Raw genomic sequence first — 102,297 nt, forward strand, 5'->3', positions numbered from 1 at the left:
CTTTTCAAATCTGTTTTCCATTAATTTAAAGGACTATTTTAAAATTGGAAATGTTAATCTTTAAAGAACAGTGGCTAATTCCATCTTTATATGGTAATGTTGTTCAAGTAACTTTATTGTTAATACAAATGTAGTTATCTTACTCCGAACAAGACCATTACGTACACATAATCTCTGCATAAGTGACTTCAAAATTTCCAGTCCTTAAATAATTACCAAGCCATCAGCACTGATGAGAATTTTTGAGCCGGAAGAAATGCAGCTCAGCCTTAGGACACAAGGTAAGCATCAAACTCCTGGCACTCATAGCAAGCAACACTGTCTAGTACCCACTCGCGAGTCACCATGGCAACATTGTCCTTTTGCTGGATTGCTGTAAGACAAAGACACAAACCATAAATCTGTTATCAGCGAGTCAAAGCAAGCTGAAGGTAAACTTATTGATGTTTTTCAGATTAAGCTATTTGCTTTATCATTGACATTTTAAAGGCCTTGATAAAAAAAACCCCAAGTCTCAAACCAGTGATGTGGCACTACTCCTCCTGTAAACAACGCAGGTAATAGTGCTGCTCCAAAGAGTAGCTGTTGGGCAAATGGTGAGGCAGGAAGATGTGAACACCACAGAATAAATACCAAAAGCAAAGAGTGCAGTCCTTGCTATCTTTTCATTGAGGATTGGTGACAGAGCCTCAGGACTTGTCTGCTCCAGCATACTGAATATGTGACGAGCAACAAGCCTCATGGAGAGAAGCAACAGAAAATCACTGTAGTGCTCCCTGCCTGTGATTCATCAGTTCAGGATCTTTTTCTTTATTTTCTCATTTTTCCCACTGCCAGGGAAATAGCTGTTGGTTTTACATCACCCTCCTGGCTCCTCTCTTTTGTTGAGCTTCGCTGTAGCCTAACTAGCTCCCATTCATCCCATAACTCCCACTATCTCATGCAGAAGTCACTCTGGAATACTTGCGCTAGCAAAATCTGATGGTTTCTCTGGAGCATTTTGATTAAAAAAGTACGGAATATAATAACAAAAATAAAAAGGCAAAGCTACATTCTGCTCTGCAGCTCCTGCTCTGTAGTTTGATATTCTTTCCAGACTAAGAGAATCTTGTCCTGTCTAGGCTCCAAGGGCACGCTTCCACCTTTTAGAAACTATCTCCAATGAGAAAGGTTTCTGTAAGACTGCTGCTGAGCCAACAGCCAGGCTACCTTAAGACCTATCTATTGCTGATTCTTGAGATAATATAGCTTGTTCTTCCAGAGTTTTCCGAGACATACCTCCATCTCCAGATACAGCAGGATTTTATTTCGATTCCTCTACAAACCTCTCTGATGCTTAACTATTAAAAGGGCTGAGATGAAGAAGATAATCAATGGGTACCATAAAACAGTCCACGACAGCTGTTTTACCTCTATAATCTGTGTTTTCCATCCAAGCATCTGGCTGCACAACCACGACAGCAGTAGAATTCTAGGATTGCAAGATAGGAAAATACAAACGCTGCTGTTATCTGTGTGTCATTAAATGACTCTCACACCCGTCTGCAGAGAGTGATAACTGGGCTAACTCTGCTTCAGCACATCACTTCAGAGAGGACTTGAAGAATTGGTAGTCAAGGGAGAAAGATGCAAGTTCCTAAGAGTTGTCTGTGATTTCTGTGATTTTCTGTGACTAAGCACTGAAGACTTTTTGTGCTGGAAAGTGAGGCTCAGTGCTGGTTTCAGAGAGTGCTCTGATCAGTTTTCCTCTCCAAGTTTGCCTGTCTTCCAACACAGTGACTAGAACACCTATAACACAAGAACTGCTGCTGTGCAGTTTGCCATCACTGTGCAGCCAGTTCTCTACCATACCTGTATCTATTAGCCTTTGACAAGCCCATGAAGGCCACGTAATCTTTCAACATGTTGTGTATTATACAACTATAGACTCTTCACAACGTCAAGTGTAACATTCAGTAACACTTACTGGGGAGTGTGTGAACAGATGAAGCTGCTTCACAACAGAGGCACCACAAAGCTCCACCATCCATTCGAGATGTTCTGAAGAAAATCAGACAGCCTATTACTTCAATGTTTTCTATCACATTGAAACTGATACTATTCCCTAAGCCCTCATGTTTTTGTTCCAAGATATAAATGACCATAATTTGAAAGAAATTTAAGCCTTAGTAGAGAATAAGTCCATTCAGGTTCTAGCCTGCTGAGGAACAACTCACTCTCCTCCCTCAGTCAGGACTAAACAAAACCAAACCCCTGATGCTGCACAACAGCACATGCACAAACCAAAGAGAAAGTTACTAACAATTTATTTCTTTTTATCATAAGGATGTAAACCATGAAATTCAAATTCAAACCCAGAAGTCAGAACTGCAATTCTCTCTCATTAACAGAAGTAGTTAAAGTGTTTAATTTCACCAATCTGTTGAACTGATAGTGAAGAAGAGAAATAAGACTCTCAAGTCTAAGAGCCAGAACTGATGATCACTGCAGCAGGTGAAAGCACTGCATCCTCTGCAGTAATTACTGTAAATGTCAAGAGATGTGAGGATATTTTACCCAGTCAAAAATGAAGTTAAATGGGACAAATCAGAAAGGAACGGCTGAATAAGCTACAAAAATGGGAAGAGAGGTACGAGTATTTTTAGGTAACAAAATTCAAGCTGAAATTTTCAAGTTTAACAAAAAGCAGCTTTTGCTTTGCATAGACACTTGTGCTTTGTTGTGTGTTTCAGTTTTAATATCTGCTTCTAGAGAAGATTACACTGAGGATGTGTCAACTGCTACAAAAATGATACTTAGGTTTTGCTAGAAAAATGTTCACTAAGAAGGAGAAAAATGCTTAAACACAAGTTCAATAGCATGTAAGGCAACTGCCAGACAGCATGATATTAATGCTGCTCCTTCGCTGCTAGAAACTAGGTAAAAGGCCTGTTTTGAAATACAGTGAAATTGCCAGAGCAGTTCTCTTGAGGACAGCCAAATAGAATAGAACACCACTTTGTTCTACCTGGAGATAGAACTGGGTAAAGTCCTTTACCTCTGCCTCATGGAGGTATTTTGAAAATGTCAGAGTAAGAAGGACAAAAGCATCCAAGAAGAGGTCAAATATAAACCTCTGGTGAATGGCCACAACCCCCTTCCAAATATTTCTTATACTAAGAGTTTAATTCCACTCAACTGACACACCTGTAGTCATATCAGTGAAAGGGCCATAGCAACAGATCTCAAAGTCTTCAAAGATCTGAAAAACAAGGAACATGTTAACAGAGTACATATGGTGTCTTTAAAGGACAACACTTCACGTGCTTGTCTCATTGCACTTCTACAACTTGGTGATCAAGCTATCACTGTTTCACAAAGTAGATCTGAAGCTCTTTGTAACCTACAAAACTTCACCAGTCCCCCTGTTTCAATCCCCAAACCCTGTGCTATCCTATACCAGTGTTATAAAAAGCTAGCATTCACTCTAAGCATAGTGAGCCAGGACCTTATCTTCTCTCCTCTGCTGCTGACAGAGCTCACTTTCATCTCTAGAAATGCTGAATTTGTACAATTCTCTGTATAGAGAACAGCAGAGAAATGGGAAAAGGTTCTAGATGTTCAGTTGGCATAGCCACATATCTGTAACAGTCACAGCAGGATAGGGTTTTCATGCCCAACATGCTCATACCTTTTTAGTCAGAGACTGCCTAGCCCTCTTAGGACCTTGGTGGTTTCTCCCATTGATTACATCTCCTCTAACTTCAAAGTTCTCCTGCAATATAACAAATAAAAAGTTTGGTCTTCATTATAATTAGAATTGAATCTATGACCTATGATAACTGAAGGCTCTTCTCTTTGCTTCTGTGAGAGTATATGAGAATATGTCCCATGTTCTAGCAGTTCCAGTCAATGCTGTAGCAACTTCCCCTTTTCACCCAAGCACAGGAGGGCTTTTAATACCCCTTCCTAGGGCCTTTTGGGGGCCAAGGCTTTTCTTCTTGGCTTTCCAAAAGGGCATATGGATTTTCTACCTGAAAGTGGCATGCCTGTTCCTTAGACACATGAAATCCATCCTCTGTCACTATGACATTCTCCAAAAATAGGTACTAGAGAATGAAAATCCAAATACCACCCAGGAATACAAAAATCAGGGTCATAGCAAATAAACCATTGCTATCAGGATAGGCAGTAAATGCTGGAATGAATTGTCAGTAGTTGGGTATTCTAAAGTTTAAAAATAAACCAAAACTATGTGTGTAGCCCTGTCCCGACAGTATTTCCTTTAACAAACAATAGATCTTTTCCTCTAGGCTGTCATCCATCACTTACTAAAAAATATGCCTAACTTGTTCCAAAAAACTGTTAAGGACCCATTATACCTTCAGTAACAATGAAGACACATAGTCCAAGTGTGGCTTTTGGTCTTAGCATATGCTAAGGTTTACAAAGCCAAGTTTCCATATATTAAATATACAGACAATATCTAAGGTTACTCTAATAGATCTCTCCATGTGATAGCATTAGGCATTTGAGATTTCACTCTTAAGCTAAAATACCTACCTCATTCAATATCCTTCCTTCTTCAAAAGACTGAATTACCCCTAAAGAAAAAGATCAGAACACAGCAAGTCATTTTATGCAGCAAAATTGCTCTTCCACTGCCAACAGTCTGATTTTAAAGTATTCAGAAGAAATCCTGCAACATGAAGAGATCTTTTTCGGAACAAGTGAAGAGTACGTTTGTGGTAGAAGGGCAGAGACCATTCAGCTCCAAACCAAGTCATACTTACACTGATAACTAACCACCCATTTTCTTCCTGCAATACCCAGGAAGTACTTCAGTGTCCGTTCACACACCAGCTCCTTATCTGCAGAGCAAACAAGAGGAAGAGTTCTTTCAGCTTGCCAATAGTGAAAAAACCTCAAAACAGCTCAGGGTATTTGTACCTAAAAGCAAAAGTTTTTTGCTAAGTGCAGCAGCAGAGTATCAAAACCATCTATAGAAACATTCAGAGATTCTCGTGTCCTGATTGTACTAAACAAGGAGATGAATGGAAGCAAATCACATGCACAACTTCTGAATTCTGTTTTTGTCATTCAGCAAAGACAAAAGGCAAAACAAGCACAAATATTAGTCAAAAGAGAGAACAGCAACAGTAGGATTCAGTGCTAATGTTGGCAGGAACTTTTAGATGACTAGCCATGTAAGATCATCTTTTACTCTACCAGAACAGGCACAACTTCAAGAGGCAGTTCATCGTATTTGAATTTGTATGAAGACAGAACCATCTACCTCTCCAAAAACATAGGGTCATGGTGTATCTATGGTCGTGGTATCATACTCTTCCTGAAGAAAAGGGCAAAAATTGAGTCCATATATTTGGATTAACTGGAATTTCTGGCTCCTTTCCTATGTTGGTTTTCGAAAGCAAGAAAGGCTTATGTGACAGATTGTATCCAAATACGAGCCAGTTACAAGTGCTTCTATGAAGCAAAATACAAGCACAGCATAGAACATCCTCATACCCAGATTACGCTCAAAATATCTTGCTTTTTTAAAAAAACATTGGTTAAAAGCTATGCCTAGATGCAGCAATATAGTAACTTAATTTTCCCGATTAATGTTTTGCTTTGCTCAAGTCAACATAATGCTGTTTCAGAATACATTTGTCAAATGTACAACTGTAGTATTACACCAAGTTCCTTCCAACTTCTAATACACGGATTGAGCTCTACCAAAGAGCAAAACCCAACTTAAGTACCTTAACTAAGCACACAAATAATAGTTAGGATGAAATAGTGCTGCTTTGTTCCTATGGAAGCACAACTTCACTATCAACTACCAGCAGTTACCCACACAGCGAAGTTCCACTTCCAGTTTTCTATTTCTGTTGAAACAATACCTTCTCCTCAAGCTTACTCAGATGTACTGCTGAGCTGTCTTGCTTGTTGGTTAGCTTGGAGTTAACATTCTACACAGTGTATATATCCAGGATTAGTTCACATAGCTCCCAACAAACCTGTTTTCATTATGATGTGGGTGGTTCCTTCAGTAACATGATTAGATAAAGTGCTCTGAGTTTTTCTCACAAACTTCTGGACTACCAACTGAAAAGTAGTTAAGAAAATAAATAGTTAGCAAAACAGTTTAGAATCCCCAACTACTCCAGTTTATTGGAGTACGACATAGTAAGACAGTTAAAGTCCTAGATTTATTTGTGTTGGCACACAGAACATACATTTCTTCACAAGTCAATAACTTTGGCACCATTCAAAGGGCTAAAGTTAAGAGCTCTGGATCAGTAGTTTCTAAACCAAAAGCCATATCCTCCTGGAAATGGAGGTTTATTAATGAAAGAGGTTTATTAGCAACTCAGAATTGATTAATTACAGAAACTCTTATTTTGGATCAGAATTTGGGTAATTAAGCAGCATCTGAGAACATTCAGGGAACCAGCCACAAGCCCCCTCCCTTCCAAGCACCAAGGCTTTCTAGAAATGAAATCCTCTTCATTTGGAATAACAGGATTTTCCCATAGGCAGTCATTTAAAAAGTTCAAATTTCACTAAGTTGAATTGTGCCATTTACAGGAAGCATTCTCAGATTTTTAGGAGTGAAAAAGTTTTACCTGAGTTGCTGTATTGCTAATCTGCAGGTCCTGTAAGATTAGTTTCCATTATACTTCCCATTTTCTCTTTATGTTGAGGACTATAATAATCAGGAATGCTTAACAAGTGATCTCAAACTTCTTGAATATACTTACATGTTCACTTTGACTCAGGCCTGATGCTACAATTGACATTGCTTTCCTGTTAGTCACAACTGGACTTGTAAGATTTTCTTTCCCAGCTGCATTGTGCAGAGCAGATAGAGGAAAACACACGCTTCTCTTTGACTTGCTTTCTTGAGCACAGCTTTTATTAGCTTTCTGAGTCACTACAGAACTATTTGTTGCTTCTGCAGTTGGAGGGTTAAGCAGTCTTACAGAGGAGGAAGAGTTATTTGAACTCTTGGTCACATTTCCAGAGAGATTGGATAAGACAGATGCACTGCTTAACCTGGTCCCACATTTCTGCTCATCTGCATTTTCTAAAGGAAAAGAGAAATTACTCCTTGAAACAATTTTGTCTTCCTTTCAGTCATGGGGGAAGGCTGTTGCTCTGCCTTGAAGTTTAAATGCTGCAGTCACTTCCTCTCCTTATTTGTGTATTACTTCACCTTTGCCTCCATCATTACTTTTGCCTGATCTATAGCTGAGACACAAGACCTGTGAACTTTTAGTAGTGTATTTGTCAAGAAGTACTAATTTAAATGTGAGAATCACTCCTATTACTGTCCAAGTGTTGTCCAACCCCACCCTGATGGGCAGCTATAGTTGGGCTACAAAACAAAACCAACTAAACGAGAACTAGCATCTTTTTAAATTGGCCAGGAATATATAAATTATAATCCTTGATTTATAACAAAAAGTTGCATCTTGCTGGTATTGAAAAACTGTTACAAAGCAGGAAAAAGCAGAAATCAAAATGTATTGGATCCATCTTCAATGTTACCTGCTGCAAGCTGATGTTGACTATGTTCCTGCACCACTTCCTGCACAGGTTTTGTCTTTTCCGAAGCAGCTTTGCTCTGTAGAGCACTGTCACGCTGAAGAACTTGCTCCAAATCTGGTCTCTTTAACAAATGGTGTTTAGAAGATGGAACGAACAATTCTGGAGACCTTCAGAGAGGGAAATTGGTTTTAATAGGTTTTTTTTTGTTGTTACTCTCTTAAGCATCACAGCTGAGTTATGGCAATGGCTCAAAAATGTCAAGGTTTTTCCTCACCCCCAATTTTGTTAAACTACAAGATTAGAAATAACACCTCTCCCCCCTACGAACACAAAGGAAACCCAAACCACCTACCTTTCTTTCCCTAGCTCTTTGATTTTACTGTTGAGAGAATCACTTGGCAAGACATGTAAATCACTGGCTGAAAATCCCTTTGAATTGCTGCCCCTGTGATTTTCAAAATGGACTTCTGAGGTTGACTCTGCCCCGGAAGAAAAATAATTCTTAAATAAGCAAACTAAAAGCAACAATTCTTAGTTGTTCAGGTAAGAAGTCAAACACCCTCTAAAAATCTCTGTCCAGATTCACTTCAGAGAGGCAAGAGTCCCGAAACAGAAAGCTACACAAAGTACAAAGCCATCTGAAACAGGCTAACAACTAAATCTTATTTCATTTGTTAAAGCATCTCCGAAACGAAGATGCTCAGCTTCGTATTATGTGAAACATGTAGGATATAAAAAAGGCCAAAGGCAAATTTACACTATTTAGTGCAGCTCATGAATCCCTCAACACATTCCCATATCTCTGTTCACAAGCAGTAGAGGCATTTACTCGCTAGCTAAAGATGCCTGTAATTTGTATCAAACCATCAAGAACTCTAATCAGAACTGTTTGTGAGAAAGCTAGGAAAGGTTTTCACTGCTATTTACCTCCTTGTCTCATCTGTTCCATTCCAGGTGTTCCTTCACTGCTGGAACGTGGCAGCTCCCTATGGATAGGTAAAAATTCACAGTCCTGACTTCCATGCTGCTTCAGCACTGCCTCAAGTACAGCCATTTCTTGCTGAAGCTTCTTCAGGTTATTTTGCATTATAGTCTTCTGCTGCAAAGGATACACAATGTGGCATCATTCCTGAAAGCCCCAAAGACTGTTTAATAGGAACAAAGTATTTCATTCTTATTTCATTACTTTCTCTCTCAAAAATTCCAATACCCTCTACTAAAAACATGCCATATACACCTTCCCATGAAAGCAGCTCAGGGCTTCAGGGATCCTTTTAAAAACCTAAACCCTTCACCCTATAGGATAAAGTAGTTGACACAGCACTGGATACATTCCTAGCTCCAGCACTGACACCATGTGTAACTTCTTTTTACTCAACCAATAGAATAACCTCAACCAGACAAAAAATCCCCATCACATAACAAACCTAAAAGCAACCCATCAAACCACACAGCCACCATTCCATCCAGCCCAGGCACAGCACAGAATCCCTCTCAGTGGAGCTACATCAGGGAGAAATGTAGCTCCAACACAAAACAGTTTTCGAATTTAGTGCAAAACCTCACTTACCTGTGTAGTAAGGATTTCACCCTGAGAGAACGGGTCACACGAATCTTCTACGTTACTTGTTTCACTGTCGTACGCACATGCTTCACCTTGAAGAACATAGAAGAAAAATCTTTGTTATAAAACCCACATCAACCCAACCCAACAATTGTGGCTCTTGCCACACAGCCCCTGTAGCCAACTCTTAACTATCATGACAAAGTGACAAGTTTTGAAAACACTGGAGTTAGAATCACAGATCTAATTTAACTGAACATTTCAAAGAACATCCTGTCACACATACGGCAAAGTAAATAGAACTCCAAGTGTTTCAATAGCAACGGGAGAGTCCCAGCTACTTATAGAAGCTGCAAGGTCAAAATAAGCACTACAGAATTCTAGAGTCAATTTCAACAAACATTTAAGGAGGGGAAACAACTCTGTGGGCTTTATGGCTACCCCATTACAGGAAGAAATTGGCATTTCACACAAACATCAGTTCCAGCCAGACTCAGCCTGGTCTCCAGTGCCCACTCTATTCATTTTTGCTCTGAACAAAGAATATTGGAAGAACTTAATTTTCAGGAAATAACCCCCTGAGGGTTTTTTGGTCGATTGGTCAGGGCTGATACACTCCTTTAAAAGAGCAAGAACCACATAAACACAGAACTAAGCTCCTGTCAAACACGTAGGTGCAATGACAAGACACACACAGCTGCAGAGATAGAAACCTTGGTTTGTACCTAGGTTTGCTGCCATGCTTGCGTCTTCTTGGCGCTCATCTTTGGAGCTAGTTTTGCTTCTCTTCAGCCCTCCATTACCGCTTTGGAAAGTTTCTTTACTCTCTGTCACATTGTTCACTTGTTTAGATGTATGAGCTTGTACTGAAGGGATCTTGAGCTCTTGTGCTACTTCAACTGATTCTTCAGACGTGTTGGATTGGGAAGAAAATAAGTTGACGGAGCATCCGGACTCCTGGCTTGGGGAAACACATTCATTGCTTAGGGCAGCTTCAGGCACCTTCTGCATGTTACAGTCCTTGTGACTTCCAGTGTGAGGCAACGTGATGGGACTCACTGAAACCTCTACCACAGACGTTGCTGGTTTACTGCTTTGCAAAGGTGTGCTCACTGATTTGCCAAATATTAATGCCTGAAAACATGGTAAATCTTCATCCTCACTAGATTCTTCATCTGAAGATTGCAGTTTCTGTGCTCTTCTTCGAGGTCTTTGAATATGTTGAGATCCTGACTTAGAACTACCACTTCTAGTGTATAGTTCTTGCTCCAGAGCATTGTCACCTCTTTTTGCAAACACAGCAGATCTGTCTCTACCATGAGTTGCAGAAAAGCTGATGTTCTCTCCCATCTCATCATCAGAGCACAGTAAGCCATCAGGGGTTTCAGACAAACATGTAAAATCACTATTCCTTTTACAAGATCCTTCTGAAGCTTCTGTAAGTGAAAACTTTGGCATCCCTGTGCTGGCAGCCTGGCTTGCTCTCTCTTCATTCTCATTTACTGGTTTGCTTTCTCTTTTGCTACTTTTTTCCCCATTGACTTCACAGCTGAATTCAGCAGCCCTTTGCTGACAAGGTGCAGGACAAATCATTGAGCCAGAGTGAAAAGGTTCTATTGGTCCTTTGTCATCAACAACTTTGGCCTTTCCTGCTCGACTGTTCTCTGAATTGAAGCATGTTTCACCATCTGTGTTTATATCAGTTCTCGTATCAGCCTGATCACTTTGCCTTATATTACTTCTAACTGGATTCTGTCTCAACTTACTTTTTATTCCTGTGTCAGTTGACAATGTCTTTTCCTTCCCTTGCTCTCCTTGCAATCTGCTTTTGTCTTCAGTCCCAGCAGTGCCCATCCTTACTGGTGTCAGAGTCCCTCGATTTGCAACCTGTGAAACATCTTCCTCTTCCTCACAAACCCTACTCAAGCTTCCAGCAGTTGTTTTCTCTCCTTTTAGGTTTTCTGGTTTTAAATAGTTGCTCTGCTTATTTTCTACCTGATCAGCGCATGGTGTCTTAGAAGTTTCAGAAGCAGCATCTTCTACTGCACACACCTTCTTGGGAACGGAATGAAGGCTGAATGACAGGCGTTTTGAATGCCTGAATATATTTTGCACAAACGGTATGTCCAACTCGCTCCCTTCAGCATCCTTGGTCAACTTCAAAACATTTTCAGCCATTGGCAACTTTTCAGTTCTCAAGTCCCCTGGAACATTTGGTGTATCACATCCAGTACATGATTCAGTCATCTTTTCAGTCAGGTGGGAAGCAGTCTGCACAACAGCTGGTGAAGGAAACTGTAGGAGAAGAGGGCTACCTTGGACTTCACCTTCTTGAGAACCTGTATCAGGCACAACGGAACTACAACTTGAATGATGACAGGAAGATGTAGGATTGAAGACAGCTTTAGCAATTTCTGCAGTATTAGATGAATTCTTGAGACTAATCTGTATTTCATTTGCTTCCAGATCACTACCCTGCAGATTAGTAAGTGATTTGGAACTCGACATACCCCAGGGCTCATTCAGGTCTTCGCATGTGGAAGCGTGAACTATTGCACTTGTTTGGACTCTAAAGCTAGCTCCTTCATGATCACTGTCATACCTTCTTGCTCCCTTCATTTCAGCTCCTTTTCCTGTCTCTTTTGTCATTTCTTCAGAAAGTAACTGCAGTCTCCTGCTGCGCCTGACTTGTCTTTGCTCAGAATCAGCTTTCCTGGGTTCGTCACTGCTTGGGTAGCTATCGATCTGTGGCTCAGCTGGGTCAGCAGAATCAGAGCTTCTATCCACTACTAACTGTAGGGCACACACAGATCTAGTAGAACGCCTGCATCTTTTTGCTGCAGACTTTTTCTTGGTGCTTTTCTGGTCACAGCCACTCAGTTTCAGCTCCCCAGCACTGTGCCTGCCAGGCACCTTTCCAGTAGCTTTCTTCCTTACGGATCCCCCCGGTTCCTCAAGTTCTGCCAGTGTATTATCCTCCTGATTCTCAGAGAGCTGACTCTCATTAACGGCAGAACTTTCATCATATTTTTTCTTTTCGGCATCTCCAAGGCACCAGTTAACACTTTGAGGGGACCCATTTGCCTCTTCATCTTTTTTCCTGATGAAATCCTCAGGCTGTAGGACACGGGGAATCCTCCTTTTTCGCTTTAGTCTGTCTTTGCTTGAATGATCCAAGAACTTATCAGCAGCCACATCTTCCTTTTTTGCAGGAGGTAAAATGTCTCTGAAGATAACAGAAGGATTTGATTTCCTTTCTCTCTTGTATGTTTTTCCAAATATTTTATCTTTGATGCTATCTGCTGTTTGTTTTGATGATCGCTCATTTCCTTCCACCACTGCAATTTCCACACAATCCACCATAGGGTCAGTCTTCTCTGAAATACAGGAATCTTTATCTGATAAACATGCATCTCTTTCCCCTGAAATGTCAGCTGCTCCAGCAGAATCACCCTGGGAAGAACTGGAAGAGAGAATCTCGTTGCTTTTTGAAAACCATTCATTGACTTTCTGAATGCTTCTCTTCAGTCTCTTCTTGGAAACTGGATTCAGGGCAGCACAGTGAGGCGGCTCTGGCTGAAGCAGTTTCTCCAGAGGAAGTTCTTTCTCATGGGAAGAAACATTCTCAGGTTCATCCATTTCCACAGCTTCCACACTTTGTGCAACATCTACTTCCTTGCTTTTATCCAACCTGCTCGCTGAGCTATCTTTTAAGTCAAACTCTTTGCTTTTACTATTGCACTGAGTTTGCTCTGCATCCATTTCTTCTGTGTTCTTAAAGAAAGATGTGTCCCCACTCCTTAAGGGACTGGCATTACCTATTGTGTCACACTGCTCCGTGAGGAGGTCTCCAGCAAGAATACTGAAAGGAGAACTCTGGTATTCAGTCATAGTCACTCGGCCAGCTTGGGCACATTCAGTGATGTTCTGAGTGCTTTTCTTGCTCACGACTTCCTTTGAGGAATTACTTTCACCTGAAGATTTAGAGGTATTAGAAATTATTAAACCCTATTCTATATGCAGAGGCACAAGAACACACTTAATGGCTACTTTGTTTTAAAAGAACTCTTCTTATTTCCCTCAAACCAGAATATTATGCTGCACTTATCTCCCTCTAGAGAAAAGATGTTCATCAAACTTCTTACATGAAGGGTGTTCACCCAACTTCTTACATGAACTACCAGGCAGTATTAAAAGGCATAACATGGCTGATGGAGAACAGAGTAAGTTTTGCAATTTGATTAAGGTGCCTCCTCCCCCTCTTCTGTTCCTGTGTATATACTTAAAATATTCAGATTTTAAGTATTTAGTCTACAGGTACAGTCTTGTATTATGGTGTCACTAGCTGTAGGCATCAACAAAATTACAACAGACAAGACTGCAAGTACACATATTTAATAACATGAAATCAAAATGTTAATTTGTGGTCTTTTCTTTCAAGCTTAATCATTTTTGTCACCAAAACAATGAACACACCTATGACATTTGGTAGAATTACTTCTTCAGCACCCAGCTTGTCCTGCTGTGTATTGCAAGAATATTCATTCCCCATCTCAGCACTCTTACGTTCTTCTAACTTCTCTTGAGCTGAAATCTGAAGTGCTTCTTTGTCTTTTAACCTGTTGGGAAGGGAAATCTACTTTTATTACAGAGAAAGAAACAATAGACATAATAGAAGATGATACTTAAGCTTCCCTTTTTGCTCTCTGAAATAGTTTCTGGAAAAGCCAAGCTGCATGATTGACACTTGCCACAACTAGATCTCTTCAGAGTTTTGGGCCATTTGTTTGAAAGATCCTCTCCCCTTCCTGAAGGTAATATTGACACCCTTAAAGCATAGGACATGCTCTTCTCTTGAAGATTTAATGTCTGGGTGAGCAATAAAACATTTAGAAACCAGCTTTAAAGCATATTATATGACAAACTGCTGAGAGTCAGCCACCCATTCTGCCCTGGTGCCCCCGAAAGTTGAATATCACTTGTCAGGTTAAGAATGCTTAGTCCTGCGCTAAGAAATGAAAACATAGAAATGAGACTACATCTTTAGAAAATATGAATTCCCAAATCAGTGTTACTTACCCAGTATTGCTTGACTGCTTGAAAACTTCTTCAGATGAATCAGAACCTAAAACCAAATCAGCTGTTACTCTGGCTGAAATGATTTGGAGAAAGACTTGCCACATTCAGTGTCTAGCTTAGCTCCTTCTAGAGGTAGATGCTTGCAACTTTGATAAGACAAATCAAGTTAAATTCTACAGTCTTTTAACCTCATGATAATAATTTCTACATATAAATATCCACATGGCTCCAGCATAATATTGTTTAGAGTGACTGGTAACAGGGTTAGTTAGCTAAGAGTTAAGTTTCCAATTTCTCAATTTCTACATGAAATAGCCACTACTATTTAGAATTTTGAACTGGAAGACAGACCAATATATTCGAGTATCTGCTTTGGGTCCTCTGACAGTGACAGAAGCAATAAGGAGGAGAGAGGCGATGAACACTGGCTGTTAAAAGGAGCAATTCCTTCCCTGAAGGAACAGGGAGAGAATGAACTATGCACAGCAGTTTCTCACAGCAGTCAGCATCAGCTAGGAGAGAGAGAAAGGAAATATTCTTTCCCTAATTAGATTTCATTTTTACTTCTGGTCATTAACTAGAGCCTCAAGCACTGGTGACAAAGCTTAATATTCTTTAGACGATAATAGTTATCATTAGTTATAACAACTTTCTTCACATCTGTAAGCATCTTCTTTGGATCTTGTACACTGAGCCTACTACAGCAGCATTATTTCCTACAACAGAATAAATTATGGAAAAAGCCCTTTGATGTACCAACTTGAAATTGTCATAATTTGTCTCTTTGTCCTTATTTTGGGTGTTCGGGAGAAACAAGTGTTTATAAAGACTTAGAACCTCATCACCTTTCATTACTTTGCAGGCACTATACATAAGCCCAACTACCGTAAATCAACAACAGCTCTTACCAAATTCTATGTAAATCCCTTTTTCAGAGCCACATTTCTGGGGTTTGTTTCCTAGGGACCTCCTTTTGACCCTACTATCTGTAAGCTGTGTATCCACATTAGCTTCCTGCTGACAGGAAAATAGAAAGGAACAGTTAGTTATAACAGTAGATTGTTTCCATAAAATAAGTGGAGGTTACTTAAACTACAGAGGGTGGGGGGCTTATATACATATGAACTAAGTATTTAAATTGGCAGTTTCTATACAAAAATCCAATACATATAACTTACTGGACCAATATCAGTAACGGAATGTGTTAACAGGAACAATTAACATGTGTTTAAGAGCTGAAATCATGAAGTTATATCTTCCTTAATATTCTATTCAGCATTAAGCAGCTGAGACTAGAAACCATTGTACCAAGAAAAAACTCCTACCTGCAGCAAACACACTGGGTTGGTAAAGGCTTAAGAAGTCTTAAGACATAATCATAGTCCTACCAATGAAAAGCCTACTAATATTTAGAGCTCATTAAATATGAGTATGAAAAAGCTTTGGGTAACAGAATATTTAGTGGCAGTATTTTCTTCAAGTTCAGGTCATTTCATGTAGAAAACTTTTAAAAGCAGGTTAGGAAGACAAAAATATTTAGATGTCCTTATATGAAATAATATTCAAGTCAAAGAGTGATCTAAAAGCAAAGCAAATTCTCCTATTCCATTCATTTATGTACATGCACACATACACATTCCAAATAAAACACTATAAAATCCACAAAAAAATGGGTGAAAAAAAATAATACCAAGGTGCAGTTTTCTTGTCCATTTTCTTTAGTACTTTTCCTGTTCCTGAAGCCCTTACTTTGGATGACAGAACCCTCTTTGCATGGGAACTCGGCAGCAGTGGCTTCTGTGGATGGTTTAGGAAAGTGACGACTGTTTAAAACTGAAAAATGGCAATAAGAAAAAAAAAGCAAAAATATTTCCTTACACTGAGCATGACAACAGGTATTATATATCAATTGAACAGTCTTAAACAGAGCAGATGCAACCAGCATACATATAGCTAAAATACGACTATCAGAGAAAGAAATTCAATTGAATTGGTGGTCTGATTGTTGTTTAGGAGTCCTCTTCAAGTATTAAGTAAAATCTTGATCTTACCAAAGAATTTTGCCAAGCAGTTTTGCTTCTATGGATAATCCAGCAAGAACAGGATCTACCACTGGTCATTTTAGAATGACTGGACAAGTTGAAAAGAATCTGGAAAGTCTCTTTTTTACAGCACAATATACTGATATAGAAAAAACAAACAAAACCCCACAACCCACCACTTGCCCCAACAGCATCTTGAAAACAAGAAACCTGGAGAGGGGCTTTGGACAAGGGCCTGTAGGGACAGGACAAGGGGAATGGCTTTAACCTGCCAGAGGGGAGACTGAGATGAGCTCTTAGGCAGAAGCTCTTCCCTGTGAGGGTGCTGAGGCGCTGGCACAGGGTGCCCAGAGAAGTTGTAGCTGCCCCATCCCTGGCAGTGTTCAAGGGCAGGTTGGATGGGACTTGGAGCAAGCTGCTCTAGTAGAAGGTGTCCCTGCCCATGGCAGGAGGTTGGAAATTGGTAAGCTTTAAGGTCCCTTCAACTCAAACCATTCTAGGATCTGATGATTCTGTGATAATCAAGAGCAGGATTTTGCCACACATTTCTAAAGATTATTTGGTACACGTTCAACCATATTTCAGGAACTGAAAATAAGATTGGTCGGAGTCATCAAATGCACAGTAAAAACCCTTGACATTGTGCAAGAGATTATTGTAGAAAAATCATGGAAACTCAATGGAACATATGCTTTTACATCCAAGAAAAAAAAACTTCTGATAGTTCTTCCCATACTGAAAACTGCACAGGAAATGAGATACCCCGCAAATAATAATGAGACAACTTACATTTTACCCCAGTGTCAAGCTCAAACGCATGGATAGTTTCCAACAATCCTTCAATTAGTTGCTTAAATCTGGAATTTTCTCTCAGACTTCTGAAATAACATTACCATAGAAGTTGCTTTAAGACAAATGTATGGCAACAGTTTTCCTAGAATTATGCTGAACAAAAAAGGAGTAAAACTCCAAAGTGGAAAATGGGACAATGAGAAATTAATGTCAAGGAACAACACCACAATCCCCCAAAACAACTCTTACTGTAGGAATTAAAACTATCACAACATGAAGATGTCATAGTTTTCCTCATGTAGGTTTAGCACACAGAAACCAGTTGTAATGACTGAACACTAACACAGCCTACCCTTGACAGTGCAAACATTTGCTAAGAACAGCATCTTCACCTGCATATAAACCTGAAATCGGTCTATACTGGGGGAAGGCACAAAGAGTTACTCCTTTAGAAGGTAACAGCTACCTTAAGAAAAACCATCTTTTCTTGATTATTTCAGTCATTTTTAGGACAATGATTAACTTTTCCTTTGAGTTCAACCTTCTTATCCTCAAGCCCAATTGCAAAGATGAAGTTACCTTTTGGTAACTTCAGTCTTACACAGTGGGCACTCTGTCACACCTTTCTTCTTTCTGCTGAGAAGTTTGAACATGCAGAACCTGGGGAAAAAGAGAATAATCATGATGGTAACAAAAAGGAAGAATTTCATTTGTTTTAAACCTGGGCCTAGGCATACAGCACTTAGTAGAAACCCTTCATTATCAAGGTGAATGCCTGCATTCTTATTCTGGTGTTCTGATGTTAATCAACTGTCAATCAGTTGTGTTTGACACATATAAAACTGCAATTGTTTCTCATTCAGAATTGATTTTCCCCCTCGAACAGCTACACATTACATTATCAAACCACAAAACATATTAGCACTAAACAAATCTATTTGGAGATTTAAGAACAGATGGGCCAAGCATTGCCATTGCAAGCTTTCAATCCTACCTGCAGAATATGTGATCGCATTTTGTTGAGACTGGCTCTTTCATCACTTCCAAGCTACAAAGAGGAAATGAAGGAAAACCAGAGCACAAAGTTACATATAAACCAGGAACAACAAAAGAAGATTCAGAAACAGTCAATTGCCTGATCCTAAGAAAAAAAATCATGGTGGGGAAGAGAACCAGGAAACATTTGACAGTTTTTCATTTGAAAACCAGGCATGGTAACAAATACTGTTATTACGTGATAAACACAGATCTACCAGCTCTTCCCAATCTTTGTCTGCCACTGGCAGAAAGCCTGCATTTTCATTTTCATAAACTGCCAGTTCAGCAGGGCACGAAATTTGGTGTTAGAACACCAACACCTTTTTCAACACTGACCTCCTGTGGCAAGAGTGAAGGACAGTGCAGTTCTGGTGGGTTCAGGAGCCCACAGGACTCTTAAAATTCAATTCTCTTTATTTTCTGATAACCCATCAATCTTCCAAAGCATTTGAAAAGAAAGAGAGAGAAAAACAAAAGCCTCAAACTGTAGCAACACAGATTCAAGTTATTCTCCTGACGTACCATATTGGGCACTCCAAGTTCTTCTGCATAGCAGAAAGCACGTTTTGCACATCTCCAACAGCAATCACTGAGAAGTCCATCTTTCACAGCCGGAAAAATTCTACAGAAAAAAGTAATCAGCTTTGTTTCTGATTTGTTGCATCCCATGAACAATGTGTTGTATCTTGACTCTTCTATAACATGCTAATCAGCACTGAAAGCTTGGCTGCTCTTTTTTTGAGTGAAGCTTTACAGTATCTGTGGAGTTCTTGCTCTGAATGCTTAGTTAAAACCTATCAAGTCTCTTGCAGTCAAAGCAACAAACAGAACGAGTTCACAGATGCAGAGACACAGCAATCCCACATGAGCAGAACAGCAAAACCGCAAAGCTTTCTATGTGGAAAAGGATGCAAAGAAGGAAGCAGACATGCTCATGAAAGAACCCTGAGAACTACCGACCCTGAGCAGCACAAATAAGACCCTACCGCGAGTACCACAAGCCCTAAATACAAACAAAACCCGCTTGACCTTAACGCTGCGGCAGGACCAGGGCCGGGCCCCGCGACGAGGGCTGTCAGCAGGCGCAAACGAAGCGGCCCAGCACTTCGCTCGCCGCGCTCCGGTCTCCCGGCCCCACCGTCCCTCCGCCGCAGGGAGAGGCGGGCCCCGCCGGTGCGGCCCAGCAGGACCCTACCGAGGCCCGAGCAAACACCGGCCGCTCCCCGGAACCGCTCCACCACCCGCCTCAGGAGCCGCCCCACAGCATCGCATTTCGCGCCCTTTCCGCCACCCCGTGACGCCACAGCACCCGAACAGCCAATCCCATGCAGAGCCCATTGCACATGGGCGCAAAACAGCCTCTTATTAGCTCTTTCCTGGAGTCGGGGCGGGGCGGAGCGGGGCAGCGCAAAGCTGATTGGCTCAGCTGCTGTACCTCCACCCCGCCTCAGGTGCTTCATCCCAGTGCGCAGGGGCTGCCGCGCTGCATTGTGGGCGCTGCGGCACCGCCTCGGAAGTGCGTGTCCCCCCCACCCGCTGTGCGCTCCCAGGTCTGTTTGTTGTTGTGGTCCTCCAGCGCCTGGCCCCGCCCTCTCCCCGCTACCAGCCAATCAAAGCGCCGAGCAGGATGAGTGGCAGGCGGGACAGCCATTAGTGTGGCGTGGAGGGCGGGGGGCTGGCTGCTCTCGGGCCGCCATGTTAGGGTCGTCGGGCCGGCGGACAGCGTGTGGCTCGGCGCCCAGGCAGCGCGGCATGGAGCCGCAGGTAGAGCTCCGCGTCACCTGCCGTGGCGACACCCGCAGCTTCCTCGTGTCGGATCCGGTGCTCACGACGTGGGCTGACGTGGAGGCCATGGTGAGCGCCCCAGGTCGTAGCCGTGCGAGCTGGGGATGTGAGCGCCGCTTCGGGGGCCCAGCGCCTTCGCTGTCTGCTGCTAGAGCCATGTCCCGCATTTCACAGGCTGGTGCTTTTTCTGCTGCGGCCTCAGTTTTGCTCTTGTCGTTAACACTAACTTTTGTATTTATTGCATACTTGGGAGTGTTTTGGAGCCTTTTTTGGGTAAAGCTCTTTATGGGTCACTTGTTTTTCCCCTGCGAGTTGTGGCTTTAGCTGTGTCCTCCTCTCCACAGTTACGGATTCTTGGCATTGTACCCCGATACAGTACAGTTTGGTCTTCTTACTCCTGTTCTTTTACTCATAGAAGTAGATCTGGTAAAATAAAACCCGTCTGTTACTTATAGAACGGTTTCCGGAGGGTTATCTTTGCTCTCTGAGTACTGAAACACTGATAGGTTTTTGGTTTCTTGCTTCCTGGTGCCTTGTGTGTGCTAATCTGAAAATAACTGTTACTGGGTCATGTGCATAGACAGTTGCTTATGGAGGTCTGTGTGTCATGTGTTTGGTATCTTGAAGAGCTCTTGTTCGGTTTTATTTGTAGTGTTAGTGGAAAGGCCTGAGGTTATGATTCTTTTATAATAAAGATTCCTTTATAATAAGGATGTAATAAGGATTCCTTTGGTTATAATGAAGCTGCAGAGATTGAAAAGTTACATCTTCGGAGATCTTGTCAGTGTTTTATTTTCTCTCTTTCGGTTCTTATTATGTAGCTAATATGTTCCAGTGTACCTCGTAGGAAGCGCTTGCATTGTGAATGACTCATTCAAACCTTGAGCCGCATCGCCTTCACTCGTTGTATTTCACTCTTCTGGAAGAGGTGGTAGTTCAGGCTTAAAACATGTGCTGGCGAATAGAGCCTGCAGGAATGGCTGAACTGGTCAGAGCCTTGCTTGCAGATTGCTCTGTAAGCAAAGTGCTGCTCTTAAGATTGAGGGTGTGTTTGTGCAAGGGGTGGTGTTCCATGACAGTAATGTTTGTCATGGAACCAAGGTGGTACCAGGGAGTGTCTCTGCACTTTGCTGTGGGAATTACTGTTTCAAGGTAGAATCGGTTAAACTGTTCCCTATGTTTTGATACATTGTTGAATGTCTGTTGGTCCTAAAGGATAACCCAATCTCTGGTTTTACTTTGAGTTTCAGGTGAACAGTCTATGGTACTAGCCGATGTAGACGCAGACCATGGTTTCTTCTTGACAAGCTGAGTTGGTTCTCTTGCTGCACTCCCAAATTAATTTGGGATGTATCACTGGAAGAACCTGTGTGTAGCACATTCGTTGCAGAATGTATGTAACTATGGCATTGAAGTGCTATGTAGATCTCAACCATCTGCTGCCTTCTAAGGCTGATGGTGTTCTTACGTGAGGCCCAGGCTAGCAGAACATGTCTCAAATATATCAGGCTTTCAGAGAGAGTTGCCGTGGAGAAAAGTCCAACTTGGTAGGTAAATGATACCCAAAGGCACGTGAGCCTCAAAGGCTGTTACTCAGCATAGGGGGGTGAAAAGTGCCTTTGTTTATGGCTCATTTGAGACTGATCACCTGTATGAGCTGCCCTGTTGGTGCTTTTGAATGTAAAAGTTAGGATGGGGTGATTGTTGGCTTTAGGCACCTTTGGCATGATGGAGTTCCTAACCCTGAGCTTGTTCCGTTGGAATGGAAAGGTTGTTATTGTTTATTTTGGGGTAAACATTAACTGGGAAAGGGGAATCATGAAAGAAATAAAGCTTTTTCTTTTCGTTATAGGAGTTAGTCAATGTTGGAGGCCTTGGGAGGAGTTACTCAGCTCCGGAATGGGTTTTTGTAGGACAGTATTTATTTCAATGGAGAAACTGAAGGGAGGTCTGGAGGGTTAAAGCATTAATCATGATTAACTGAAAACATCTGTAGTCCTATCGCATTGTGTCTCACTGTGGTTTTGTTGTCCTTTTTCCTTACAGGTTAAAGTTTCGTTTGACCTGGACAACATTCAGATCAAATACATTGATGAGGATAGTGATGAGGTAAAATACCTACCACTCCACCCTCCCAGCACTGGTGTGAACCTTCCTGCCTCTTGATAATTCATAGTGGGTCCTTCAGGAATGTATCTTATCTATCAGAGGTGGGGTTTTTTTGCCCCTTTGATAAGAAAACAGCTGTTAGTCTTGTGGCTTCACTCATAATGTAGCATATTTATTTAAAATGCTTTTTTAGAAGCTGCTGCCTTTCTTTTTTCCACCCCATAGAAACAGCCAGTGATTCTGTGTTCTCTGAGGAGAAATGCTTCTGTTGGGGAATTCCTCTTTGTCATTTGATGAGAATAAAGTAGTGGTAACTGTGCTTACAGCCATGGGAAAGCCCTGTCTTTTCAATCTGTGTTCTTGCCTCTGAAAAATGTAGGTCCCCCGCCATGAGCATATGTTCAGCTCGGTGATCTGGTGTACTCAAATCCTCTGCTTGCTTTATGCAAATGCTGTAATCTCCAAGCAGATTACTGACTCAGAAAGCAAATTGGTTACTTCTGGTTGTCTCTGTTGAGTAACTTCCTGCTTGGCATAACCTCACCCTTTCATATTCTTTCTGCTTATCTAAAGAAGAATGTAGCTCTGGAACAGAGTGTAACTGTTGTAAACTCTGTGTTCCATTACTTGGTTTGCAGCTCTACTAAATGGCAGAGATGGGATCTATGTTTTCATTTCTTTTTCCCCAAAGGGGAAATGTCAAGATACTTCCAGCAACACTTCAGGGAAAGGTTGTCCCCTTATTTCCCAGCCTGTATCTATATAGAGATATAGGTACATCTGTTAAAGATGTTTTCAAAATACCAATAGAATGAATCATGCAGTGCTGTAGTGATTAAATAGCTTCTTGTATTAGTAACTTCTGTGTGCAGAATGGATAAATGAGTACCTGTAGATGAAGGGTTGGGCTTGTATCTTAATCATGAAACACTTTACAACTGGGCATTAAAAGTAACTGGGTCCCCCTCTGTGTACTTGTATAGCAGTACCAGTCCCAGCTTACTGCCAGTAGATGAGATTGCACTTGTTCTGGCTGCTAGTAGGTGCAAAGCCCTTTCTTAGTGCACAGATCTAATGAAGAACATGCTCTGCTCCAGAACACCACAACATTGATGAATGATTAAAGGTGGCAGCAGTCACAAATATCTGAAGGAGCGGGTAGATTTATTTTAAAAGCATGATAATGTTCAGGGAATTGTAGAAATACATTCATGTCTGTTACTGTTATTTCTCTTTGCAGGTCTCTGTGAACAGCAAAGGTGAGCTGCTACTTTACTGGAGTGCAATTGGTAACCAGACCCCAGCTGTTGTTGATGCTTCTGGAGAAGCAGTTGAGAAGGCTTCTTCTTTGATTTCTGGGGTTTGTGTATGCTGGGGCATCAAATCCTTCCTAAGGGAAGGAGGTTTCAATCCATAGGACCAAATTGGAAATGACTGAATTAATGGAATGTAAAATCTCTTGGCTGTTAGAATACATTTGCTTGTTGGTGTATGCACAATTTCCAGTAGCACTAGTAAAAGGGTTTACACAAGGTATGGGAGATGCTCCTTAATGTAGGGGTCCCTAAATACTGTACGCTAAACTTATATGCTGCTTGAGACAGGGAAAATTCACATTTCTTTCCTTTTTTTCTTTAGAGGAATACGAGGAAGCTCTGAAGGTAAATGCTCTCTTTGACTCTTTGGATTTTGGTTTCCAGCATATTCATCCTTCTGCAATTGGAATTGGTTAATTTTACATAGACAAAAGAATGGCTTTCCTTTACATTTCAGCTGTGCTATATTAAATGCTTTCAGCTCTTTGCTCATGGTCTTTCAAATCTGCTAATAACTTCAGAATAAGCATAAATCACGACTTGCTGTAAGTTCCTGGGCAGAATGTCTGTTGTTTGCTGCTCATCTGAGCAGCTTTATTGTAGAGTGAAAAATTCCTGCAGTAATATCTGCATTCTCATCCTTTTGCTTATAATCAACCTTTTAATAAGCATATTGATAACCTTTAAGAAAAGCAGAACAGAATATCAAGCATCAGCTGACTGGGCCTTGCCATTTCACTGGGTTTTCCTTTGGTTTGGGTGTCAGCCTTTCACCAACCTCTCCAGTGTAGTGGAGTATAGTGTATTTTACAGGATTTGCTGTGTTGGTTGTAAGTGCAGTAAATAGGGTGATTTTTTTTATGCTGTTTATTTAGATTGCAGTTAAACAAGGAAATCAGCTTCAGATGAATGTGTATGAAGAAAACTCTTCTCTGAAAGAAACTTCATATTCTTGTTCTCTGCAACCACATGAAAAAACTGGAACAGAAAAGTTGGCACCTTTTAAACATGAGAAGAACCTTCCTTTGCACTATTCTGTGCTGGCTCCGGGGTTAGATGAAAACTTAAAAAATGAGGAGCTGGCAACTCAGGTAGGAGGCAGAGCTGAATTATGTATGCATTAAAACAAAGAATTCAGAACTGTAAGTCACTTTATAGACTGATTGTCATCTTTACCCATGCATGAAGTCTCTGAGTTCGAAGCTGGTCTTCATTTTCAGCAACCTGCACCCATTGTAGCTTGGGAAAGTGTTTGAATATCTTCAATATATTTTGATGCTGCGTTTAGAAATACAGATGCTTTCATGTTGACTATTCTTAACTATTTTGATAAACAAAGCAATTGGTCTCCTGAAGCCTGATTGCCATCTGGTAACTTCTGGTTGGCTTGGTTTCTTTGACATTGATGCAGAATTACACTTGAATGCTAACAATGCAGAAGTCTCTCAGGAGAATGTCAGGGGTTTGTTGTGTTGCTTTCCCACTGTTTTCCAAATAACTTGAGATCTCTTTTCTTTCTAAAGCCACATAAGAGCTGTTCCCAAGTGTTTGACTTGCTGGGATTGAGGGGTTTTGCAGCTTTGCATACTTGAGGTTGATAAATTATTTTTGTGGGTTTTCTTTCCCCAGCAAAAGTTAAATCACAGTAGAACAGGAAGAACAAATGAAAAACCTCCAGAATGGTTTACTAGCTACCTGGAAACAGTAAGTGTGTTTTCTCATGAATTTAGTATTCTTAAAGGAATACATAAGAGGCTGTGGGTAGAAAAGATCCCTGTGATGGCAGACTCTATTCATCTGATCACACTTGCTCTCAGTCCTTGTGACTAGAAATCTTAAAGGGCATTTAGGCATTTAATCCTTTTGCTTTTGTGGTGATAAATGGAAGGTAGATGTCTGTATGGCTGTACAGTGTAGCTGTTACCTTAAAAAGAGTTTGATATGTGCTACTTCTTGTGCAAAGTGAATTGTTTGGTTTATGCGCTTGATGGGTTTGAGTGTAGGTTTAAGTAGCTCCCATAGATAGAATCCTTGTGCTCCTGGTAGTTGTAGAAGCTTCACTTGTGATGTGAGACAGCATGAAATACCCTATTGCTGTTGGATGCTCTGGTTTGACCAGTTTCAATAGGGTGATACTTAGTTTCATAAACTTGGAGTAGAGCTTTTGATGACCTTGCTTTTCTTGATTGTTCAGTGTAAGAAAATACTTCCAGTAGGCCATTGAATATAACCTATAGGTTAATAAGTTGTGGGTGTTAACTTGTTTTGCATGGCTAATAAACATAACTGAGAAGCAGTTAGATATGAATGCTTAGAATAAATTAGCCAGTGAGTTCTTGAAACTAAAAGGTGCAGTATACAATAGTATGTGCATTTTTATTTAAGCTTTTTTCTCAGTCTCCCTTCCTTTGCCACCTTTTTATACAAACAAAAGATGGAGGACTTAGTGGCTGTATTTAAAACATCCCTGGTGGACCAAACCTGATGCTAGTGACTCCAGAGAGGCTTGTTGGGGCTAATGTCTCAGCAGTTGGTTTCCTTCCCTTTGTGTGAAGCTATGGAAGAACCTGAATATTGTAAGCAGGAGTATAGGATTTCTGATTTTTTTCTTGTGAAAAGCTCTGGGCTGGTATTTTCTAAAACCCAAATCCCCTTTGAGGAACATGATGCTTGTTTAATTTCATCTGGAACGTGCTGGGGGGCTGGGAAGTGGATTATGAACTGCTTTATTGTTTATGTATTGAGAGACTTAGGACAGCACAGTCTAACTTTTGAAGCTGTGTAGGTGGGTTTTATTCCTGACTACTTTGTTTCCAGTTTAGGGAACAAGTAGTTAAGGAAACTGTTGAGAAGCTGGAGCAGAAGCTGTATGAGAAGCTTGCTCAGCAGAACCAGCCTCCAGATTTTCCTGAGAGCACTATTACGGCAGAACCTCCAGTGTCAGAGAGCCAGTCAGAGGATGGCAACCAGTGTGACTGGCTCATCTCCTGCTGCAACTGCCAGGCCCGGATCGTCGGAGTTCGTTACCAGTGCAGGTAGAATACGATGAGAGATGGAAGTGTGGGAAACCTAACATGGGAGTGAGTCTGAGAAGCTGTCTCGCTGTTGTAGACCTCTAGGTTTCTAAGCTGCAGCATGCTGTACATCTCATGTCATGTAATATGTGTCTCAAAGAGCTTATGTGCTCTATTGTGACTAGACCTTCATAAGAACAAGATTAATACTGTTTTGAGAAAATGTGATTGTTAAAACAATGAGAGAACTTTAATAACACTTGCTATATTCTCAAAAATTGCCTTTTTTGCATATAACATGCAGTAGTGGTAAAGAAAATGTTCTGTTCAGTTAACTAAACAGAAAAGCAAACAAAAAAGGGCAAAACTTACATCCCCCAGTGTACAATAGTCTGCTAGTTCCATCAGTCAGTGAGGCTAAGGAAGGTCATGTCTCTCTTTAATGATCTCACTGTTGTCAGTTTAATAACACGAAATAGGTTCTGACAAGTGTCTTAAGTGAGGTGTCAGAAGTGAGTTGCTGTAGAGGTCAGCACTTTAGGACTAGGCAGAGCAATGAATGGAATGCCAGCAGGAGGTTTTCTTTGGATGTTTGTTTTCCTTGCTGGCAGGAAATGCCAGTCTGTTTTTCACCAGTCCTGCAGGACCAATCTGCTTTGCATCCCTGAATGCTTTGGTTGATTTATTCTCTGTGTTTTCAGAAATATGATGCTGTTTCTGGCACTGGATTTCAGTAGAATGTTTTATCCTTCATAGCAACAATTGTTAATCATTTGTGCTAAAGGAAGCATTGATTTTTTTTTTTTCTTCAATGTGTATTCAAGAAGGAAGTGGGAGCTATGTTGCAGTTTTGCCAGGAAGAGGATCTATATATTCCAGATGGCTCCAAATATTGATGTATAAGTGAGAAAACCAGCTTCTGTTCCCTCAGGCACTGCTTCCAATGGTAGCATGTTACAAAATTGTTGCTCTGCAGAAATTTAAGGCTTAATTATCCTTCAGTGTCTTTTTCTGTGCATTAATTCTTTGCCTCTTGGTAACCTTCTGCATCTTCTGTTTTGCAGCCTTTGCCCAGCCTACAATATCTGTGAACAGTGTGAAGCAGGAACATATGCACATGATCCTAATCATGTCTTGCTGAAGCTGCGAAGACCTGTGCTATGTATTGCTGAGAATTACAGCCTTGCAGAGTTCTCCCCTCGCCTGCCTACTGCTCTGGAGCAAGTTAGGTAAATGGTGGCACCTCTCAGTACCTGACAGGATAATCCTGATAGCAAAGTGCGGTTGATGTTCAGCTTCTAGTGTAGATTTAGTGATAATGAGAAATGGAAATTGTACTTGGAGTTCATTGTGAGTAGCAGAAAATAGCTGTAGACTTACAAATGGCCTAAGTCATGAATCTTACAGCATTTTTAATAACAAAGTAGAAAAGACAGAATGTTGTCATAGGTGGGCAGCAAACTCTGAGAGCTTGCTTTTTCTTTCAGTATACTATAATCTGTCTGCAATTTTGTTCTTTCACTGAAGCCATTCAAAATATCTTCACAAGCAGCTATGAAGATGTTCTTTTAAAATCATCTGGTATCTAGTCTAGAAGAATGAGGCATTTCCTGAAGTGTTCCCTTGGAGACTAACGCTGTGTTGGCTAGAGCTGAATTCTAATCAGCTTAATGTATTGTAACAAGGTGGCTTATTCTCTCTGCAGGCTCCAGAAACAGATGGACAAAAGATTTCTGAAGGCAGAAAAGCAAAGATTACGAGCAGAGAAGAAACAGCGAAAAGCGGAGGTCCGAGAGCTGAAAAAGCAGCTCAAATTGCATAGGAAGATTCATCTGTGGAACTCTGTCCATGTACTGGAAACGAGTGGCTCACCTATTCTGAAATCTGAGAGTCTCCAACCCAACACGTTCCTGTAAGAGATGTTGTTAGCTGGGCCTTTCTTAATTGTGCTGTCTGTGTTGTTACTGTAGTCTATCTTCCTGCTGTATTGTCTTTGCATAAAGTCAAGTACATGATGTGTGCTCATGTGCAGTAATCCTAGTTTCTATTTCTGTGGTCTTAGGCTGAGGCTCATGAGCAGCCTTTACATTTCCCATCCCCTTTGGTTTTAGGAATGTACAGCTGTAAAACTGTGTTTAGACTTCAGCTGAAAACAGTAGCTGCAATGTTAGAATATTGCAATGCTTCTAGAGATAGCAGAAGGAATTGAGCTAAATGGCCAGTGGAATAGCTGAATGACTTTCTCAATTTTGGTGGGTTTTTGGTGTATTTTCTGTTTGTTTCTTCCCCCAATCCCAGGAGTCCTACTCAAGCCTTCCAAGCAGTTGTCCCAACACTAAGTGCAGTATTTGTGGATGAGAACTTGCCAGATGGGACTCACTTGAAACCAGGAACAAAGTTTATCAAACACTGGCGAATGAAGAATACTGGCAGCGTGGAATGGAGCTCAGACACGAAGGTATCCTGCTTTTGCTATTACTTCTACACACTAAAATAGTTCTTGAAGGTAACATTTGCATGCATTAGGAATTTGAATTCTCTGTCAGAACCTGTTTAGGATTTCATTTGGCCTCTTAATTCACAAGCTGGAAATTCTGGGACAAAAAGCTGTCTAGGTACTCTTTACAACTGCAGACTACAGGAGGAAAGCAATTAACATCCCTGAACATGTCTTCCAGTGCTGTTATGTTACAGTTCAACCTTGTTTACAACATGTATTGCTTTTCTGACTTCAAAAAGCCTTTCTTCTGTGAGTGAGGGCATTCATGTTGAAAAATAGGGCTATAATCTTTCTTTGTGGTGATAGTGACTAATGTGAGAATGTTTACTAGCAGCCTCTCTTCTCCGTGCCAGGATCTACAAGGTCTTTCAGAAGAGAAAGTTTGAGAGCTCCTTCCTGCCCAGTATGTAGAGGAGCTTGGGAAGTTAACTTTTGCTTTTCCTATTGTGTATTTCAGTTGAAACTTATGTGGGGAAACCTGACCTTGGCATCTTCTGAAAAAAAAGATGTGTTGGTGCCATCCCTTCCCTCAGGACAAGTAGGAACTGTTTCAGTTGAGTTCGTAGCTCCTAATATAGAAGGAACTTACACCTCTCACTGGAGATTGTCACACAGAGGAGAACAGTTTGGGCCCAGGATCTGGTGCAGTATTGTTGTGGATCCTTCCCCAGCTGCTGAATGTCTAGAAAGCAATGGGAAGGATCCTGACTCCTGCCAGAAGGCTAAAGCTTCCAGCACCAAAAAGGCAAGTAGCTCATCCAGTGTTTGGGGTGGTTCTGAGTTGCCTAGGAGAAGGAGCAGTGTGTCTTGTTTAGTGCAATGGCATAGTAGTGTCTCTAGCTATATTGATTTCCAGGGGATTCTTTTCGCTGTTTGCTTCTAACTTGTATCTTTAATAGAAAAGAAGCAGAATTTCTATGTAAGTTCTTTTTGGCGGACATGAGATTAATTATCAGTTTGTTGCAGATATTTGTCTAGTTCTTTGACTGAACTGAAACGCTGCAGAATTCTTTTTGCGTTAGATCTTGTCCTCTTGGCTCTAAAATAAGTTGATTGAAATACCTTTCAAGTTACTTGTGTTCTTACACACAAGTCAGGCTTTACGTTTCATGTAACTGTTTTTATTTGCTGCATGAGGTGCTTCTGGGACATCACTGTTTTTTCCTTTTGTAGGATGCTTCCTTTAAGACAGAAGCAGGTGCTCAAGTGATGGGTGAAATCATGGAGCAGGTTGAAATACCTTTGCCAGCTATTCCTTTAAAGGTCAAAAATCTCCCAAGTGAGAGAGAATTTTATATCCCATCTGTTGATCTCCTCACTGCGCAGGTAAAGTGCTTAAATCCACATAGACATAAAGCAAAGCACCTTGGGCTTGATCTCTAGGTACATAAATACCTGTAAGAACAAAAACCTTCTGAAATGTAAAAGAGCCACTGTACTTCCAGGAAGTATATATTGCATTTGATATTGCAGATCTACTTGCTTAGCTTGGTATTTGAGACTGTCACTGTGTGGAAGAGACTGACTTAAGAGTCAGTGGGGTCTTTCTCTGGCCCCTGACAAGGGAGGGGCCTCTTGTTCCCCTCAGTTGTGTGCCACATTCTATGATGTGGATGTTATGGGAAAACTGCTGTCTGTCTGGAGATCATGCTGAGTAACAAAGTGAGCTCTTTATATGTTCATGGGATTTGGTGCTGGGAAGTACAGTGTAGGATTTCACTCAGGGTTTGCTGATGAGAACTCTGGTGTTTCTTTTCGTAGGACTTGTTATCCTTTGAGTTGTTGGACATTAACATTGTGCAGGAGTTGGAGCGAGTGCCACATAATACTCCTGTTGGTAAGGTTCTCATTGTCTAGCACAGTTATGCTTTGTAATTTTCAGTCTTGGCTTGTTTTCAGCTTCACATTCCCAAGACCATAAGATTCCAGAACCTGAAGGCTGCTATTTTCTTTGCTCACCTAGTGCTGGTGTACTGCAAAGTTAGCGATTAACTTCACTAACTGATCTTGTGTAAGATAACTGAGTTTCTTCTGTCTTGGAAGAATATCCCTTAAAAAAAGGATTGCTTCTTATAAGGTTGCCACCTGGAGGAAGGAAGGTTCCTACTCTCTCTGCTACTTTTGTTTTTCAGACATGACTCCCTGCATGTCCCCTTTGCCACATGATAGCCCCTTGGTGGAGAAGCCTGGCTTAGGTCAGATAGAGGAGGAGAATGAGGGGAATGGATTTAAACCAGTGCCTGGTAAGCAGGAGTCACGGGGAGCTTGGGCGTGAGAGGAGGAGGATATTGTCACTTGTGTGCAGTCAGCAGACAGTGTCTGAAAAGAACTCCAACTCCTGTCTTCTGTGGAAAACCAAAGCAGTTGTTTGCGTCGTAAACCTGTGGTCTGATGCTGTTCTCTGATTATAGAAGTTGGAGCATAATACATGTAGAATTTGGAAATACAAATGGTTCCCTTCATATGTCTAACCACTAGAATTGTTGGGAGAATGAACAGTTTGCCCTGTATAGAGTAGGTTATACTCAAGCATGCTGGGTGTAGCCCCCATGCTTCTCAATCACTTTCACATTCAACTTGAATTGAATTCCAAAATCTTTCAGTTTTTGAAAAGCATTAACACAGGGTCAGTGTTAGCTTTGGTGAGCCTAAAAAATCCTTCTTGCACTCAGCATTTCGTTGAAGTGGTACTAAAATAACCCTTTGTTTTCCTTTGGAAGGAGTGAGGGAAGCCTGCTTTCCTGCAGATACTTGTCTGGTGAAAGCAAAAGCTGAACATCCATTGAATCAGGAGGAAGGGGAAGAAGACATGAGTGGGACTCAGTTTGTGTGTGAAACTGTCATTCGTTCCCTAACCCTGGATGCTGCACCTGACCATAAGCCCCCCCAAAAGAAGAAAGTTCTCCAGAGTAAGTTCTGTCTCTGCTGCCTTCTGTGGCTTTACTGTTGTGCAGTCAGCTGTGGGCTACAGATGGCTCTGCAGTGCAGGTGGTGATACTGCTTTGCTTTTCTTGTGTGTTTTATTAGACTCTTCACAAACACTGCAAGACACCTTCAGCTGTAATACAGTACATGAAGAATCTTCTGGGATCAAAGTTAATTCCACTTTCAAAAAGGAAGCAAAGATTCATCAGTCGGAGGCAATGACAGAAAATGACCGTGGTAAGTAAAATAGGTTTGATTTTAAGATAAAGCTGTAAAAAGGGCCAAACAAAAGAAAATGAGGTATAAAACCGTCTGATGCTGTTCTAGGACATCAGGAAATGGGTGTCAGTACTTGATACAAGCAGCTGGTTTAACTGCTGCTTAAAAAAATCAGTGAAATTTCCAGGATGGTACTGACCTTGTGCTAGCCATACGAAATGGACAGTTGTTAATAGTCTACTTTCCTTCTTTATTTTTCTTTCCTCTGTTAGGGGACCTACCACTGCCTGATGAGAGAGCAGGCCCCTGTAGTGATACTGGCAATTCTGATGACGTTGATGATAAGGATGATATTCAAAGTCAGGGCTCCTCTGCTTCATCGGAGGATTATATCATTATTCTCCCTGAGTGTTTTGACACCAGCCGTCCTTTAGGGGAGTCTATGTATAGTTCAGCTCTTTCCCAGCCCAGTTTGGAGAAGACAGGAGAACCTGAAACAGGAGCAGAGAATCTAGAAGGCGAAAGCCAGCCACAGATCCACAGTGTCACCGATATGTTGACAACTTCACAAGCACTGGCTGCCGAACCATTAACCCCAGAGGCTGCAGACACCTTAACGCAGACACAAAGGTATGCTTGGACAGGAACAAAATGGTTATGTTAATGGTGCTGTAGAATCTGCAGGTGTTGTGTTTGAGTGTCCAAACAGGAATAGTTGTAACAAACATTTTTATCTCATACTGGAGATAAATCCTGCATCTTTTTACATAGCCTATACTCACTGCTGATGTGGGTGCAAGAGGCATGGGAAACTTCTTTTGTTTGTTGATCTTGACTTACCTGCCTGTCTACGTGTAGAATGAAAGTAGTAAAAGCAATTTTTTTGCCTTATGTTCTCAGGAATCTTGCATCTCCTTGGGATCATATCTTCCAAGAACCAAACCTACTAGCTTCAGAGAACCTCTCCTCCACTCATAATCAAATAAGAGAAGGTACTGACAGTGCTTTTATGGAGGATGCATCCTATTGTTATCACCTATTCCTTATGCCAAGTATTGCATTGGGTACTTTGTTATTCTTGAGAGCAAAAATCTACCAAGTAATGATTGGATTTTTGCCTCTGGCTGCTGAAAATTTAACATGTAGAAGATTTGAATAAAGAAAGAATTGGGTTTGTGGATCAGTGAAGAAATGGAAAGAAATGGTAGGATGGGACTTGAAAGTGTTTGTAGATACCTGGAAAATTACCTTGCTCTGGAACTAATGAGCTGTATATTTAAGCTGCTGTTACAGTCGCTGAGAGCTCAGGTTTGTCTCATGTTGAAGTAAAGACCCACTGACTCACCAGCCAAGTGACTTCTGAAACTTTTGCTTGTTTTGACTGCAGTGAGAATTTGGTTAGAATCTGGATAAGTAAATGTGAAAGTATTAATTTTAGATTGAATACTACTCCTTTCCGTTGTCTGCGTATTGTGTCTCTTCAGCTTTGTGTTTACTAGACATGTTGATAACATTATTTGTTTCTTCCTCTTCCAGAACCCAGTGGTGAAGACAGTCATGGACCAGGGTCTTCTGGATTTCTAACTAGTAAACGGAAGTGCTCGGAATACCCAAGGTAATGAAGCTGAAGCTGTGACTTCACAAATACTGTTTTAAACTGAGAACTGCTAAATTTGCTAATTTAGGCACCTGGTTAAAAATACTGGCTGACAGGTTTCACTTAGTGCTTTCCAGAAAGGCCTTACTTTAAGGAAGCATATGCTGAATTACAGAATATTGTGTTGTCGTAAGATCTTGGTGTCTACTTAGACACGAGGGTAAAGGATATAGAGGTGGCAGGTAGAAGTGTACGAAGAGATCAGACTGAACTCTTCTAGAAGTCTGGATTTTTTGTGGAATATCTTGGGATTCTTAAAATGGAGATTTTATAAATCACCTCCATTAAGCACGTTAAGATACTGCCACTGGAGGAGTAAGACAAAACACTGAGCGGAATATTAACCAACTTGAAGCTACTCTGACCTGAATGGATGTGTCATATAGGTCAGTCCCCAGACAGCAATAATTCCTCTGTATCATAGGTTTTTCTCTCCCCAAGAACTAGATCTCCGTTGGCACATCAACAGGGAAGAGCCTTGGATTTTACATGAAACACATACTTTATTGACCCTGAAGTAATGGCTGATTTCTTTCTCTGCAGATACCCTCAAGGAAGCAGCATTGCAGGAGAACTTGTTAAAGGTGCTTTGTCGGTTGCTGCTTCTGCCTACAAAGCATTGTTTGCTGGACCACCCACTATAGAACAGGTAAATCTCTTTCCTGTATGCTAGGGGAGTTTCATAGAATGCCAACCTTAAAGTTATAGGTGTATGTTTCATAAATGTATTGAGATTGTATATAGGACTTCATGCAACAGTAGAACATTCAGCTCAGTGGCATCCCTTTGAAGTATGCTGCTTCATGAGGAGGAAGGGAAATACATACTGTGGGGACATGTCTCTCACAGCCTCATGGAAGAGTAGCAATTCACCTTTTTGTAAGTAAACAGTGAATATTAACAGCTTAATTGTGGACAAAAGGATCTGTGTGCTTTGATTATATTCCAGAATAATGCTTCATATGGGCAAAATTCTCTTTTTATAGCTTATCTTCCTTTTGTTTCCAGCAGCCTGCAGCTACAGAAGAGCAAACTGCCACTCTTCTTTCCAGTCTGTGTGAGATGGGGTTCTGTGACAGGCAGTTAAACCTCCGACTGCTGAAGAAACACAATAATAACATGGTTCAAGTGGTAACTGAATTGCTTCAGCTCGGGAACAGTGACTGGTACAGTGGTAGGTGCTGAACCTTCCTGATGGAGGGAAGAGTCGTCTTCATTAAATGAACTCTCCCAGAACACCACAGCAGTAGCAGCCTGTGCCTCAGCTGTGTTCTCTTTGGAGCTGTGACTACAACTTTGGCTTTTCTTTGAGCTTTTGACTTCTTGTTTTTCTCATGGAAATGTCAAACAGTGCTTGTCACAGCATCTTAGGAATTGGAGACCAGAATTTCACCTTTGATTTGGACCTCACAGGTAGACCTCATAAGTAGCTTTTGAAATCTCTAATTTCATACCAAATCCTTTTATCAGGGAGCCCTGTAGAATTCCTTAAACTTGCACCTAGATGAGAACTTCTCTCTTATCATGTGTAAGATGTTTTTCTTTTAGGCAGCTGGAAACTTGTTTTGTTGACTTTTAACAAGCTTTGGACTAGCAACCAATGTAAAATGCTGCTGTACAATGTAGTCTTGCCTAATTTACAAGAGATGCCCACAACTAGCAAGTTGTTTCTTCTGATACGATGTAGTAATTGATTTGTCCAATGCATGACAGTAATGTGACAGACTTAAACCTTACAGAGGATTTCTAGAGAACAAGGTTGCTCAGACACAAAAGCCATCTTAAAGCATCAAACAACTTCTGAAAGGTCTGAAAGTGGAATCACTGTTAAATTAAGAATACTAGAATGTAGCAGCATGAAGCAGGAGAGTGAATTTACCAGCAGCAATAGAACCAGCTCTAGTACTGATAGCACAAAGCACATCTCTTAGGGGAAAATACAGCTTACATGAAATGTTTTGTTAAAGTGGAATGTGAGGGAAGGAAAGGCCTTTGGAAGAATCTTTCACAGGCTTGTAGAAATGTTAGAAGTCTTTCTTTCAGGGTAGTGCAAATCTCTCGTTGTGTTTAATACCACATAGAAGAATTGAGGAAAGTGTAGAAAGCCAGAGCTGAACTGGAGTACAAATTCTGGTGATGTTTAGGAAGAGTGCTTGAGGGCAGGGACTGTGTGACCTGTGTTTCAGTTGGAACAAGGCATTAACTGAAGCAGTTTTATGGGTGCGGTATCCTGTGGTAGTTCTAGTTGCTCCTGTGTTTCCACAGGTGTGTCCGTAGGGTCCATTTTGCTCACAAGATTTTGGTTTAGATGCCCATACTTAATTTGGGACTCTTCATATTTCACTTGTAAGTGTGTTGAGAGGTTTGATTCTGAAGCATCACAAGAGACCAGCAACATACACTGCTGTGCAGTGGTGTACCTGGAGGTAACTCCTCAGAGTCTGGTCCCTCTGGAGGTGACAGCAGTGCTGGCTACATTCTTGCTTTCAAGCAGACTTTTCCTCGCTGCAAGAAAAGACCATTGATCCTGAACTACTTTGTATTACTGCTACTTCAAATCAAGATGTTCCTGTTGTGTCACACTGTAGCTGAAGCACTATCAGGATTGTGGCTGACCAGGTGATCAGTAGTAGTAAGTTTTTAAAAGACATAATACCCTTAGAGATAAGAGATGATTTAAATACGTGAAGAAAATAAAATGTATCATACCATTTTTGTTTTAAACCTATTTTTATAGATTGTGGGGGAGATACTCTTAAATGTTTATTTTGAAATACAGTAGAACTATTTTGCAGTGTTTCCCATCTCTGTACACCAGTAAAACTGTCTGCTGGGACCAGGTAAAGATCATTCTGTAACTTGGAACTACTGGTGTTTTTCTCACCTGCACTTATGCATACTGTTTGCTGCCTACTCAAGAAGGAGGAGGAGGAAGGATGTGGAGGAAGAGCAGTAGCTGATGGTGTTTTGGAGCATGGAGTGGTCATCTGCTTTGATCTGGAGTGCCCAGCAGGACACGTGCTCTTTCTGTGTGTACTGTCATACTTGGCTTGTTGAAATGTCCTGTAAATGAATGAAGCACTACAGCATTTGGGGAGGAGCATTTCATGGCAGAGTGAAATGTGAAGTGTGAAATGCTGTTTTTCCATATGTCAATTTTTAGTAGGGTTTAGATAATGAATGCTCAGGCTTAAGATAGAGATCTCTCTGTTGGCTTTGTATATTTTGTTAATGGATGCATGGTATAATTTATAATATATTCTATAGTGCAGATGTGACCTCTGTATCTTATTTGGGGTGAGCGCCTTCAATGTCAACTGTGGTGAGGGGGGAGCAGGGACAGGGCCCCTTTTCCTCTGCCCTTACATCAGACCTCTTGGCCTGGGAGCTTGTCCCAGGTAGGGATGCTGGCCAGAGTGCTTGGAAGCCTGTTCCCTGGCTGTGGCTGCTGTACTGCTCAGTGATGGAGCAGCTTCTTAACAGGTATCTGGGCATGGAGGGGAAATTGGGAGGCTTGGTGGGAGAAGGCATTAAGGGAAGACACGGAGCTGTGACCAGAAGGAATGAACCACATGGAGTTCAGCAGGGTCCTGCCCCTGGGTTGGGACAAACAGAAGCACAGGCTCGGGGCGAGTGGATGGAGTAGCCCTGAGGCAAAGGACTTGGGTGTTGGGTGATGAGAAGCTCCCCATGACCCGGCTTCAGTGTGCGCTTGAGCCCAGAACCCCTCCGTGTGCTGGGCCGCACCCAGGGGGGATTCCCCCCCCCGCTGGGCTCTGGGGAGATCCCCCCCTGCAGTCCTGATCCAGCTCCGGGGCAACAGCACAAGGGGGACGTGGAGCTGTCGGAGCGAGGCCAGAGGAGGGCAAGGGGATGCTCCGGGGGCCGCAGCACCGCCCTGTGCCGGTGTCGGCACCGGCTGCGCACCGCGCGCCCCACGCCATAACCCCAGAGCCGGTGGCACGCACGGGCCCGATAGCCCCGAGAGGCCCCGCCCACTCCGTCCCCACAGCGCTTCCGCCGCGGCCCGGATGCGGCAGTGCGGCTCGGCCATGGCGGAGCTGGCGGTGGAGGAGCTCGCTCAGCTCGAGTACCTGTCGCTCGTGTCCAAGGTGTGCACGGAGCTGGACAATCACCTGGGCATCAACGACAAGGACCTGGGTGAGCGGCCATCGCCGGGGTGCGGTGCTGGGACGGGGCTGTTGGAGCCGCTCCTGGCGGCCGCGCGCGCTTTGCCAAGGGGCTTTCGAACTGGGGAAGAAAAGGGTGGGTTTTCCTCACAAAACGGGTCGTGAGGGCCAGGAAATGCTTCTGTCGGGGCTCCTGCCCCAGGAAGGGACCCGCCGCTGGTGGGAGCAGCGCTGCGGCTGCCCCGCGTGTAGGCAGAGCCGCGGAACAGCTTCTACCCCAACGTTAAGCACTTACATGGCCTCGTAATTATTTCTCCTAATTTCCTTCCTGTGTTTTCCTCGCAGCCGAGTTTGTGATAAGTCTCGCTGAGAAAAATACCACGTTTGAGGCGTTTAAAGCAGTTCTGCTGAAGAATGGTGCGGAGTTCACTGTGAGTGAGAGCTGAGCATTACTTACGTGTTCTTCTTCGCCTGGTTTATCTCATAAAGCTTCTTGTTTTAAAGAGAAAGGGGTGGAATTAATGTCTGTTGTTGTTTTCAATTGGAAAACTCCTATTTAGCAGTTGAGGATTCCTGCCCCAGCCAGGCCCCCCTCTCCCTCCTGTTTAAAAGCTCCTGTAGCCTTTGCAAAGGGTTCTGCTTGTCTCCTTGGGCGTATAAAATATGGAAAAGCAACTTTCCATGAAGGTAAATGTTGCTGTAAGTGTTTTTATAATACATGAGTTCTTCTAGAATGAGTGTGGTTGGATTAAATAGGTGATCACAAAGGTGATTGAAAGTAGAAAAGTCACTTAAATGGAATGATCAGAATAGTTTTCAGATCCAGTTTATTACATGTTTTTAGGATGTGTCCAGTGATATGTTTTAAAAATGAACCTGAATCTTCAGAATTGCCCTTTTTCTATGGTGCCGATAAGCCCTCACTGGTGCTTTCTCAGAATGGAAGCCAGGGTTGCAGTTGTGCTTTAGACTAAAGTATTTTATTCCATTTTTCAGGATTCCCTTATCAGTAACTTGCTCCGTCTCATACAGACCATGCGGCCCCCACCAAAATCCTCTACGAGCAAAGGTATGGAAAACCAAAACTCTTGCTTGGTGGTCTTTTAGTTTTTGGCCATGCTTTGAGCAACTGGTGTCGTTACAGCACTAGGCTTGCAAGGCTTTGTATCTTACTGTGGAGTGGGAGGCTCTCTGTTGTTAGCAGTAGATTAGCAAATCTGTTTAGGCTCTAAAACCACTCTGAGCGTGCTGTTGGAAGTATTCATGTCTTTCACGGAGTCACTGTGAAACAGAAGGCTCAAGCTCATCTGTTTTGGTTTTGGTTTTTCTTTTCTCTCTCAGACGCAGTTGTCAAACCCAAGTCAGAGAAAGAAAAGCTGAAGGAATTGTTTCCAGCTCTTTGCAGGCCAGACAATCCCAATATCAGGGTAAGGTCATGCTTTCAGATTTCTTTTGTACATGAAAACATTACCTATGATGATGTTTCTCTTGGTTTCAAGTTGTCTCAGGTTTTTTTTATGTTAGTGTGTTTCTTGCTGATGCATGGAGAGAAGCAGACTCTGAGAAATGAAATACAGAAGAGGCAGAAGGTTGATATTATTGCTTGTAGTTTCTAAGAGTGGTTGTTCCAGCAATTGCCATATTGAAGCTGTTTTGCAGGATATCTGGAAGATGAGGCTCTTGTGACATGGAAGTTGTAGTTGAATCCTTTCTTACATAGTGCTCAAACTCGTGATGGATTACAAACTAGATACATGTTTTGGCCGTTCAAATGCTCTGAGGGATTTGCATGTTATATTTCTGTAATAATTTGATGTATTGAATCAAAGCTTTTTGTATAAAAGCAGAATTGTCTCAATATTGTAGCTTTACTACTTTTATTCCCCTAGAATATGTATTATGTCAGATCTTTTTTCCTCTTACATGCCTTCTAAATAGGCATGTGAGTGCTTATTCCTTCTGTAGGCTGATTATCAGCCTTCTTACTGACCAGTTTTCTGTTCTTGCAGACTATGCTGGATGAAGATGATGTAAAAGTGGCAGCTGATGCACTTAAAGAACTTGAAGCTCTGATGCCCAGTGCGGACAGGCAAGGCAAGCAGAGGAGCAGTGACCACCGGTAGGTTTCTAGCATGTGTCTGGGGAGTGGGTGTTGGCAGTTGGTGTTTCCTGCTGTCTCTTATGTGGGATTTCACTGCAAATATGTTCTGTTTGCTTCTCAGGGCAAAGAAGAAAAGGAGGAGCCGGAGCCGTAGCAGGGACAGGAGGCGAAGGCACAGATCTCGCTCTAGGTCTCGTTCTAGAACTCGGGATAGGAACAAGGGAAAATCCAGATACCGGTCAAGGAGCAGAACTCGAAGTCCAAGTAGGGACCGTAAAGATCGAGACAGATACATTGAGAGGAGCAATGAGAGATGGAGAGACAAACACATTGACCGTCCCCCACCTGAGGAGCCTGCCATTGGAGAAATCTACAATGGCAAAGTCACAAGTATAATGCAGTTTGGATGTTTTGTGCAACTGGAAGGACTAAGGTACTTTCTGCCATTCATAATAAATCTAGTACTGTTCCATGCGAATTCCTTTTCCTTTTAGCATCTCAGAGGTTCTAAGGCTGCAGTAAGGAATGGTGGGGTTGATGCCAAGATGAAGGTTTGTTTCTCTCAGCAGAGAATGTTCTTACAAAAGCTAGTTTATGAACATACACAGTCAGTTGACAACAAAATAATGCGGACTCTGAATGATCTTCAGGACTGTCAGTAATAATTTATGACATTTCAGGCCTTTCTGCTTCACCTGCAGGAAGCGTTGGGAGGGCTTGGTCCACATCTCAGAGCTTCGAAGAGAAGGACGTGTTGCCAATGTTGCTGATGTGGTGAGCAAAGGACAAAGAGTAAAAGTTAAGGTCTTATCCTTTACTGGATCCAAAACCAGCCTGAGCATGAAGGTATGGAAGACATTCTGTAGTGCTTATAATAAGTTTGTGGTGCCAGAATTTTTAAAGATTATCCCTCTTTTTGCCATGTTTAGCTCTTTTTGATGGAATCTAATGCACAACCCCTCAAGGAGGAGTTAAAAAACATTGAGCTCTTCCATATTTGTGGCCTATTATTTCTTACTCATTTCCTATAGAGTCTTGTGATGTCATGTTCCTAACAAAGTTTTGACTTGATGTGGTAGCTAAGTGGCAGCAAACCTCAAGTTGTTGCTGTGTTTGTCTTCCTTTTCTAGTATGAGAAACTAGCATTTTCTGTGTCTGGGCTGGTGTTGGCAGTAGTCTCTCTGAGAAATGTACTCGCCTTTTTCTCTTGTGTTAGAGGAAGCACCAATGTTAAAAGATAAGAAGTGCAGTATAAATAGACTGATCAATCAATCTGATGTAGGATGTTGATCAAGACACTGGGGAAGACTTGAATCCAAACCGGAGGAGAAACCTGGTTGGAGAAACCAATGAAGAAACATCTATGAGAAACCCAGACAGACCCAGTCACCTGTCCCTGGTGAATGCCCCGGAGGTGGAAGATGACAGCCTTGAACGGAAGCGCCTCACCCGGATTTCAGACCCAGAGAAATGGGAAATAAAACAGGTGTGTTCTTGTATTCGTAGAATCATGGAATGGTTTGAGTTGGGAGGCACCTTAAAGCTCATCCAGTTCCAACACCCTGCCGTGGGCAGGGACACCTTCCACTAGAGCTGCTTGCTACAAGCCCCTGTGTCCAACCTGGCCTTGAACACTGCCAGGGATGGGGCAGCCACAGCTTCTCTGGGCACCCTGTGCCAGTGCCTCAGCACCCTCACAGAGAAGAACTTCTGCCTGAGATCTCATCCCAATCTCCCCTCTGGCAGGTTAAAGCCATTCCCCTTTGTCCTGTCCCTACAGGCCCTCGTCAGAAGTCCCTCTCCAGGTTTCCTGTCATTCTCTTTAGGCACTGGGAGCTGCTCTAAGGTCTCCCTGGAGTCTTCTCTTCTTTAAGCTGAACAAGCCCAGCTATCTCAGCCTGTTCCCAGGGGTGCTTCAGCCCTTGGACCATTCCTTTGTTCTGCAATCACAACATTCTCTTGTTCCCGTTTTACAAATATTCTAATTGCATTAGAACTGAGACCTCATAGACATGAGTTGTGTTTGTTCATGGGGGCAAATTCATGTTGTGTTCATTCTCTTCCCAGATGATTGCAGCTAATGTGCTTTCCAAGGAAGAGTTTCCTGACTTTGATGAGGAGACTGGGATTCTTCCTAAAGTTGATGATGAAGAAGGTACCATTTCCAAATAGTCTTATTGTTGTTGTAAATTCCTTGTGTTTCTGGATGTGTTTTGATTTCGAAAGAGATAATGACATAAGTGAATGTGAAGGATCTCACAGTTTGTTGTGATCTTAAACATCTGGAACTAGGGTTGCTCTAGCCTTTAGTGCCATTTGGATGTGTCCTGTATGTGCATTCTTATTTGTGGTGTTTCCACAAACTTTCTAAGTCCATCATAACTCAGAATTCCCAGGAAGCATGGTTTGAGGAGGTATTTTCATGTACCTGAAAGATGTTTAACAATTGTCACTTGGATTTCAGATGAGGACCTGGAGATTGAGTTAGTTGAAGAAGAGCCACCGTTCCTTCGAGGTCATACTAAACAGAGCATGGATATGAGTCCTATCAAGATAGTAAAGGTAAAAGATATCCAGGACTAAACCCAATGTACTTGATTTAGTTAAATATTTGGGAGTTTAACAACCAGTTTTCCATCTGGACATTACTGAGAGCCCAGAAAAACATGGTTGCTGAACTGAAAATCCTTTCTTTACTTATAAAGCTGGATTCTTACTTAACTGGTGACAGTGAAGTGAAATAATGGAACCAAAATGCACATCAGACTGCAGCAGCAACCATTTCACATAAGTGTGTTAGAACATTCTTTCTCTTCTGTGCTTTTTCTTACCCTTTGAAAGCAGAAGATGACAGAGAAATATTTATTTTTCATTGGCTGTCCCATAATCCTTCTGATTCGACACTATAGGAATGCTCCATATTAGTCATAACCGTGGAAGTTCCTGAGACCATGCTAATGGAAATATCCTGGAAGTTAAATAGATAAAAAGTTTGACATGTTTTAAAGCTTCTAAAGGTCAGTGGTGACAGAGAATTGAAGGAGGGCTTTAAATCTTAACTTCTGTCTTGCTTTCTAGAATCCAGATGGTTCCTTGTCCCAGGCTGCAATGATGCAGAGTGCTTTAGCTAAAGAAAGACGAGAACTTAAACAAGCCCAGAGAGAAGCAGAGATGGATTCTATCCCCATGGGGCTCAACACACACTGGGTGGATCCTCTCCCTGATGGTATGTCTGAATATGTGGAAGTGCGAACTGTGCCATGTTTGTGACAGTTGAGCAACCCAGGAGAAATGTCTTGATGCTGTGTTTGTCTGCTTCACTTGTCAAGTGAGGCAAAGAAGAAACGCTTTTCCAATGAAGTGGAAATGGGAATGTCAAGGGAAATGTACAGGTGTATCCTGCTATCCATGAAAAGTGTGCTGGGTGGTGAACCATGTTTTTTTATATGGGAATTAATGTAATAGTGGGAGTATGCATGTAGGAACTTAAATACTTAAATCCACAAGTACAGAATGCATGGGTGATGGATAACAGCAGCAGGATCATCAGGGTCTCTGCTGTGTGAACCTAGGTGTAATGATCAGATTATTTCTTTCCTAGTGGATGGAAGACAAATAGCTGCAAACATGCGAGGTATTGGAATGATGCCCAATGATATCCCAGAGTGGAAGAAACATGCATTTGGTGGTAACAAAGCTTCGTATGGTAAGAAAACCCAGCTTTCCATCATTGAGCAGAGAGAGAGTCTCCCGATCTTCAGACTGAAGGAGCAGCTGATACAAGTAAGGCTCTTGGAAAAGCATTCTTGTTTGAGCAAGCACAGTAATATCAAATCTTGGTTTGGCTTCTTGTCATGTGAATAGCCAGCTGATCAGTTTAAGTGCAGAGCAGTAGCTTGGAATAATTGTTTCAAAGGATTATGTATCTGCATATTTTAACAAACATCCATGTATCTATTGACTTTAAGTCAAAACTGAAACTAGCATCACGTTGGCAGGGGATGAGTGAGCTGAATGGCTAAGCAGTTTGCTGGCTTGATCAGTAAGAACATGTGTGTGGTTTTTATCTGGGTCAGCAGCAGGTCTCAGTCTGGTTCTACATACACTGTGTTGAGTTGGTTTGGTTTGGGTTTTGTTCATAAATGTTGACAAGTGTCTCTCGTACGACCTTTTCTAGGCTGTGCATGACAACCAGATTCTGATTGTTATTGGAGAGACAGGATCTGGGAAAACAACCCAGATCACCCAGTACCTGGCGGAGGCGGGGTATACATCAAGAGGAAAGATTGGATGTACTCAGCCTCGCAGAGTGGCTGCAATGTCTGTTGCGAAGAGGGTGTCAGAGGAATTTGGTTGCTGCTTGGGACAAGAGGTGAATTTCCATACTGAAGATCATGTCAAAATAAGCATGAGGAAAAGTAGAAAAAATCAGTCCTAGAGCTAGTTTGCTTGTGTGCCCGTGTGTGTGCCTGCTAGGTAGTACAGTGAGCTTTAAGAATAATCAAACTGGGAATTAATGGTGCTAAGAACTTAATTCTGGAGCTTCAGTTTCTGTGCAACTCCTCGTTCTAGGTTGGCTACACCATTCGATTTGAAGACTGCACTAGCCCTGAAACTGTTATCAAATACATGACAGATGGTATGTTACTGAGGGAGTGTTTGATAGATCCTGATCTGACCCAGTATGCCATTATCATGCTGGATGAAGCCCATGAGAGGACCATACACACAGATGTGCTCTTTGGACTCCTGAAGAAGGTAATGCAGCATTTGATATTTATTGTTTCGGTGTCCTCTTTAAGCTATGCAAGAGCTCATAGGAAAAGGCATACAAGTCAGGTACATTCCTGTGCTCTAAGAGTCTCTTCTGAAGCAAAGCAAATGCTCAAAAGGGTTTATAGTCCAAACTTTCATAAGATGAGCCTCTGTGTGAAGACACAGCAAGCGAAATTCAGCAGAAACTATAAGAATTGGCAGTCAGGATGTTTGTAATGATGGATGAGCAGAGGAGTGTTCTTGCTGTGGTTTTCCTTGTGTGACAAAGGCTTTCTGCAGTAGGTTTGAAACATCAACCTTAGTGGATGGTTTGTTTTGAAATTCTGGATACTGCAAGGACCTGTCCCTCTACTCAGACCGTAAACCTGCTTTTACTGGTCATATTTCTCTGGCTTAAGTGCCATAAATTGATAGTCCCAAAGGCATTAAATAACTTGAGAATGTTCTGTGCTGCTACAGACAGTGCAGAAGCGGCAGGATATGAAGCTGATCGTGACATCAGCAACATTGGATGCTGTGAAGTTCTCTCAGTATTTCTATGAAGCACCAATCTTCACCATTCCTGGCAGAACATACCCAGTGGAAATCCTGTACACAAAAGAGCCAGAGACAGATTATTTGGATGCCAGTTTGATTACAGTAATGCAGATCCATTTGACAGAGCCCCCAGGTGAGTAGAAAATGGTCTAGGGTTATTGGTGACTCAAAGACACTAATCTATAAGCAAGGTCTTTAAGTCCTGGATCATGTATTAGTAACATGAGAAAAATGCTTTCAGCACTATCCTCTGTTGTTTGAAAATACAGTAAATAAAATGCTGAGAAAAATTGGGTAAAAGACTGAAGTAGGTTGCTTCTGGTTAAGTTGTTGCACAAGGGCTAGCCCAGAGTTGGGGATGTTCTGCTTTGAATCAAAAAAGGTGAGGGATGGAAATGTGGTCATGCAGGAGTTGTACTGAACAGTATTGATTCTGTGGATGTTGTAATTTACTTCCTGTGTAGGTGACATTTTGGTGTTTCTGACTGGTCAGGAAGAGATTGACACTGCCTGTGAAATCCTCTATGAGAGAATGAAATCTCTAGGACCTGATGTTCCAGAGTTAATTATCCTACCGGTCTATTCAGCTTTACCCAGTGAAATGCAGACCAGGATCTTTGACCCTGCCCCACCAGGAAGCAGAAAGGTAAGTTCAGCTCAGTGTGGCTTCAGTTTCTGCTGGTATGTTTTAATAGTGGGGTGTATTACACTGCTGATCTTCTGATTGTTAGTTACAGCTTCAGACAAAGTAATGTAGTTTTGGAGAAGAGGTGGTTTATATGTAGCTTAGAGCATGTTTTTGCATGTGTATAGGCATGTGTACATGCCTGTACATGTTCTTTAAGCCTTTGAAAATGTATATAGAAACATCTGGTGCAGCAAACCTCTGGAATGTTCTCAACCTGCTTTTTAATGCTGCATTTAAAGAATATGAACTTCAGTGAAATCTAAATGCAATTCCTGTTGGATGGATGTAAATTTCCTACCAAACAGTGAATAACTAGAGATGCATTCTCTGGAAGATTCTTCTCTAAATATGGACTGTGAGTGATAGGCAGGAATTCTCCCTGAAGTCAGTGCAGTGTGTTTACAAACTTACAATGATCGTTCACTTGGTTTTAATTATGGATTATATTGTGCTTTTTCCCATATTACACAAATCTAAACCAAATGTAGATATACTTGAAACTTGTCCTTCTTTGATTATAGGTAACGCTCCTTTCTGTTCTTCTGTGAACCCATTTCTCCTTTAGGTGGTAAATGACAGTAGCTGCACTTGTAACAAACTGTTTGTATCACATAGAATGGGTTGTTTAAGTTGAGCAGCAAGGTTGGCTTGGCAGCCAGACACAGAACTGCTGCTGAATCACACTTGTTTGCAGGTTGTCATTGCCACTAATATCGCTGAGACATCTTTGACTATTGATGGAATATATTACGTCGTTGATCCTGGCTTTGTGAAGCAGAAGGTTTATAACTCCAAGACTGGAATTGACCAGTTGGTTGTTACACCAATCTCACAGGTAGGCATTCTGTGTTTGATTTCTTCATCCTTTTTTAACCCTGCCGGTAATGTGTATCATGATGATGTGGCACACAAGGACATGAAAGCAAAGCGAGGCAATAACAAAGCCACATTTTTGATCACTGTCTGTGATTCCTTCAGGCTGTGCCTAAGGAATACATACTTTCCTGGCTTGTATTGGAAATCTCTTCCTATTAATACAAGTAAAATTGTGAATAGTTGATCATTTTGTTTGACTTGTGTTCACCTGTGCCTGTTTGATCACTGAGATGCCTTGTTCCCTTTAGGCTCAAGCAAAGCAGCGAGCAGGAAGGGCTGGGAGAACAGGACCAGGAAAATGCTATAGGCTATATACAGAGCGTGCTTATCGAGATGAAATGTTAACCACCAACGTGCCTGAAATCCAGAGAACCAATTTGGCCAGTACAGTACTTTCCTTGAAGGTGGGTATTTCACCAGCTTGTAGCAAGCCAATGTGATCATAAGCATTTCAGGAAGTCTGCCTCACTGTTCAGTGGTCTTGTGGCTGTGGCTGGAGTTTGGTGTCTTCCTTCTCAGTGTTTTAACTTGGGTTTTCTTCACTCCCTCTGCTCAGGCCATGGGAATCAATGATTTGCTCTCCTTTGACTTTATGGATGCTCCCCCAATGGAAACTCTCATAACTGCCATGGAGCAGCTGTACACTCTGGGAGCTCTGGATGATGAGGGACTGCTCACTCGACTTGGGCGCAGGGTAGGCAAAAGAGAATACTTAGCACTGTCAGGGTTGTAAATATTCAGGGGGTGACATGAGAGTAGTTGTATAATGACTTGCCTAACACTATTGATTTCCTTTTGCTATTCTTTTGTGTTTTATGGATAGCTTTTCACTTGCTATAGTTAATGTACCTTTTGCTGTTTAAGGAGCAGCTATCATTTCTCCTTATTCATAGGATTACTTTAATTAATGTCTAAAAATTTCCTGTAAGTATTGGGATATTCTTGGGATAGTGAATATAGACAAATAATTTGCTTCATGTTGAGTACAGTTATTCATGTTGAGTACAGTTATTCTGGGTAAAGCACACTGCTTTGGGAAGGAAGCATGGAAGAAAGGGCCAGTGCTCTCTTTTGCACTGAGAGAACTCAAGGTTTTTCCAAGATGTTGCAGGGTATCTTGAAACAGGTTTCTTGCAGATGGCAGAATTCCCCTTGGAGCCTATGCTGTGTAAGATGTTGATCATGTCTGTACATCTGGGATGCAGCGAAGAGATGTTGACAATAGTCTCCATGCTGTCTGTACAGAACGTGTTCTACAGGCCAAAGGTAAGGAACCAACAGTGTTACTGTTCAGGTGGGTATTCTGTGTCTGCTTCAGAGTGAGCATATTTGACACAATTAATCTGCAGAATATACTTTTATCATGGCTATCCTACCCTATGCTGATTTCTTTCAAGTCAGCAAGCAGCAGCCTATGCTGTGCTAGGATTTCTTAGTAGCAGACTCTTCTTGAATCCATTATTTCTTCATTATGATGAACTGCTGCGGTTGAGTCTAACTTCTATTTTGATCTGGGTAGCCACAGTGTTTGATGAATGTGTTATCTGCACTGGAGAAGTGGGGAGAGATGGGTAGGCGAGCAGGGTCAGAGCTGCTGCTTCAGCTCCTTTGGTGATGAGTAATAGGTTGCTTTTAGAGTGGTGAAAAAATAGCTAGTTCAGTGCATGCATAAACATACTACTGTATGCATGAGCCACTTAGGTCCTTCATCTTTTCTGTTTGCTCCCTTGTCACCCATGGGAAAGACTTTAGATAAGTCTACTGGGGTCTCTCGTGGGCAAGAGCAGTTCTGGGCTTTCCTTTCATACAGGCACGGTTTTGGCCTAGTGAGAGCCAGTGACCTTCAGATTCTCATCTCTTTGGTGCTTAGCCACTCACCACTCCAAATTTTGTGTTGTCTTCTCAGTCCTACATCACCTGTTTCTTGGTAGACTTAAAATGTCAGGGTATGAGTGACAAGGAGCTCATGTCCTTCATGTTGCGTGGGGATTGTCTCGATGCTGATTGATAACTATTTTATGTATTAGGATAAACAAGCACTTGCTGATCAAAAGAAAGCCAAGTTCCATCAGACAGAAGGTGACCACCTCACTCTACTGGCTGTCTACAATTCCTGGAAGAATAATAAGTTTTCAAATCCCTGGTGCTATGAAAACTTTATCCAGGCCCGATCCTTACGCAGAGCCCAGGACATCCGCAAGCAGATGCTGGGCATTATGGACAGGTGAGCATGGCAAGAAGCGCAAGTGGTGTCTTTGCTTTCTTGATGGTTTTACATTGTAGTAGACCTGAAGAACTCTAATTTCCTTTCTAACTCTTGTCTGGCAGGCACAAGCTGGATGTGGTATCCTGTGGCAAGGCAACAGTTCGGGTCCAAAAAGCCATCTGTAGTGGCTTCTTCCGAAATGCAGCAAAGAAGGATCCCCAGGAAGGCTATCGGACACTAATTGATCAACAAGTAGTCTATATCCACCCATCCAGTGCTCTCTTCAACAGGCAGCCAGAATGGTAAGGAAGGCAATATCATGTCATTTTCTATTTCAGTTCAGACTTTATAAGTTAAAAGCTTGTGGTGTGCACTACTTGTAGGGTACAGATCAAGGTATAGGCTGCTGCTTTCTAGCTCTTTCTGCAGTTAAAATTAGTGCCTGTGCAAGAGGTGAGATGGACTTTTTGAGCCAAGGACAGTCCTGAAGCCTGCATTTCTGTGTTTCTGTATTGTGGAAGTGAGTTTAAAACATTGGGTGTTAGGGAGGGGGTAGAGAGGAAAACCATTTTAAGTGGGATGAAGTAGCTCTGTACTGAAGAGTAGTTGTGAACTAGGAGAGGAAAAAGAAGATAGTTCTTCTGGAGCGTTCTTCTGAAGCATAAGGAGCCTTATGCTGGAGGAGGGTGAAAGGGAGATAAAGGGGCAAGCTTAGATACTCCAGCCTTTGCCTTCTCTCTCTTGTTTGGAAAAACTGAGTTCCAAAGTTGCTGTCCCTATTTACAGGGTGGTGTATCATGAACTGGTGCTGACCACCAAGGAGTATATGCGTGAAGTGACAACTATTGATCCTCGCTGGCTGGTGGAATTTGCACCAGCTTTCTTCAAGGTTTCTGATCCAACCAAGCTGAGCAAGCAGAAAAAGCAGCAGCGACTGGAACCCCTCTACAACCGCTACGAGGAGCCCAATGCCTGGAGGATATCGCGTGCATTCAGGCGGCGATGAGCCTGCTTCCCTTAGGAACTCTCACTGTGACTTTTGTCCTGTTGCAAAGAGTCCTGAAAGGATGGACCTTCGGTTGAAGCTTGATTCCAACATGAACGGGAAATAAGTCTTTTCAGAGCAAAAGCACAAGGGGGCGATGTGTGTTAATGTCAGCTGCCGTTCAGGTTCCACAGCTGCATGGCGAATGTCCTGGGTCTTCTCAGTGTTCTGAAATGGTTCTTGAGCTATTGTTCCTTAATCATTCTCCTTTTAAGAGAGAAAACCCCAAGACTCTGCAATCTGGGTGCTGAGCTGAACAACAGCAAAAGGGTAATGAGTAGAAAGTAGCTGTTCTCCAGCCTGTGTTCTGAATGAGCAGAAAAATGTGGGCTGGAATAGTTCATTTCTTTACCATGCACAAAGGGATTTATTTCTACTCACGCTCTTGTACAGTGGCTGGTTTGGAGGAGCTGCTTGGTCTCCGTTTTTCCTTTTTTATGCTTTTTCCGGTTCGCTGTAACTGCCTCTTATGCAAGCCATCTGTGGTGAGATATTTAGTATCTGTGGCTTTGGGGTAAGGCAGAAACGATCCCTTGAAACCCAGCTAGGATGTCAGTCATACTTGGCCAATGGCGCAGGTCAGACTGCAGGTCTTATCTTTCATCACCATCTTCTGTGTGCTGAAGGCTGATGTATTGAGCAGTAATTAACCACATCCCCTCTGCAGCACGGCTCTGTCTGTGAGCATAAGTGCTTACAGATGTCTCGTCTTTCTCTACAATGTGTCATGTGTTTTATTTCCACTTGTAATGCTTGGTGACTTCACAGCTGTTGGCTTTTTGACTAGAAAATGCTCTTACAGCTCACGTCTATGAAGCATTGCATAACAGTTCTTTGGTTAAAAAGAAGTTGACTGTCCAGTGTGTGCTGTGGCTGCTGAAGCATCTGTGAATTTCTGTTGCAAGCAGAGGAAACTTGACTGCAGAGCTGCAGATTTGACCCAATCTTTATTTTTCTCCTTTTCTTTCTAAAGCTGGGACATTTGCTAAAATCGTTGGTGAGTAGATTCTACACTCTGTGGACTAGAGAATGTTTCACATTGACAAACAGTTCAATTGGAAACCTGTGTACAGAGATGGGCAGGGATGTTGTATATACTGGTTTATTACATTGTATAAATGCCCTGAGCTTTTTCATGCTTTTAGATGTCCATAAAGTTAAATAGAACTAGAAGGTTATTCTGCTTGGGGCGGTGTGGATCTGAATGGATCAGTCTCTGTGGCCGATGTCCAAGCGTCAGCTGGTTGTCACAAGCACCACATTCACAGCAGAATACCTCACATGTTCCCATGTACATGCACACATCAAAACCCAACTGTTTGCTCTTAATACAAGAAAGAGAAGGACTTGTGCTGGTGCTGCCCTTGCTCCTGGCTCCGGGGATGTTCCCTTGCCACCAGGTGCAGCAGGAGGTGACAGTGTTCCGTTTGTGATCATTCAGTCCTGGCTGTAGGACTGCTTGTGTTTGTTTCTTGAGCTCCACCATGGTTTGGAAGTAACCAGGCATCCCTGAGCGCTCTGCCTGAGCTACCCAAAGCTGCCGAGAAGCCAGGCAAAGCAAGCTCAGAAGGCAAGGGAGGACCAGCCAGGGGCTGAATGAAGTTGCACTTGGCCAAAGACATAAACCAATTTATTAATTACAGCATTTTTTACACTCATAAATAGTAAAGGCAGCTTATACCAATGGCAAGGGTCCCCTTCACCCTCACTTCTGGGACACCAGAGGAAGTGCTTGGCAGGGCAGGCGGGACGGGAGGTGCCAGAACACCAAGTCTCTGGATTGCAGAGAGCACGCAAAGGCATCGGTGCCTCTGGCCTCAGAGGCAGGGGGAGCTGCCTTTCCTGGCCCTTATACCCAGGAACAAGGCTGGGAGGGTTGGCATTAGCCATGCAGAGGGAGAGGCTAAGGGGGAAATGAGGCTTTCAATCAATATACAGGATTTCTGCTACAAGCTGCCACAGTGGCAGAATTGGTAACGCAGTCCTGGCCAGTGCCTCCAGCTGCCCTGCTCAGACAGATAGCCCGGGCATAAAGCATTGTGAGCAAGGAGGTGACAAGGCAGGACTATGCATGTACAGGGCAAGTATTCCCCATCCCCACAAAGCAGGTCCCAGGGAAGGTGTGTGTTCTGTGACCGCTGTGTTGCAGCCATCCTGGGAAGAAGGCAGGCCTGGCCTTGCAGAGGTGAGTCCATGTGGGTCAAAGACAGCCCTTACTTGAGGACAGGTTATACAGAGGTGCAGTACATGTAGGGGAGGAATGGAATCAGCAGCAGCACTCTAGCATCCTTGTATCTGTAACAGAGCCCTGTGGGATGGCAGCTCTGCTGCTCAGACGTCTGCTTCACTGAGACTGAGCCCCATCCTGACCAATATGAGGGTCTTGCCACAAACGCACAAGAGCCCTGTCAGGTGCTTACCCACATGTGTACCTGAATGCTTTTCCTGACCAAAGCAGGTATCCATAGTTTAGTGCCACCCCAGGCTGGCTTATACTGACTGAATACTATCCAGACTTCTACTATACACAAGCAAGGGTGGCAGAGTGTGCTCCCAGCAGTGCTAGTATGTGTAGCCCTTGCTGTAAAGCTGTGCAGGGAGGCTCCCAAGGTCTGGCAGATAAGCAGCACTCTCATCCAGGTGCGACAGAGGCACCGTGTCCTCCTCACTGACCTGCCGGTCCAACTCTGCCTTCAGCGCTGGCCGCTGGTTATCGGGGAAGGCCAGAGAGAACAAGGCTTCGGGTTCACACACGAACTTGTACACGTAGCGCTCCCCGGCCACCTGCAGGGCAGAAGGGATGGATGCTGCAGGCACCGGCAGCAGCACGCAGTGCTCCTTGGCAGCAGGGAGCTCCAGCACATCGGCCTGGGACATGTCAAGAGTTTTAAACTTCCCCTGGTGCTGCCTTCCTGCTGCTCTGGGCTCCCCTGGAACAGCCCTTGGGCAATGGGATGCTGCCAGCTGGCTCTGTCCAGGTAGCAACAGCATCCGCAGAGCCTGGCTGGTCTGTACTGGACACGATTACATGCACAGCTATCCTCTCCAGTGCTCTGGATCTGGAAGACACCATCCCTGCCACATAGGACCAACCCCAAGCAGCATTTTGCTCACCAGCTGTAAGTCTAGACTGATCGTATGTCCTTGCAGCTGCATAAATGCCAGCTCTCCTGACTGCAGCCATATACAGAAGAAGAAAGAAAGACTTCCTATCTCAAACATGGAAAGCATTAAAGGCAAAAACCCCACATCTGTTTGCAAACTGACCTTCTGCATGATGCCTTTCTCATAGTAGTAGCGAAGGGATCGGCTCAGCTTGTCATAGTTCATGGCTGGACGGTTCTTTTGGATACCCCACAGCCTGGCTACCTGTAGAATAAAGCAACCAAGTGCATGAATGTCCATGAACCCAACCCAAGGGCAAAAGAACATTATCCAGCAGATTCTCTTGTGAGGAATGGTACCACAACACAATAATAGAGTCAAGCAGCTTTTCAACAAGAAGGGTAGAACTTAAACTGAAGAACCCTGTATTATGCGAGTCGTTCTCCTTCCCACTACAGAGCTCGTTTGCTGTCAGCACCTGACTTGCTGCAGGGCCTAGCGAGTACCACTGGTAGGCAGGAGCCTTCCCAGGGCAGAGGAAAAGCCAGGTGGGAACTTCCAGCCTCAGGAGCAGTGGCTGCTTCCCCTGAGCCTGTAGAGAAGCTAAATGGTTTGACGGTTTCACCTCTTCTGGCTCAATGAGCTTGAACTCCATCCCTCTACCAGTCCAGGCAATGAAGTGGGAATTGGTTGGATCATCCAATAAAGCCACAAGGAATTGCCAGAGCTGGAGAGATCCCCGTCGCTGGTATGGGGGCCCTTCCCGGTACCCTCCGGCTTCCTGCTTGATGTCTCCTGCGGAGATAAGGAAGCGGGTGTTGCTCAGGTAACCTGCAAAGGCAGTTACCAAACCCAAAGCACGTTTCACAGCTCTTTGCCTGGGGTATTTCAGTTCAAGCACAGCAGAGCAGCCGATTCACCAGCAGCTCTGCCCCGAGGAGCTCTGGAGGACCTCACAATTAAAGCTACTTATGGTAAAAGGCCTCTTTGCTGTGAAAAGAGCTCAAGAAATGGGGTCCCCCAAAGGCAGGTCTGAACCCCAGCTACCACCCCTGCAGGAACACGGTGTAACCAGCTCTGCAGACAGGGGTAAGCGGTTGGCAGAGATGCTGGATGACCCCATCTGTCACCCAAACTCCGAGCCATTCGTTCCCAACCTTCAAATTTTTCTGGAACAACGCAGACATCATCAGCGAAGGACCTCATCTGCTTGTCATAGCTGCAGCCTGAAAGAGGAAGCAACAGAGGCGGTTGTAGAGGTAGTACCAGAGGGCAGTGCAATGCAGGGAAAAGACAACAGGCACTGCGGTTCTTACCTAATGTATCTTCTGTATTTGGATGGCTTGGGTAGCTCTCTACATTTATATACATGGAAGGACAGCCAGGAACATCTGCAGAGCAAGTAATAAACTGGTTTCATTAAGAAGCACAGGAGCAGAAGGAGCCTGATCTCCAGAGGCGGGCAGGTAAGTGCCGCTTTCTAACAACGTCCTCCTAAGGCCCTCCTAAAAGGTTAGGGGCAGACTGAGAACGTTTCATGTCTCAGCCATCCCACCACAACCTCATCTTCATCACACTTCCAAGCATGAATCCCAGTCGGACGTTTCTGTAGTGCTATCCCATGACGTCCTTCAGAGGGGCCAGGATCAGTCACCCGTGCACCGCTCCGTACAAACCCTTGGACGATGGGCTAAGTTTCTATGACACCTCTCCCTTATTTGAGTTTAAGATAACCACACTGCTGCTGTTCCCACAGGTGAGAAAGCAATACCTTTCCCCAGGAGTACTGTGATCATGTTAATGGAGAGCAGCAGCATCACTTTGCTTTCTTGGTGGTCTTGCATTGTAGTAGACCTGAATGTAGCAGCAGCTGAATGTTTCCTGCAGCCACAACTGTGACTGCAGATGTCTTCAGCCTCCCTGTCTCTTTCACATCATATGCTCACAAACAGCTCAGAAAACATAAAGGAAAGAATAGGCTGAGTTTGAAAACAAGCAGCAAGCGTTCTCATGGTCTTTGTGCCTGAGCCTGAGCACTGCAGGTCCCATCTTCTGTATCTTATGAATCTTGGCTTTCTGTTTCAAACCTGGTTTTCATTCCCACCTGAAACACAAGCTGTAACTGGGAGCTTTAGAAAGATCTACCTTCCGTTTCCCGCGGACTCCTGTGTACGGCTGGTACTTGCAGCAGACATTTTGCTGATGCTAAGGGCAAAGGCTACTCTGGACTGAGACTGGGTGTTATTGCGATCATAAACCACTCTCACAAACAGCATTCTTCTGGGTTTGCACATTTGCTTGCCCTGTCTGGACAGAAAGACCCAGTGAAAACGTAACATCAGCACAGCCACAGTAGTGGATTCTGTACCCCCACAGGAGCTTTTGACTTATCTGTTAAGTTCTGCTAAAGAAAACAGTTCACAATGTCCATTAAAATACCAGGAGACCACAAGTAACATTCGCCCTGGAAGAGGGTGCTGTGATGTCAGGGTAGCAAGTCTTTGGACAGGTCTGCTGAAATAAGACTTATCCCTTGTGGATAGGTAAGAGGATCACCTGGTCCTCTTAGAGGTGTCTTAGAGAGAGGTTTCCAGAATTATCACCCTTTTCTCTTGCGCTCAGCCTGTCTCCCAGACCACACACATGCCTGAAGATGCCGTAGTAGCGTTTCAAAGCCATCAGTGATGGATGTTCACCCAGGAGGTTGCTCACCCCCACTGATGCCTGGTTTACACAGCCAGAAAGAGCCAGTTCTTCCTACCTGAGTCGTACATGTAGTCCACCTGCTCCTGCTTGATCACCAGGGCTGCTGGGTACTGGCGGCTGCTGCCCATCTGGCTGCCTTGCTCATACTGCAGGTCCTGGTACTCCTGTTTGAGGCCCTGATGAGGGTATGGGAGGCAGGGCTCAGACATCTGGCGCTGGTAGGCAATAGGGTCTTCCTGGGCTATGCCCTGGGAGGAGGGGAAGGAACGGCACATCTCCACAGGTGGCTGGTACACAGAGCTAGAAGAGGGGAGAGGACATGGGCTGGCTGCTTGCTTGGCCCCTCTGATCTTGGCCCCAGTGCAGGGCTGGTTGAGGGACAGAAACTCAGCCTCAGCCTGTTACAAGGGCTCCAGGAGCTGTACGTGTGGCTGGGGCAAGGAAGGGACCCTCCTGTAAGACGTTTGCAATGGCAGCTACAGAGCCCATCATCTGCAGAACCTGACAGGCTTACACTTACAGACTTCCTCAAGCCCTAGGTAGCAGTGGTGGGTCCCAGGTACTTTGGATGGGGGGGATCCAGTGATGGCTGGAAGCTGAGCACTTCAACCTGGATGCTGCAGCCCCTGCTCCCTGAACCACTGAGGAGGGAAACCCTTCTTCCCAGTGGCTGCCTCCTCCTGGCTGTAACTCACCTGCTTTCATTGGAGTATCCACAGCTGGATGTGGGATGCGGTGGCCCCGCAGGGGTGAGGAAGCTTCTGTCCTGTCTAGGGAACTGTTGAAATGGTGACTGCAGTGGGGTTCCTGGGTTGGGGGACTTGATTCCAACTTGTCTGGGTTGATCATAGGCACTGGGGACAGTCAAACAGGTACTGGAGCGTTACAGTTCTCAGGCAGACACGCTGCCCCTCTGTGCTGCCACCCAGGCCAAAAACCCCCAGCATAAACTCCTTCCTTTCTGATCACCGGTTGCCCCATGCACGATAGCAATAACCCTTCAAACAGAAAACGGGATGTGCCTGTACTGAAGAACCCATATTAAGACTCAGGCAAGCAGCTGGGACTGTGGGCAACGGTGTCAGCTCCTTGCAGGACAGAGTTTGGAAGGCAATGGGAGGAGAAAGGCACATGAGAGATGCTCTCAGCATCACGGTAGCTGAGGAACAGCACCAGGGAAGAGAAATAAAGAGGTGAGTCCAGATCTACCCTAAACAGGTCTGCACTATCCAGTGCAATAAATGGAAGTATGAGCAGGCTGCAGGAGCTGATCCGCTGCAGCACGTGTGCGCTGCCCTTACCCAGCAGACAGACCAGACTGTTGTCATAACACCTCTTTATTAGATGATGCAGTAGTGCTTGAGTTCAGAGCAGCTCCTGCCTCTCCCCTGTGTAAGCTGGGTTACCTGGTGTAAAGGCACTGCTCGCCATTGTGGTACTGGAATGGCTGCTTGTGGGTGCAGGACAGCGCGGGGTCCGAGGAGGGACTCTGCGGCTCCTGTTTAATCTTAGCAGGAGGACTGTGAAAAGCTACTGTAGGAGAGAAACGAGAGATCAGGTTGAGACTTTGCTTGGGTATAGAGACATAAATATGCTTACATTTATATCCATCAGCCAGGAAAAAGTCAGTTGCGATTCCACCACCTTGTGCTTGTTCAGGTGGCTCAGAGGAACAACAATATGCACAAGTGATTGCTGGATGCACCTGAGCTCTGCCCTCAGTTTAGGAGGATTTGTATGATACACCAACCTTACAAGAGCAAATCTAAGGTAGTGTTAACATGCTCTGTGATGATCCAAGAAAGGATTTGAAGCGGGTATTTCCTAAGCTGCACAGGCTGGGACAGTTTGCACATACTCTCGATTTTAACCACATAAAAGCCAAGATTTGGTTTGCATCAAGCCCAATGCTCTTTCATTGGCATCCCTGGTGAGCATGTCTTGGGAGTAGCATTCAATGATAATGCACCAGTATGATATCCTGATAGTTCTATTGCAATACAATACAAGTGAAAACCAGACGTCTGACTTCCACGGCCTTGCTTTCACTGGGATATCCCGCAAAGGTGGAAGAGCAGCTCCCAGCCCTCTCAGTACCTAATGTTATCAATTGTACCAGGTTAATAGTGGTGCTTCCCGGGCGGGAGGCTGCCAAAGGGCACTTTGTAGCTACCTGTGTCATTTCCTAATACAGGTTTCCTTGCGTTGAACCTCTTCTAAGCTGAGGGTCCAATAGCCCTGACTGCGGGATTGGGGGAATCCCTGAACTGCTCTGCTCAGCCGAAACATCAGGGACAAAACCCAGGCACAAAGCAAAAGGGCTTCTTTGCATTTCCAGCCCCACGGTTCATGCTCGTGGCCTAATGCAAACACGAAGGGATATTTGGGCTGGTTAGAATGTCATGAATAACAAACGCGGGTTGCAGTTCACAGCACCAGGAAGTAGGATGTGGGTATTGTTACTGTTTATGCTTGATTAAATCCAGCAGGGAGCAAAACAGCCTTCAGGAGCTCCTCAGAAAAGCCGATCCTGGTGGAAGGACACGGTCAAGCATCTTCTGCCTTTGCCCCTGGGCTCTGCTGATGCTGTTAGGAGCTCACTGACACTTAGGAAGGGAAGAAAAGTGACCCCAGGAAGGTACCTGGGTCTAGGCTGGTTTTTCAAACAAGGGAAAGATCTCCCTCCACATCAAAACTGAACTTTCCATAAGCTGCAGTCCTTCCCCATGAGCTCCCTCCCACCTCTTCAAGCTGACGCGATGCTGCCAACAAAGCCCGGGATGTTCAGAGCTGTGAGGGTTGTTTTCAGGATGGGAAGAAATGCCCTGACCTCACCTTGCTGCGTTTGTTTCAGGGCTGACCTGAGCTCTGTGTGCACCAGCCAGCCTCAAGCCAGCTCTCCCTCACAGAAAGGACACATTGTCCCTTCAGAAGTGGCTATCGGGATGGCTGCTGTCTCTAAGCACAGGAGATTAAGGCCACTTTCTATTGCAAACACCCCTCTCCAGAATTAACTTTCTCAGCAAGAGGGGAAAACCAGCCCCAACCTGACTTCTTTTGCCTGCTTTGGTTTCAGCCTGTGCCGGAATAGCCCATCCTTACACCCCGCCAGCATCCAAAGGGATCCAGGCAGCTTGACAGGAGCAATAGAAACAAATGAACTCATAAGATGCCAGAGCCTCAGATGGTTTGTGGCAGCTTCTGAGGGACAAGTGGCTCCCACGGCCACTCCTGGGGCTGCCATCAAACATCAGTCCCAGCACAAACAGCTCTTGGCACTGCCCAAGCTGCTGCAGGTGAGTGCTGCCCTGGGCTGGATTCTGTACCCCAGACATGATCCCGCTGCATTGGTGCAAACACCCCAGGCCCAGGCAAGGGTCGAAAGAGAAAAGGGGCTTTCTATGCCTGAGGCACCCATTCCCTTCCTGTCTGCAGCAGCTCTTTCCAATGGATGGCGTAAGCAGATGTATAGAACCCATCTAAAAGTGCTGATGTGTCAGCTGAGCCTGATGGAGGGGGAAGGAAGGATGGACAAAACCAAACCGCTTTGCCCAGTACACTGCACTCCATTGAAGTGTCAAGAAGCTGGCTGTGCTAGGAGCAGCCAATTCTTTCCGGCCCCTATTAGCTGGAACAGGCTATTGCATTACAACTGGCTCATTCATTCATTCAGTGTGAAACATTGGACCAGCCCTCTCCTCAGTTCTGGGTCAAAAAGAGGAAGAAACAAGATACATGACTCAGAGAGCAAACCCGGCTGTGCTGCAGGGCCAGTGGGAGGAGAGCAGAAAGAGCTGCATGGCCATTGTGTGCAAGGTTCCTGTACGTACACTTGGACATGTGCAACGTTCAGCTCCGCTGTAACCTGGAGTGCTTTGTTCAGTTCTCAGAGCACACATTTGGGTACGGTCTCTACGCTCCTGTGTGAACACATGCAATCTGTTCATCAGAACAGAGAACAAGCAAGCCAGCAAGCACATCTCCAGGGATACTGCGTCCTCATGCTGGGGCAGGCAGCAGACAGGACCACTGTCTCGCAGAGGCCATGCTGGCAGCAGAGCCCCCCAAAAGCAGCTGCGGGGGTCACAGCACCATGATTCCATGCACAGACTGATTTATTTTGCTTTGGGAGGAGGAATAGCACAAATCTAACATCTGATTGTCACAGCGATGCATTTCCTCAGCTATTCAGGGGGGCCTAATTCTTCACACCTACACCAACTAAAATACATATCTGTCAAAACCACTGTGCATAAGGGACTGTGCAGCTACCACCGCACGAAGATACTTTTGCGTTGTGCAGATGTGGACAGTTAGCATGGGTTTTTTTGTCACCATCACAACAATCTGTTCCACAACAACGCAGAAATAAAATGAGTACTTCAGCCTCAATGCCCGAGTGCTGCATTTATGGGTTTGGTTGAAGTGTATCCTGCCCTTCTCCCCTGAGATGTGTGATCACCCCCCGGCTACTTACAGTTTTCTGAATGAAAGTCAGGCACAAATTGCTCATCACTGTCTGGAACCTGAGCTGCCAGGGGAGGGAGAGAGGGAGAGGAGAATTAGATTTGGCTCTTTGTATGGTATAATTAACAGCAAGGCAGAAATAAGCCTATGCAGGAAAGATGCGAGCTTTCTGCTGGGATGCACTTTAGTGACTAAGGCGAGTTTCCCTTTGGGATTAATAAATACAGTTCTTTTGCATGCAGATTTGCCCCTTAAATCTGCCAGCTTCTTTCTCCCTTACCTTGGAAATAAGGACAACAGCAAGTTTATCAGCTCAGGGTTCACAGTTTACATTAGAAACAAGCCACACAGGGATTTTTAAGCATTTAGCACAGGAAAAGCAACTACCAACTAATACATTTGCAGGAGAACATTTCAGAAGAACAAAAGGAATATCTGGTAGCAGGAAGGGGAAATGATGAATAGTGTGTATAATGTTAATAGTATGTGTGGTTTGCAATGGGAAATGCTGGTGTAGTCAAAGAGGACCTGACAGCAACCAGTTGTTCTTTCCCCACGTATCAGCACAGTAAAGCTGATTCTGAGGCATCTGCCCCATGGACAGCATTGTTAGGACAAGTCCAAGAATAACAGCAAGGCCTGAGATATTTGAATACGTCAAGGATTGTCTAACAAAGACATCTGCAAATCTGCAGAGGCCTCATTGCCCTTAGAACAGCCAATCCCAGTGGAACGAGGTGCTGCTGAACGCGGTGAGCAGGGAAACAGTTGACAACATTAGCATAGAATCATAGAACGGTTTGTGTTGGAAGGGACCTTAAAGCTCATCCAGTTCCAACCCCATGCCATGTGCAGGGACACCTTCCAGTAGAGCAGGTGGCCTCAGCCCACCTCCTGTGCTCCATTATCCGAGGCAGCAACCAACGTGGTAAAGACCTAAGCTTTGGGTTGTACCTTGGGAGAGCCTGTGGGGAGAACCTTAACCACAGCACACGTTGTGTTAGAATATTTTATTGCTTCTAACAATTACTTTTCCATCCCTTTTACTGCAGGTTGATATTTCACAATACCTCTCACAAAGCACCGCTGAAAGAAATGCTGCTGCTGGTACAGAGCAGAGCAACCAAGAGTTTGGGATGCTGCAGAGTGCGCGCCCTCAGCTCTAAAGCAAAGGTGATGTAGTCAAAGCAAAGGGACATGGACAATGGAAACCCACTAATCTCAGCCACTTGAAGCTAAGCTAGACAAGACGTGCCAAAAATAAACCTTAGGGAATAACACCACATTAACAACAGGCAGTGGATTTGAATGGCTGGAGTGAGAGCACACAGCCCCACTGGTGCACAGTGCTCCTTGCAGTCCTGTAGTAGAAGGCTACAAGGCCAAGTTGCCAGGAGAAAATACGTATTTTTATACTATCATAGAATGATTTTGGTTGAAAGGGACCTTAAAGATGATCTAGTTCCAGCCCACAATATTCATTATCTACTTCATATAGTTGCAATACAGATAGACATTTTCTTGCTTTCCCCAAACCCACATCTATACTTATACATATATATATCTTCTTATATTCTAAGCATATTCATGCAATAGGATCGCATGAACATTCACTGATCATGTATAGCAGCAGATTCCGTCTTTCTCTGCAGTACTATGAGACCATGTGTGACCTTCCCTTCACCCAGGATACTTCTGAATTCCTTCTACAAACACCCTGCTGCTGACAAACGTATTCTAAGAGATTCAATGTGAATTATTTAGATTAGTGAGCTAAAAATATTACCAACCGTTACAAATCAGTTCTGAAGCAACCTTATCTTCTCAGCAGCTCCAGATTGTTGAACAGTTAAGAGAAACCAGTCTCAAGCCTGGGTGCACATTCAAGAGATCTAGGACATGAGCAGCAACTCATTTTTCAGCCCTGATGCAAGTTAGGTGAGTGTTTCAATCCTGAACAGCCTCCAGGTAACTCCGCTTGCATCCTTCCAACCCTCCCAGTCCTGAATGCTGCCTGGTCAGTGTCATTTCAGCTTGACATGAACATAAAACATCTGATTTTGGGGTTTTTTCCCCCATTAATCTTTCTTAGTTGACAAAAACCTTTTTGGAGACTTAAAACCGCCTTTTTCACCGGTATGTGTCTTTTTATAGTATTGTTGTGAAATATTTGTTAAGCACCTATATCGTAATAAGCACTTTAGTATTTAGCGAGAGTCTGCGCTTGAGGATCTGGTTTAAATGTTGATTAATCAAATCAAAGTCGATCATTTGTAGCACTGGAATTAAAGCGAATTCAGTGCATGGTGTAAAAATGGTTCCACTTTGAATTAATGGGACTTCCTGGGATTTGAAGTTTGCTCTTTCTTGAAGTCAAAAGGCAGAACAATTTAGACACCAAACTGAGCAGTGCGTCAGTTCCAGGAATGTCCCTTTCAAAGGGGTCCCTTCCAGCCCAAACCAGACCCTGATTTCATGAAATCAGCGTGAAATAGAACCAGTTACAAGTAGCCTGAAGCGAAAATTGTAACCAGGGAAATAAGGGGCCAGCTGCCAAGTTCCATTCAGGAGCAAACACCCTGCACCATAGCGCGATTCACGCGTCCTGGTTCGAGCAAGCCAGAGGCTGGCAAGTCTGAATAAAGAAAGCGCTTATAGCATGAAGCCGGGCAAACAGAGCATAGGAGCAGCAAGAGACAGACAGAAGGGAGCGAGGGAAGCACCTACCTTCTGTCAGCCACGTCTCCTGGAGCCTGCCCAAGTCCTGGAAGAGCTCTGCGCGGAAAGCGAGAGGTTTCCTCAGCGGAGCGTTGGGGAGGGACGGCGGAACCAAGGGGCGGGGGACCCGCTCCTCGCCCAGTCGCCTTCACTGTCACCCTCCCCTCCCGCACCCCCTTACCTTCCGAATCCTGCGCCGGCAGCAAGCCCGGATCCCCGGGTCTTTTCCCAACGCCCATTAGAGCTCCGCCGGGAGCCGCCTGGCCCGGAGGCTGCTGCGGGAGGAAGGGATCAGCGCGGGGTACCCGGCCGGAGGGGTCCCGCGCCTCTACCCCCGACCCCTCCCCTCTCACCTGCGGGAGCGTGAACGGCACCCGCTGGTCCAGGTACGCCTTCATCCCGCCGCCCGTGCGCCGCCTCCGCGGAGCTGCCGGGTCTCGGCGGGCTTCCAGGGAGGGCGCAGGGGGAGGCTCTCTGCGGGCCGGTCTGGTCCCTGCCTGCCGCGCTCGGCGGCCGCTCGGGGGGCAGCGCTCTCGGCACGGCTTCCCCAAGCTCCCGCCGTCCGCGGGAGGCGGCGATCGCGCCTCGGCTGCCGAAACTTGGGCTACGAGGCGGGAACGAGCTCGCCAGCTCCAGCCGGGACCAGCGGCCCCCGCCCCGGCGGGTCCCGGTCCCGGTGCCCGTCCCTCACCGGCGGCGGCTCGCAGCCCACGCGGAGCCCGGCTTGGCTCCGCCCCCCTGGGCCGTCAGGCCGCTGCGGGGCCGGGGGCGGCCTCCCATTGGCCCATCGCGGCGCTCGCGGCCGCGGCTCGCCCACTCCTTTGTTCCAGCGAATTTGTGAATGAAGCTCAGGGCTGGGGCACGCCCGCCAATCCCCGCTCCCGCTGGCCCTTGTCCCGTGAGCAGTGGGCGGAGTTTAGGCTTCGGGGCCAATCGGAGCGCAGCGCCCTGGTATTCGCTCAATGACGGAGCTCCCATTCATAAAAAAACCTCTCGAAGTTCATTGATGAAAGGCTGCTGAGGCGCTCCGGCTGTTGTGAGCGGCAGAGCTGTGCTTAGCCTGCCCTTCCAGACGCCCACCCAGCGTGGCACACGATCAGGCTTGCTGTTTCTCACGCACATTGCAGTCATTTCAAAGCTCCAGGTACATTCAGTTCTGTTCTGGGGAAGTTATTGAACTTTCGACAAGATTTAGAGGAAAAAACCTCACTCATCCCTCTGGAATGAAAATACTGAAAGCCCTGGCTATCAAAACCAGTTTTACTCTCGCCAATGTTGAGGGACAAAAATGTAAAATCAAAATCTAGTCCTGGAATTTGCATAGCAGAAAGGTGGGTTTGCTTTTGTGCATACCAGTGCGTCCTGCCATTCTTTCAAATCCTTCCTTTAAGTTCCACGGTCACATTTAATATTTATGGATCCTATTTAACCTACAAAAAGTATCAGAAATAGTTGGGGCCTGCTGACAAGAAGATAATAATTCATGGAATGTCATCTCCTGGAAGAGAACTAGATACTCGAGAGAAAAAGAAGGAAAAGGGAAAGTTATCCCCAAGACTAAAAGGGGCTGTACATTTTTGACATTTTCTCTGTAGCTGCCACCGCCAGTGTGACAGACTGATGTGCTCGCCATGAAAGGGATGCCTGTTATGGAGAATAACATCTGTAAGGACCTAGTCCATGTACATTTTGATCTTTCTGCTAGCAAAAAGATCCAGCCCCAGCATTCCCAGGATTCCCACTCTGCCAGGAAACCCAACTGAAACACAGTCCTGACCTGTCTGTGGTAGCAGAATGAAAACGTGCTCTCAAGAAGTTTACATCCAGATGCACATTCAAGAGGTCAATCACAGCTGGTATTGATGATGAGTTACGTATCAAAGGTGAAACTGATGCTGCTGATCACGAGTAAGGCCAGTCTCTGATTTATCCCTTGACGACAGCAATGGCCTTGGGGGATGAATCATGTTTTAAATTAGTTTGACTGTGTACCTGCTCCTTTCTGTGTCCTCTGCTTTCCTCAGTGGCCTATATGAATTCTCTCTTCTGGTTTCATAAAATCAGAATGATACAAATAGTGCTGGTGAATGATTTGGAGGATGAAGAGTTTATGAACAGGGTATGAGAGAAGAGAGAAGGCTGAGATTCCTGGGAAAGCTGCTGGCTTCATATCAGGAAATATTCAGGATGGGTAAAAGATTAGTAAAAATTACAGGTGTCAAATTATGTCACTTGTTTGATAGTTTCTTCTCTGTTCCTCATGAGCTTGTTGTGCAAATGTGTCGTGTTTGTTTTCAAAGGCTGACTAATCAGTTGTGGGACTATAATTCTGGAGTTTCTCTTTGCAGGCTCAGCAATAAACGTTCAGGGTGATTAATTGCCTTTGATTATCTTGTTTTCTTAAAGTACAGAACGTGTGAAGAGCTCAGAAGTGATGCAAAAACCAGGGGGGAGCTGGTTCTTTCTTATGGGGTATTAGCAATAGATTTATTCCAACACTGTAATCCACACTGCCTACGATGTTTCTTCCCTGGGTTTACAGCTTATTTTTCTTAGTTACCAATTGAGTTGTGTGTCTGATCTCTCTCCCCCTCTGGTGTCCACTCCCAAGGTTTTACTGCTTCATCTCTTGTACTGGTTTGAGGAACCCCAGTCCGCACCAGCGATGGTTAGTGCAATATAAAGCCGCTGGTGATAGATCCTGACAGAAACAGGACCAAATGGCAAATGTCTTAGAAAGTGACAATGTGAAAGCTAAAAACCCCCAAACTTCTCTGTGCTGTAGCATGAAGCATGAACAGACCTATAGCTTTCAGAAAAGTAACAATAAAGAAACAGCTGGATGAAGAACTCGAGTCTCTTGACATGAGACATGAAATCAGCCCGGCCACTGTTGCACAGAAACAGAAAATGCGAGTTCTCACTTCTCAACTTGCAGATTACTCTGCAATCCCCTTCCTAATGTGTCCATCATGTAGCATTTTGGGGTATTGTAGCTGTTCTTGATGGTACAGTTTAGTAATGTGAATGTAGCAAAGAAAGGTTGTGCCCAAAGAAGCTCAAACCCAGCTCTGGCATAGTTAGTGCGTCTTCCTAGAAACAGGGTGGGTATAATTGGCAGGAGACTTGGGAATTGTGAATTGCAGACAGAGGTTATTAATGAAGGTTTGAAATGCATGGAATGTCTTTCTGCTGGTATGTTCTTTTTCTCAAGCCTAAATGGCAAAGATTGCTTCTTTTCAGCCTCTTTCTGCAATCTGCAAGAGGATCTGTGGCAGCAGGGATTATTTACTTGTAATTCCAATGTCAAGGTTTAATTTCAAGCAGTGGGGTTGGAACTGGATGATCTTAAGGTCCTTTCCAAACCTAACTGTTCTATGAGTCTATGATTCTATGATATGGCAGGAGATCGCCACTAGCCCATAGAACTCTGCTTAGGAGCCTTGCCATGCTTTTAATCTCAAAGTGATTTTCTATAGGGAAAATAGTCCCGGAGTGCAAGGAAGTGTCTGGGTAGGTTTCTTTGTGGCTGCCTGAGGCGTAACACAGAGGCTCTGGAGAAAGCAGTTCTCTATAAGGTCTTGTGAATAAACTGCCCCTTTTAGGTATTCATGCCAGCTACTTTTTATAATGCTCTGAAGGAGAGAAGATGGCTCCGGCACTTTGTCTGCAGGAAGGAAGCAATTAGATTATTAGCACTTTGAGAAATTAAATTATGTAAGTTATGGCCGAATAAGTTTAGCAAAATGTTATAATGTAAGAAAACAATTAAAAAGAGTTATATAAGGATGGGTGGCTGCTTTATTGTGATAGAGTGAGCAGTTAATTGATTGTCATAGGGCTATAATGTACCGGGGCAGTTGTGCGAGCAAATAGAGAAATATCTGCTCAGGATGTATGGAGATAAAGTGCCAAGAAAGGGACTTTTAGGGAAATGGGAGTGAGCAGCAGCCTGCTACCCTCGAGTCCTTTTCCCTGTGTCCTGTAAAGACACATGAAGTACAAAGAAATTCCCTGTCATTCTCTTCAGCTTCCAGGGCCTGATGCTGCAATGTTATATTTAGCTTTCCTCATGGCAGCTGAGGGACGTTTGTGTGACTGTAGGGATGATCAGAGATAAGCAGACACAATTGGAATAAGGTGCCACATTCAACAAGTAGAGGATTTTGTCAGCAGCACTTGGCCATGCGACTTCCTTGCTGTACTGAAATGAAGAAGGACAAAAGCAACTGAGGTAGTAAGGAGGTGCTAATAGTTACCAGGCACTCAATCAAGGCAGGAGAGAGGAACCCAGATTTCACTTGTAGAGGTACAGAGCCAGGGTACCAAAGCAAGACAAGTAGTTGTTAGCAGGTACTAGCAACTTATCCCATTACGGTTAAAGTAACCACCAATAAAACCTAATCAATGAAATCCCTTTTAAGTTGGCTGGATCAGTGACCCAGAAAATAGCTCCCCTGCAGAAAAGGAAATGATAGTCTATAAAGTGAGAAGTCAATGGGAAAAATCTATTAAAGCGAGTGAGCTATAAGGAGACCTTTGGTGTTAACTGAAACCTTTTGGAAAGGAGCCACAAAACTCACAGCAGCCTTTTAACCCTGCAAATGCTGTCATGCCAGGAAAGGGCCATCTGTGCTGCTGCAGCCCAGGAGAGGGCACTGCAGGCAACCCAGCGCCCACCTGCCCCGTTCTCCCGTTCGCCGGAGGTGGCAGTGGGGTGGGAAGGGCTGGAGCAGGAATACGGGAGCAGGAATACCGGGGCAACCGGTCGGGCTTTCAGACTTAGCTGCGAAGTTCTCAGCAGCGAATTGCGGGGTCGCCGGCAGTGCGGTGATAATGGAGAGCACTGGTCTAGTGACGGGCTCATCCTGCAGGACTTTGAACTGCTTCCTCTCCCTGCCACAGTCAGTTCACAGCACACCTACAGTTATCGCTCATCTTTTTTGTGCTGAAGAAGTCAGCCAAACCCTGGTAATCAGCGAGGCATCTTGAGCCTAGGGTAGAAGAGGAATCTGATAGACCCAAGAAATCCATTTCTCACAGGATTCTTTGGTCCCCGAAGCAGTTTCTGTTGTCCAGCTTTGGACAATATTGATTGGTTGTTAAGACTAGAAGACAAAAAGCAGAATCTGTGCCTTGCTACTGCCTCTTCTCAGGAAATTGCTCTGTTATGGCAGAAACTAAACAGGGATCGGACAGTCCTGGGAACATGATGAAATCAGAACAAAACTTTGCAAAGCATCTTGAAAGAAGTTCTTAGCGCAGAGCTCCTGAAAGCTGAATCATTCGGATCGGGCTGTGCACGAAATTCCAGCTATGATTAACTGGGCTCAATTAACTTGTAAAATACTTTTACAAAGTGCTACATCATCTGCGCTCCCCGCTCATTACATAAAGATGAAGGAAACCCAGCGATGCAAAATAAGCCAGGTATGTAGGAAAATCAGTTATCCAGAGATAGCTCTCAATCAATCACTACGGACTTAATTCTTGCACATGAATCACGGTAAAGAAGCCAAGAACATCCACGTGGAAGCAGAAGTATCAGTCAAAACTGTTTCCACATTTTCCATTTTAAAAGTATTGCAAATAATACAGCAAATAATCCCCCCTGGGGACACAAAACCCTTTTTGCTTTTCGCTTGCCTTGCTGCCTCTGACTTTTTTATTACATGTAAGCAGAAAGGGGAAGGAGGGAGGGGAGAAAGCTTGTAAACACCAGGAGATGGAGTGGGAACCATGTGTAACCTCTGCTCTTTCTAAAAGCAGTGAGAAAAAGGCATAGAATTACAGTTTGAGAGAACTTCTTTCTGAAGATGCTGCCTTGGGACTGGGAGGTCACAGCTGAAGGAGCTGAGATTTGTCTTCCTGTAGTAGCCATTATGTTAAACCCCCAGGTTCTGAAAGGCTGAAAAGAGGACCCTGCTTTATCAGGTATTGAGCTTGTTTTCTTTATCGGCTGTTCAGTCCTGGTGTTGGGCCAAGCAGGCTTCATAGAGAGAACTTGGTGCTTAGTGAGGGGAAGAACTGAGTCATCCATTTACAGCACATTTTCTGAACGAAACTGTGGATGTGATGGGGTTCATGCTGCTTTGCCAGATACACGGGTGTACGGCATCCTGAAAACCTGAAGATCACAAACAGAATGTGTTTTATACGAAAACAATTTTAAGTTAGCTATTTAAAAGCCATTTTAAGTCAGCATAAATGTGCCTGAAAGCTGCTGAAGTTGTGGAGTACAGGGCCTGGCAAAGCTGATGTCTAACATTAGCAACACAGCAGACCACTAGGTTGCTTTGAACCTTCACTCCAGACACACTTCCCCCTCATCCCTTGATGTTTAATCCTTTTACATACTTGGACAAAGGAAAAATACTTCTTTAGCTTTCAAAGGCTTCCATCTGCAGCAGGGTCAGGGATGGTGGTTCCTATCAAATGCTGAGTCAACTTCTCTCATCTGCCTCCCTGAGCTGTAGTGGCCATTACAGTACCAACATATCCCAGTCATTGAACAGCAGCTGAGGCTCAAAGGTGCCATGGTTCTCTTCTAACTTGTGGCATCTGTGGTGGTCTGAGAAGTGAAGCTATAGTGTGCCTGAAGACCAAGACTCCATACTGTCCTTGCCTCAGTGTGTCAGAGGCCTTTGTGAAAGGAGCACTGCATTGTGCCTTATGAAGGAAGATACGCAGTTCAGAGCAGGGAACAACCAAATCCACACCCCAATCTGTGAATCCCAGAAGCTTTTGCAGCCTGGGAGTACACCCTTGCTCCTCTGACACAAATGAGGCAGGAGCAGGGAGTAGTTGATGCGTGTTCTTTTTAACGTCTGTATGGTAAGAAACACTTCCTACCTTGGGTACAGCACAGGGTATTCCAGTCGAGATGGTGCTTGACCTGTTGGGAGAGACAGAAAGGAATTGTTTGCACCACTGCTTAATCCTGTTTTGCGCTCCCTTTATCATCTGTAGTCACTCCAGATCATCTTCCCCTCCTTCCAGTGAAGGAACTTTGTGTTCTTTTAGTGAAGGTGTCTCCTTCAGCAAACCCCATGCATTGCAGAGCCTCCTGAGCACAGACAACCCCCTGTGGCTACTCTTATTTGCTCCAGCAAAGGGTGAAGTGATTAATGAGGCCAGAACACATCTTTTCTCCCCAGGATCCACAAGAGAAGCACAGCTGAATAAATACCCCATGTTATTGCAGTCTGCTTGGTTGGGAGTTAAACTGCAGGTAGCAAAGAGCGCTGCCAAATGTAGTTACTGCCACACTCTGCATCCACTGACAGCTTTGCAGATGATAGAGAGTCAGAGAGATTTATAAGGATGAAGTTACATTCCTAGTTTTCCCTGTGCTGGAACTGGAGCACTCTGGGCTGCTGCTGGGACCAGAGTGTGACTCAATCGTATGTTCTTTTTGCTCCTTTAGCATGTGCCTTTAAATGAAGCCACTAAGAGCATAGATGATTCAGTGTAGGTGCATTTTGCACCACAACCCCACCCTCTCCACAGTGGGAATTCGTTTTCTAAGCAGCTTTATATGTTTTGGGCTCATATCTCTGTGGAATAGTATGCAAAGACCCTCTTAGGGCATAGGAAGGTAAAGGGTGAGTGCACTTTGTATTTAGCCAGCAGGTGAAGGTATGTGCCAGCAAGATTGGGTTGAATAAGAAGCACAGAATCCTACAGAGGCTTCTTCCAACCACCAATTCTGGGCTTGCAACCATTTTCCTTTCTACCCTTCCCTTCCTTTGCCACTGGTGTCATGTCCAGCATTTAAAGCTGGGGGAAGAAGGAAGGAGTGGGATGTACAGAGGTGATGCTTTTGGTCTTCCCTAGCAGCATGATACGTGATGGAGCCCTGCTTTCCTGGAGATGGCAGAACACCAGCCTGCCAATGGGAAGGGGTGAAGGAACTCCTTATTTTTCTTTGTCTGCATACGCAGCTTTTGCTTTACTTATTAAACTGTCTTTATCTCACTTTTACCCTTCTGATTCTCTCCCACTAAAGGGGGAGTGAGTGGGTGGCTGCGTGGGGCTTAGTTGCCAGTTGGATTTAAACCATGACAAATGGAGGTTGAAAAACTAATCCAAAACAATGAAAAAGGCACAAACTTTGGGTGACAAAAGCACAGCCCTTGGGTCTCAGTAATAACACAGTCAGGAGACAACTGCTTCCTTTCTGGTCTTTTAGAAAAGCAGTACACAGAAGGCTGATTTCCAGGTTACAGACTCAATATACCATGTATTTCCAGACCTTCACAGCACACATTAAGGTTAAAACTTGCACTAATGTCTGGAAGAATCTTGAGCAGTAGATGGAGTAATCTGAATAGCATCCCATAGTGTTTACAAAACCTGGTCATTGTCAGTCTTGCACATACCTTTCCTCTTTGACATGACGAGGCATAGCCATTTGTGGTTGCTTTAGCAGCAATGCTGTGTATTTGCTGAAATACGACATTTCCAGGATTGATTGTAAGATTCAGGCTCCTTGCTGGGCTTTCCAAGCTTGTTAAAGTACCTTTTGGTAGTGGAGGACAAAAGGGTATGCCTGGAGTTTGTGTTCAGGCACAGATTTCACTGGGCTCATGAATGGCTGCATCTTGCTCAATCAAGAGCCATATGTGAAGTGAGCAAGAATGGAGCAGCAGAGCCATAACAAGGAAAATAAACACCAGTGAATTCCTTCCAGAGAAAATCAGTATTGAAAGAACCTATTTCCATGTTGTATTCAACTTCTGAAGTGTGTTAAAGTACCTTGGACTTGAAAATCAAGTAACTCTTCAGTAATCCTTTTCGCCAACCCATAGAGAAAAGAAGGACGTTGATTTAAGATACAGGCAAAAGGCATGGGGGAACCTGCTGAAGGCTCCTGCTGTTTAGGGTCGGGGTTACACTGCACAGCCTGCTGACTTGGGATCAGCTCAAGGTTCCTGAGAGATGAAAAACCATTTGACACCACTTTTGAGTGAGCTTGGCTGGCTGACATGAGCTGTCTGGGTGAACACAGGGATGCTGGAGACATTTTAACCAGGACAAATCCCACCTCCCTCTGAAATTTCCAGTTTTTCCTGTCAGATTCCGGACAGATGAAAGTTTCTTGGCATAGACCTATTCCTGGCAACATCTTTCCTCTGAATCATGATAAATCAGGACTTGAAGGTGAAGTGGTTGACGGTGTGCGGAGAGAAGGTGCTTGGCTTTATAGATCAAATACATCCTCACCTGCTCACTACTCTGCATTCTCCCTTAGGTCTTCCCTGTGCTGGTTCCCCTTTGTTGGAAAATCCCAATCTTAATTTGATTCCAAATGTTGCTGAGCCCGGTTGATGCTGTTGGTGGGATGATAGTGTCAGGAGTCAGTACATTCCTCTGATCATAAATCATCTCAACCTGACGCCGATTAACTACAGCCCCTGGATTTCATTTCTTTCGGTTTTTACCAGCCATAACAAATGAGGTCATTCTGTGTCAGTGAGACACTGAAGCAGACACCACTGGGAAAGTCACAGGGCGCTGTGATGCAGTGATGTTGCAGGAGGAGATGGAATGGGTCCTATCTTCCTATTGCTTTCCAAACAGAGGCCATGGGATACTTGGCAGAGGAGTAAAAGGATTTTCATAAGGATGCAGGGAAATGACGTATCTTTAGGTTCTATTTCCATTTTGGTCACATAGAGAATGAGGCAATCCTTGACACCTGGTGTTACCTATCTTGCATGAAATGATTTAGTTGTACCTGCCCAAGGCCTGTGCAAAAGTCCAGTCAACCAGTCCAGCACGTTGTGAACTGGGATGTCTCTTATAGACATCTGAGCTGCCTTTCCCTGTTGAAGATTCCTGTATTCTTATGCAACACAGTGCAAAGACTGCATGGGGCTTATACAAGAGGCTGTGCCCCAGCTTGCTTAGGGGATGCCTGCCTGGCGAGGTGATGGTTGATAGATCTCTCAGCTTTGAGAGATTCCTCTGAACTAGTACAGCCTCACTGAGCAGGATTCATTGTTCTCTGGAATAAGAACTTTCTGAGCTCAATGCAACCCAGAATCCAGCAGGCGTGGAAAAGGTGCTGAATCCATCATTCCGAAGGCTGAGATTTATACCTGGGATTTGAACAGGAAAATCCAAATGACTCTTTGTTATACTTCACTATGTTGTATTACCAGTATGTTTATCCTGTTCATTTAATGTGAGGTCATAAAAGAGCAGGAACAATAAAATAATGGTGAATAATCAGAAATTGCACCCCTATGGAAGGGCAATCAGAGGAGTTCTCTGACCACGAGCAGGAGGAATTTCCTAGATCCCTTCTCCTTTAACATGATGTGATACGTCATTTAGTACTGCAAGAAATGCACTCTCCACATCAGCAGCCAGTTTTACACCTGAAGAATAAAGCATATTCTTTTCATTTCTAATCAAAATTACCTGCCTTTAAACCCCTATTGCATACCATTGCCTGCTTCTGAATAGAGTAATGCAGTTTATATTTGTGAATCCTCGCACCGTTAAATGCAATGAGCTCATCCTTTTTCTTGGCATCTCCTCATCTTGATTCTGGCAGAGACACAATGAAATTACAGCAGGGAGAGGAGCTCATTTTTCTCCTAAAAATAATGCTGGTCAAGTTGGCCTTAGCAACTGTGAAGGAAAGTGAAAATTCAAGCCAAGTTTCATATTTGAAGTTATGCACATATTCCAACCCTAACACTGTTACCCTTGTTTTCCAAATGGTGAGTTATATTCTTCACATATGTAAAAGATGTCAAAGCAACTGCAACTAGAATACAATAGTTCAGTTCAGGGCTGACTAGAAGTTAAAGTATATTATTAAGGGCACAGTCCAGAAGCCTCTTAAACACTGACGACATTAACCACCATTCTAGGAAGCCTATTTCAGTGTTTGACCACTCTGTTGGTAAAGAAATGTTTCCTACGGTCAAGTCTGAACCTCCCCTGATGCAGTTTTGAACCGTTCCTAGGCATTCTGCCCCTGCATCCCAGGGAGATCAGCACCTCTCTCTCAACATCCCCTCCTCAAGAAGCTATGGAGAGCAATGAAGTCACCCATCAGCCCTTATCTCCAAAGTAGACAAGACCAAAGTCCAGCCGTCACCGGCTTTGTTGCCCTTCTCTGGGCAGTTCTAGCACCCTAACGTCCCCAAACTGGGGCCCAGAACTGCACGCAGTATTCAAGATGAAGCCTCACCGATGCTGAATACAGTGGGACAACCACCTCTTTTGAGCAGCTGATTCTGCTGTGTTGGATGCACCCAGGATGCAGTTTGCCTCCTGGCTGCCGGGGCACATTGCTGGTTGCTCCCTCCTAGGTGTCGAATCCAGCAGTTAAGTTTTATGCCGTTAATGGCTGCCCAGTTAAAACGCAAAGGGTATGTTGGACTTAGCGTGTTTTCCACTGAGTTTCTTTCCTTTATGGCTTTCCTGGGCTTTATGAACAACTCTGCTGGAACTGGAGGGTTTGTTCTCTAAGAAATCTTGCAAAAGCACAAGAAGAATTTTGTTACTGCAGTAAAATGACTTGTTTTTCCATGCATATTTATCTGGTGCTTGAATGGCTGGAAATGTCTTCTCAGTATGTGCATTAAAGGCTTCCTGCCTGCACTGTGCAAAGGACTCTGAGCATTCACAGGATATTAAACAGATTCATAATGGAACCTACACAGTATAAACATGTCTTCAATGCAGACAGGAGCGCCACAAACCCTTATGCTGTGTAATGTAAAACATACCCCAGTTATGTCTGTAAATTTCTGCAAATAAACAAGGCAGAGAGGTGCCTGAAATGTTTCACTGGGACAGATGATTTCTCATCTCATTGGTTCATTCTCTACCAGATGTATTTGAGAAGGTGGTACTTTAAAGAACTTTATAACTTTGCTCTGACTCAGTCCAGCAGCAAGAGGCCGGACACAAGTCCATGCTGCTCGTCCTCTTCAATAAGAAGCCTTACTTTGCACTTTGTCCTTTCCTTGGTAGAATGCATGGAGTATTGGATAAGTTTGTATCCATAATTTCCTTTTCAATTAGCTCCAGGCAGAAACAATTGTGAATTGTTATCATAGAGAATTATACTTTTCCTTGGAAAAGAATTTCCTGGCCACATTTGTCAGTGATCATGGTGCTGGCACCAGAGATCTGTCCCCCCCAGCTGAGGAAAGTGAATGGAGCAATGAAATTAGATCTGATAGACTCTGCTTTTTCTGAATGGGAAACTGTGCCCAGATCCTCAGCAGTTACATCACTTGGTCATCTCTCATGAGAGGAACAGAGAATGGAAAGGGTGGATGTATAGAAAAGGGTTAAAATCTAGAAATACAGAATGAGCATGACTGAGGGAGCTTTGAGAAATGTTTTCTCTTTATAAAGGAAAGAGAGAAACATGACTCAACCCTCCACGGGATGAAGTCACCATCCTCTCCCTTACTCACTCCTGTTATCTCTTTGCAAACTGTTCCCAAGGGAGCTTCCAGACAACCGGCTGCTTACCCTTGTGTAGAAGTTATTTAAAATATACATAGAGAGGGTATAGAGGGAGGGAGCAGTGGGGAAAAAGTTCGGTCCTGGGTGAAAATCCTTCCTTGGGGTAGAAATTAGAACAATGTGGCATTAGAGGGTGGGGGGAAGAAGCTGTAGAGCTCTGCAGGCAGCTGCCCATACCCAGGGCTGCAGTGGAAATCACCCCATCGTAATTCACAAATACAGCCTGAAAGGTGATAGCCTGATGCTGAGATTATTTTACAGCCACAGCAGGCAAGTTCCAGTCAGACAGAAGCCCTTCTACTGTAATCACTGGGAGAAAATGGATTTCCTGTCCATCTGCCTGGAAGTGCTGCCCGGATCCAGTGTTCAGAGCCCAGTCACTGACACAGCCATATAGTATTTCTTGAAGGGGCTGTGTACTTTCCTCAAGGGAAGGGAATTATCCAGAATATGAGATAGTGGCTGAGGAAACTCAATCTGAGCACTGCAAGAGGTGGGGGGAGAAAGTCTGGTGACTGACAAACTGTGTGTCTGCTCTGGAAGCTGCCCTGATCCGCTGTGTGTGCTTGCCTCTGAGCCTAGGAAAGTCTCCTGGAAGTGGGATTTGTAAGCTTTGCTCGTGTAGAACACGACCCATTCAGGATCTCTGGCTGTGAAATGCTTGCTAAAAGGGCTCTTTTGTTTGCCAGACAGTGTGAACTGCAGGGTTTGCTTCGTTAGTCACAGCATGCACCCCCCGTCATTAGCACTGTGCATGGGGGGGTTCAGGACTCTCCTCATTAGCTCATGACAGAGTGGGAGCTTGGAGGAGAAATGAGCACTTTCAGTAGCTGCCAAGCACCCCTCCTCTGTGCTGGGGGTGCAGCTGGGTTTGCTGCAGCACCCTGTGTCAGCGGGGATGTGTGCCACGCAGGGAGCAGTGTGGCATCTCGGTGCCCCCAGACCTGTTTCGCCTGTGAATGGGAAGAAATGGGTTGTATCCCGGTGGCTGGGGTATGAAAGGCTATTGAAAGGTGGAAGCATAGGAGTTCTTGGCAAGGCGGGGAGGACGTCTGTTTTGAGTGAGCTGAAGGTGATCAGGTGAAGCTCTGGCCACCCTCAAGTCCATGGCTGTTGTGTTGGTAATAACGGTTCACTCTGCCTAAAAACCTAAAATCGTTGCCAACCACAAGCTCCGAATTTCCACTGCTCTCTTTGTAAAGCTACAATGGCTGTGTGTGAGCTCAGCAGCAGGCACAATGCCCTACGAGAGGGCTTTGCGTGTCTCCACAGCATTCTACACATGCAGATTCTCCAGCTGCCCATGGACCAGTGTGTTATGTAAAACATGTGATGCTCCACAACACAGGGCAGCAGCTCTGGGGATCTTTAGCAGGACTTTCAATGGGTTTTTTTCCTTTGTGAAATGCTGGGAGATCTCTGCTCGTTCTTCCTGAGATTTCCAGCTGAGCACTTTTCCAGCTTCCATAGAAGTCTGTTTCTCTGCCATCTGGTCTGTGTTAACCTTCATACTCCTTAGCAAAACATTAGGCTTTTCTGGCCATGTGAGAAGTGTATCCAGTGAAAGGAGGAAAACGGTAGGCTAGCTTTTGTTTCCACATTACATTGACAGAGTCTGTTTCTACAGCAGAGCAGCATCTCAGTAGAGAGTAATGTTTGGTGTGGCTTCCCTAGACCCTGGAGGACATCATTGTATTTGGTCTTAGGAGGTAGAAAGTGAGAGCTTTGAATTAACATCATAGAACCGTAGAATAGTTTGGGTTGGAAAGGATCTGGAGATCATCCAGTTCCAATCCCCCTGCCACGGGCAGGGATGTGTCACACTAGACCATGTCACCCAAGACTCTGTCCAGCCTGGCACTGAAAGATGGAGCATTTACAACTTCTTCAGTAACCTGTGCCAGCGCCTCAGCACCCTCACAGGGAAGAATTTCCTTATCTCCAACCTGAACTTCCCCTGTTTCAGTTTGAACCCATCACCCCTTGTCCTATCACTACAGTCCCTGACGAAGAGCATCCTTGTAACCCATCCTTCTAGGGACTGTTGGATCTGACAGTAAAAGCTAGGATATTCCAAACTAGATGGGATATCTAGACATGCTATCTGGGGCATCTACATTATCTCCTAACATTGTACAGCTAATCCAAGAACAGTGCCTCTAGAAGGCTTGTATCTTTTCAGTGCGCATGCATAGTTGGCTATAGCATGTTTGCCTGGTTTTGTCATTTAAGCTGAGAGCTCAGACAGCTCTTCCAGCAGTGTTTGCAGTGTCAGTGTCCTGAGCCATAACCATAAACTGCGTGTTTGTTGAAGCTGGCACCCTTTCATCCAACACCAGGTTGATGACAAAGGGCATGCAGAAACCAAGCATGCAACGGCTGAAACAATAACTCCCTGCAACTAAACATTGAGCCTGTGTCTTGGCCAAGACGTACACTGAAACAAAGTCTGACAGAACACAGCCACATCCTGTGTGCGACTCCTCTCCATCACGTGGCTGCCTTGTTGGGCCTGATGCAGACCATTTCCTGCCACAGGAGTTTGGGCTAGCATTGCTGGTGCACCTCCAAAGACCCACCTTACCATAGCAATAGCTGCCAGCACAAAGAGTGACACTGACTAATGAGGAGAGGCCAGGCTGTGGGAAAGTTCACACAGGTACCAACCCTTCATTTGGGTAACTGCTCCTGAAAGCGCCTCTTTATGCTCCAGGCAGTTGAAACAGGGTGCTGCAATGGTCTGTACCAGTTGTAGGTCACAAGAAAGAGTTGAACCACCACTTTAACTGCTTTTCTCTGGAGAACTCCGAGTGGTTTTTAGTGAGAAGGGGTTATTTTTTATGGAATTCATTCTGCATTTTAGCATTTTTGACAAAGCGCTCCTCCAGATCATTACATATGGAAAAAGAAGCATCCAGGTTTTCTCACAGGTTCCCTTCATAATTGGCACTCTTTTACTTACGTTTACTTTGTGGCTACCCTGCACTATCCCATAGCATAGTGTGGGGTTCTTGGGAATGTGTCTAAGTAGCCTGTACGTGCTACCTGGGAAGACTTGACAGCCCTTTCTGACGTTATGTGGATGATTCCGTGCTCAGATTATGCATTGAGAAGCAGGCATGGGAAGCGTTGCTGAACATCCCCAGGTTCTCACTTCCCTTCTGTGAGGAGCATTAAGCCTCATGGGTGTTTCTGCAGCAAATAACTGCAGGTCAGAGATTTTGCTCCTAGACAACAGACTTTGCCTGAAAGATTCTTGGCACCGCAGGTTCAGGGGTCAAATGCTTTGATGTCAGGAGTGAAACGTTTCATTGCAAAGCACAAGTCTTAGAATTAAGCAGATGGTTTCATGCAGAAGCTGCCTAAGCTTGGAATGGTCTCACAGGTGACTCATACCTTATTCCTCAAAAGCCAGAGCAAGAGCTGTTTAGGAGCTGTAGTTATAGGTACAGACTGAGATCTCATTGATTAGCTTTTAAGTGAATGAGGATGCGATTTGCTACCATTGACACCTTCCTTGGAAGGGGAGGTTTATTAGCCTTCTTTCTGGGTGAGGAGCTGATTTTGATTTATGATGGTAGCCCAAAAGTTTTCATTACAAAATAAGCTGCTTCTGCAGCTTGCAGGCTTTCTAACCACGATGGGGAGGAGGCAGTGAGGTGATGTACAGCGTTCAATTAATTGGCTTAAGAGCTATGAAGGAAATGAGTAACAAATAACTCCCACCCCACAGCGTTCTGTGTTCTTCGAGATGAGGATAGGATGTCTGAGCTTGCAACAGCGCTCTTCACAAAATGAGCTTTCTTCAATGTTTGCCAAGACCTAAACTAGTGAGTTTAGTCAGAAGCTTAATCAGAAGGCACCAAAGTTTAAGCAGAGCCGTTTAGACCAAGTCATTTCTGCTCTTAAAGTCACAGTAAACCGTGGCTTGTTCTCATCTGTACATAGGCAGTACTTTTAGCCAGCTAATTTTATGCAACCTGAACAGTGGGTTATTAACCTATTCTTGACATCACTTTTGTAACCCAAGTAACAGTACTCTCCCATAGTACACTTCAGCTTATTACTGCTGGAGTAACTGGGATCTGGCCATAACTCCCTGTCTGTGAGTTCTCCCAGTGCAGTACCACACCAGTCACACACAGATGACCTGGGAGGAAATGGAGGGTAGTGTTCCCCTCATCTGAAGAGATGTGGGTAGCTCAGAGAGAGGCCATGCATACTTCTCATCATTGTAACTGATTATTAAACACAGCATCCATTTAAGCTTATGGTGACAAAGCACATGGGTTTTTGCAGGGAGGCAGGTGGAACTTTCAGGGTTACAGTGCTTGAATATCTGTCTGAGAGGTAATGGGAATACCCCTCTGTGAATGCACTCCCAGGATTTCCATGTTTGCCTCCATGCTGTGGTCACAGCGTAGGATGTGCAGAGGCCCTGTGAAACATCAGTGATGCAGATTCTCCCCCTCCACACTTCTCAAGGGTGACATTGGTCACTGTACATTTCATAAACCCAGATACTGATCTAGTAGACAGTAAGTAATGAGTGTAAATCCACATAATACCCAGTTTAACAGATGGTTTAATACGTAACTTAACTATACACATGTACATGGTTATTGGGAGGCAAGTTTTGTCTCCAATGAAAAATGAAACGAGAATTTGTAGACAGTAAAATCAGTTAAACCACTACCGATGACATTTTTCTGCTTCTCCCAACAATCTTGAATTCACAAAGAAAACTGTGGATTTACAGAGAGATTCCAGGAATCTGAAAGAAATGCAGCACTAAAAAGGAGTTTTCCTTTAGTTAAATAGATTGAAATGTTGAAAACAAAACAGTGACAGGGCTTAATCTCTGCTGTACCTGCTGGGACAGTTGGTTACAATTGTCAGGATTTGGTCTATTGGAAAAGATATTTGCGATTCAGGTTAGTGATTTTATTTCAGGATTTACAGTAAGAATGGAAGAAATGCCCCCCTCCAGACTGCATCTACAGGGCACTTCTCTTGGAGCGTCAATGTGAAAGCTGTCTCTTCTGGAACTGGTAAGCAGAATTTGAGACCGCATCTGGAATATTGTGTCCAGTTCTGGGCCCCTCAGTTCAAGAAGGACAGGGACCTGCTGGAGAGAGTCCAGCGCAGGGCAACTAAGATGATTAAGGGAGTGGAGCATCTCCCTTATGAGGAAAGGCTGAGGGAGCTGGGTCTCTATAGTTTGGAGAAGAGGAGACTGTGGGGGGACCTTATTAGTGTATATAAATATATAAAGGGGGAGTGTCACGAGGATGGAGCCAGGCTCTTCTCAATGGCAAACAATGATAGGACAAGGGGTAATGGGTATAAACTGGAACACAAGAGGTTCCACTTAAACTTGAGAAGAAACTTCTTCTCAGTGAGGGTGACAGAACACTGGAACAGGCTGCCCAGGGAGGTTGTGGAGTCTCCTTCTCTGGAGACATTCAAAACCCGCCTGGACACATTCCTATGTAACCTTATCTAGGTGTTCCTGCTCTGGCAGGGGGATTGGACTAGATGATCTTTTGAGGTCCCTTCCAATCTCTAACATACTGTGATACTGTGATACTGTAATTCTGCATATCTAGATTTGGGTTCATTTTGATGCTGTAACCTCACTACCTACACACAGGAGTTCGATTCGATTTGTATGAAAAGATCAGTGACTGCCAAAGTGTCTATTTCTTTTAAAGTAAGGCATGAGGAAAATGTACCTGGTCAAGTCCAAATGCACAATGAAGAGGTATGACCAGGGAAAGGCACAGCTGCATTATCACTCACTAACTGACAGCCTGTATCTTCTGAGTGCTTGAGAGCCTACACAACATGATGCCTGGCTCGTATTCAGTGTTTGTTAGCTTTTATTATGAAGATACATCTGTGGTAGTAAGACAGTTCTACAGGGCTGAATTAATTCAGACAAGATCAGAATCATGCCCTCCTTTGGCTTTTTTCTGTTGTGCTCTTTAATTGCCTCTGTAGCATCATATACCTGTTAAAGATTTACGGCTGTAGGTTTTGCAGGTGGGATCATCTCACGGTGTAGCTGAACCAGAGCAGTGTTGCATCCACTTTCTGATCACTGACTTTCTCCTTGCTTCTCTCTCATTGCTGCAAGGACTAGTCAGAGCTGGGGGAGGCAGCAGAGTCCACATCTTCTGTGTCATGTTCATGTGGGGACACTTGTTGCCCGCCTTTAACACGTTTCCACTTCATCCTTCTGTTTTGAAACCATACTTTGACCTGAGTGATAAAAAGGAAATGATTACTTATTGCCTCAGTATCAGCTGTATAAGCAGACCTAGGCACACATGTGTGTAGTCATAGAGAGATCTTCTGTGGATTCTAGAAGGAAAGGTGAAAGGAACCTCACAAGTTGAGGTAATCCATCCCTCTAACAAAGGCAGGAACAACGCTTTCTAAACTGTTCCAGGCAGATGTACCCTGTACCTGTACTGTACCCTGAGACCCACAGAGGTAGCGTAAGTGCTTTGCCTAGAATCTGTCCTTATGTCAACTAAACGTGTCAATCCAATGGGCACAGTGCATCTAATGTCTTTTAATATCTAGTCCATCCAATCTAATGCTTCAGGAACTGGGATGCGGATAGTATTGAGCAATTCCTAAATCGTTCACTAAGCTTTGATAAGGAAACCCTGAGATCACAATGAGAGAACAGAAACATCTGTCTCCAGAGCTGTGTAATTCTGTCTTCCTTTATCCCCTCAAAATGCTTTCTGACCCAGGCAGAATGCATGTATCAAACATATATCATGCTAATAACTTCCCTGAAACTGCAGTCTCAGGTGATATCCATATTCCATCTGTAAGCCTCAATATGTACCAATGACTGTTGGTAAACAACAGCTTGGTAGATAGCGCTTATTCCCAAATGTGTCTTTAGTTAGATAAGCAGAATTACATTTATTATGACAGAAACTTGTAATAAACGTGTTTTAAAAGAATGTGGAGGCTTTGTAGTAAAATTGCTCTGTGCCATTGCAAAAGTACACTCTTGAGTAACAGATCTGCTTTAGCTTTAGGGAGAAGTTGGGGGGGGAGGAAGAAACTAAGGAAGCAGGAGTTCATCCATTACTTGTCTTTCGGTGAGATCCAGATTCACAGCAATCTCGTATCTCCTGAGCCTTGTCAAGTAGTTATGATGGGCAAATTCAGCTTCCAGCTCCCGTAGCTGCTCCTTTGTGAAAGCTGTCCTTTCCTTCCGGGATTTGCTGCTTGGTTCTGCCTTGTTGCTTGAATTCTGGGTTTCTAAGAGGCAAGCACATATATTGTGTCATTTAAAGCTGCACTGATCTGTGTGAACTTGTGTGTTGCTGAGGTCTGAGCTAAACTACTAACGGAGGCGCTCAGTGGAGGTTCTAAGAAGTTTGTATGTGCCCTTTCAAGCTCAGCATGACTTAGCACTGTTGTCAGCCTTGGGACAGCACAGAATCAGGTGTTGTCAGAGCCTGCCTGGATCTGCGAGGTCAGAAATGAGCAGCTATGGGAAAGAAGCTCTCATTCCTTGCTATTATCGCATCAAAATAGCTTCCTTTCCCACGTTTTAACTTTCATTCCTTATATCCATATTATCACTCTCCCTTGATCTACCATGCCACAGGCAGCAAAGCCAGCACTTTTTGTATTGTTTCTGTACTGTTTCATTCCCATAAAATAAAGCTGTCAGAACTCTATGATGCATCACAGTACTGTATTTGGAGACCTGAGAACTTCGAGTACCTCATAACACAAGTCAGGACAAGTCAGGCAGACTTGGTTGAAGTTCTATTTGGAAATGTTAATGGCTGTGGATGGACAGCAGAGGCAGCTGGAAGAGCCAACACAAGGTTAACTTCTACCTTCAGGTCACTTGGTGAGCCTGTGAAGTCAAGACTGGATATGGCATCTAAATAACTAAAGCCTGTAGAGGAGGGGAAGGTTTTGTGCATGTTTATCCGCAAGTACTTGTAGTAGATGCAACTGTTATTACGGCCATAAGAAAGCCATTCTTTGCATGTTTTTACTATACCCATGCTTCAAAGGAAGTTTTAAAGATTGACAGGCTTTTTTCTTACTTTTATAACATTCTGCTTATTTGTCTGAGAAATGTGTTTGGTTTAGACTGTTCTCAGAGCACTGCAAAGCGCCATGCTCCAAAATCCTCACTGTGTGTCTTGTAATAACTAGGGTCTTCGCAAGAGGCAGTGGGTTTTGCATGCACTGGTACAGATCATGGTAATGCTGTATCTATAATGTGGCTCAGCGAAAGTTGTGGTGGATAAGGCACCGATGCTAAAAGGAAATCGTTTACATTGTAGGTTTTGTCTTGTAGTGATTTCAAGGTATTTTTCTTTACTAGCCTAGTGTCTGAGGAGAAGGTTCTGGGTATCTAGGAAGATGATCAAGAGGAGAGAAAAGACTTATCTTCTACTTAGGATAACCAATCAGTATGTGCTATGTCCAGCTGCAGTGGTGGAGCAGCTGTAAAAGTGAAAGAAACCACAATGAAATGGCTCAGACTTTCCCCTTCTATTTTGTCTGGGGACAGAAGGCAGGAAAAGCTTGCAGCAGGGATATCAAATAATTCTGTCTGCTGTCCAGTAAGCAAGGAAAGGAGTGAAATGAAAAGCCATGGAATCCCCTTTGGGATGTTTTCATTGTTCTGCATTCGCTCAAGTAATAACGTGTACAGACAGCACCACTTGCTAGAAGGCAGGAAACACCAGGCCTTTCAGTGATGTCATTGCTTACAGCTCCCCTATAATGAAAAGTATATGGGACAGCAGCAAGTATGACAAGAAAATGGGAGGGTGCTGGTAATGGAGAATAGAAGCAACATTTGTCTTCTACTTAAAACAGGGAGATGTGCTTTGAAATCAGTCTCTTTAAGAATAAGGCTATCCCTCTAATCTGAGTATACTGAAATCATCGTTTTCCTATGACTTGCAAATGCTTTACCAAAAGTATCACTCACTTTGATTGTTCATTTTCTAAACTTCTTTACATTTATGGTTTGGGAAAATGAACTTAAATTTGGCAAAGCCAGGTTTCTAAAGAAAACACCTGGAGAAATGAAGGGTGGGTGAATTGTTGCTGTTCTGCAGCCAACCCGTAAAACCTATAAATAAATAAATAGATAAATACTTTTATCACTGTGTTCTCTACCTGTAAAATGGGGATACTGGAAAATGTTCCCCACTTCATAGCAGTGCTGTGGGGAAAAGCACACTGTAGCTTCTAAATGACTACTGTAGCAAATGGATGTATGTAAGCTTATTAATTTTTAACAGCTTCCTTAGGAGAAAGCAATTTTATGCGTATTTCACATATCTGCATTTGAGAGAGCAGCAAGTCGGAGGTTTCTATAACTATGAAATGATTGCCTGTTACTCTGTAGAGTGCATTTTGCTAGTTAGGATGACACAATGAAAACTGCCTACATTTTCTGTCTCACTGGACATTGTCCTGGGGGGGAAAACCTTTTGTAGATCTTCTGAGTTTAAAAACATTGAATATTTAGACCAAAACAGAATTTCTTTCTAAAGTGAGACTTCACATCTTGTATTTCTTACCATCAACTGAGATGTCAAAATCCTACTGTAACATTTCCAGCCAGCACAGGCAGCTTAAGGTGAGAGATCTTTGCTCTTTGCCTGCTGCTTCCTTACACATGGACAAATGCAATATATAGCTCCCCAGCCTAGGACTTTCAGCTCAGTGTACACATGCCATGTGGCTCCTGTTTAGTTACAGGAAATGTGCATTGTGCTGGGGAGTCAAATGCCTGGTTGAGTAAACAAGATCTGCAGGAGTGGAATACAAACACCAGAGGTCATCAAAGAATAAGCTTTTTAGTTTCAATGTTGTTCTTGTGTAAGCTTCCCCAGTCAAGAATTGCCAAGTGTTTTCCTCATCAGCTTTATTTCTTCATGCCTGATCTTACAGATGCTCTCATCTACAGCTTGTACTATCCCACAACCCTGATTTCATATCACCTACCTGAGGTCTCCTTTTTTCTTTTAGATGACTTTTTCTCCGTCTCATTTGTAGCATTTACCGGTACCTCCTCATCTTCATTCGCACCCACCGCTGCACTCACTAGGTTTGGGCTGCTGCCTTCTGACTCCCCAGAACCCAAGGCCAGTCCTGGGTTCAGTCGTCTTCTGGCTTCAGCTGCTGCAAAATGCCAGTCAGAGTGTTGGAAAGAGGGATGCTGCTCCACAAATGTCCGCTCCTCGTGTGGGAAGCTGTGGGGAGCAGCCACCAGGCAGGAGGTTGAGAAATCAGGATAAGCAGCAAAGTCTGACTTTTGATGGAAGGAGAATGATGCTGGTGGGCAGTGGTTCAGCCCTGACGCTGCGGTGACATCCATGTGGGTGCTCCGCAGGCACCCCCAGAGTGGGGCAGGAGGCTGTGGACTGTGCATGCAGCTGCTGCTGGTGGGATCCATGTGCTTCCAATCCTGTTCACACACCGGTGCTGGTGACCGGTTATAGCTCAGGCTTCAAAATCAGCAAAGGAGCAAAAGGGAAATCTTCCGAATGTTACAGAACTGATTTCATCCCTAAACAACAGGTTCTTTGTGGGTTTTAGGCTGCTGCAGAGTTGTTACTTTGGGAACTCTTCTGAATGTCTTCATTGTCCTGACTGGAGAACAGTAACCAGGTGTAGGCAGCGATTGCTCTGAACCGCTTCCCAAGGCCTGGAGCTTCCTTTCTCCTGAAGTGCTGGACATGAGGGAAACACTTTTAAATACGGTGCTGGGGAGAGAGCGACAAGTTTGTGAAGTGAAACGTGAGAGAGGGGAGGGAGGGGTTAATGTACATACACCCGGGTCCTCCAACCAAAGCAAAGCAGCAACTATTAATCATCCGAAACCTTATATGCACATCTAATGGGATTCGCAGATGGAGCCTTTTAAAGAAACAATGTCTGTATTTTTTTTCTTTTTTAAAGAAAAGAGCAGCACACAAAAAAGGCTTTAAAGTTCCCCTCTGACACTGGGGAGTTATTTTTATTGCACTGTTAACAAAATCCCCCAAGTCTTGGCTTTGGAAAAAGCCCTAACACAGAATTCAACAGACACCAACTAAAGTGGGAAATGGAAGTCAGAAAGGACTTCACTGATTATAGACAATTTAAGGCCCAATCTGAAGTTTAAAATAGTATTAAACCTGGCTTGTGCACACACACGAGGTTTTGAGTGAATTTGTTTTGTTAGCTTTGTAACACGTGTATTTGCTGAGAGCTGGAGTTGGCTGCCAGTGGCAGTTACTCTTCCTGTATTCTACTTTCTAGGGGATTTTCAATATGCCACCCCTTCCTGCAAGGAAATCTGCTTTTGTGCCAATGGAAGATATGCTTTTCATCATTTGTTGAAAGTTTTATGGGTTTTCCTAACAGAAAGCAGATTCTTAGACCCCAGAGCTATCACAGTTGAAAACACATTAACAGGGAATCTGTTCTCAATCCCTTTCTCACAGCAATGTGGCAGCTGGGAATGACCAAACCCTGCTATGCCAGCGTTGCTGCAGCTTCCCTCAGGGTTGTTCTCCGTGGTTTTAATGACAATTCACGTGTGCATGTGTTCCGTTTTTCCATAATCTGCTTGCAGCCATTCCCAATACTTACTCCATGAGGCCTTGCTACAGGTTGTGCGCTCATCTTTCCCTTCTCCCACCATTTGTGCTGGGCTTTGTGGTCTCTCACAGACACAGACATTCAGCAGATGGACACAGAGCCTTCATTTATCACAGGGGCTTCAGTGACACCTCTTTACTTGGCTTCTGTATAATTCCGAATTTCAAGGAATTGGTGGAGCTAAGGGAGATTTGTGCTTATCCTGACGTATCTGTTGGTTCTTTGAGCTCAGCCTAAGAAATCAAACGAGTTTAGTCCAGATCTTTCTGTTCTGTCACGTGAATCTTGACTTTCTTGTGAAATACATCTGATACCTAATTAATTCTCTAGGAAAAACTCTCCTAAATACTTAAATCTGTTGCTGTGTTGTATTAGAGAATAAACATCCAAACCTATTTCCTACTCACTGGCAAGGGGAAAGCTCCCGGACAGCTCTTCTTCTGAAAGACCGGTTTATAATGAATTTAGGAATACTTCAAATGTTCCAGAATTGAAGTCAGAGCCCAGAACTTTTTGTCAATGCAAAGCATTTCATTGACAGTCTGTGTGTGTGTTGTCACATGTATAGCACTCGTTTCAGTCACACAGGTTACTGGGGCTTTGTAGGAACTCAAGCCTAGCTCTGCTGTTGTTCAGTCCTACATTCAGACTACAAAATGATCTGGGTAGTTATGCAAACTTTAATGTCCTTGCACATATACTTGGGGGGTGGGATAGAAGGGAAGGGAGGATTGACCCTTAGGCTAGTGTTCACTTCAGCCAGGACTAGTTTCAGGCTCCCATCTGGGAATCTCCATGAGTTCTGAGCCAGAGGTCTGTCTGTAGGGCATGACTCAATTCTTGCACATCACTTTGCTTTCCAAATTGCTTGGAGCCTGTTTTCCCCATGGAGCTCTCTCTGTTATTCCTCTGACTTCAGATGTGGGAAAAAGAGATGGCATTCCCTTCCCAAATGTGAGAACCCTTGGGTCTTGCATCACTCCAGCACCCTCCACAGCTGGTGCTGTCGCTCAGCACTCAGCAGGGGCCTGTTTGACCTCTGCATCTTCCTGACACTTCATTCCTGAAAGAAGAAAGAACAACAATCCTTCCCTCTTGCTAAATCCCATTTGTTGGTTGAGGCAGCCGCCTTTAACCTTTGTAAAGTCAACAGCTCTTCAGTCAAGCACTGTGCTGGGTAGGAAAAAATGGCATGGGTGGAGATCAGTTGCTGTGATGAATGCTCCCATAGCAAGCTGAAGGCTGGAAAGTGGAGTTTTATCTCTGAGCTTTTCTATCAGCTCATTCTTTGACTCCCCCAGGAAAGCATTTCTCAGCCATCTGAGGCCTGGCCCACTCTGAGACCCTGCACTGTCATTTGGCGAACTTCATAAGGGTGAAATGACAAAACCTGTGCCATGGCTTCGTCTCTCTTTTTCTGGCAAGGCAATGTTCTTTCTCAATAAAGACAGACCTGACCAACATCATCCCACTTGATTGTGGTCCTCTTCTCAATCACCTTCCTGCTTGTGCCATTTCTTGGAACACAGGGGCTCTGTGGGGCAGGAGCCCTGGTCTCACTCTGCTTCTGCTGCACCTGCCCCAGTACAATTGTCTGGTGCTTTTGCACCTCAAGTGCAAAATGATTTCTTAGATGACAGATTTTACCCTGTTCGCAAGGCAGACTTCGCTTCCCAACGCTGGCTGGATGCTTGCCTTGTGTAAGGAAAGCTTACACACATCATGGAGAAGCTCTAGGCACCACGATCTCCTTGAAATTGTATGAGCTACTAAACTGCAGACTAACAACAGCCTTCATTAAAAAAGAACCTTTTGGTTTTAGTAAATCCGAAGCAATGCCACCCTCTGACCTGCCCTGGGTGCAACTGAAGTAACTGGGGGAGTTTTCCTCCATGCAGGTACCGACCAAGCCTGGGGAATTCCTTATACATGGAAGAACTTTAATTATCAACCGTATTGTCATTTTAGCACTGATGAAAGGAAGCTGGAGAGCAACAAACAGCCAACACTAAATCCAGGAAGCTGCTGCTTCGTTGCAGAAGTTAAAGGTGGAAACAGTTTATTGGGTTACTTACTGTCCTTACAGGTAGAGGTGTTCTATTTTTCTTTATTAGACATTTCCATAGAATCATGGAATGGTTTGGGTTGAAACTCATCCAGCTCCAACCCCTGCCACAGGCAGGGACACCTTCCACTAGAGCAGCTTGCTCCAAGCCCCTGTGTCCAACCTGACCTTGAACACTGCCAGGGATGGGGCAGCCACAGCTTCTCTGGGCACCCTGGGCCAGTGTCATTTTCTAGGATATTGCCCAGCCCTGAGTACTTGCCGCAGTTTCAGTCTTCCACTTTCCCTTTGGGAAGCCAATTCTTCACTCTTTCCTTATGTTTAGACTCAGCTCTCACTTTTACTGACTCCATCTCATTATTCGAACTGACAACATGTTGGCACTGTGCAGGTGGAGAGTGATTATTCCAGCATGTTTTAAAAGTCTGTTATCTGTGCTAAGCCATCTTAAACACAAGCCAGATGTATTTCAGACCCTTAATATTTCCTCTAAGTCAATCACTGCAGCCTCTTAACCATGTTTCTGGTGCTATGAATCCTCTCTCAGCTGCAGGGTTAGGAATAAACGTTCACTAGCACCAAGCTGAGATTGTTGGTGGTTTCTCTCAGTGAAGAAGGGAGAATAATTTCTGAAGGGAACTGCACATCATGAAACTCTGTTTCCAACAGATTCTGTGTGAGATGTGTTCCCCTATGCCAAATGTTGTGTGTCTGTTGAATAGCAGCATGGCCTTAAAGAATGGATGTGATGTGGGGCTAAAAGCCATTGCAACAAGACATTCAGAGATAGAGATGAGAAAACATTAATACTGCTGCCCGAAGCTGCTGTATCAGCAAAGCCCCTGTGGTAAGTGCACTGATAGTGGTACAAGATGACACTCATTGGCACAGCAGATGCTCCTGGACACAGTTCAATATTCCATTAGGAAGTCATCTTCTGTCACACAAGTGATTGCAATGTGGGGAAATTTGTTGTTGCCTGTTCACTGAGCTACTCCTCCTGAACTGTTTTCATATGTAGGATTGGTCATATGGCAATGTCATATTTGTCCTGCTTTCATGACGCTGTGTAGCTAAAATAATGTGTTGGCATTGACAGGGAAGAGGAAGGATGGGGAGTCTAAACAAGAGACTGGAGCTGGCCCTGGGTTTGCCTCATCTGCTGGGCAGTTTTTGCATGTTAAAGAATGGATCTTAACACTCGACACCTCTGAAGTTCATTTTCAGAGGCATTTTGCAGACTTGCTTCATGAGTAAGGAACCTTAGCAGTATGATTCCCTGTAAGATTGGAGGGTGTTGGTATAACCTTTATTAGCTGACAGAAGCTGTGCAGTTAAACCACCGAGCAGAACTATGACAAGCTGTTTTCCTTCCACAGTCTCATCTGGTCTTTTAGTGAGACCCAGTGTGTGACCAGCTCTGCCGGTGGGGACCCGGCATCACCACCACAAGGATTTCTAATTTAATGCTAATGTTTCTCTTAGCACTAAGTCAATATTTCCGGTATTCATTAAATTTGATGGGTTTGCAGGAGTGAAAAGCACCCGCTTCAGGTACAGGAAACATCAGGATGTGTGCAGAGACACCTGATAATTTATCTTAGGACAGAAAGCAGTAGAAGAGAAAGCAGAAGAAAGAGGCAGCCAGCTTTAAGTTTGCAGGAATAGTAAAAGGAAGAAACATCAGCTGGCAGCTGCTCAATCACATCCCACAGGGCATGCGTAGTCTGTCGCTTTTAACACTTCTTGTTTGAAAGATCATTTAGTTTTGTTGGGGGTTTTTTGTGGGGGTTTGTCTTTGTGTTCTGTTTTGGTTTTTTAAGCTGGTTTTATCACTATGTTCACTACAACGAGGGTTTCGGGTTTTAAGTGAAAGGTGTGATAGGAGTTAACAGCATATGATGGTGATCTTGGGTTAACCGGATTCAGTGGTTTTGCTTGCAGAAAAACTCCATTACAGCTGCGATAATTCTGTTGAATAAATGAGCTCTATCTTTGTCTTACTCTGTTTTCCCCTGGTCCAGGATAAAACTAGTATCCCTGTCCCTCTCACTGAAGTAGTTGCTAATTCATCTAACCCTGTAAGTAGATGAGGAGAAACTGAAGTCTGCAGAAGACAAGTGAGCAGTATTATCTGAGATGTGGAGAAAGAACCTCAGGCAGAGAGACACTGACAATGTCTTTTGCCTAAAAACTTGACAGGTAGCGCTCAATTGGTGGTGCTGCTGTCATTGAAACGGAAGAACTTGATGCAGTGAAAGCTAGGGTAGATAGATAGATGTGTTCACCTTCTTATACCTTGGATTTGTTCCCACTTAATTGGGATTTTATGGTGCCATCTGTTTAAAACATTGTCTTTGGTTTCTATTTACTGTTAAGAAATGAATATAAATGAAAAATAGATAAGCATACACCCATGGCCTGAGACTTGACAATTGCAGGAGGCACAAAGTGTGTTCACTTGTTTCGGCAGCAATGTCCTAAGCTGTGCAAAGGGAGAAGAGATCTTTGCCTACAAGTCTAGACACCAACTTCTGTATTCCTTGCTTGTCCGTCTCCTCTTTCAGGTTCTTTTTCTGGATTTGAGGCCCAGTGCCATGTAAAGATGAGGAATAGCCTTTCCTTGAAAGGTCGTAAAAGCAAGCAGTGCCTCAATGACAACATTAATCCTTCAGACAGGAAAGATCATTTGCCAATAACTTTGATAAATCATCCTTTTATCACGAGTCCTGTCTTTCCGTTGTGCATGCCGTTGTGGCTAGTTCCTGAAGAGCTGAATGTCCTGAACAAGGTCCAAAGCACCAGAAGCTTTCTATTAAATCCAGAATACTTTTTAGGATCAGCAAAGGAACGGTTAAAGAACTTGATGGGCAAATGCTGTGAAAAATCCAGAATTAGCTCAGCTTTTGGCAGACTGTAAAACTCATCTGTTGTTTTCATCAGACCACACGAAAGAAACAGGAACTGTGGCATCCCCGAGGAGCAGATAGGAACAGGACATTAAACCTTTTCAAACCATTTGTGTGGGTCTAGATTAACAAATCTACACTCATACTTTAGTGTGTGCTTCATGTGTCTGGAGGTGGGACAGAGAGCAACGTTTTCACATTGAGTTTTTGTTGTGATAAGAATCCCATCTGTTTCTGGAGATCCCAATCAATAGAGTTACAGGGTTATCTGCCAAGTAATAAGCTTTTAAACTTCTTCAGTGCCAAGACTTCTGCACTGTTTTTCTTGAGACGATCCTTTGCTGCTGCTTTTATCATGGCACTGTGTGATCTCTTTCACTGGGGCCAGCTGAACTAACTGCAGTTAAATGAGAACTCTGGAAAAGATTTCCAGGAGAGCCAGGATTCATTCCTATGCTGAATGGCTGTTATGGACATGGAAATTGTTTAATTTTTAAACACTTGCCTACATTAAAAAAGTATTCAAATTTTTATCATTTTGAGTATAGTCACAAGAGGTTTCTAGTTTTGAAGAGATCAGCATCAGTTCTGGTATTAAAAATCATAGACTCACAGACTGAATTGGGTTTGAAGGGACCTTAAAGCTCATCCAGTTCCAACCCCCTGCCACACGCATGGACGCCTTCCACTAGACCAGGTTGCTCCAAGCCCCATCCAACCTGGCTTTGAATATCTGATGGAATCTTATACGGTTAATGAAAGTTCAGTCATTACCATTTGTCATTGCTTTAGGGAATTCTGCTGAAACCCTCGAACACATTACAGCTATTGTATTATATCGCCTTACACTTTAGAGCAGGAGCAATGAGGATCTATTGCTGTTTGATTTAAACTCTCTTCTCCTCACTATTAGTGAGTGAGTATTTCTCTCTAGTGGCAGCCTTTGAAAAAGCAATGCATCTGCGGCTTCCATTGAACTGAGCACCAATTCCAGAACTTCGGAAGTCCTGTGGCCCATGTAAGGACATTTACACTGAGCAGAGCTTCCGCTGGAAATAAAGCTCCTGATGGATGCGGGTTGTGTCTGCTTGTGAGAGCAGAGGTTGTGTCCTGACCTTCCTCTTGGTGGTTTTTGTCTGTAGGCAAAGCTTGAACCATACTTTCTTTTTCCATTGCCTGACAACCTCTCCTCCAAGAGGTTCTTTCCAAATGAGTGCTTTCCAAATGGAACTCAGAGGAAGGGTCTTACGTATAATGAAAAGACTGTTTGATTTTTCATATTTTTAGATTATCAGGTAGAAAACTGGGAGATACTGTAGGCTCCCTCTACAGCCTTTCCCCTCACATGGGAATGGTGTGTTTGAAAGAGACTGACTGAGAAAAATGGGGATTTGATGATTTTAATAATTCATTTTGAATAGTCTGTTTTCCAGTAGTATTTGCAAGTCGCTATCCCATCATTGTAAGTGAAAACAAAATGCAGTGCTTATAGACTTGGAGACCCGGTGCAGTCTAAAGCTTCCCACATCCCTTGCTCAATACCTACTTAGAAGTGTGTAAAACTGCAAAGTCCTCATACCAACTGCTAGACATTTTTGTTTCTAAAGATACAATGTGGTTCATGAATTGACTCTTAAGACCTGTATTTTCATCTTGATTTGGGCACTGATCTGCTGTGTTCAGACAAAAAACCTAGAGAGGGGCTTTGGACAAGGGCCTGTAGGGCCAGGCCAAGGGGAATGGCTTTAACCTGCCAGAGGGGAGACTGAGATGAGCTCTTAGGCAGAAGCTCTTCCCTGTGAGGGTGCTGAGGCGCTGGCCCAGGGTGCCCAGAGAAGCTGTGGCTGCCCCATCCCTGGCAGTGCTCAAGGCCAGGTTGGACACAGGGGCTTGGAGCAAGCTGCTCTAGTGGAAGGTGTCCCTGCCTGTGGCAGGGGTTGGAACAGGATGAGCTTTACGGTCCCTTCAAATAGAAACGATTCTATGATTAAATATTTTGGTTTAAATCAAAAGAAATACTTACAAGACAAGAATGCTTTAAACTTAGCATGAGAAATCTCTTCATGATGTGCAAGGTATGGATCTTCGCATATAGAAAGGGGAAGCGCAGCACGCTTACGTTATATGATGCACCATAACACACATATATGGTCATTTTTCTATATAACCTTCCTCCCTCCTGCCTTTTCGCATAAGCATGCCCTGACAAGTACAGTTTGCCTTGGAAAATAACTTACGAAGGCGAATTTGACATGTTGCCTTTGCATAAATGAGCATTTCAGAACGTTTCTAGAGATACTTCCATATCATTCCACGAGGTGGAGACGTCTACTTGCAAGTCGTCCTGAACTGGCCCTACTTAACTGGCAAGTTGTAGCTAAGGTTTAATGAAATGCTGCCTTCCCCCTCCCCTCCTTGCCCTGAAAAAATAAGTAAATAAAATCGAATAAAAGTTTGCAGATGCTTTATCAAGAAGCTCCATTTTTCTTTTTCACATTAAAAAAATCACTGCATTGTTGCAGCTCTCCACAGCTGGGTGGATGTGAGCATTCCCCTGTCATTCTGCAGTGTCCGTTCTATAGACCCACTGGCAAGATTTGCTTGAGCTACCTCCAGCCTGCAGTTGAGAGCTGGGGAGTGTGCTTTCAAATTGAGCGCTAAGGAGATCCGTGAGGAACACCTTTGCATGGAAGAAGTCCACACCTAAGCATATGAAGTGGTTAATAAATTCCCAGCTGGAGCAATTCTTTCAGGAGAGGTGAATGCTTTAGTGTTCAGTTTAGCAAAATCAAACCAGTTCAGACACTAATGGCAAAGGGCGAGGGAAATCACAGCTTCAGACAGGACAATTATTCTGGGCTACTCAAAGAGAAATGTGAGGGCTTGTTTTTGCAACAGGAAAACAAGGGCAAGCTCAGGAGCCGGTGCACTTTTGGGCTCATTGAGTCCTGTGTGGCCATAAGGCTTGCTGCATTCATGCTCCTTTCCCTAACTACAACCTTTGCCTCATGGCTGTGTCCTCATTGGGTTTTATGTTTATAACTTATACATTCCAGGCAAATTATGAGTGTGTTTGCCAGATTGTTGCCTGGGAGTAAGGGAAGAAGCTATATTTTTCTTGTCATTGGACTGTCGCCATTGTGGGAGAAATATGTCTGAGGAGCAAAACCCATTGCTAGAAGGTGACCACGACAACCACTCCTGCGGTTCTTTGCTCGAAGACCGTGAGGCGCTGTGGTTCCTGCTGTGAATCAGGATGTACCAGTTATGGTTTAGGGGGGAAAAGCTTGATTTTCACATTATCTTGAGCACTACATGTCTTGCTCTGCTTAGTTCTATGTATGGAAAAGCAAATTAAGATGTTTCTAGTGGATGGCTGATTTTTTAAGTGTTAAGCAACTGGCTCCCCAAAAAAACCATGTAACTTTGAAGTGTACGTAAGATCAGGGAAACTGAGGTGAAATGTGTTCACACACACACTAACTATTCACATGCAGTGCCTGACACACTGAAGAAGCAGAAGTGCATAGGATAATGATGCTATAGTACATAGTATAGAAGATATAGTATAGATATAGTATAGAATGGTGCTATAGTATAGAAGTACATAGGATAATGATGCATGGCAGTTTAGAACAAAAAACCTGTGTTAAACCAGAGAAGGGCTACTAAGCAATTGCAGGAGATGAGCCAGAAGAGGAAATGACCAAGGGAGAGCACACTGCAATCAGCCACTAAGGGAATGAATCAATATTGAATTAGATAGAGGGAGGAGGATCCACCTCAGGCTGAATAAACCTGTTTAGCTCCAGATAAATGATTGTTTTCCAGAACTGTAAGCTTTAGCCTTCATCTGGAAAGATGAAACAACCACACGCTGCGGTTCAAAGCTTCACCTTCTGCAAGGAAAAGCAAAAGCTTTCAGAAGCTTACAGTGGAGCTGAGTTGATTCTTATTCCTGCAGAATTTGACACAGATAAATTGCATCAAATGTTGCCAAAATGCTCTAAGTTTAATATCATCTATAAAGGACCATCTAATAGATGTATCTATAGCAGAAGCTATAAAGCTCTTGGGAGACTTTGATCAGTCCTAATGCTGCAATACATAAAAATGAGACATTATGGACACTCTCCTCCTGTTGGCAGCGATTCTATAAGCAGAAACCAAGAAACTGCAGTTAATATGTTCCTAAAGATGAAATCAGCTTTTTCTGTAGGGGATTGGGCTGCTTAATCAGGTACTTTGCAGTTGTTGCTGTCAGTCCTCTTTGGGCAAAAGGCAGAATTATTTAAGCCTGGCTATAAGAATGAAGATAAATGAGGCAGCATTATCTATAGAGACTGCTGAGAAGAGGTTACTTAAGTGAGAAAATCTCTCTTTTCCTGAAGACATTTTCACATGGAAGTCCCCAGACATTAAAGAACACGTATTTTCTATGGTTTAAAGCTATCTTTGATTCTCAGGAGCTTCAGAAGAGAAGGACAAGTAAATGGAAGTTTGGGCAACAAAAACAAGATGCAAAAACCTCCAAGTGCAGCTGCCTTGTGTAGTGTCAGAAACAGTCTGATGGAAGCCTCACCTAAATCGCAACTTTGAGTAGACTCCCGGTTAGGGATGCGAGCTTCCTGGGATGATGTTTGCTTTCCTGGGAGTGTTCTGCTCTTTCTTAGGCAGTTGGAGGAATGTGGTGAAGGGCACAAATGTCTTTGAGGGTTCTCCGAAGCGTACGTGGGGACCATCAGTGGTAGGTGCTTGTGTAACGAGCAGGGTACCACTTCTGGAAGGGTAAGGACTGGATCTTTGTGCAGTCTTTCCTATTAGTAGAAGCCAGAAGGAGTCTCTGTGCACCCAGATTCATTGTCAAGGCAACTACTGTCCTTTCCAGGTTGGTTTTTGGGTTTAGTTTGGTTTGGTTAGGGGGGTTTTTTTTGTTACTTACTTTTTACTTTACTGACATGGCAGTTTCCATGCAAAGTTGCCTCTGTGCTGGCTCCTTCCCCACCCTTGCCCTGCGATCCCTTCTACCATAACTCCGGAGCAGGGATTCCCAGCCCACAGGCCCCCTTCTCATTGCCAAGGCAGTTTTCCCCGCTGGAATGGCTTCTGCGGTTGCCATGACAGTGACTAGCAGGATCATAACACAAAGGTGAGGAGCCTGTAAGTTGAAGGAGGCCTCATGTAGGGTTTGATTGATAGAAAAAGTGATTTCTAGCTTGGTAAGAAAGACTGTGAGCAGCTCTTCCACATGCCCCTCGCTGGGTTCCCAGGGCCCTAAGCCCTCTTGCAAATAAGGAGGTATTTGCCCAGAAGCTATGAGAACAGAGGCTTATCTAAAAAACCCAAGGAATTCTTCCATTTCTCTCTGAAGGGTTCCAAATTGTGAAAAAAGGAGCTAAAAATGGGGCAAAAAGAGCTACTGATCCATCCACTTCAGAGTATATCTTATGCTGTGACTAGCTGCAGCTAGCAGTATATACAGCTGCTGGCAGGTTTAAACACCCTGATGCTTATGTCTTCCTGTACCTACCATATATTTGGATCTGCTTACAAATCAGAACTCTCTTACTTTTGTCAAGAGTAGCATGTTAATATATTAAAGGTTCTAGATTATCCTAAGGACAGCTTTCTGGGGCGGACTTGGAGAAGGTATTTGTCTTTTGGCCAGTCTTGCAGTTAACATTACCCATTAAAAGGACTGCAATACTTTGGATTGATGCCACAACGTGCATTTTGGTCTAATTCCCACCGTTGCTTCTTACCCATATGCTTTTTAGGGGACTCATAAAGCCACTGCTACTATACCTGCCATGATTAACAAACCTAGTCCCTGTAGGTAGTCAATAGACAATAGAAGGGGAAGGTTCACTTGAAATGAAAAACCTTTGACTGAATTTTTGTGACTATAATGGTCTAATTCTCAGATCAGCTGAACATGTGTCTCAATTGGCAGTCTGAATGAATTTACAGGTCTAACTTAGTATTCCCATTGCCAACTAGTGGAGTTCCCAGAGAGAATATCTCAGGTATTTAGGTCAGTGAACTGTGGAGAAAAAGTGTGGACAACTTACTTGTGTTATCGCTTGTGATTACACACATTGAATCATGCAGCTGGAGTCAAGTTCTGAGTATATCGTAGTGATAATTCCTCTGTTTGCTTAGAGCCAATCAGAACTCATGCTTTCTAGCCATGAATGACCCAAATAACTTGGGAAGGAGTGTGTTTTCATTAGGAAAGTTGAGAAACAGTGGACCTGAAAGTCAAAAGTAGATTTCCATATGGTGATTGAGTTACCCTACAGGTGGAGGCAATTCATTTAGGACCACGTTTGCTATGCATTGCCCCTATAGCTGGAACTAGATTGTCAAAAGCACACAGCAATAGTCTGCTTTATTAAGTCCTCTCTTTTGCCACTGAAAGCTAATAGCAGTAGAAGACCTGGAAAACTCAGCCGTCTGCTCTGTTCAGCTCTGTGACTATTGGCCTAATTCAAGTAGGAAATGGCCAAAATTAAACCCAAACTGCCATTAAATTCACATTTCCAAATTGTTCCCAATTGAAAATAACTTGGCTACATGCAATTAGCAATTGCCACTTATTTCTTATGAACAAGTAGAATTCGAATTAGGCGGATGTGAGCCTCAGCTTCCCTCTCAGATTGGATTGGCAATGAAGGTACTACTTGTACTGGTAATTATGGTTTACCATGAAATTACTCTCCCCTCTCACCCCCCAAAACTCCATCGAATTAGCCACGAGTGGGATTATATTTATCACTGTGCAGTAGAGACTTTGCAAATAAATGCAACCAATTAGAAACCCACTCAGAGTGTGGGGCCAGCACAGTAATTAGGGCTTGAAGACAGCAAAATTTACCTGCATGTTTTGGAAAGAGCGATGTGCTGCTTTCAGATGGAGGGGGGGGCTGTTCCCTAGAAATTAATGTGCTCTTTTTCTCCCCCTTCCTTATTTAATAGCAAGCTATCTGCTAAATGGTGCCTAAGGTAGCTTTTTCTTTCCATTTCACTTCGGTGTGATTCCTGATCTTGCAAGGGCTTCATAATATCATGAGGAATGCAATTGAAGGATAGACTGTAGAAGCTGGTGCATTCGGAATGGCATCGTAAATAATTCAATTACAATTATTCCTAAAGATGCTTGCCATTAAAGAGGAAAAGACTAAGGAAAACAAGAAATGCACTTAATTAGACTTACAGAGTGAATAATTCCCACTATATTGCCCAAAGTAAGCTGTCAGCATAATGATTTGTCTCCCTGTCTGTAAAATATGACATGATAATGCTTCCCGTTTCAGTAAGAACAATCTCCAGTGCAGACAGCACAGAATAGAACATTTGGATCATGGTAATTCAAACTACCTGTTTCAGTCAGACAACTGAAAATATAGCCTCCAGCCCACACACTGTGGCCTGGCACAGGGCAGCACCCAGGGTGAATGCAGCTGATGAGATTAATTTGTTGGGCCCTTACTTATCACCTACAGACTGAGGCTTTGTATATTCTGAGCTCATTTCCTGCAGCATGCACAACATGCTATTTCAGCTTGCCTTCAGCCAAACAGGGCAATTTACTGTGGCCAGAAGGCGCCATAATTACCACCAGATCACATTATTAAAATGCTCTCATGGTTAGTTCAGCCATTTGACCCCTGAGTATTAGTTCTACCATGGGCCTCTGCTAGGAATGGCATGCGACAGGTCTCTGTCCTTTTGGTCTGTCTTATGCCTGTCACTTTTTGTCCCTTTGACATTGTAAATATGTGAAATTCATAAGCCCTGGGGCCGGAGTTTCCTCTTTGCACTTTCCTGTACGCAGTGTCTGTTTGATCACGCTCTTTATGTACTTGTGCTTCGTTACGAATCTGCATGTAATGATGTATAGTTTGTGTGTGGAAACCAGATACTATCCAGTGCTACAGGAACTCTCCTGTCTGTAGGGTCAACCCCCACATGAAAGCAGTACAAGGAAAGAGTTGGAATACTCGGTGTGGCCAAACTGCCATATCCCACAATTTGCTTAACTGTTTTCCTGATGTCAGTGGAAGTGTGACCTGACTCAGGCTGGAGGCTTTAACAAGTACTTTAGTGAGTCACAGCTTATTGATGCTTTACAGGCAGCCTCACCTGCCTTCTGCGAGGAAGGTTCTGGCAGTTTCCAGCACTTCCTGCTGGCCTTCAATAGCCAAGAATGATGCAGGTCCTTCAAAGTCAGTCAAACATACCTGCAAAACCAGAAACCAAACCAGAGATGCTCCCCGGTTTGCTTCAGCAGGCACAGGAAGCTCTGTCTGCATCCACACGTTACCGTGAACATTTCTCTCAGTTCAGTTTATTGTACAGAGTAACCAGAGTTCAGTTTATTGGGGGTTTAACTTCAATGGTACCTGTGGGGCTCTTGTTTCTCTGTGTACGTGAGCCCCTTGCAAACTGTGCCCCTGAGGGTAGAGCTGCACCTCTAAGGAACAGTTTATTTCTATTTCCCAAAGCAGCTTGTGTTTGGCAGTGTGTTACGCTACCCCTCCACCTATGGCCCCCTTCTCGTTCCAGCTGGAATTGGTCTTTCCTACAAAATGCCTCCAAGAATCCAAATTCACAAAGAGGAAGTTTTCCTGCTTGTCTGTTAGAAACAAAATCGTGTCTATCCAGAACCATTCGGAGTATTTGCGTCTATGGAACTACTGAGCATTTAGCTATGTCACAGGAAATGAAGATACTGCTCTAACGCCTATTGAAGTCAGTGACAAAGCTTACACCACCACCATTATCTGACTGCAGCATTTTCCCACTATCTCAATGACCAATTTCTACGCATGCCTTTGCTCCTGAAGCATCGATGTGCATTTCACATCTCGTAGTAAATGTCTTCTCGTGAACCCTCTGCAGCAATATTAGCTGGGGTTGATTCTCCACCAGGCTCGCATGTGCATCTGTTTTTGGTTTACATGATATAAATAGCTGCCTGGGCCGGAGAGCAAGATAAGATGCAAGTCTTTGAACCGCAGGAAGGACAACACGAGTGACTGACAGCAGATAACCCTGGAGACTGGGTGAGACAACTTTAATTTATTTGTACAGCATGCGTACGGCAGGGTCCTCACCTCCTCTTTTGGCAATGATAAATGACAAGATGCCGACAGTTATTAATTAAACTGCCTGGCATAGCAATGTACACCATGATAAGACCTAAGAAATGTGCAGCATTCCTTCTATCCCATCATGAGAATGAGGCCCCTCCGCTGTTCTCTGGCACAGCAGAGATTAGACTAAGCATCAATATTCCAGTACAAGCTGGCTACCTAGTAACTGCCTGAACACAGGGCCCTATAGATTGAAATCCTCTCTCAGGCGATGTGTGGTAATTAAACTGCAGCATTCCTTCTGCAGGAAATGTTTCTCCTGTGTTTTTCCCACAGATTGTGCTACAACAACAATTTCAGCCCCATGAACTATTAACCAATTATAAAGGGATTTTCTCGCTCTGCTTTAACTGAGGATCAAAGGAAAAAATACGTTGGCTTTTTTCTCTTACCAGATATTGTAATTTTAGCTGCAGAACACCAAGCAGAGCCAGAACTCGAGGCTTTACTCAGGCAACCAGAATGGGCGCATGGCAGGGGTGTAACACCCATTCCAGCTTTTCTTCCTTAAAAAATCCATTGCCCGCGATTGCAATGCATTTATCCTGCTCTGTTTTCATTTGTATCTTTCATATCTATATCCTTCATATATGTCCTACTTGGAGCGAACTATGTCTACATACTGCTTCATTACTCAGAACTTAATATATACCCAGTTTCTCACCAGCTTAGCTGCCGAATGGAGTCTCAGGGTATTATTTAGTCCCTTTTGAATGTTGTATAAGAACAGCCTGCTGTGAATGTAGTCAGCTAATACAGAGTGTGATGCATTTTGTCAGCATTTGCCACAGAAATGAAGTAGATAAACACCCAGTGCTGTAACTAACAGTTATTAATCATTATCATTTCAAATGGACCAGGAGACTCTCTTCAGGCTTTCTGCTTCAGTAAGCTCCAACAGTGCACATCTGATGGTCACTTTGAGCTTGAAGTATCCCAAAATAATGAAGAACTAGCTAAAATCCGCACATCTCAGACAGGCAGCATTCCACCTAGGAGAAAGGGACATGTTTGAGGATACAGTGCTTCAATTCCAAAGTTCTGACAGTTTTCCCAGGAAGGATATCCCATA

General features: G+C 43.9%; 5 protein-coding genes across 7 annotated transcripts; 2 read left to right on the plus strand and 3 right to left on the minus strand.

Moving 5' to 3' along the window:
• Positions 1–269: 269 nt before the first annotated feature.
• Positions 270–19,136, minus strand: BRCA1 (BRCA1 DNA repair associated; the record flags this gene model as incomplete). The annotated part of the gene is made up of 23 exons (XM_080633284.1): positions 19,081–19,136; positions 18,574–18,673; positions 18,008–18,061; positions 17,593–17,673; positions 17,011–17,099; positions 15,870–16,012; positions 15,088–15,196; positions 14,180–14,225; positions 13,577–13,719; positions 9,826–13,074; positions 9,107–9,192; positions 8,464–8,635; positions 7,889–8,015; positions 7,537–7,703; positions 6,747–7,072; positions 6,003–6,090; positions 4,773–4,850; positions 4,543–4,583; positions 3,671–3,754; positions 3,187–3,241; positions 1,967–2,040; positions 1,411–1,471; positions 270–373 (listed from the first exon to the last, which is right to left on the minus strand). The coding sequence occupies exons 2-23, from the start codon at positions 18,651–18,653 to the stop codon at positions 270–272; spliced, it is 5,457 nt and encodes a 1,818-aa protein (XP_080489410.1). The 5' UTR covers positions 18,654–18,673; positions 19,081–19,136.
• Positions 19,137–19,668: 532 nt separating this feature from the next.
• On the plus strand, positions 19,669–36,849 carry NBR1 (NBR1 autophagy cargo receptor). 2 transcript variants are annotated; one of them, XM_080633653.1, is made up of 21 exons: positions 19,669–19,905; positions 21,883–21,945; positions 23,186–23,204; positions 23,584–23,606; positions 24,137–24,352; positions 24,891–24,965; positions 26,079–26,296; positions 27,340–27,504; positions 27,981–28,187; positions 28,574–28,733; positions 29,233–29,520; positions 29,949–30,101; positions 30,537–30,612; positions 30,908–31,018; positions 31,496–31,684; positions 31,803–31,937; positions 32,192–32,549; positions 32,820–32,911; positions 33,456–33,534; positions 34,120–34,225; positions 34,585–36,849. In XM_080633653.1, the coding sequence occupies exons 1-21, from the start codon at positions 19,747–19,749 to the stop codon at positions 34,759–34,761; spliced, it is 3,069 nt and encodes a 1,022-aa protein (XP_080489779.1). In that variant the 5' UTR covers positions 19,669–19,746; the 3' UTR covers positions 34,762–36,849. The 2 variants fall into 2 exon arrangements, with proteins under 2 accessions (XP_080489779.1, XP_080489780.1); XM_080633654.1 differs by having other exon boundaries at positions 34,588–36,849.
• A 775-nt stretch (positions 36,850–37,624) lies between these two features.
• Positions 37,625–51,120, plus strand: DHX8 (DEAH-box helicase 8). 2 transcript variants are annotated; one of them, XM_080633530.1, is made up of 23 exons: positions 37,625–37,737; positions 38,052–38,137; positions 38,703–38,775; positions 39,048–39,133; positions 39,716–39,825; positions 39,929–40,240; positions 40,509–40,653; positions 41,090–41,293; positions 41,875–41,962; positions 42,272–42,369; positions 42,886–43,033; positions 43,409–43,590; positions 43,985–44,179; positions 44,380–44,565; positions 45,043–45,253; positions 45,585–45,766; positions 46,503–46,643; positions 46,933–47,088; positions 47,241–47,378; positions 47,822–47,950; positions 48,712–48,908; positions 49,013–49,192; positions 49,677–51,120. In XM_080633530.1, exons 1-23 carry the CDS (start codon positions 37,629–37,631, stop codon positions 49,894–49,896), a joined length of 3,576 nt encoding a protein of 1,191 aa, XP_080489656.1. In that variant the 5' UTR covers positions 37,625–37,628; the 3' UTR covers positions 49,897–51,120. The 2 variants fall into 2 exon arrangements, 1 of the variants encoding a protein (XP_080489656.1); XR_013958397.1 differs by lacking the exons at positions 49,013–49,192; positions 49,677–51,120 and having other exon boundaries at positions 47,811–47,950; positions 48,712–48,836.
• Positions 51,121–51,946: 826 nt separating this feature from the next.
• ETV4 (ETS variant transcription factor 4) lies at positions 51,947–63,329 on the minus strand (the record flags this gene model as incomplete). The annotated part of the gene is made up of 11 exons (XM_080633286.1): positions 51,947–52,719; positions 53,203–53,304; positions 53,666–53,835; positions 54,171–54,266; positions 54,357–54,431; positions 55,802–56,046; positions 56,442–56,600; positions 57,153–57,279; positions 60,224–60,277; positions 62,941–62,988; positions 63,113–63,329. The coding sequence occupies 11 exons, from the start codon at positions 63,327–63,329 to the stop codon at positions 52,498–52,500; spliced, it is 1,515 nt and encodes a 504-aa protein (XP_080489412.1). The 3' UTR covers positions 51,947–52,497.
• Positions 63,330–81,573: 18,244 nt separating this feature from the next.
• MEOX1 (mesenchyme homeobox 1) lies at positions 81,574–85,903 on the minus strand (the record flags this gene model as incomplete). The annotated part of the gene is made up of 3 exons (XM_080633559.1): positions 81,574–81,696; positions 82,550–82,722; positions 85,453–85,903. 3 exons carry the CDS (start codon positions 85,901–85,903, stop codon positions 81,574–81,576), a joined length of 747 nt encoding a protein of 248 aa, XP_080489685.1.
• Positions 85,904–102,297: the final 16,394 nt, after the last annotated feature.

Source organism: Psittacula echo (assembly GCF_963264785.1).
Source record: "Psittacula echo genome assembly, chromosome: 23".
Classification (NCBI taxonomy): domain Eukaryota; kingdom Metazoa; phylum Chordata; class Aves; order Psittaciformes; family Psittacidae; genus Psittacula; species Psittacula echo.

Coding starts and splice junctions, on each gene's coding strand:
- NBR1 (XM_080633653.1), top strand. CDS start 19,747: ATGTTAGGGTCGTCGGGCCGGCGGACAGCGTGTGGCTCGGCGCCCAGG. Junction 19,906..21,882: donor GGGCTGACGTGGAGGCCATG/GTGAGCGCCCCA, acceptor TTTTCCTTACAG/GTTAAAGTTTCGTTTGACCT. Junction 32,550..32,819: donor ACCTTAACGCAGACACAAAG/GTATGCTTGGAC, acceptor TTATGTTCTCAG/GAATCTTGCATCTCCTTGGG.
- DHX8 (XM_080633530.1), top strand. CDS start 37,629: ATGGCGGAGCTGGCGGTGGAGGAGCTCGCTCAGCTCGAGTACCTGTCG. Junction 40,241..40,508: donor GTGCAACTGGAAGGACTAAG/GTACTTTCTGCC, acceptor CTTCACCTGCAG/GAAGCGTTGGGAGGGCTTGG. Junction 43,591..43,984: donor TGAAGGAGCAGCTGATACAA/GTAAGGCTCTTG, acceptor GACCTTTTCTAG/GCTGTGCATGACAACCAGAT.